This window comes from Lontra canadensis, unplaced genomic scaffold, assembly GCF_010015895.1.
Source record: "Lontra canadensis isolate GAN:19392208 unplaced genomic scaffold, GSC_riverotter_1.0 scaffold55, whole genome shotgun sequence".
In the NCBI taxonomy this organism is placed as follows: domain Eukaryota; kingdom Metazoa; phylum Chordata; class Mammalia; order Carnivora; family Mustelidae; genus Lontra; species Lontra canadensis.
The window spans coordinates 102,733-243,114 of NW_022631049.1; the positions used below are offsets into that span (position 1 = coordinate 102,733).

The following is a 140,382-nucleotide window of genomic DNA, read 5'->3' on the forward strand; positions in this document are numbered from 1 at the left end:
GCAACAAAACTAAGGTCTCTGACCAACTGAGCTAGATCAGTGATCTTCCCTCCCTCCTTTTAGCCTTCTACAGATACTGCTGTGCCCTTAGCTCTCTTAGGAAGAGCCAAGAAGGACCCTATTACCATTAGTGGGGTAGGGATAGAGATTCAGGACACGATGAAGGAAACACCCAGATCTTTGGGCTGGGAGGTCCACGGTATTTTTAATTTCTAGAATCTTGCAGATCCTACTTTTTCTGTTTCCCCATGGGGACTTACATGGCCAGTGACACAGAGTGGGGGAAGAAAAAGGAACTTCTGAGCATCTAAGTGGTCTGCTGTCTTCCAGACACAGGGCTGGCCCTCTACATTCTCGAAATTACCTCATGGGGCAGTCCAATTCGTTTCTATTCTCTTGGCCTGTGCCTGTCTGTGAGTATATGTTAGATGATGAATGCTAGGGGCAGAAGCCCATTGTTTGGGCCCAGCTAGACCAGAAGGTTTGGGAGGAATAGGGCTCTTCTGTGTGTCTCCTAGCATGCTGCCTGGCACTGAGTGGGTGCCCAAGAAGTACTTCCAGAACTCATAGACAAGAGAATTCCTCCTTCGTTCTAAGGATGCTGGGTCATCTACTCCAGAGCAAGGTTCTTTCAATAGCAAAGCACCTATGGCTTTCTGGGTGACTCATTACCCCAGACTGGGGCAGGGGACGGCTGCCTGCAGGGCTGGTGGTGGGTGAGGCTAGTCTCAGAGCCTGCTGCTGGCAAGTCAGGAGACCTCTCTTCCTTGAGCAGCTCCGGGGAGAGGCCTGACTGGGGCCTGAAGGAGCATGTTGTCTTCCCTACCTTGACTTGAGCAAACTTCTTGGGCCTCCGTTTCTGCCCCCTGGCCTATAGATTGGCAAGAACTCTGCCCACAGCCTGTTCCTTTGTGGTTGCCTCCAGAGAAATGCAGAGGATGAATGGAAAAGGGGAAACAGAGGCTGAGCCTCTGGAGAGAAAACGGTCAGGACTGCTTCCCAGATGAATCCTTCCATTTTCTTTCATGACCTTACCTCACTCCATTTTGGCTGTGCCCACATGACCCCAAGTGTTTTGTTTTGTTTTTAAGGGGCTGTTTTCTTTTCAACTTTTAATTGAAAAGTCATATGAAGTGGACATGCTCGAGCTTCCCGCCAAAACAAGCCCAGACAAACAGCTCCAGCAAGGGCTCAAACAGCCTCCAAAACCATCATTCACGCCATACTTACTAAGCACCAACTGTCTGTTCTAAGAGGGACATGACCATCTGGCATCTTTATCTGGTGTGGTGCTGAGCATAGAGCAATCGCTTGCTAAATATTGAATGAATTAAACTTGGGGAAACCGATATATGCCTGCCATTGTCCCTTATCTCAAGCCCCAACATGGGGCTTGAACTCAACAGCCTGAGATCAAGACCTGAGGTGAGATCAGGAGTTGGATGCTTAACTGACTGAGCCACCCAGACGGCCCTCAAGCAGCTAACACATTACGAATCAGTTGCTATTGGGGCGCCTGGATGGCTCAGTGGGTTAAGCCTCTGCCTTCGACTCAGGTCATGATCTCAGGGTCCTGGGATGGAGCCTGGGATCTGCTCAGCAGGGAGCCTGCTTCCCCTCTTCCCTGCACCCCCCCCCCCCGCCTACTTGTGATCTCTCTCTGTCAAATAAATGAATAAATAAAATCTTTTAAAAAATTGTCAAATATTAAAAAAAAAAAAAAAGAACCAGTTGCTATTAAAATGAATAGCAGCAGGAATGGAAGTTAAAAGGTTGACAAGCCTACGGAAGATTAAACCCCTAAAAAGAGCCCATTCCTCACCCACTGCAATGGCTGAAATTAAAAAAAAAAATTGGTAATACCTGGTAGGAGGATGAGGAGCAACTGGATTTCTCACCCCTGCTGCTGGAGAGCCAGTTTTTACCGCCCATTTGAAAAAGTGTTTCGCAATATCTACTAAAAGGAGACATAGACCCATCCTATGACCCAATAATTCCATGCCTAGGTATATACCCAAGAGAAACAAATGCATATGTTCACCAAAATGCATGTAAAAATGTTCATGGCAGGGGCACCTGGGTGGCTCAGTCAGTTAAGCATCTGACTCCTGATCTCAACTCAGGTCTTGATCTCAGGGTTGTCAGTTCAAGCCCCGAGTTGGGCTCCATGTTGAGCCTACTTTAAAAAACAAAAAACAAAACAGTGTTCGTGGCAGCTTTATTCATAGTAGCTCCAAACTGGAAACAAGGCAAAAACCCATCAATAACAGAGTGAATAAATTACTTAGGATATACTTACACAGTGGAATACTACATAGCAAAACCAGAAAAACAGAAACAAATTAACTACTGATGCAAGCCCCCAGATAAAGAACTCTCATAGATATGAAATTGAGTGAAAAACCCAGAATCCAAAGTGTACAGATTGTATGATCCCATTTATATGAAGTTTAGAAACAAGTAAGTACAATTATTAGCAGCAGGAAGTCAGAATAATGGTTTCCTATGTTGATTGCGAGTATAGGTTGGGAGGAGGCACAAGAAACCTGAGGTGCTGAAAATGTTTTATCTTAATGTGGGTGGGAGTTTCATGGGTGTAAACCCAGGAGAAATTTCACTGAGCTGTATGAGCAAGATTAGCACCCTTGGGGAATGTGTTCTACCCCATTTTTAAAAAAGATTTTATTTTTTAAAGGAATCTCTATGCCCAGTGTAGGGCTCGAAATCATTACAATCCCTAGATCAAGAGTCACATGCTCAACCGACTGAGCCAGTCAGGTGCACCTGTATGTTATACCCCAATTGAAAAAAAAGGATGGATATTATAAACATGTGTATACCTTAGTATCCCTAAAAATTTAACATTTTAGTAATTCTGTTCTCTCTATAGAACGTGCTAGTGTATGGGACTAGTATCACCAGTGTGAAGGCCACTAGTGAGTCCTGGATGGAAAGCCCGGTCAATCCATCACCTTTGGTCCATCCCTCGGGGCCTCCTCCCTATTGAGAAGACTAAGATCATCAATTATTGCTTCAACCCACTCCCTGACCCTCTTCCCATTCACTGATGGACACCCATGCTCATCCTTGGAACCCTTCCTCCCTCTCAGAGCACCAAGGCCTTTCCTCCTTTTTTTTTTTTTTCTTTGAGATTTTGTTTTTAAATAATCTGTCCACCCAACATGGGGCTTGAACTCACAACCCTGAGATCAAGAGTCGCATGCTCTGCTGACTAAGCCACCCCTTTCCTCTTATTGGTCCACCCTTTAGCCTGTGTTCTTGAATCACCATGGTCCTGTCTCCTCAAGAACTATTCTGTCTCTCACTTTTCTCTTGCTTGCATTTTCAATTTTTTCCTTTCAACTGAATCTTTCCTTTCAGACCACAAACAGCTCAAGTTTCTCCTACTAAAAAAAAAAAAAAAAAAAAAAAAAAAAATTCCTCTTTTGGACCCCACCAGGAATGCCCTATATATATTTTTTTCCCTTCTATCCCTTCTATTCCTTCGTTCACTGCCTAGTGTCTCTTTAATTCACAGCTTTGGCCACACTACTAAAATTCCACAGGCAAAGGACACTACTGAATTTTCAATGATCACATGCAAAGAATGCTGTCAGGCCTTACTTTCCTGATACCTCTGATGCTGCTGATTCTCCTCACTTTGAAACTTGATACCTTCGAATTTCAGACACCATGAGGTCCCAACTCTCTGTGTTCCTGCTGACCCCCTCTTCTCTATCTCCTCTGGGGATATTGTTCTTTACACGCCCTTCCAAGTGCTGCTTCTCCCAGCTCCACCCTTGGTCCCCTCCCCACCCCCACTTAGGCATCCTTCATGGGTGGTCTCATGCTTGTCAATGCCATCTGTAGACCGTTCACTCCCAGATCTGTTTACTCTGAGTTCAGGGCCATGCGACCAACTGATTGATGGACAACTGCGTCTCAAGGTTCTCAGAGCACTTCAAGTTCAATGTGTTCAAACTCAATCCAGGATTCTACTCCCCAATCTGAAATTCTTTATCTCAGTTGGTTGTACTCTGCCACCATTCGCCAGATCATTCCAGCTAGAAACCGGTAGTGAAGGCGGGGGTTCTCGTCTCTAGTACTGTTGATATCTTGGGCTGAATCATTCTTTGTTGTGGGGAGACTGTGCTGTCCCACTCGTAGATGTTCAGCGGCATCCCTGGCCTCTATCCGCTGTATGCCAGTAGTGACCCACCAATTGTGACAACTAAGAAACGTCTCCAGACACTGCCAAATATTCCCTGGCAGGGAGGGTGTCAAGCTATCCCAGGGTTGAGAAACACTGGGTCCAAAGCATGGGTTAAGAAGTCAGTTATCCGTGTGTAACCTTGCATGAGTTAGCTACCTGCCCGAGCCTTAGCTGTTTTTCTCTGTAAGGTGGAGGTAGTTCTCTTCTCATAGGTAGGGCTTATGTAGATCATACAGGAAGTGTATGGTCTGTCCCCAGTGGGGCCCTGGGTGAGAAGAGCAAAAACTCCTCTCTGTCCTCACACTGAAACTCTTGAGTCCTCTCGGTTTTATATTCTGAGTGTTTCTACCCACTCTTCTCTTTGCAAAAAACTCTTCTCTTTTTGCAACTGACTGAATGTTCCTGTCCTGCCAATGTTGCTATGTTGCAAAGCCTAATCCCCAGAGTGATGCTGTTAGGAGGGTGAATAGGGCATGAGGGCAGAGTCCCTTCCGCCACATGAGGACACAGAAGATGCCTTCTGGCAACCAGGCCACGGGCTCTCACCAACACCGAATCTAACCTTGGACCTCCCCGCCTCCAGAACAGTGAGAGGTAAGTGTTCTTGTTGAAGCCACCCGATCTACAGTATTCTGTGACAGTGGCCCAAATGGACCAAGACACCGTTCCTACCTGGCTGACTGCAGCTGCTCTGCACCTGGCTCTCACCTCCTGTCCAGCCTTGTTCCCCTCGGATCCGCACTTCCCACCCTGCCCTGGGCCCTGTGGGCTGGCAGCTGCCCACCTCCGCGGTCCTACCTCTTGCCCCTCCTGGCCTTGAATTTCTAGTCTAGCCATGCTGAAATGTTAGGCATTCCTTTTATACCCGTTTCCTGCCCCCGTGTACTCAGACTGATCCTTCTGCCTGGAAGAGCCTCCCACACTTGCATCTTGCCGACTACTTGCTTTGAAGGCCCACTTGAATTTCACCGGCTCCAAAAAGTTACACCTGGAGCCTTCTTTCTCCGGCTGGGCTCAGTGGTCGGAGCTTTCCCCTGTCTGAGCTGCTGTCTCCTTGCGCTGTATTTTTGTTTCTGCATCTTGTCTCTGCTGGGCTGCATGGGGAAGGCATTGTGTCTTTTCATCTCTGTATACGTAACATCTAGCACATTCCCGGACACGCAGATGGGGCTCAGCGAGTATTTATTGAGTGAGAGAATGGCTACAGCACCCTATTGCCCTCTATGTTAGGTTTAGAGCCATAGTTTAGAAATGGTTATAAAATACTTCATGAATCTACTCTCTCTGGCTCCGAGGCAGGGCTTCCCCGGCCAGGGGCTGTGGCAGGCAGGGCACCGACCGGTAACATTGCATAAATGTGAGGTTGACTAATGCTGCGGGGAGCCACACCAGGTATCTGCTTACGACAGCATCTGCCAGCGGTTCTGAGAGACAGAGGCACAGTTTTCAGCTTTTTTGTCTGTGGCCTTTCGAAGTATCCTAATCCATGGTCCTTTCTGGAGATGCACTCTTCTCTTTACTCCTTCATTGGCCTCTGGATGGACAAGCTGGAGTATCTCCACTTGGCTCAGCCAGTCCTCGGGGCAGAAATATAAAAGCACTACTGTGCGCATGATCTGTCTGAGAACTGTTCTTCTGTCTGGTATCCCCCAGAGGAGCCCACCAGGAGGTCGCGCCTGCCTCTTCCCAGTATCTGTCACAGCTCGGGTGGTGTTAGACTCTCCTGACTAGGCCCAGGGAAGGAAGCCCAGACAGGCACCAAGAAGTTAGAGGTGTTTGGCCAATCTTGCCCTCCTTCTTCCTCCAGTAACAATTAAGGCTTTGTTGGTCAGGCCTGAGGTTACAGGCTTGGCCTTGGAGTCCTGAGAACGTGCTAAAATCCCTTTTCCAACCCAACCCTTTGAGCCTCAGTTTGCCCATCTGTCAGGGGTGTGTGCTGGGGGCGGGGCGTGTAGTAGGTAGACCACTCAGGGCCCTCCTTTCCAGTTTTCAGGGTGCTGCTGGCCTAAGAGGGTAGATCTTGCTTGCACGCCAGCGGGGACCAGCAGGGGATCCCGGGAAGCCGGGCGACATAGGCGCCACTGGGAAGCTCTTAGGCAGAGCGGTCCCTAGGGCCAGAGGTCGGGCCAGAAAGAACCCTGTAACGAGGCGGGAAAGTTCTGCGGCCTCCGAACGCCGTTCGCGGGTCAGACCCGGGTCTCTCGGAGCGCAGGGGTCGGCTGGGTCGCGACGGGCGGGGGCGGGAGGGACGGAGTCAGGAAATTCCCAGGAAATTCCTTTCCATTCCGGCATACCCTGCCCCCTTTCCTTGGGGGCTGACTTCTCCGGACCCTAGGAAGGACAAATGAAATACTTTCCGGGTTTGCTCGCGTCCCTTCTCCAGCCTCTGGCCGCCTGGGGCTTGGCGCGCGTGGGGGGCAAATTCAGGCCGGCTCGCCCGAGTTCGCCGCCTTCCCGCGGACGCGGAGCGGGTCCAGTACCCGGCGGCGACCGGAGCTCCGGGGCGCGCTGCCGCTCGGTCTCACAGCTTGGGGAAGCGTCCCCCGGCTTCGGTCCCGTTCGGCTTAAGCTGGTGTCACATGAGCGGCGGGGGAGTGGGCACCCGGGGAGTGGGCGGGGGCGTGCGCGCCGGGAGGGGGCCCGCCCAGCCACCTATATGCGCCGAGCCCGGCTGACGGATGCCAGGAATTCCCAATGAAAGCCGATGGGGGGAAGTTTGGGCAACTCGGCCTGGCCAATGGAGAACCTCGGGAGGGCTCTGCCCCTTTCCTCCGCCCCCGCCCGCCTCGGCTCCCGCAGCGCTAGTGTGTCCGCCTCGCTCACTGTGCGTGGAGATTTAGGTCCCAAGCAGGCAGTCCGCGAGCTCCAGCCGCCGCCGCCGCCGCTTCCTCCCGCAGCAGCTATCGCGAGCAGCGCCGCGGCGGAACCGGGCGCGGGGAAGCGAGCCCGGCCCCACCAGCCCAGCCCAGCCCAGCCCAGCCCAACTCCCTCCCCACGCCGGGGCAGGAGCAGCAGCAGCCGCCGCCGGGAGAGAAGGTGGAGGAAGAAATCCAGCTCGTAGCACGCGCGCACCATCATGGACCATTATGATTCCCAGCAAACCAACGACTACATGCAGCCCGAAGAGGACTGGGATCGGGACCTGCTCCTGGACCCGGCCTGGGAGAAGCAGCAGAGAAAGGTCAGCAGCCTCCCCAGCCCGCCGCAGCCCCCCGGCTCAAACAGCTCCACCCGCCGCGCTCCCGGGTCCCGGCTCCGAACGGGCTCCAGGCTCGCACGAGCGGGGGCGGGGGATGCGCGGGCGCTGCGAGGTGGGGTGTTGGGTTACAGGCGCCGGCGGAAGGGGGAGAGCCCTTTCCCAGAGCCCGCGAACGCAGAGCCCGAGCGCGGGGAGGTGGGGCCGCCGGCGAGCAGGTCGCCTTGGGGTCCACGATTCAGGCCACCCGGCTGCAGCTGCACGGCCCCCGCGTGGGCAAGGGGTGGGAGGAGGTGCTTGGGAGGCTGGGGCTGAGCCGCTGGCTGCTTGCTCCGGATCGATTTTCCCTTCCCTTCCCCGCCCCCTAGCCGCCTCTCCATATGGCGTGCGGTGGCAGCGCGCTTCCTGGGCCGCCCTGGGCTGGGTACCTGCGGGGGGCCAGGATCGCGGGACTCTGCACCTTCCAAGCCCAGCCCGCAGGCCGGGGGGAAAGCGGGCGCCCCGGGGATTGGCCGCCACCTTTGGGTCTGCCTGGAGGTGTGGACCTGCTGGAATGGGGCCGGAGCCGAGAAAACTAGGGGGCAGAAGCGGGTTCCCCAGCCAGCCCTGTGGGGGCGGGGTCAGGACGGCAAACCGTTTTATTGCTTAACTCAGCTGCGGGCGGACACGGGTTTGCGTTTGCGTCCTGCCCCTCCGACACCGCTTATTCCTGGGAGAAGGCGAATTTGGGCAACTTGATCAGAGTTGACGGGCTTCAGGACAAGAGGTTGTTTACTGGGATATTTGGGGTCAGTCATTGGGGAATTCCTGCTTAGCCACCATCCCCAGGCATCCCAGACGAGGTGTACTGGGTGCTCACGCCGCCACAGGGGCCGGCTCGGAGCTGGCGATGGGACCTGGGCACAGTGGCCAGTGGCAGGAAGAGGTCCGAAACCACTCTTGTGGGGCGGGAGAGGAGGGCGCCCCAACCCTGCCTCTGCTTCCTGCCTGTGCTGTGAGCTCTTGCCCCAGGCGGCCACGTACCCTGAACACCCCCCCCCCCCCCCCCTGTCCGCTCCCCCCCGGTCCCCCCTCGTTTCATCTCCCCCCTCCACCCCCCCGCTGATCTGGGAATGGGGGGGGACAGGATGGCGCGTCCCTTTGGATAGTGCGGTTAGGGCTGGGCTTGAGGGAGAACGCTCATGTCCAAAAATGGTAACATTCATTCCCTTTTTTAAACTTAAAAGGGGGGGAGTTTAGGGAGCCGACTGAAGTTTTTTTTTTTCCAGCCAAAGGCATCCTGTATTAGCTCACTCAGGAATCCTAAGCCCTGAATCGGGGCCCTTTTACTCACTTCATCAGACAAGCAGAGGTAATTTAAAACACACGCACAAAGGGCTTCCTCAAAGCCTGAGACCTGAGACCTGAGACCCAGGAGGGGGCTTCGGCCGGCCGGGCTCTATAGGGCAACAGCAGAAGGTCTCTGGGTTGGAGCTGACTTACTTGCACAGTGACAGTTGCTTAAACATCCTCCCCCTCTTCCTGTTGCCCCCACCCCCTCAGGGTCTGGGAGGGTGGATCTGGGGGAGAGGCTGTGACAGCCCCCCACTCACCACGCTTACTTCTTGGCACAGTTGGGCTCTTGGTGGAGCTGTGAATGGAGTGGGTAATTTGGAGATTCTTATGGGGGCAAGGGTAGGGGCTTTTAAAAATTTCAGGATGAGGCCTTCTTGAGACTAGATTTTTTTTTTTTTAAAGATTTTATTTATTTATTTGACAGACAGAGATCACAAGTAGGCAGAGAGGCAGGCAGAGAGAGAGGGGGAAGCAGGCTCCCTGCTGAGCAGAGAGCCCGGTGCGGGGGGTGCGGGGGCTGGATCCGAAGACGCTGGGATCATGACCTGAGCGGAAGGCAGAGGCTTTAACCCACTGAGCCACCCAGGCGCCCCGAGACTAGATTTTAAGTTGGATAGGGGGAGGTGGGATTAGGGTGGTGGATGTCTTGGTATCTTCCATGGGGTGTAGAGGAAATATCCCTGTTTACGGAGCACCTACTATGTGTCTAGTTGTGGCACAAGTGACAGGACTGTGGGATAAAGTTCCTGGGAGGGCGGAAACTCTTGTCTCCCCAGTGTTGGTCACTGGACCCGTGTATAGTATTGTATATTAGCGAATGAATGACTGTATTAAATATAATTGGGGAGAAAAATTATATTGTCTCTGTCTCTTTCTCTGTATACATATATATAGACTCATGAAACTCTGATGTGGGTGCTGGTGGGTGTGGGTGCCTCTGCGTAGCCAGGTGGGATCAGGGTCCTCTGAGAAATCGGGCGATCTAGGGGGTAAACTTGGTGGTTGAAGAGCTGACATTGGTAGACGTTAGCCTGGCACACCTGAGGCTGAGGAAATGAGCAGAGGGGGAGGTAAGCAGTCCAGAGTCCTAACTGGTGCGTGGGGGGAGGGGGCTGCAATGCAGCCATCTCAGGGGCAGGAAGCTTCCCCTCACTTGTCCCTGGGTAGTGAGGAAGGCAAGAAAGTTGAGCTTGGTGTCCAGAGCCTGTGAGGATCTCTGGACCAAGGGAAGCCAAAATGTGCTTTGGCAGGGTTGATGGAGGGGGTGGGGGTGTGGGACAGGCTCTGGGCCTGACTTTGAAAATCCAAGGTTTTTTTTTTTTTTTTTCTTTTCCCCTGCCGTGAATTCTGTAATCTTGCGTGGGCCTCTTTTTCTTGTCTGAAAATCTCACCTAGTTCTCGGTGGGGTCGTGGGGATATAGGGAAGTGGTACTAGATGGGAGATCAGATCTAAAGTAACTTGTTGCCTTTTTTTTTTTTTTTTTTTAAAGATGTGTTTATTTATTTGAGGGAGAGAATGCCCAAGTGAGAGGGGCAGAGGGCTAGGGTGAGAGAGCATGCTCTCAAGCAGACTGAACTGAGCACTGTGCCTGGGCTCGATCTCATGAGATCATGACCTGAGAACCAAGAGTTGGATGCTTCACCAACTGTGTCACCCCAGGCGCCCCAACCTGGGTGTTTTGACAGCCTCCCTGCTGAGCGTGGGAGATGAGGGATGAGGGGGATCAGAGCAGACTAGTGGACAGAGGAGGCCGGCTATTCTGGATGGAGGCAGGAGGGTGAGAGCAGGTGGGTGGGAGGACACAGTGCGGTGGGATACAAAGGCTTCTGGGTGGGAGGCAGAAGGCTCTGGTTTTGGCTGCGGTGCAGTTACAACAATTGGAGAGACTTTGGGCATAGTTTCTCTGAGCTACTATTCAGCAAATATTTTGGGAGCACCTACCCTGGCAGGCAGGCCCCATTCCAAGTGCTGGGGCTTCAGCCGAGAAAGCTCCCGACAGGTGCTTCCGATCTGTTTCCTCCTCTGTAAATGGGCCGCATTCCTGTCCCGCCCTGCCCCGCCGAGCCCTCTGGGGCTCTGACAGGCCTCTGATGGAATGATGTGGCAGGAAGTACTTCCCTGGTGATTGGGGAGGCCTAGGCAGAGGCAGGTAGAAGTCTGCATCGGTGGGCTGTGGCTTGGCCCGGCTTCAAAGAATGCTTCTGTGCAGAGTTCACGGGGCTGGCCTCCCTGCCTCCAGACACAAAATGCAGTGGCTTAGGGAGTGGGCTGGCCTTCCCCATCTTCCTGACCTTCGAGGCTGAGCTCTGAAGCCGCCTTTTTGAAGGGAGCAGGTCTGAACGCCCCTTCTTTGCCAGGTGACGATAGCCCTGGTTTCTTGGCTCATGTGTGTCTCACGCACACCCTCCTATGTGTCCCCGCCGGACACAAGGCCAGCTGGAGAGAGCATGGACTCTGAGTAGCAACCTGGCTCTCCACTTGACAGGCTTGTGACCTTGGGTGAGTTACTTTAACCGCTCAGCCTCCAGTTCCTTATGTATAAAGAGGAGCTAATATCCCCACCTGCTGGGTTGACGAAAATTTGTAAAATGGCAGTTTCCAGCTGTTAAGTTTTATTCTCTCTGCTTTCTTGTCTTTTGAATCCTGGAAGCTCAGGTTTAATGGGTATTCCCACAGGTGCCAGTCCTGGGGTTTTTAAAAATTTATTTATTTATTTTATTTTTACATATAGGAGCTTAGTCAATGTTTGTTGAGCTAATGGTGTTGAAATAGGCATTCACCTGGCAGGTGAATGAAGGCCCAGGTCCCTAGTCTGCACCCACATCGTGCCAGGTCTCAGGAAGATGTTTATACTCCCTGCTGACCTGCAGGACCATGGCAGGAGCTGGCTAAGGCCACCGGTCCAGGGGGAGGCCTGCTGTGGAGGGATTTACCTGGAGGGGTTTACAGGACATCCCTCTGCCTTGAAGGTTAGGGCTGCAAAAACCAGAGTGATGCCCAGTGGAAGTAAAATGTGCAGGAGGAGAGAATGGACTCAATTCAGTCCTCCTGCCCCTCACTGTTCTGCACTCCTGCCTGCCTCAGTCGGTGCCTGGGGCCGTGGCCGCAGGACCCAGCTTCTTGTGTTCTGTGCTGGATCCCTGGTGTCTAGTACAGGGCAAGCTGTCGGGAAACACAGTACCACGCAGGGCTCCCAACTCCGGGGTGGGAGGTGGGGCCGGGGATGGGACACTTTACATTCCAGACAAGCTGCCCCGTCTTGGGGCTATATCCTGGCTCCAGCCTCTGCAGATAGACGTGCTCTGGGCACTCTGGGTTCAGATCTTGGCCCCCCTCCATGGACTTCCTGTGTGACCTTCAGTGAGTCACCTGCCTGCTCTGTGCCTGATGATGCCAGTGGGGAAATGAGGAAATTAATCATTCCTGCCTGATAAGAGTTGAGTGGAGGTTTATACCAAGTAATGTGTGTAGGGAATTTAGCATAGCATGTTAACAGTGAGTGCTCAGTAAATACATGTTAACTCTTGAGGAGCCAGAGTTTCTGTGGCCTTTCGCACATATTCTTGGAGATAAGGTGTAGCATATAAACCCATCTTAGAAGCAGCCGACTCCTATGGGGCTAGGAGTATGCAGAGCTGTCTCCTTGTTGACCTTGGGCCTTGAAGTGGACTCTGGCTCCTTCTGTGTCACTTGACCTTTCTGTTTGCTTTGTCCCTTCACTGTAGAGTGGTGTAGAATCCTTTCCTACCCTTTACCTACCTCCTGGGTATCCAGGATGGAGAGATGAATGTGAAGTTCCCGAAAGCTCTGTCAGTTTGTTACAGGACAGGTAAAATGAGCCCAAAGCATGAATGTCCTCCAGCGGATATGGCTTGGAGTGTCTTGGGGCCCCAAGGTCAAGTAGCTGAGGGCATTCTTGAGGCCCTGCCCACACCTCCGGGCAACCTGCCAGCCCTGCTTTGCTCTAGGACTGGTTACAGCCGCTTCCCCTCCCAAACCTGTCTCTTGTGGGTGCTCTGAGAACACGTGCCCCATGGTTTGCCAATGTTCGCCAAAGCCCGTAAGAAAGCTGGATGGGGGCGTGGAGCCTTGGGGCTGCACGGCAGGCTCTGGCTGTCACCTAGGCTTCCCTAGGACAGATGGGAGAAGGCCCGGAGCTCACTGAGAACCACATTGCCCAGTTTTGAGGAGTGATGAGATCCTGGGGGGCTGTTGGTCACTGGAGTCGGGCTTGTAGGAGTGATAGGCCCCCAGGCACCAATTTCCTGAAGCTGACTTCTTGAGGGGCCGCTGCCAAGGCTGTGCTCACTGCAGTGGGGGTGCGGGTGGGGGAGGCCTGGACCCATGGGCCCTTCCTTGCAGGCAGTTCTAGGTGTGAGGAGGTCAAACCAAACGGGCGTCTGTAGTTTGCTGGTGGTGGTTGGGATTTGGGCCTCTCCTCTCCTCTAGGAAGGTCTAGAGCTGGGCACCTGGCCAGTGGCTCCAAACTGTAAGCCTGGCTTAAGGACTTGTCCCATGAAGCCTTGGTGCCTTCTATGCTTCTAAAACAGCCTGGGCCTGAGACCTGAGATCTGCTGCTGTGTGTCTCTAGAGAAGAGCCAGGGTCTCTCTGCCCCGCTACCTTCTAGTCCCTTCTTAGTGTAAGAACATCAACGAATTCCCCTGGCGGAGTCCATCAGCGGCGAGCATTGGCTGAATCCGGGTTATGTGTCCTGCGCTCCACCCGCCTGGGGTCGTGCACATCCTGGTTTAGGTGGAGAGGGAAGCAGAAAGCTAGAACGTCGCACCAGGCAGCGCCCCAGATGGCCAGAGGTGTGGTGTTGGCTGCTGTGGGGCAGGAGCCAGCCCTGCTCCCTCTCCGCGCTGGTGGAGGAGGGGAAGAGCTGGGGCCATTGAGCTGCTTCCTGAAGGACTGGCGGCGTTTGAAGATTCTGCTGGGAAGCCCCCCCTTTCTTGGCAGTTGGGCTGTGTGTGTGCGTGTGTGTGTGTATAAACAAGGGCAGGGCAGGAGGGAGCCAGGAGAAATGTGGAAGGGCAGACCAGAGGGCAGGCGTGTCTAAGCTGCTTCAGCTCACCGGCCAGCACCTGCTCCCATTTTTCTCCCTCCTCGTCCTTTGTCCCGACCTGACCTCTCACCTTTCCAAGAGACCAGGCTCTTTGTACCGCTCGCAGGTGGGGCTCTTGAGCCCCACACCTGTGCAAGCATCATGGGGACCATTCCAGACAGTTCACCTGACCTGAGCTGCCCCCACATGTAACTCACCCAGGCTTTTCCTAGGATGGGGTGTGCAGCCAATGGCCTGTGGTCTCAGGGTGCCTTCCCCCCAGCCCTGCTTTTCTCCCCACTGAGTATGCTCGGTGGGCACACAGCTCTGCCAGGGGCTGGGGACCTGGGCTCGGTTACTCACCAACGACACTGGAGAGGCTTCAGAGCCCACTGGCTGGTTTGGACAGGTTAGTCCCTGGAGAGGTCATGGCCAAGAGGCTGTAGGAAGAGGAAAACCCTTAGCCTGGTTCCTGAATCCTGGCCACACTGGGTCAGCCCACTCAGACTCCTGATTCAGGCCCGGCGGGGTGGGGGTCCTCACTGCTGAGGTACCAGTGTCCTGCTAAGCACTAATTGCCCAGACCTGGTCCTGCTGGAGGCAAGGGGCCTTGGGAGTAGTGGGGGCAGGAGACCCAGCAATTCAGGGCTCAGAGCCAGCATGGAAGCCCACCTTCCTTTTTTTTTTTTTTTTTTTAATAGATTTTATTTTTCAGTAATCTCTATACCCAACGTGGGGCTTGAACTCACAACCCCAAGATCAAGAGTCTCATGCTCCACTAACCGAACCAGCGAGGCATCCCCTCCCCCCCTCTTCTTAACACATCAGGATTTCTCACTGGGTCCTAGGCTAGGCATCAAGTCCAAGCTCCCAGAAACCTTCCTTCTCAGTGTGTAGGGGGTAAATTTTTACAGAGAGGGCTGGTCAGGTGCTCTCTTTGCTGCTTTGCCTGCCCTCACCCCTGCTCCCATGTCCTGCCTGGGATTATCTGGCAGGTTCTCAGCACATTAGGCACCTCGAGTCTGGTATAGTGATGCGTTGGTCCCAAAGCCACGTGGGTGACCATCATGACCCCAACATGCCCCCCCTCCCCGCCGCAACGTGTGCCCCATTCAGCCCTCCCAGACAAATATGCAAAAACAGTGGCAGTCCCCAACAGCCTGGGCATGGTCATCTTCCCAGACCAGAGCTGGGAGTAGAACTGTACTTAAAAAAACCAACCAACCAACCAACCAACCAACCTTTTTCTCATCATATTCATAGCGGCTCCCCCCATCTGAGTACATGCCAAAGATCAGGCTCTGTGTTGGGGACTCTGTGTTGAATTAGCACATCTGATCCCATGAGGCGGCCACTTTATCCCCATGTTACAGATGAGAGAGCTGGCTTAGAGCAGCAGCGTAATTTTCCAAGATCACACAGCCGGTCAGAGGAGGGCCTGGATCCCAGGCTGGGCAGTGTGGCTCCCCTGTTTGCCTCCTTACCACTTTGCTGCTTATCAAAGAAATGCTTGTGTTATCTGGGAACATCTGACCAGAGACAGAGATGAAAACATTCTGGAATTAGATAGTGGCTATGGTGGTACAACCTTGTGCATACATGAAAAACCATATACTAAATAAACTAAAACTTGCTCAAAATACGTGTACACTAAATATATGTAAATATAGTCTAAATATATATAAATATACTATATAAGCAGAACTTCTAGAACCCCCTCAGATGGGTGACTTGTATGGTATGATTGTGTCTTCATTTAAAAAACCTGAGAAGTGATACAGAGGAGAAAGTGACAGTTGCCTGTCCTCCTACCTCCGGAGCTCAGCGGCCTCTCAGGAGTTTCTGGTGCTCTCTGCCTCCTGGCCCCTCTTCCTCCTTTGTGTCTACCTGTTCTCTGTTGCTCACTGTTTACTCTGAGGTCAGGGATCCAGGTTCATGGGGACTGAGTGGGAGAGCCACAGAAGAGGAAAATAATCAAGAGGGGCATCTTTCATAAAAAGCTTGATGTGACCCTGTGCTTGGAAACTGCTTAAGAATAGATCACATATAAGCACAGGCAAGTAGAAGGCGGGGGTGGGGAGGGAGGGGGTGGCTCTCCTCATCCCCCCAAGGCCAAGTCCCACCACACCTGCTCTTCTAAACCCTGTTGGTTGGGAGTGCTTCCCACCTTCTGCCATCCCCAGGGTTAATGGGGTGGCGTGGGAGTGTCCACGGGGGGGTGGCAGCTTTCCCCAGGGCCCGAGTCCTGGGAAGTGTGGGGGGGGTCATCCCCCAGGAGGCAGCTGCATGCTCTCAGGCTTGCTTAGCAATAGTGGGAAGAGGTGACTTAGCCCACTACAGAGGCGGGAAGAGAATCAAAAGCAGCCAGGGATGGAAATCGGGAGTAGATGCAGAGGATGCTGTTACCCTGGAAACTGCCTGCTTGGTCCTGGGCTGTAGCCGGCTACTTTGGGGCTGGGGTCTGCTCTTCATTGAGAGGTTGTGGGGTCCTCTCCAGGCCTGCAGGGTGGGGGACACAGAGAAACACCTCTTGCACGTGGCTTGCATGTTAGACATGTTCTCTCCGTTTAGCATCCACGACAGCCTTGGAAGGAACGTGGGATGATCACTCCTGACAGATGAAAATCCCAAGCTGGGAGAGAGAAAGTAACATGCTCACCAGCTGCAGAGTGAGAAGGGCCTGGGAAGGAAGGTGCTGATGCCCTTGGTCTTTATTTATTTATTTTTTTAAAAAATATTTTATTTATTTATTTGACAGAGAGCACAAGTAGGCAGAGAGGCAGGCAGAGAGAGGAGGAAGCAGGCTCCCTGCCAAGCAGAGAGCCTGATGCGGGGCTTGATCCCAGGACCCTGGGACCATGACCTGAGCTGAAGGCAGAGGCTTAACCCACTGAGCCACCCACATGCCCTGCCCTTGGTCTTTAAGGGGAACCTTTTGGTTTAAAGTATTTCCCAAGCCCGAGACCTGGGAGGTTATGTAAATACTGTCTACCTCCTGGGGAGGGAAGAGAAGAGGAGAGAGGGAAGGCTGCAAAGGAGCATTTTCTGCTTTATATGAGCCCACCAGTATTTATTAAGAATGTCTTGGTTCCCCAGATAAATAAAATGACTGATTGTTACACTATTTGAGGGTTGTATGGTTTGAATTACCTCAATCTGTCAACCCTTGGAGGAAGGTACTGTTATTTTCCTTGTTGCAGACAGGAAAACTGAGGCTCAGAGAGGTTCAGTATCTTTTCCAAGCTCAACCAGCCAGTAAGCCAGGTTATGAATGAGCCCAGGCAGATCGACCTTGGAACTCAACTCTTAACCATAAGTACAGACCAACCTTTTGGTATTCTGTAGTTTATGTTTTGAGAGACAAGGCTTATGTAAATGAGATCGTAAGGAACAGCTAAAGATGGTTTATAATCAAGCATTCATTATAGGATTCATGGTTGGGGCTTTTTTTTTTTTTAAGATTTATTTATTTGAGAGACAGAGAGAGAGAGAGAGCACAGGAGTGGGAGGAGCTGAGAGAGAGTCAGGGAGAGTATCAAGCAGTCTCCCCAGTGAGTGTGGAGCCAGACGTGGGGCTTGATCTCATGACCCTGACATCATGACCTGAGCTGAAACCAAGTCAGATGTTTAACTGACTGAGCCACGAGGTGCCCCAGGATTTGTGTTTTTTTTTTTTGTTTTGTTTTTATTTTTATTTTATTTTATTAATATTTTATTTATTTATGACAGAGAGATTACAAGTAGGCAGAGAGGCAGGCGTAGAGGGTGGGGGCGGGGTGGGGAAGCAGGCACCCCACTGAGCAGAGAGCCCGATGAGGGGCTCCATCCCAGGACGCTGAGATCACAACTCGAGCTGAAGGCAGAGGTTTAACCCACTGAGCCACCCAGGTGCCTCTTTTTTTTTTTTGTTTTTAAAGTAAACTCTGTCCCCAATAGGTGGCTCAAATTCATGACCCTGAGAGTTGCACACTCTACTCACTGAACCAGCCAGGTGCCCCGTGATTCATGATTTTTAACATTTGCGCTTTACACGTGGTCTTCCCTTCGTTAATCATGATGAGCAAACTTGTGAGGTCTTACTCCCTTTCTATACAGAGGGCAAGTAAGGTTCAGAAAGGTTAAATGACTTTGCCAGGGTCTCTCTTTCAGCTTGAACACGGGTGAAGTTGGTTTTGAATCCAAGTCTTCGACTGAAGGGTATGAGAGGCTAAGTCAGGCGAGCAGGGCCGACCCGAAGTTACTTTTCCTGGTTGAAAAGGTAGGAGAGCGTTTTTTTTTTTTTTTTTTTTAAGATTTTATTTATTTATTTGACAGACAGAGATCACAAGTAGGCAGAGAGGCAGGCAGAGAGAGAAGGGGAAGCAGGCTCCCCACTGAGCAGAGAGCCTGATACGGGGCTCGGTCCCAGGACCCTGGGATCATGACCCGAGTTGAAGGCAGAGGCTTTAACCCACTGAGCCACCCAGGTGTCCCAGCATTCTTTTTTTTTTCAAAGATTTTATTTATTTATTTGACAGAGATCATAAGTAGGCAGAGAGGCAGGCAGAGAGAGAAGGGGAAGCAGGCTCCCCACTGAGCAGAGATCCCGATGTGGGGCCCGATCCCAGGACCCTGAGATCATGACCTGAGCTGAAGGCAGAGGCTTAACCCACTGAGCCACCCAGGCGCCCCTAGGAGAGCATTCTAATTGTATTTCTCCATGCTTCTGAGTAGAAGGAGTAACTGACAGGAATAGACGGAGGTCCCCTGAGCCTGAAGGGCCCCCTGGGTCCCCGGTGGCCTCTGTAGAGCTGACCCTGGCTTTTGGGAACTGGCTTCCCTGCTTCAGGACTCAACCCTGTCCCTCCTCTGTTGCTGTGCTTCCCTGAGCCTCACCTGCTCGTTGTCTTTCCCTTTGTTTGGTCACCAGGGGAACGGGCTTTGAACCAGGGAGCCTAGGCTCACTGTTTATTTTTATTTTAAATGGAACCCAAAGCTGGAGGTTCTTGTTTAAACTGTGAGATTGCTAAGAAAGCTGGGGAGGGAAAGTTGGGGGGCTCAGGCTGGAGTGAGTTCAGGCTTTCCAGTGCTGCAGGCCAGGGCAGGGGACAACCCTGGGGGGGAGGACAGTGCCCTTCATGACCCCCACTTTCAGCTCAGGTTGTAAATCAGAGGCCCCAAGTGGTTCAGTGGGTGGCGGAAAAGCGGTCAGGGGGCTTGGGGGAGGGAGCCAGTGACAAGCTGTCTCCTCTCTGCCTTGGTTTACCTGTTGCATGCTGGTTGGTACCAGGGGCCTGGTCAGAGTGCAGACACAGGCCAGGGCAGGGCCCACACGGGAGCATTTTTATGGGCCCGAAGATTTATTTTTTAAAAGCCATCTGTAAAGCTGATTATAAACGGATGGGAACAGAATGGAGGGTGCTGAGCTCTATTTTCAAGTCCTCTGTAGGTGAAACACCAGGAGGGGTGGGTACATTGGGGTGGGTGGCCTCCTTCGTGCAGGCCTCTGAATGGAACTTGGCTTTCCATCTTGCAGGACAAGCCGTGAGCCCTGCATGTGGGTGGGTGGATGGGGGCTTGGTGCCGTCGGATTCTGTCTTCTCTCCTTATGTCCGATGTCGGACTCTCCACTGTCACAGCTTTGGGTTTGGGGAGGGAGAGAAGTGAGGCTTTCAGTTCTTCTCAGTCCCAACGCCAGGAAAACAGGATCCCCACCGCCCCCCAGTTGGGGTCTGCGGTGGGGAGGGGGCACTAGGCCTCCATGTCTGTCCTAGGTGTGCAGGCCGTGCACACGTGTGAATGCAGGTACATGTGTGTGTGTCTCTGGCTCTCAGAAGCCCCTGTGTTGATTTTGGCCGCTGTCTTGACTTTGGCAGAGGAGTGGCTCCCTTGCAAACACCACAGACATCCTCCCGGTCATATATAATGGCAATTTCCAGTGGAGTTCCTGATATTTCGGAAAGGCCTTTCTTTCCAGGAACCTGAAGTACTTTTCCAGACTTGGCTCTGGGAGCCGGGAGATGGAGGAGGGGGCTCATGAGTCGTGCTTTCCCGGAGCAGGGGAAGCGGGGCCAGACCCCTGGTTTCCTGTCCTTTATCCTGGATCCTGGCTGGGATTGTTTGGAGGTATCTTTGCAGGCATGAAACCCCAAGGCCTCCTTTTAATTGCGACGTTTCCCCAAACTTGAGTCTCTGTGAAAGCCACTGTTTTTGCTTCAGTTAAACAGTACTTAATTTAGAGGTTCATTGTACGTAACAAAAAAAAAAAAATTAAGGAAGGCTGCACTGCGGTGTCAGTCCACTGGGCCTGTGTGGGCTGCTGGCACAAGCAGAAAGGCTGCAGTGGGGCACAGGGGTGCCAGACTTGGGGACCTATCCCTGATTTCCCCTTCCATGGGAGCTGCTGGTTCAGAGGCCCAGGCCCAGGGAATTTGTCTGGGAATGTGGAGCTGAGCATTACCCCGCCCCATGTGCGCCAGCCCAGTAGGGAGCTGTGGGCCAGGCATGGTCAAGTGTTTCCCAGATATTAATTCATTTAGTCTTATTTTTTTTTTAAGATTTTATTTATTTATTTATTTATTTATTTACTTACTTACTTATTTATCTATCTATCTGAGCAGGGAGCCCAATTCAGGGCTTGATCCCAGCACCCTGGGATCGTAATCCAAGCCAAAGGCAGACGCTTAACTCATTTGCCAGGTACCCCTCATTTAGTCTTTATGAGATGACTTAGCTGGAGGTAAAGAAATTTAGAAAGGCCTTGAAAGGCTCAGACAGTTCCAGCTGGTATTTCTAGGTTTTTCTAGGCCAGTGTGCAAAGACCACGTGTTTTACTGGTAGAGGTGAGGTGCTGCGGTGCCCGTCTCCCATGCTGTTCCCATCCTCCCTGGAAGTACCGTGGTCTGGTGCTCGGTGCTTTCTGTCCTCAGGGTGTGTTGTATTGTGCAATCCCTGCCTGTGTAGTCGTCTATATTTTAAGTGGTGGCACAGCCAACGGCACTGTGTGTGCTTGCTGTCCTTTCTGCTCACGCCTTTTCTGTGCCCTGGAGCCGTTGAGGTTGGCCTGGCCCGCTACCCTACCCCGTTTCATGGGGGAGACCACGGCTAGGGCCTGGAGGGGCTGAAGGACCTGAGGGCCTTGGCCGGGTGGCAAGGGGGCTTCCAGGTGGAGGCAAGACCAGAAGCTGGGTTTCCTGCCTCTGCGGGTTGCTCTCTGTGTTACACCTGCTGCTCTACACCCCTCCCCCCCGCCCTGGTTCAAAGACTCCTGGTATTTGAGGAGGAAGGGCAACTGCAGCCAGCCTCAGTTTCTTCTTTCCTTTCCTCCCACATGTGTTTTGGCACCCGGCTCCCATTTCCTGGGGGCCATTCGCACCCTTGCCCGCCGCCCTCCTTTCCCAGGGCCTCCGAGAGTCCGCTTCTTAGGGACTCACTGCTTTGCCAGTTTTTCTCCTCCCAGAGTAGCAGTTGTGGTTTTTATTGCTTCTTGATGAAGCAGATGCGCAGTGACAGAAAGCTACTGTGGATCTGGGAGTGCTTCTAAATGAGTTTGCATTTTATGTCTCACACTGGCATCTTTCAGTGTTGGGAAGTTAGTTGTCCTCTGCACGTAGGGTTTGGGAAGAGGCCGAGGTGGAGAACCACAGCTGAGCCCTTCTTGGCCGGGCCCCAGGGGTGGCTGGTGGGATTCCAGATATGTCTCCGTGCCCCCGGCCTGGATCCTGGCTCTGGCCTTTTCTTCCTTCTCTGCTGGCTCTTGGCCCCTCAGCACTTGCCTCGCCCACTTAGCGCCTGGGCAGAGGATGGAGGGGGTGGGGTTGGAAAGGACAGGCGTGTTGGCAGCCCTCATCACCCTCGCTTTGGGCATTGTTGTGAAACGCTTGGCTCTGAGGACATTTGGAGGGTTCTCGGGATGTCACTGATCTATGAATGACTTGGGGCTCCTTGGATGATTGGACGTGGGCCTGTGGGGGAAGTCTCAGGAGCCCCCCCGGGAGGAGGGTTGTCATCTGGGCCTCCTGGAGGCTATGCCTCTGTGATCTGGACAGACTCACGTCACCTCATCCCAGAGCCTGGAAGCCTGGAAGGGTGGCTCTCCAATGTGACCGGGCGTCAGAATCACCCAGAAGGCTTGTTAAAATGCAGATGCTGGATGCCATTGTCAGGGTTTGTGTTTCTCCGGGGTGGGGCCTGAGAATTTGCATTTTTAACAAGCGAGCAGGCACTTCAAATTTACCAGCAAAGGAGCTAGACACAAGCAGGGGCAAAGAATGGGGCTACTTTGCAGTCTGCTGAGGAGGTCTTGACGAAGATGGTGACTTTGCTGATACCACCTAGTGCTTCCTCCCCCTCCCCCTAAAATAAGTAGAAGCTGCATTCTTTCTCGATTTGGGTGGCCCAGGCCTGGGGAGGGAAATGGGCTCCTGCACCGTGAGCAGGGTAACTCCTCGGGAGACCCCTGCTGGCACAGGGTAGGTGCTCAGCAAGTATTAGATGTGCTGAGTGGTGACAGTGGGTGCCTTGGGAGGGGGTGTGGCAGGGTGGCAAAAGCCCAGGTCACCAAGGGGCACAGCAGTGGGGCTGAATCTAGGGCCCAGAGCAGAGCCCTGATGGCTCCCCAGCATCAGAGGTATGTGGCCTGGAGTCTGGAGGAGGCCAGAGGCTGGGGAAGCATCAGCTGGAGATGGGGTCTGAGACTAGGATGACTTCAGGCCGGGGGCACCCTCTCGGGGTGTCTGAATGCTGGGCGGCCTGTAATCTGTGCACCCCCCCCACCCCCCAGCTCCCTCTTAGGCAGTCCAGCTGTGTGTTTTCCTCCTGTGGCCAGTGGCCAACTTTGGATTCCTCTCCTGAGGTTCTGGCCATGCTGACACGTCCCTCTGCTCCTTGCCCTGGTCGCATTTGGCTAGGGCCCTTACTTCAGAAAATCTTAGGGAGTTTCTGGTCCTCTTGTATGGGTTTTGGGGCCTCCAAGGAAGTAAAACCTTCCAGCCCCAGCACTCAGGGTTCTCTCTCAGGCAGAGGATGTCAGCAGCCTGTTGTCTGTAGCCACAGCAGCCTGGGGGTGGGGGGCGGTGGAACCCGACAGAAGCTTCAGAGCCTGCCGCTCACCAGCATGTGGAGTCCAGCAGGACCTTGGTCCACCTGCCTCCCTTTCTGTGGGGACCCTGGTGGGTGGCATTTAGGAAAGGAGCAGGTGTGGAATAACCATTCTCTTTGGGACTATCAGTTTGGAGAGCTTGGGAGTGCCAGGGAGGACCCTGTTCTATGGCCTGGGAACGAGGAGAATAGGCGTGCAGGACGTACTAGGCCCTGTGGCTGCTGCGTGATGCTGGACAAGCCACGCGGGAGCCTCATCTACAACACGAGGGGGCTGGGTTAGAGCACGGTGGGAGGGCCGTGTTGTAAATGGCTTACCTGTGTCATCACATGGAGGTGATCTCTAAGGTCTGGGCAATGCCAGCATTCCATGTTTCTACCCTCTTGATGGGGGTTGCTAGGTAGAGCCAAGCACTTCTAGAGGTGATCTTGAGGTTGATTCCTGGGCTTCCCAGCCTGGCCCTGAACTGAACTATTCTGCCAACACACAGAGACTCTTATCTTCAGAAGTCTACCGTGTCCTCAGCTTTCAGGAATTTGTTCCCACCCTCTAGGCAGGGCGTGGGTGGGGCCAGGTGAATGAGTTTCCCTTACGGGATCCAGTGGTGCTCTGTGTTTTGGGCCCTGCGTGTACTCTTATTCTGGAAATGCCTGCTTGGGTGTGGCCATGTGGGAAGCCTGGTGCCTGTGGAGCGGAGGGAGCCTTATTTGGGATTGGCGAAGGGTCCCTTAGCTCAGCTTTCTGGCCTGGGTGCTCCAGGTGTGGTCTGGGGGTGGAAGAGCATCTCTGCCCACTGCAAGGTGGACCGTTCATAATCTGTCTTTTGTGTAGGCTTAGCTGCGTCACGGGACTGGTGCGAGGTGGGAGAAACTCCAGCCTGCACCAGGGAGTAAGGATTTCAGCCTGGAATCCGCCCAAGGGACGGGTGTCAGTAGGCGGCCTTGTCCTTCACTTTGTTTACTTCCAGAACCCAGCTCTAGCCCTTCTTTCCCTTGCAGCAGTGGGAAGAAATCGAACCATAGAATGCCAGAGGGGACTGTACTGTCACCTGGTGCCTCCCCCCGCCCTCCCCACCACAGATGAGACTGAAGTCCATAGTGGTGATCTGACTTGTGCAAGGTCATTCCTCATGGGGCTGGTTTTGGTTAAGGACTGTTTATTCAAGCCCCTATACAGCGTCTTCTGAGGTCATGCTTGTGGGTGGGCTGCAGACAGGCAGGCAGGCGGCCTGAGCTGCTGTTTCCGAAGGCAGAGGGATGGAGCTGGTGCAGTTCTGGCTTGCGTGTGGGTGGTCGAGTTCAGGTGGGTTTCACACATGACAGCAGCTGTGCTCTGCCAGGTTGGAGGTGGTGAAGGACAGGTGGGTCGTTTGTATGACTGTCCTTATACTCAGATGTTCCTGGGACTGCCTCCTGAGATTGCCGTTGAGGAAGGGAGGGAGGAATGAGCCGAAGAAGGGTCAGGGCTGGCGGCGCGCACGGGACTAGTGGTCACGGTCCTGATACTTCCAGCTCACACGCCCGCACACCCAGCGTGGCATCACCCACGTGAGCTTTAAACCACGGACCCTCAGAACCACACTGTGGAGTAAAGGTATTCTTCCATTTTCATCTCCACTTACACAAGAACTTGAGCTTTAGTGAGATTGGATAATTGTTCCAGCCCACACAGCTCTTGCATGGTGTTCTAGCCTTAGAACCAGGGCTGCCTGGCCGGAGCCCACAGTCCTCACCACTGCCCTGACTGGGGACTGAGAGCCCCTCATTCGGGACAGAACTGGGTCTCCACCCTCCTTGGGCCCCAAATACACACACACTCCTGCACTTGCCTGCAGAACCTGGGGTTGCCCGTGGCTGCTGTGTGGTGCTGGACAAGCCAACCCTGCACCTCACCGACAACGTGGGGGGCTTAGTGATAGGATGGGGGGGTGCTCTGCTGTCAGCGCTGCTGGACACACCGGGGCCCGCGCTGTGTCAGGCAGTGGACATGGGGCCAGCTCAAGGCTAGATGTGGGCTTCTCTTGGCCTCTTCCTTTCTTCCCCATGTCTTTTCTCTTTCCCTCTTGCTCCATGTGGCACCCCAGGCACTGGCCATCCCCAACACTGGTCTTGGGAATGAGGTTCTACTGGGCCTTGCCTCTGGGGAGAGGCGGAACTCCCTGCCTTCCTGGGAGCCCAGGGATGCGGGCTGTGCCTCTACTGGCTGCCTTGGCACCTCAAGATTTTGGCCATGTCCGGGTTGGGCTGACCCCGTGTCTGTGGAGGTGCCCCAGGTTCTCCCTTCCAACCTGGTCCTGGTGGTTGTAGGCCCTGCATTTCACATCACGCTCTTGCTTTATCCCCACAACAAGGTACAAGGCATCAAGGCCATTTACAGGTGAGGGGAGCAAAACCCTGAGAAGTCAAATGTGCTGGAGACTCAGATTTGCACCTGAGAGTCAATAGGTCTGTGGGGGCTGAATTGCTCATGCCCCCCAAGGCCCAGAGGGAACAGAAATGGTGGCAGCTGGCTCCAAAAGTCAAAAGCCCAAACCCCAAATAGCAAGGAAACAGTGCTCAACCTGGCTGCAGCATCCTGGGTCTGGGCAGGCTGGGGAGAAGGAGGCGCTGGCCGGACGGGAACCTTTCACAGGTTCGTGAGCATCATTTACCCATTCGGCTGTGCTGGGGCATCACTCCAGAAAGCTCAGGCAGGCCAGGGTGTTGGTGCAAGGACAGCCAGAGCCAGTCTGGGCCTGTCTGGAATCTAGCCTTGCCTCTGGGATTTTGTTCTTTGCCTTTCACGCTCCATCATGGCCGGGGCCTGTTTCTAGGCCAGAGGGGCCTGGTGGATAATACTCACGCAGGAGTCATTGGAAGTGACTCTTCTAATGCTGAGTGCCAGGCGCCGGGCTTGGCTTTTTACCACGAAGCACCGGGACCAGGGCTTTCCATGCGCTGACCCATAAAAATCCACACACCACCACTTCGAGGTGGGCATTAGTATCCCCATTTTATACATGGGAAAATCGAGGCCCAGAGAGGTTTAGTAATTCACCCTGAGTCCTGCAGCTGGTAGTAGGTGGCAGAGCAAGGATTTGAGTCCAAGGGTTTCCACTCAATGGGACCATGATTCCCTTGAAGTCGGGGACCTTCCTGTGGCCTTTTTTTCAATCTCCCAAGCTGGCCTAGCCCCTGATACTCAGAGGGCTTTAGGAAAGTTATAATGATAGAATGAAGGGCGTTTGGGTCCTGCCCTTTGAGGGAAAGCTGTCTTTGTTTGGCAGGTATCCAGGCCTGGCTGCCTGTGGGCTTGGGAGATCAGCAGCAGCCCTGTGGCCCACCCTTGGTGTCCTGCAGCACCCCATTTAGTAAGGAGGCAGGGCTGGGGAGAGAAGCCCAGGAGACATGGCGCCCAAAAGCCCCTCCTTAGCTCTTCTGCCCTTTGGGGAGATTAGAATTGTCTTCATGTCGCACGTGCCATCAGGTGTTGAATTTTCCAGGAGGGATAAGATAGCAAATAATTTAGGACTTTTTTTTTTTTAAAGATTTTATTTATTTATTTGACAGAGATCACAAGTAGGCAGAGAGGCAAGCAGAGAGAGAGGGGGAAGCAGGCTCCCCGCTGAGCAGAGAACCCGATGTGGGACTTGATCCCAGGACCCCGAGACCATGACCTGAGCCGAAGGCAGAGTCTTAACCCACTGAGCCACCCAGGCGCCCAATAATTTAGAATTTAATCCAGTTTTCAACTCATGGCCAGGGGAGAGGGGGTTGTTTCTTATTTCTCACTTTATCTACAATGCCTGGCTAGTGGTAGGCACTTAGGGAATGTTAGTTGCATGAATAAGTTAAAAACAAAAAACTTACTATGGAAAATTCAGATACAGGAGTAGAGGATGGTATAATGAATCCCACTGTACCCACGACCCAGCAGTGAAACTGCCCTGTCACATTTAGCCCTCTGGGCTAGTTTGCTGTGAGATTCGCGTGCTTGCGTGTTGCCTGAACGGCTCTTCTCACATGTACAAAGGACAGAGGTGAGGTGACCTTACAGCCCTAATGCAAACTCACCCTCGTGTCACCTCCATTCCAGGCACGGACAGGGCCGTGCTCTGGGCTTGAACTGCTTGGTAACTGGCCACGTGGCCCGGCCGCAGCCCCAGGGTGGGAAGAAAGTCTCTGAAGGATGAGTTCAGCCGGATATTTGAGGTGGTGAGACATACTGTGGGGCCGAAGGCCTTGTAGCCAATGATCGTCTGCACACTCATTTACTCATTTCACACTGTGGGTTATTTCATTTTTTAAAATGATGTTTTTAAATCCGAGAAAGAGTATGGAGAATAGTATAGTGAAAACCGATGTGCTCACCACCCAGATTTCACAGGTATCAATCACCTGCTCTTTCCAGGTCAGGGTCAGGTGCTTGAGAGGCCAGTGGGCCACAGGCCTGTAAATTGGCTCTTCCTTGTCACAGTAAAAGATGTCACATGCAGTTTAGTGAAGGGAGCCTGGGGAAGGCCTCAACCCACCCTGGAGGAGACAGGTGAGAGTTACAAAGTGAGCTAAAAATCAAATCTGGGGAATGTCCGGGTGAGTCAGGCCAGGGTGGTGGTGGCAAAGGGCGGGGACGTGAACCAGGCAAAGAGTGTGACCAAAAGCATGAGCAATGAGTACCAGGCTCTGGCCAGGGTGGGGCAGGGAATGAGTGAGAAGGAGTGGGCTGGGAGCAGCTGGAGAGAAAGAGGCCTGGGGGTGGGTGGCAGTGTACCCCGTGAGTCAGCAGAGGGGCGAGCACGGCCGTATTAGGGGACAGCCACGGGCTCTGGGCTTGTCCTGAGTCCTGCTCGGCTGTCGGAACTGGACACTGCATGTCGAGAGAGTTGGAGACCCATGCGGTCTGGTGGGGAGGATGGGAGCCGTGTCAGGAGTCATGGAAGGATCCTGGCTGGGTAGAGAAGGCTCCAGGCCATGTAGCAGGGCCCAAGGGAGAGAAGTACTCTACTGGTGGGAGTTGTGGGGGGGAGATGGAGTCTAGCTCAGAATTTCTAATCGTCAGACTTTCCAGAGAAGGAATGAACTGCGGGGTCATGAGATTTCTGGTCTCGGGTGTGTTTGGGTAGACTTGTTGAAGCCCTTGGGAGTGGTGTGGGGAGGAGGGCCCTGCCTTGCCCCGCCCCCAAGACCCCCCGGCTCACTCCATTCTCAGGTTTGAGGCTAGGGAGGGTGGGGTGGGTGACCCCTGGCACAGGTGGAGGAGGTGCTGGCTGGTTGCCATGGGAACCATCTCGGATGTGGGTTTCTAGTTCTGAGGATGCCCTGGAAGGGAATGAGCTCACTCCACCTGCGAGGTGGTGAGTCAGCCTCCTACTTGCTCTCCAGGGTGAGGCTGCGCCTCAGACCACCGGTGCTTCTCTGCCTGACGTGGGCTGTCGTCTCTGGAGAAGAACTGGACATAGTCGAGGTGCCAGTGGAGGCAGGAGGAAGCTTGTAGTCGCTCAAACCTCGGCCCTCAGCAGGGGCCGAACCATCCCATCCACTGGCCTGGGCACCAACTGCAACTGTGCTGGCCTTGGGCTCGCAGTCGCCTGGGCTGGACGGACACAGAGGATGTGATTGTAGAGGTGCGGGGGCCGTGGAGGGAGGCGCACAGGCCATTTGTGAATGGCCGTCCATCAGGGCTGAGGGTAGTTTCTGGGGATGGATGAGGGAAGCTTCCTGGAGGGACTGGCATTTGATCTGATGTGGGGAGGCTGAGGGGTCACTCGTTTCCCAGTCAAGTCCTAGGCATTTGGAGGTCAGGGGTCATGGCCGATGGCTGTGGCCACTCTCCACAGCTGTGTGTCCAGGTGTCTAGGCTGTTGTTCTTATGAGGGTGGGCTCAGTGGACAGCGATGTCCAGGAGCTCCAACAGCTTTCAGGGCACCAGGCATCTTCCTTGGAACTCTAAGCCATCCAGACCACACCCACTGGTTCCATTCCCTAAGGAGCCAATGGCAGCTTATAGCCTGTCCCCTCTTTCAGTATGACAGCCTTGGTGGGGAGGGTGACATGGGAAGGCCAGGGAGCTCTGGCTTCTGCTTGCCTCCTTCCTTCACCCACATGGGCTTCTGTTTCCATTCGAGAAGATAAACAACTTCGAGGGGTGAAAAATGACCATTTAACCTTTTTGTCTAAACACACAATTCATAGTTTCAGAAACCTGTTTTTGTTTTCACCCCCATACATGCATTATTTTTGATAGTGGTAATCATAGTGTATATACAGTTTAGTTCTGCTTTTTTATTTCTCCACATGGGATTTTATCAAAGATTTTTTTTTTCATACATAGCTGCACAGCCTTTGTGTTCTTTCCCTGGAGAAAATGAGATCCAAGTATAGAGTTTGCTTCATGAATATTTTTTTATTTGTACCTTTTTTTTTTTTTTTTTTTTTTGCCTGTCTCCAGAAAGCATTTGAGAAGAGCACATTAGAAGACTCTTGTATAACAAAGTTTTAAAGTTGCAAGATCTGAGTTTTGTCAGGGTGAGGAGGAGGTAGTTGAGAAAACAGTGTTATAAGAGGTTAGTTTTTGTAAGTTTGCCTTGACCCTAGTTTGGAGCTTCCTGGTAGCCAGAGCAAAAGGGGAAATTTGAATTATCATACGTTTGTTTCTAATAAAAGGAAGTATATCAGTTCATGAGAGAGATACTTTTTTCTAAGTACTGAATACCAGGAACGTTTCCATTTTAGGAGAGTGGTACGCCAGCTGATGCTGTCAGTAGTGGTTTCATGGAACACAGAGATCTTTTTTGCATAGTGGTTCTTCTTCTTCTCTTTTTTCTTTTTTCTTTCTTTTCTTTTTTTTTTTTTAAAGATTATTTATTTATTTGACAGACAGAGATCACAAGTAGGCAGAGAGGCAGGCAGAGAGAGAGGAAGGGAAGCAGGCTCCCGCTGAGCAGAGAGCCCAATGCGGGCCTTGATCCCAGGACCCTGGGATCATGACCCGAGCTAAAGGCAGAGGCTTTAACCCACTAAGCCACCCAAGCGCCCTCTCTTTTTTCTTTTTTTTTTTTTTTTTTAAGATTTTTATTTTTAAGTAATGTCCACACCCAACATGGGGCTTGAACTTACAACCCCGAGATCAAGAGTCACCTGCCCCACCTGAGCCAGCCGGGCGCTCCTGCATATTGGTTCTTAAGTCACACCCCAGGAGACATGATGTTAAGTCACAGTTAGATGAAGGCATTTCTGTGAAAAGACGAATAATGAAATATCATCCTCTGCTTCTAGAGGTTCAGCCTAGGTTCAGCCTTACTCCTTGCAGATGCTTCTTATGGGAGACCCTCACTTGAGACTGGATGTCCGGGCCTGGAGATCCTTCCGTGTGGACTCCTGGCGCTGTATTTGTTTGAGGTTTTCCAAGAGCTTTACAGAGACGAGAACTGTTTGCTTTAGGTATAAGGCATGTGAGGACCAGAGCTGCTCTTTTGCTAGGAAAACGAGAGAGTGTGGCCCATCTCCCTTTTCAGAAGGAAGGCTGTAGAGGTCAAGGATGTCCTCTAGAAGCTCTTTTGGATTTGCTCCGTGTCTCAGCCAGGCATTTCTGGCCCAGGCTCCTTGCTGCAGAGCAGGGATGAGGCCCTGCGGGGGGGAAATTAGCTTGCCTGTTGAGGTTGTGCCTGGTGTGGCACCTTTACCAGCTGCTTCTCTCCTCACCGAGGTGACAGTTTTCTCCTCTTCCTTCTCCCAGTGGCGGACATTTCCATGCTTTCCAGTTTTTGGCTATCGTAGCTTATGCCTCTGTAAATACTCTTTTCATGTGGACACTTCTCTGCATTTTAGGTGAATATTTGGGATCGGAGTTAATTGGAGATGACCATTTTACGTATTCATCAGTCGCCTTTGTAAGATGGACTGACTTAATATGCCACCAGCAATATACAACCTATTTTTTTTTAAGCTAATTAAAAAGGAAAGTAATGCTTATTGTGGAAAATACAGCCAAGTATAGAAGAGAAGAGAGATGACCTGGAATTCTACCATGCTGAAGAGTATGGAGGTGTTGGTTTTGGGCACTGCTGGAGTGAACCTGTTGCCCCTTGTCAGGCCGGGGTCAGAGCTGGGACAGTCCCCTCTGAATGGCCGTCCTAGGTGTCCCCTACCTGGCAGGGGCGCCCGATTTTCCCCTGACCCAAAATATCTTAGCCACTAGCCTGCCTGGCTGTGGGCTTACATTTCTAACCTGAAGGCCTTGCTCACATCTTCATCCAGTGTTTAATGTGTGGAAGGTGACTCAGAAAACTGTCAGGACTTAAATATTTGGGAGGAAGATGTGAAATATTATCCCCCAGTGACAACTTAGCAGATTCTTCAGGACCTCCCCCCCCAAGCATGCCAGGGCGAGACCTCAGGGATGGGGGCACAAGCTGGAGGAGCTTTCAGAGAGAAGTGGAATCCGTGTCCTGGAAGTTTTTGCCCAGACCTGCCTGCTGACCACAGTCTTCAAGTTCCTGTCTCTCTGTGAGGCTTGTCAGAAGGACCAGGGTGTTTGGTAACATTGGAGGGAAGTGGGTTAAGTTTTAGAAGAGAACTAAAGCTGCCACCTCTCACTTCTCCCCGTTCACTTCCCCGGCCTGGGCGCTGCTCTCCTGTACCCCTATCTGTGGGAGGAAGCCTGGGGGCAGGAGGGCCGGCTTCCTGCGCTGGCCAGGCCCCTGCTGAACTCTTGGCTGGGCTGCTGGGTCTGGGCTGAGGGTGGCCGCACCCCCAACCCGTGGTTTTCCTTCTGTCCCCGGGCAGCTCCGCTCTCACCTGTGCGGTTACGAATCTGACAGAATTTCCCAGATGCTGGGATAGGAAGAGGAAGTTGGACTGTTCATGAAATGACTTGACCTGAAATGGGGAGGAGGCCTCAGTCCCTGGGAGCTCTGAGAGCCAGCTAAAGATTTCTTAGGTGGCCTCAAATGCCCATGTGGGGGCTGCATCAGGAACACTCATGCACCAGTGACACCCCTGGATGTTTGCATCATTTTCAAGACGTGAGAGGCGACGCACAGAAGCTTCCTTTCTCCTGCAGCTCTGGCCCTCCCTGTTGTTCAGCCTCACTGAGCCCTGGATATGTGGAGTTGGGCACTGCATCTGGAGGTCCATGGGGGAGGAAGAGGTGGCCCTTCCGTGACGGTGTCGTAGAGTTACCCAAGCCCCTGTACCCACCTGTGGGTGTCTCAGAGGTGCACCTAGGGGGTGCTGATGCTGAGTGTCCCTAACATTGAGTGTCCCACGGCCAGCCTATCCGACATACTTCCCAGCTTTCCGGTGTCCAGGGGCTGTGGATGACCAGACGCTTGGAGCCGTGGGATTCGCCAGAGGGATTCTTGGCATTGGAACATTTCCTCTGGGGCACCGAAGAGGGAGGCCACTGGAATGTCCCAGCTGCTGTTCGGGTTGTCCGGGTGAAGAGCTTCCTGTCGGGGCCTCATGCTGCCCCAGCTTGCAGCCATGTGCGCGGGCCGGGATTGATTTGTTCTGTCTGGCTTGTAGACACGCTACCCTCTTTGCCTCTCCCCACCCAGAAAACCACAAGGAATTGTAAAGGCTGGTCCAATTAAGACTCCTGGTAATTGGGAAGGAAAGAAGGACTCCTGAGGAAGCTTGTGCTTTGCTCTGAGGAGTGAGGCAGGGGACAATGACGGGCCTCCTGCCTACATTTGATTAATTGAGGACCCACTCCAGGTGACCACAATTTCCCTGTAGGTCTTCTGGTTCCAGTGGGCATGTCTGCTCTCTGCCACCCACGGGGAGAGTTTCACTCCGAGGCCATATTTACTAAAGGGGGGTCCCTGGCCCACATAGGGTTCATGTACGAACCATTGCCTCCTGAGCCTTGCCCAGACCTGCCAAACCAAATGCTCTGGGCTCAGAGCCCAGGAATCTGCATTTCTAGCAAGCACCCTACTTAATTTTTGGATGACACTAGAGACTTCTGTGAAGGATTCCCTGGAGAATCTTGTTGCTTCAGTCTGAATGTAGAAGTATCCCCAGAATGTGAACCAAGTGTGTCTTCTGGGTTCTAAACCCACATCAGTTAGTGGGAAAGTGAGGAAAGGAAGGAAAATCTGTTCTTGCTTTCCTGGCTGTACATTGTTTGGGGCCAGTTGGCTGTCTGCAAGGCTGTTTTATTTTATGTTTAAATTTAATTCAGTTTTTTTTTTTGTTTGTTTTGTTTTAAGTAGGCTCCACGCCCATTGTGGAGCTTGAACTTAAACCCTGAGATGAAGAGTCGGCTTGCTCTCCTGACTGAGCCAGCAGGTGCTCCTGCAAGGTGGCTTTAAAGCAGCAGTGTGGGGGAACCTGGGTGGCTCAGTTAGGCACCTGCCTTCGGCTTAGGCTGTAATCCCGGGGTCCTGGGATTGAGCCCCGAGGCCTGCTTCTCCCTCTGCTTGTGTACCCCCTTGCCCACCCCCCCGGTCAAATAAATAAATAAAACCTTTAAAAAAGGAAAAAGGAATCCTCAGTGCTCATGGTAGAGGCCGTGCTTTTCTCACCCTGGGCTTTTTGAGGGACCCCCTCTGCCAGACAGGTGACCCTCCCTGCTCCCCGAGCACAAACATCTGTGTCCTCCAGTGACCGTCCAGCTCTGTTGTTTGGTTTCCTGTGGAGAGAGAGCTTTTCAAGTTCTGCATCCTGCCTCGCCCTGCGCCCTGCCTTGTCCCACCTTCGTGACCTCTGACCCTCTAGTGTCCACGGAGCCAGATGCTGACTGTTGTCTGGATTCTAGCTTTCAGGCAGACAGTGTGACCATGGGGGTTTGGGTTGGCTCTGGACTGTGGGCGCCTCCTTGTTGTCACGCTCCTGGGTCTGTCCAGCCTGGGCGGCTGCCAGTAGCAGTGTGTTTTGTTGGCACAGACTCAGACTGGCCCCTGGAGATGGCCCCAGGCAACAGGAAGCCTACAAGGCCTGTGAGACTCCGTTTACCAGGGTAGTTTGACATCCCTGGGCATCGTTTTGGGGGCTCTAGGTCCCTTGGCTGCCTGTCTCTCTTGGGAGTTTCTCAGGGGGGATGTGGAACTGCGGGGCCCACTGTGTGGAAGGCGATCAGAGATCTCAGATGTGGGGGAGATTGAGTTTGGTAAAGCAGGCCTCAGGGGAGCCCCAACTTGCTCGTGACATCAGAATGGACTAGGGTCAGCAGGGTTAGTATGGACAAGGTGGGCCTTGGAGCGAAGGCATAAGTTAAAGGACCCATGGAGCCCTTAATTCTGAAGGCCCAGAGATAATGAAATCTTCCAGGCAATACAGTTAACTGAGAAACAGTTTCGCCAAGACGAAGTGTCCAGTCGGGCAGGGTTCTAGGTGATTCAACAAGTGGGTCCCGGCTTTCTGAGGGTGCTCGGGATTGGTGTGGCCCGTGGGTCAGTGTCTTGGCTCACTGAGGTAGTGAAAGCTGTGCCAGTGCTTACACCCTTTGGCCAGGTTGTTCTACACCCCCAGCCTCCAGGATTTTGTCCGAAGACAGCTGTCCGGCTGAAATAGAAATGCCTAAGGATATTTTCTGTGCTCCCTGGGAAAAAAGCTCCCAAGCTTCCATGTCTAGGGAACATTAGGAGAGGAATTTCGCAAACCTTCTGTTACCTGATAGTGTCGGAACATTTCTTCAGCCTTTGAAACGACATTTACAAAGATCATACAGAAATGAAATACTCAGTGGTCTGCTGATTATTACAGAACACTGTACGGTGTGTGCCTTGTAATCCATTGCGGCCGTCACAACTGGTGTAAACAAAAACAAGAAGCAAAAATGAAAATGTCTCTGTTGAGGTTGTAGGATGAAATACTTTTTTTTTTTTTTTTTAAGATTTTATTTATTTGAGAGAGCAAACAGAAGCAGGGGGAGCAGCAGGCAGAGGGAGAGGGAGCAGCAGCCTCCCCACTGAGCAAGGAGCCCAACTGGGGCTTGATCCTAGGACCCTGGGACCATGACCTGAGCTGAAGGCAGTGGCTTAACCCACTGAGCCACCCAGGTGCCCTGGGATGAAATACTTTTCAAGAAAAAATAGTATTTCAGTTTTATAGCAAGTCAGGTAATTTCTACCTGAAGCACCATCCCTCTCCAAATATTTTTTTGAGGTTACTGGCCCTTTGCTTGAGTAATGGCGGCTCTGTGAGATTTTACCTTGTGTTCTGAGCATGCTCAGTGTATGCTGCATACTGTCAGGTGCTGCGGGGTGCACAGAAGGTATACAGAGTGGTTCCCCCGAGCTGAAGGGCAGGACATGTGTCGCTTGGTTGGGGAGATGGGCCAGCTGATTAGTGCTCGGTGCTGAAGCATGGCCCTGGCACTGATAGGGGGCCTGGGGAGGTTGGGGGGAGGATAGGTGGATGGTCTGGGCCTTCAGCTGGGGTGGGAAGGACCTGTAGGACCAGGAGAGCTTTCCAGACAGGGGAGCAACCAGTCTGGCAGCCCAGCGGAGTCCAGTTCTCTTGAGGTGGGCTCTGTCTGGGTTCTCGTAGCCTTGCGTGAGAGCAGAGAGAAAGAAGACGCCTGTTACTCATCTGTAGAGACTGTCAGCTCTAAGAGGCCTAGAAATGGACTCTTCTAGGAATCTCCAGAGTCCTCGAGGGACAGGGCTGGTGCTCCCTGGGAGCCGGCCGCCCTGACTTTGCAAGCCCTCTCCGCACTTTCCAGGGGCAAATCCCAGGCGCAGGAACCACCTCTGGTAGGCTGCCCTTTGGTCCCTCCTGGGCTGGTGGTAGAGGAGCGGCATTTCTTCTCCAGTGACCTTTCCTTTTAAATCTGTCCCTGGCCTGCATGGGTGCCAGGCGCTCCTGGGGGGCCGCCCCATCCACACTTGCCATTTGGGGACTTTGACATTTTGTTTAAGCAGGGATGTGATTGAGAGCGTGTGAGAGTGAGAACCGGAGGTGCTGGCTCTTTAAGGCTCGGCCTTCAAGTGAGTTTGGCAGAGGAGACACCGAATGTTTAATTTTAGGGCCAGGAAGGGGTGGGGGAAAGTCCCTACCACATCTGGTTTGTGTTAAGCCCTTCCCTTCAGAAAAGGGCTGTGTTTATGGTTCAGATCCGGCAGAGCTGGGGCGGGAGGGGCGCCCCTTTCCCCTACTAGGCACTGGGGCACCGAGAATGCACAAAGCTTCCTCCTGGTCCTGTGACCCCATCATGAGCTGAAAGGTTCCAACTTTGAGAACTCTCCGACATCCATTTTATCCCTGAAGTTCCAGCAGATGTTCGCCTTCAGACGGCCTCCGGCAGCTGGGATTGTGGGGCTGAGCTCTGTCCCTGGTGCCCCAGAACTCCCCGGAGTTGGCCGGCTGTCAGCTCGCCTGTCTGGAGTCTGTGGGTCCCGGATGGTCAGGGGTCAGCGGTGCTGCTGGGATCCCGGCATCCCAGAGACGTTCCAGGCTGTCAGAGCTGGAGGGTCCTGCAGACACCAGCCTTAGACTTGACAGATCGGGAAACTGAGGCCCAGAGGACTGAAGAAGCTAGTCCAGGGTCACACAGAAAATCAGCAGCAGATGTGGGATTCAAACCACACTTTCCTGGCTCTCAGCTGGCTTGGTGCTCTTTTCGGGGCCCCGTATGGCTTCCCCTCCTGCCTGCTGTTTGTATTACTCTTGCAGGCCCTGCTCTCTCTGAGGGCTGGCTTGGGGACAGGGGGTGGGGTGGAGACATCCGGGAGGCTGTGAGTGCCTCGAGGCTGGGCAGCTCACTGGTTTCCCAGCTCTGGCTCGGCCCCTGGCACAGGGTGAGAGCTTAGAAAACATGAAGTGAATGAGTGGCGTGGTCTGAGGGTGGGGGTTCTAGTGCTTCTGTTAGAAGCATTGCTTCCTGGGGTGGGGGGGGGCACAGGGGTTACCGGGCATGGGTCCCTGTCTTGAGGCGCTCCTTGTTCCAAGGCCGTGTCTTGTCTTCCCCAGCCCTTTTCCAGTTTTGGAATATCACCCAGCGGGTACGGAAGCCCATGGTTTCAGAGCCGAAAGGAGCTGGCTGATAGCAAGCGTTCCATCCCTTTCAAGTGACAGAGGAGGAACTTGAGGCAGGGCCACTCACTCAGCTTGGTGGTGGGAGCATCAGCACGCGAGCCCCCGTCTGCAGCCATCCTGTGTGCTCGTGGAGGGAACAGAGGGTGGAGAGGGGAAAGGCCCGCCTGTCCTTTGCGCCTTCTCCACCCTGTGTCTTCCTCCATCAGATGAACGTTTTCTCCGTCTCCCTCTTCCTGTGTCCCTGAAGTGGAGGTGGAGGATGGGAGGTGGTTTCCCCAGAGCCCTCCTGTGCAGGGACTGGGCTAAGTCATTCCCTCGTGGCTTCCTAGAAGGGGAACTGGGGCAGACTGGCTCATTTCCTCCCAGAGCTGGAGTCATCTTGGAGTCTGATCCCAGGGAGGGGCACACTAGTAGTCCTTCGGCTCTGGCCCTGGGGGCACATCTCTGCTGCTGTTTTCATAAAGGGTGGGAGGCCCTGGGCATGATCGCTGGCCCCTACCCGAAGTCCACCTTTCCTGCCTTCGGGGCGGGGTGTGTTTCTTGGGCAGGCTGGCGCTGGTGGCAAGGGGACAGTCAGGCGATGGCATTGCCCCACTGTGTGGAGTGGGCAGCTCCGTGGGTCATGATTTGAAATGTGTTGGGTTGTTAAGTCTTTAGTGTCTGTTTTATTACGAGAGTATAACTTGCTCGTGGTAAAAAAAAAAAATTCCGGGGCGCCTGGGTGGCTCAGTGGGTTAAAGCCTTGGCCTTTGGCTCAGGTCATGATCTCAGGGTTCTGGGATCGAGTCCCGCATGGGGGGGGGTCTCTGCTTAGCAGGGAGCCTGCTTACTCCTCTCTCTCTCTCTCTGCCTGCCTCTCTGCCTACTTGTGATCTCTGTCTGTCAAATAAATAAATAAAATCTTAAAAAAAAAAAATTCCCCGTAGGTAACATGGTTATTTTTTCTATGCCACACATAAGGTTTTGTGTTTAATCTTCATCTCTCTGTATTTTTATATATATATAGAGAGAGACTTTATGGTAAAATACACATAAGATTACCATTTTTACTATTTTTTAAAAAGATTTTATTTAGTTAGAGAGAGAGAGAGAGAGAGAGATCGCGAGTAGGGGGAGGGGTAGAGGGAGAAGCAGGCTCCCCACTGAGGAAGGAGCCCGACACAAGGCTTGATCCCAGGACCCTGAGATCATGACCTGAGCCAAAGGCAGATGCTTAACCAATTGGCCCACCCAGGTGCCCCCCATTTTACCATTTTTAAGTGTGCAGTTCAATGGCAGTAAGTGCATTCACTTACTGTGAATGTGTCGTGTGACTATACTGCCATCCAAGCTCCAGAACACTTGTCATCTGGCAAAACTGAAACTGTCCCCGTTAAACACGAACTCCCCATGGCCCACTCCTCCCGGTCCAGGACAGCCACCCTTCCATCTTCCCTGTGAATTTGACTGCTTTAGGTACTGGGTTGAAGGGCAATCATGCACCCTTTGTCCTTTCGGATCTGGCTTAAGCGCTTCGCCTCCTGTCCTCCGGGTTCATCTGTGTGGTGGCCTGTGTCAGCATGGCCTTCCTTTTCCTGGCTGACCGGTACTCCCTGGCATGCGTACACCACATGCTGCTGACCCAATCATCTTTCAGCGGATGCTCGGATCGCTTCCACCCTTTGGCTGTGGTGTGTGATGCTGCTGTGAACACGGGTGTACAAATATTTGTTTGAGTCCTTGCTTTCAGTTCTTTTCTGTATCTATCCAGAAGTGCAGTTGCTGCATTTTATGGATTGGCTGTTTATTTTGTTTTTTTTTGTATTTTTTATTATTATTTTTTTGTATCGACTGTTTATGCTTTTTGGCCACTTTGAGCCCCCACAGCAGGGTTGGTAGGTCAGTGGAGGGCTCTGGACACCAGGTCCCTGGTCTGTTGGCCTTGCCCCAGTAGCTGCCCGCAGAGGTGGGCAGGCTGGCCAGCTGGGTCACCATGGGGGTACCGTGGCTACTGCCAGTTGTAGCACAGAAGTCTGGAGAAGTCTGGGGCCACTGAGCTAATGAGAAGCTCTGGCATCTTCTCCTGAAGAAGGGCCTTTTTGGCCCTGGTCCCAGCCTTGCTCCTGCTACACATCCTGGGAGAGGGACTGCAGCGTCCTGGGCACTCTGGGGAGGAGTGGGAACCCAGAACCTGCGGGCCCCATTCTCCCCGACCCCTTGTCGTGAGCTGATTCTGTGCCAGAGGCTCTCCTGGAGGGTAATTGTGAGATAGATTTTTGGCCCGTTACAGAGACTAATGTAAAATTTCCTAGCTTCCTTTGGAGAGCAGTTCTCTTTATTTATTTTTTTAGAAGATTTTATTTATTTGACAGAGAGAAACACAGTGAGAAAAGGAACACAAGCAGGAGGAGTGGCAGAGGGAGAAAGAAGCAGGCTTCCCGCTGAGCAGAGAGCTTGATGTGGGGCTCGATCCCAGCACCCCGGGATCATGACCAGCGCCGAAGGCAGACACTTAACGACTGAGCCACTCAGGCGCCCCTGTCTGTTTCTTGATAACAGAGCAGGATCTCCTCTCCACGTCTGTTGCCCCTGCAGCTGACCGCTGGCTCAAGTTGGGCCCTCAAATATGGCTCCACCCCAGAGCCGCATGTGGAGCAAACCGGTTTCTGCCTGCTGGCTGGTGTAGACCTCCACCACTAGCCAGGACCCTGGCTCCCTGCAGGGATCTGTGCATCATTCCTTCTTGGGTGCCCCACTTGGCAATGTGTGTAGTGATCTGTCAGCCCCATGTTGGCTCCCTGAGGCTCAGCAAGGGAGGCAGAGGCAGCAGGGGAAGGAACTGTGGAACTGGGTGCTAGGGAACTCCTGGGTTTTGGTTGAGGGCTTGGTCTTTGCCAGCTGGGCTGCTTAACCCTCTGGAGCCTCAGTTTTTCCATCTCTGAAATGGGGGGTCAAAATCTGACTTACAAGGTTGTGGCGAAGAGTCCACGTGATGACCGGTACATAGCGCTTGCTTGGTAAGCAGGTGTCACTGAATGTCAGCTGTAGGCATTGCTGTGTCCTCTAAGTGGGAAGGGAGCCACCAGCCAGCAGGCTTGGGTCAGGTCCTGGTGCAGGAAGGCGAGGTCTGGGGACTGCCTGGTGCTTTCCTCTGTTGCTCTGAGCCCCCTGGGAGAGTCTGGATGAGCAGAGGAGGGGTGGATCTCCTCCGCCCACCCCCCCTCCCCCCCCCCCCCGCCATCACTGTCATGGAGGCAGCTGCGTCTTGCTTAGCAGGGATTACGTGTTTTGGGGGAAGAAAAGGGCCGGGGTACTTTGGGCTTCATTCCAATGCCACGTGTTCTTAGATCCTGGCACCCTCTCCTGCCAGACCCTCTTAGAACCCCTCACATCAGCACCAGGCATTCTGGCTCAGCACTCTCTCTAAGCTGGGTCACCGTATGACTCTTTCTTAGGTGGGTCTCCCCTACCTTCCTAGATTGCAGGCTCCAGGACCCCTGTCCTCCTTATATTTGGGGACTATAGCAGTCTCCCTCTCCAGGCAGTGGGTGCCCCTTTCTCCTACAGGATAGGATGCTTGGGACCACCTGTGCATGGATCCCACCCAGGCTCGGGGGAGGGAGCAGGGGTAGTCCTGCTTGCTGCTGTCTTCTTTTTGTCCCACCCTGCGGGAGAGTCCGTCTTACAAAGGCTGCAGTGTGCTGAGAGGAGCCCAGCTTTGTATTGGCAGTTCTGGGGTGAAGGGAAGCTCTGCCATCTTCTTCCTGTGTCCTGCAGTCTGTCCTGCAGGGTCTCTGCCAGGACTAACTGAGAGGAGGGACATTGGCCACCCTGGGGGCTCCCTAAGCGTGGGCAGGGCTTGTTACTTCCTATGTGCACACAGAGCCAGGGAGCGCTTTCAGCAAACCCTTCTTTTCCTTCTCTGCACGGGGGAGGTGGTGCAGACTTCCTCTGCGTTTCTAGAGCCTAGAGTTACCCCAGCTTGCTCGATGACAGGACTCACTGGAAGTACTTGTTACTTGTTAAAATGCTGATTCATGGGTCCCACCCCAGAACTCCTGAACCAGAACGGCGGTTTTTGGGGTGGGATCTGCATCTTCAGCATGTTTTATAATGAGGCCAGTTTTGGAAACTCTCGCATTTGCTACTCTGGGATTCCTGTCCCAGCGGCTGTTATCATTTGATTTCACAAGAGCCCACTGAGACAGCTATGAGGCAGGTATGGCCCCCCATAACATCAAAGACTTTCTGAGTGAGGAGACCGTGAGGCTTCTGGGATAGACTCAGGCTCTGTGTTCCCTTGTGGTGGAAGCGGAATTAGAACTCGGACCTCGAGGTGCCGTGTGTGCCCATTGTGCCCGCCAGCGTTCTACTGAAGCATGGAAAAGGTGGGGGATGGAGAGAGGTGGGGTGACAGGAAGGAGGTGAGTTTCGTGGCTGTGGTGGTAGCAGAGGGGGAACAGCGGTGACCTGCTGCTGCCCCTTGAGGGAGGCCGGTGCAGACCAGCTACAGTGAGTGGGTGGCAGGGCTGCGGGGCAGGCGGAGCTTCCCCAGGTGTGCCTTCTGAAAGTCAGGCCCCAGCTGAGTATGGGAAGCCAGGGGCTTTGTTCCAGGGCCGCAGGCTTTGTTCTATGCATCCACAGATGGAAGGAGGGTAGGGAGGCAGGAGGGGCCAGGTGAACAGGGCTTGAACACTGTTTCAGGGTCATTGATGGAATCCTGGAAGACCTGTGGGTAGCTAGTGTCTACTTCTCCCGTCCTTCCCCCGTGTTATGATTAGGTCTGGGAAACCTAGAAGTACAGGCAGGGCGAACTCCCCAGCTCAGACGGTGGAGGGCAGAGTGTGTGCGGAGTGAGGAATGGCCCTTCCAGGGGCAGGAGTCTGTTGCCTCCCTTCCTTCCTTATTCCCAAGGTTGGCTTGGTCCATGAAAGGAAAACCTTTTTAGGTTCTTTGTGTGCCCTCCTCTCCCCCATTTCAGTTTCCCTACAAGAAGCTCTTAATGATTTCAGCCTGCTTGTCTCTGGGTTTTGGTGGAAAGGCTCGGAGAACGGGGTGGGACTCACTGGACTTGGTCCATTAGGCTCTTTGCTCTAAGGCTCAGCTTGCCTGTCCCTTCTGTGCAGTAGGATTGCCTTTCCCTGGGGAGCTTCAGGTGTTCCTGTGCAGGCTCCACACCTGGAGGGTGATCTGCCTGGGTTGGGAGGACATGGGCCAGTGGGCAGTGAGGGGGGACGAGCCTCACGCTGGGCTTGTGCACATCACCTGCTGCTGGGCGCTTGGGAGAGTCAGGAGAGAGGAGGTCCAGGCTGACCGAGCCTGTGGTTAGAAGCATGGGCTCTGCAGCCTGAATTCTGCAGAATTCACCCATGTGTTGTTTGAGATGACCTTGAGTGACTTTGTGAGCTGTGTGTGTGCCGTCTCATCGGTAAAATGGGTTTGATGATAGTATGTACCTCACAGGGAGATTGGGAGGATTAATGGTGCCGATGCTGACCGAGCACTTGACAGTGGGCTTGGGAGGGTATCCTGGTCTCTCAGATCCTTTCTCTCTTGACTTTCACATACATTGTCAGTCTGAGAGCTGCCGAGACCCTCCTTTGGTGGTCATGGTGAGCTGCTGGAGGTGTCTGGGTGGGCATGGGAATTGGTGGAAAGCCGGGTTTCGGTGGATGGCACCTTCATCCATTCATTCCTTCATCTCTTGGCTCAGGTACAAAATCTGAGGGTGACCTCTGATCCCTCCCTGACCCCCAGGTGTACTTGCGCCCACCCACTTAATCTGTCTCCACCACCGTCACCCTGGTCTAAGCCACTTTTTTCTCTTGCCCGGGCCTTTGTGTGGTTCCCTGGCCGTTCTCTGCTGACGTTCTTGTCCACGTCTGATCTGTGCTTCACACCAAAATTAGGAGTCTCTTTCCAAGATGCAGGTGTAGTTATGGGTCAGCTAGCACCTGATTCCAGCACCCACCTCATCCTCACCCCCCGACGCTCCGCTGAAGTCAGACCTCTTCAGGGGCTTCCATTGTTCTTAGGAGAAACCATCCTAACCTCCAGCAAAACCTCAAGTTCCGGTGGCTGGCTGACCTCAGCCTCTGCCCCCCACCTTCCTCCTGCACCATCTTCCAGTGGTTTGAGCAAGTGGGTCCTTGTGCCTGAGCACTGGGATCCTTCGCCCCATCTGCGTGGGGCATCGCCGCCTGACCATGCCCAGCCCCACACACCTGCATAGTGGATGACCCTATGGCTTGGTTTGCACCTGTTACCCTGATGTAATTATTATTTTTTTAAAATTTAAATTTAATTAGTTAACATATAGTGTCTTATTAGTTGCAGAGGTAGAGATCAGTGATTCATCAGTTACATATCATACCAGTGCTCATGACAACATCATGTGCCCTCCTTAATGCCCATTATCCGTTACCGCATTCCCCCCGCCCCCACCCCTCCAGCAGCCCGAAGTTTGCTTCCTGTGATTAAGAGTCTCTTACGGTTTGTCACCCTCTTTAATTTCATCTTGTTTTGTTTTTCCCTCCCTTCCTCTCTGCTCCTCTGTTCTCTTACTTCAGTTCCACATACGAGTGAGATCATATAATTGTGTTTCTCTGGCTTGTTTCGCTTAGAGTAATACGCTTTAGTACTACCCATGTCATTGCAAATGGCAAGATTTCTTTTTGATGGTTGAGTAATATTTCATTGTATATATCTATTACACCTTCTTTATCCATTCATCGGTTGATATCCCCCATGTAATTATTAACAGCATCTCCTTTTATTTTGAAGTGCCCCGGTTTGGATGATAAATTACCTGGTTCCCTTTCACGTTCACAGTCTTTTCATCTAATTAAAATTCTCAGCTTTAAAAATTCATTAAAATTCATTAAAAATGTCCATTAAATGGTCCACTTTTTTTTTAATAATCATTTTTTAAATTTATTTTCAGCATAACAGTATTCATTGTTTTTGTACCACACCCAGTGCTCCATGCAGTCCGTGCCCTCTCTAATACCCACCACCTGGTTCCCCCAACCTCCCCCCCCCCCCCCCACCTCTTCAAACCCTTCAGATTGTTTTAAATGGCCCACTCTTGATTTTGGTTCAGGTCATGATCTCAGGCTCAGGACATGGTCTCAGGGTGTTGAGGTCCAGCCCCGTGCTGGGTTCCATGCTCAGGGCTGAGTCTCCTTGAGAGTCTCTCCCTCTGCCCCTCCCACTTGCACTCTCTGGCTCTCTAAAATAAATAAGTAAATCTTAAAAAGAAGACTATCCACTGACTTCCTCAAGGCAGCAGTCCGTATGGGTGTGAATGTACACTCCTACACACACATGACCAGGTTAGGGCCCTTTTTTAGCCCCAGATCTTCTGGAACTTTCCCCGTATGCATTTAAACTCAGCTTGCAAATATACAGTCATTTATATGAGTGATTAACATTTGTCATCCCCAGCAGACTGAAGGCTCCTTGATTTAGGAGCCCAGTGTGTGACCCCAGGGCCCATGTGAATCTGGCTCCTGGCTCCCAGGCGGGGGATCCTGGAGCCTGGGCGAGTCAGGGCATCTGCAGTGGACCGCTGTGGGGGAGGCTGCTGACATCAGGCCAGTCCAAGCCCAAACAAGCCAGTTGCCCACACTCTGGCATACACACCCCTGACTTGGCTGCCCCTTTAATTATTCCTGATCTCTGTCAATGGGCTTTGTGTTCAGAAAGCCAAAAGAGACCAGAGTTCAAACCCTCTCTCCATCTCCCTAAAGTTGAAACTTGAAGAAAAACCTGCCTGGCCCATTCTGCATCCCCGGGGAGCCACCAGGTCCAGGACCTTCTCTCGTGGCTGGGTGTGAGCGTTGGGGGTGACTCTTAGCCCTATGTCCTAGGCTGACCTGTAGCTACCCTCCTTGATCCAGGCCCAGGGATGGCCTGAGGACAGCTGCACAGGTGCCCGTGTGGCTCTAGACAGGTGCAGGACTGATGCAGGATGGTGGGTGAAGCTGGGTGGTTGGGGCAGGTGGTGCTGGCTGATTCCTCCTTTATTTCCCAGCCTACGTGAAAATAGAAGGCTTCCTGGGGCTGAGGCTTTGGTGTCCTGTGGACCCCGGTTCAGATTTCAGTTCTGCCTCTCACTAGCTGGGTGCCTGGGAAGGTTGTGAGCACCTCTGACCCTCGGTTTCCTCCTCTAGCCCAGGATTGTTGAGCAGGTTTGCTGAAGTGTTGGGTGCCTCACAAAGTGGTAAGGATAGCCAACCTCTCTGATCTCATTCCCTCTCTAACCCTCTCCTGGAGTCCAGAGGTCCCCATTGCCTTTAGTGCCCCTTTTGTGGGGGGCTTGACACTCTCTTTTTCTCTGGACTGAGGTTTGGGGGAGGCTATGTTGCCCTCTGGCTGCCCCTGCTCTCTGCACAGTTTCTGAGGCTAAGCCCAGCGCTAGGGAACAGAGTGCCTGTGGCTCTTCCTGCTTTGGGGGAGGCTGCGATCACACTCCCCCACAGACAGATGCCCCATGTCCTGCCTGGTCCCAGCAGAGCTGGAGGGTCCTGGCCAGACCCACCTGCAGCTACACTTCTCCCCCTCCCCACCCGCCCCGCCAAAAATGTGGACGTTTCTGCGGACACATTCCTGTTCTTCAGCCTCCTGCTTCCTGCTGCTGATCCGTTTGCTGCCCTGTCCCTCGAGCTGGGCCGGCCACGTGGCCAGTAGGCCCACCATGCTGGCTGCCAATGTGCCGTACCCCCTGTACTCCTGTCTGGTGGCCAGGCTGGGCGGGCAGTGGTGGCATGGGCTGCATCAGCCTGGGCCTGGCTGTGCTCTTCTTGGCTCACAGGTTGTCTTTGGGGCCTTAATGGGGGGTTTGGGGTTTCTGTGTTGCTTTATAATGTGCTGATCTGTGTTTGGGTTTTGAGAGAAGAAACTTTGTTTTCCGGGACCTCGGGTGAGGAGAACTGACCTAACTAGGCCCTCAGCTCACAGCCCACTGTCACTGCAGGTCCATGTCCGGCCGCTGTACCCGCTGTCTTGCTTACAGTGGACCTGCGAATTGTTCCCAACCCCGCCCCTTCCAACACAGCTGATGGGATGATGAATTTTCTCCCTTGGACCCGGTGGTCACTGCGGGAGGAAGTCTCTGAGAGGGCGACTTCCAGCCCAGAGCATTGCTGGGGGGCCAAGCAGGTGTGCCCGCCGTCGTTCCCGACCTATTGCTGGGTTGCTCTCCAGCAGGGCGTACGAGCCCCCGTTTCCCTGGACCCCAACAACATCCTAATTGTTGACCAGTCTCTTAGGTGTAAAGGGACAATTGTGTGACTCAGGAGGTACTCTGTGTGCCCCGCCTCTCGTCCCCGTTCCCTTTCTCCATTCAGGGCTCCAGGAACCAGAAACTTCCTGTTAGGCATGGGGTAATTGCTGTCCCAGAGGAGACTGACAGAGATCTTCTGCAGAAAGCCCCGTTCCCCAGGGGAGTGGCAGAGAGTCTGTTGTTGCTCAGGAAGTTTGCGCCCTACCCCCCAACCCGCTTGTGCTGCTCCCACTGCCCTTGGACTCTGAGTTGGCACCGCCACCCCTGCTTTTTGCTTGGGGCATCCTGGGTTCCCTGGAGCTTGGAGCTTTCCCTTGGGAGGCCACATTTCTACCCGTATTTGGTGGGAGGTCATGTGGACTGGGTGGCAGCCCCTCCGGAGCACGGTGGGAGCATCGCGGCATTGGCTTCCGTCTGGGCCGGACTGGTGCCGAGGGCCCATCGGTCATGTGTCCTTGGCTGGGTCAAGGAGGCCAGGCCCGGAGGTGCTGGGCCATGGGGCCTGCCGCAGCGTGCTGACCCAGACTCGGGGACACACACGTGCCGAGGGGACCTCCCGCACTCCTGCGTGGTGCCCGCTGACCGTATCACACACAGTGTGTGTCCTCTTGCAGGCCTGTTTCTGCGGAGTGTGGTCTCCTAGATGGAGGCTTCGAGAGGCAAAGTCAAGGGTCACACCTCAACAACACAGGGAAGTCCAGCTACGGGCGAGTCAGCCAGACCACATATCCCCATATTTTATGAATATGAGGCTGGGCCAAATTCTTGTCATCCGGGGAAGCTTTCTGTGGAACCAAGTGGCCCATAGCTGTAATCGTCAGTGCCAGAAAAACCAAATGACCTCACTTTTGGGTGGCTTTTCCTTCTTTGGAGAAGGAATGTGTGGGCTACTCCTGTGAGCTCCAGCCTCCTGAGGCCTGTGTGCCAGCGGACCTGTGGGCCAGGACTGGACTCCAGACGTGGGGGAGGTGTCCCAGGCGAGGCCATCTCCAGGTCCACGGTGGGGAGCAGGCCGTCCTCACACTGGTCTCCAGAGCGAGGTGTTGCTCTGCAGCAGGGGTGGCCAGGAGCAGATGCTGTGGGCTCTGAGCTACCCTGTAGAGTAGCTGTTCCTTGGGGAGACATCAAGAAGGCCAGTGGTACCTCCTGTACCTCATGGTTCAGTCCTGGCCCCACCAAAAATGAGACCCATCCCTGTCACCTTGGAAACCTCCTGCTAGCTTGCTCCTGGGCCACAGTCAGTAGCTGGCTGGTTCAGTCCATACCCTCGCACCTGGATGCCTGGACCAGGGGAGGGTCCAGGGCACGGCTTTGTGGCTGGTTTCTTGCCAGTGGGACTGACAGGTAAACAACAACAACAAAACCGCAGTAAAAGGCTTAGTGGGGTCCTGGAACAGTTTAGTCTACTTTTGTCTTTTTTTATAACCGCTTTTTTGAAATACAGTTTACATACAGTTCACCCATGTCAAGGGTATGGTTAGAAGGCAGTTAGCCTACTCACAGCTGTGCAACCCTCCTCACCGTCAGCTTGAGAATAGTTTTTTTTTTCCTATAAGATTTTATTTATTTATTTGATAGAGTTGGGGGGAGGAGAGCAAAGCAGGGGGAGCGGCAGGTAGAGAGAGAGGGAGAAGCAGGTTCCCACCTGAGCAGGGAGCCCCATGTGGGACTTGATCCCAGGACCCAGGAATAACGACCCAAGCTGAAGGAAGATGTTTAATGACTGAGCCACCCAGGCTCCCCTGAGGACATTTTCATCACCTCAGAATGAAAGCCTATGCCCCTTCGCTTTACCTCGCTTTCTCCTCTGCTCCCAGCCCTAAGCAACTAGGACTCACTTTGTGTCTCCGTAGATAGCTTTTTGGTTTTTAACATCTAGCGAGCCCTCAGTCTGCATCTGGTCATGGGCTAAGCCCTTTGCATTCTCTCGCACAACCCTCCCGCCCGACCACTGTGTGGAGTAGATGCTCATATTTGTTTTTGTCTTCTTGATGTGACAGCTGAGGCCCGTGGATCGGGATCACAAAGGCCACCGGGATCGGGATCTTTGGCTGATGGTGGCCGACGGCTGCATCGCCAGTCTTTGGTCTCTGGCTGTGGAAGTGGAGATGGTGGAGGTCGCTGACTTTCGTGGGCCAGGAGCTCAGGGGACGGCCTGGCTTCCTCACAGGGATCACAGGGCCACCAGTCTTTTAAAACAGTTCCCCATTCTCTCCGAAGCTGGCAAGTTCCACCTACACAGGAGGGAAGGTGCTGAGCTGCCCAGGCTCCCCTCTGCTCTCTGAGGGCCTTTTTGGGGAGGCAGTGCGAGCTCTCCCCAACCTGGGTGTGTTCATCAGGTCGGAGGGCCTGCCGGGTTGAGCCAGTCAGGCCCCTGCTCCTGTGTCTCCCAACCTGGGCTGCAGGTGGACATAAACGAGGGAATGGACAGGCCCTTGCTCCCCTGGCTGGCAGGCTGGTCTCGAGGAAAAAACAACCACAGGAGAAACAACCACAGGACGTCTTTCTTTCCAGCCTATAGAGCTCTGTGAATGATTAACCTTGATTAAACAGAAGGGGTTGGGAAGTGAAAGCAGGATGACCCCAGATGTGTATGGGTTCCTGCTCTGTTGTGTTTGCTTCCATTGGCCTCATTTTGACAGCAACCTGCAAAGTAGGAATATTATGTGTCCCCATTTGTCAGATGAAGCGATGGAGGCCTAGACAGGTTAATTTCAGGTCCTGCAGCCAGTGAGGGACGGAGGAGGGCTGGATTGAGATTTTTTAAGAGTCTGCCGTTGACATAGGGCCAGGCCATCTTTGATTAAGTACATAAGATCTAATTTGGTCCTTTCTGATGCCGTGCTGTGTAGGTCTTGTGGATTTGTTTGTTTGTTTGTTTTTTGTCAGAAAGAGAACATAAGCCGGGGTGGAGGGGTGGTGGCAGGCAGAGCAGGCCGAGGAAGAAGCAGACTCCCTGCTGAGCAGGGTGAGATGCGGGGACTGATCCCAGGACTCTGGGATCATGACCTGAGCTGAAGGCAGACGGTTGACCTACTGAGCCACCCAGGCATCCTGCTGTGTCTTATTATCCCCATTTTATAGGTGGGCATCCTGAGGCCAAGACTAAGAATCCTGCCCAGAGAGAACTGATGAAAGGTGTAGACTGGGACCGCAGCCCCAGCTCTGCCTGGTTCCGCAGTCCAGCTCCCCGGGGCGCCCCAGCCACCTGCACCCTGAGTCTCTAGGATGCCAGCATTCACGTGGCCTGGGGGGCAAGCTGTGCGAGAGGTACCCTTTCCAAACAGAGGAAGCTGCCCGGAGGTTCTCAACTTTGTCAGCAACCGCTCCCAGGTTGGGGGAAAGTACACAGATCTGGGTGGAGATGTTCTTGAGGACTCTGCTTTTCATCTCCGAGCGAGCCATCTGACAGCTTGCTTTGAAAGGCTGGCAGCGTGCCCTTGATAAGTGAACCAGATACTCCTGTTTATGTTACGAGAGCAGCGGGCATCTGAGATCACTTCTGGGCAGCTCTTGGCCTACACATACCACCCAGTGCCCACACCCTGGCTGGCCTGGCCACGGGTGGGGACCAGAGGGTCTGTAGGGTGGCCGGAGGGAGAGGGAAGGCACCCTGGCAGTGCCCGCGGATGCTGCGGAGAACTCAACCCCGAGCATGTGCTGGCCCAGCCCCCTCAGGGGTCCCGGGCCTGATGCCCACCCACTGCGCCAACTGGCAGTTGTGGTGGAGCACCCGCTGGCAGGGGGGCTGCAGAACTGGTTTTTGACCCTGGGAGCCTAGACCACGTCTCTGGTTGCTCTGCTCCCAGGATAGAGGGGACGCACTGAGAATGAGCAGCCAGGTACCACCTTTAAGAGGCTGAGAAACTAGACTGGGGTTTTCAGGAGCCTCTTGGCTGGGGAGTGCTGCCTTTCCTCTCGCCCGTGATTAGCAGTTTACCAGCTGTTGGGGTGGATGTGTGTGTGATTGCTGGCTTATCCTCCTGTCCCTGCCCCCGATTATGACTTTTCCTGGAATATTCTACATGGATAAGGCACTTTAAAGTTTTTCAGAACCCTTTCTCTGTGTGGTATCTTATTTGATTCTCTTCCTAATTCTTTTAAGTAGATGGGACAGTTTTTTCCCTTTTGATTACTTGTTTTCTTTGGAAACATCTCCCCCCCCCCCCCCGAAAAAAAATGAGCCCCCACCCCCCCCCCCCCCCGCCCCCAGAATTCCCAGAGAAATGGGAAGTTCCCTGTATCCCATCCCAGAATTCTAACTTAGAGAAATGCATATGTTTGCAGACAGACTTTTCTTACATTTGCATAGCTTTTTTTTTTTTTTAAATAGGTAATGACTATATCCAGTATAAAATTCAAAAGAAACAGAAGGGTATTCTGTAAAAAACAAATGTCCTTCCATCCTCTGTCAGGAGGCCCCAGCTCCCCTCCCTTCCAGGAACATTCCAGCATACAGCTTTTGTGGGTGATCCACTGAGCTCCCAACAGGTGTCTGGTTGTGAGGACGGGAGCTGTCAGTCTCGAGACTGAAACACTGATCATACTTGGAGTTCATGGAGATGAAACATCCCTAATGGAATTTATTGGCCTCTTTTGATAAGGAGCAGAGCCTACCAATTGGAATCAGCCCTACAAGGAACAAAAGATTGCCCCTGGTGCTCTGTTTGGCTGTGCCTTTTTTTTTTTTTTTTTTTTTTTTTTTTATTGTATAGTTGCCACAGCATTCCATTGGTTTTAGGTATATCATATATTTAGATTCTGGACAACTCTATACCTTATGCTATGCTCACCCCAATTGTAGCTCTCATCTGCGCTTCCGTCTTTGAATTAGGCATGTTATGACGGGAAAAGTTGCTGGATTCCGGCCTGCCAGGTATGAGGGACTTGTTTGGGGTTCCATAGCTGGAAGGGGTCGAGGTCACTTATCTGGGATCACACGCACACCAGGTCCTCTGAACAATAGCTTCCCTGGAGTGATCCCAGAGGAGTGGGAGGGTGTGCCTGGGAGAGGTGTGGGCAGCACGTGAGCCCAAGGCCTGGGGTGGCTGGGTGAGACGGTGCTGCTGTCTCCCCACCACAGCCAGGCCATCTTATTGGGCTGCAGGTGGGTTATCTTGTTTCCTCTGTCGTGCGACCGATAGAAAAGGCACCTTTGTCAACAGAGGCTTCTCTGGTGAGGTCAGCCAAGAGTGGACAGCCTGGATTGTGTTCCGAGGCGAGTAAACATCCAAAAGGAAAGTGCTAGCAGGGAGAAGGGCGAGGGAGCAGATAGTTAATGCAGGTCGTATTTGCAGATGCCTGATCTAGGGAAGCAGAGAAAGTCGGCCATTCGCTTCCTGGAGCCCCGGCGTCTTCACGCGTGGATGGGTTTTGTTTCAGGGGCTTTTCACGTTCCTGGGGTCACTCATTTAGCTTTGACCCTGCTGCTGTACATACGGTTCTGTATCCTGCTTTTTTGTTAATTATATCTAAGAGTTCTTTGCATAATAATACATAGTTTCAGAACCTCTCATTTTGGCCGTGTAATGTTCCATTAAATGGATGAATCATAATTTACGTTACTGATACTTTATTAGTATAATTGGGGCCGTTTCTAATTTTTTCCTCTCAAGTAATGCTGACAAGAACATTTTCTTACTCATGGCCTTAATTTAGCAGTGTTTGCCCAGAATAGCGCCTAGGCATTGGGCTAGGGCTTGCGTGGACTTCAGTTCCCCTTGGTGGGGAGCTTTCCCCAGGAGTTGCACAGCGTCATCCCGCCCGCTGTGATGTCATCCCCGCCTGCTGTGACATCTTGCGGGGCCTTGTCTTGGTACCCACCCTGCCATGGGAATGAACAGAAACTTACTTTTGCCAAGCAAGGTAACAAGTGACAATCGATAGCCTTTGTTTCAATTCACCAAGTATGGCAGCGTGAGTGGTACCTTTCACTGTCCCCCCTGGTGACAGGTATCAGTCCTTGATCCAGCCCAAGTGAGGGGAGCCCCTGCTGCCCCGACAGGAAGTCCTGTCAGCTTTTGCTGCCAGATCCCTGGGTGGCTGGCACCCCCACTGTGGTGGCTGCAGGGGTTCCTGCGCACACACCTTGCTTGCTTAGTACTTGCGTCAATACCTTGTACGATCCTGTTCCCGTGTGTGCCGCTTTGTTTGTTAGGAGACTTAGAAAGATTTCATGTTCTCCCATTAAGGAGCCAGAGACCCTAGGAGTCTTTTTTTTTTTTTTTTTAAATAAATACTTTATTTCTGAGTAATCTCTACAGGCAACATAGGGCTCCAACTCACAACCCCTAGATCAGGAGTCACTTGCTCTGCCAAACTGAGTGAGCCAGGCGCACCAGTCCTGTTTTCCTCACACTTGCCCCTTCTGCTCATTTATTTAACCTCTTTGAGGCTTTGTTTCCTCCTCCGTAAAATGAGGATGATAAGAGCACCTGCTTCAGAGTGGTGTTGCGAAGATGTAGGAGTTAAAGAGGGTGAAACGCTCAGAAGAGGGTCTCTTCCACAGATGTGCTTAGTAGAGTTAGCTGCTAATACTATGATTGAGGGCATGCGTTTGTCTCCTTTGGGCTCTCAAGGGATGGTGACCTTTGGTTGTCACCACTTGAAATGGGGAGATGTTAGTGGTATCTCACGGGAGGGCCCAGGGGAGCTCCTGGACATCTGTGATTCACAGGACAGGCCCCCCGACCCCTGACAAGAAACTAGCCCCAAACCAATAGTACAGAGGTTGAGAAGCTCTGCCCACACGTTTAAGTGTGACTCTTGGTAACTGAGCTCTTTCAACATATCTCTAAAGTAACCTTTTCAAGGACTGCCTTAGTCTCAGAGAATCAGCATCGTAAGGGAATGTTGCTCAGTGCCCAGGGGTGTGTGGATCCCTCCCCAGCACCCTCACCAAGCACATGCCGTTGGCAGGTAGCACACTGGACATTTGGTCTGTGCTGACACTGAACTCTAGCCTTCCTGGCACTATCCCCCATCCTAATACTAGAAGCCACCATTCTTTGAACCTTACGCCTGGGAGATCATGCTCAGCGGATGCCGTGTGTTTGCTGCGTCCATCCCCTCACCATCCTTGGAGGTGGGTTCTGTTCACACCTAATTTACAGATGGTCAAGCCAGTGAAGTCACTGGCCCACAATCGCTCAGGGGCAGAGCTGGGACTGGGCCTGGTCAGTCTTGCTGTCAAATCTATATTCCTTACTTTGCCTCCTGCCTTGTAAAGGTTCAGCCTCTGACTCGTGCTTATGGGGTGATCCTCTGTACCCCAGAACCAAGCTGAATATGATAATACAGATACTCTTTCGGAATCTTAAGATATAGACAATAATGATGATGCTAGTGACTGTTTCTTAACGCATTTACTATATTTCAGACGTATATTAATACTGTGTTATCATTAAAATTAGCAATGTTAAGGTTAATAGTCTCTTTTTTCAAATTTTTTATTGTCTACTTTTATATCTTATTTAAATTTCTTCACAGTTCTGCCGACTAGATGCTATTGTCTATTCCCATTTTACAGATTTGAAAACAGAGGCTCAAAGAGACCTGTGTGACTAAAGTCACATTCTGGTGCCTCTGAGCTGGGAGTGGGGGAGAGCACGTTCTCAAAAGCCACTTGTTTTCTCAACACGTTTTAGGGGAAATATTTACTTGTTAAAGACATAATGGAAAAGTATTAGAGGATTCTTTGTGACAGCAGGACTTTGAGGCCCGTAGGGAAAGAAGGTAGACAAAGGTGCTTCTCCGTGGCTAGCTCCATGGAACTCAGCCTGGGCTCAAGCACCCTCCTTCTTCTCCCCTATCCCCTGTCATGACGGGTCCATCTGTCCCCCCACCCCCAACTTGGGGCCTGGCCAGGCCTATTGGCAGCCCTGACTTTCAGCCATTACATAGGGTTAGATATGCAGATTGGAGGTGGGTAGATAGTACAAGGTCTGAGAGAGGTTGAACCCAGGTTCTGGTTCTCTGCCAGCCCTTCCCTGTCTCTCAGCACCCTCAGAGGTTGCAGCCGGAGGAGGGTGAAATGGGAAAGGAACCTGTGAGCCCTTCCAGCATGGGGCCCCAAGGACATTTCCTGAGATCTCCCAGCATCCCTGAGCCCATTTCTGCTGCAGAGTGTGTCCACCAAAGGCCCATCGGCGGCTTCTTCTCTCTTTTTAAGATTTTATTTATTTGTTTGAGAGAGAGTGAGCAAGCACCCACAAGCAAAGGGAGGGGCAGAAGGAGAGGGAGAAGTAGACTCCCCGCTGAGCAGGGAGCCGGAGCCCAGGACCCTAGGATCATGACCTCAGCGGAAGGCAAACGCTTAACTGACTAAGCCACCCAGGTGTCCCTGATCAGCAGCTTCCGTCTCTTTAGTCTGTGAGCTGAAGAAGGACCCAGTGATGGGGCTCTTGGAGCAATAGGAAGGTCTGATAGGGTGAGGCAAGGTTGGGACTAAGGCCATAAGATGGCCCCCTGCCCTTCATTTGAGTGAGGCTGGACCCTAGCCTAGTGGGGGTAGCACTCCTCACCACACTGGGATGCGTGGCCTGGAGGCCCTGGGCCCTGGGTCTCTAACTATGGGCATCACTTGTAGCTGTTGGCTTTTCGTCCTTGTTGGAGCTTTGGGGCACTGCCAAGGAGCAGGTGCAGGTGTCCTCCTTTGTCATAATGTTGGAGCGTGAACGTGAAGACCAAGGTCTGTTCGTACATCTTCACCAGCAAGTGGGACATCTCCACCCTTTGTTCATCTGGTGGAAATGACTGGAACTCTGTGTTTTGAATATAGTTGAATAAGTCCTTCACTAAGGAGCTCCTGGAGGGCGGCCCTGGCCAGGGAACCAGGACTCTTCAGTCCAGACACAACATTGGGGTTGTACACCGGAGGCAAGCATATGGCTGTGTGGTGCCCACATTGTCCTCCCCACTCCTTTGCCCCGTTGGTTTCTTTTCTGGTGAGGACCCACAGAGCCACTGTACAAGTCATGGGCCTCCTGCACCCCACACCACAATGTTAGTCCTTTCCCATAACACAGCAGAGTTCTCAGACACACAGGGTGTCATATTGGGAGCTCAGGGCTGCACTTCGGGGTGGGACCCGGACAGAGTGTGGTGGCTGAGGGCAGGGAGGAGACTGCAGGCTGGGGGCACAGAGCAGGTGAGTCCACGGGGAGAACAGCTGCTTTATCTCCTCCTTATCACCGATGGCACACTTTTGAAGTGACAGGCAATTTACAAGTGTTTTCTAGTTAACCTTCCTGACTTCTTAAAGTGCTGTCACTGTCTGGCTTTTACTGGTCAGGGAACTGAAGTTGAGGGAGGGTAATCTCAGAGTCACACAGCTGGAAAAGAGTTGAACCAGATGTGGTGCACCCCAACATGCCTGGTCTCAGCCCGCAAGTGACCTCCACCCCTTCCGTCCCGTGGCCTGAGCTGCGTGAGAGGTGCTGCTTATTGGTGGAACTTTCCTTCAGGCGCCCCTTCAAGGCAGTCACCTGTGGGGTCCGGGATGGGACACTGAGGGTCTCCCAGTGGAGCGCAGCTCCAGAGGCCTCAGAACCAGGGCTTTGTGTGGGAGCCATGAGCAAACACAGGTGCGTTTCTGTCTCCCAGAGCTCTGAGGCTGGCTTCCCCAGGAAATGGGGTCGGCTGCTTTCAACAGCATTTTCCTCTTGCAAAAGCAGTATTTTTTTTTTTTTTTTTCAAAACCAGCCTCTTCTTCCTCTCATCCCCAACCCCTCTCCACAGCTGAGCGATAAACAGATCTCACGGCCCCCAGCTGTGGCCAGTGCGGGTGATTCCCACCAGGACCTTGGCCACATTGGACCCGAAATTGTCCCCTGCTGGGGGGAGGGGCACTTCCCCTGGAGTCTGTAGGAATCCCTGGGGCAGAGGCTGAGTGTGGGCCTGGAAGGGAGGTGAGAGCAAGGCGTGGTGGAAATTCCAGATGGTGGTAGATGAGAAGAAGCTGCCCTCCCCCCGCATACCTATCGTGATGACACCCAGGGTGGGAGTATGTGGACAGGTCACAGCTGGGAGAGGATATGGAACCACAAGATAAATTCTCTTCAAGATGAGAAAGTTCTCTAATATGTTTTACAACAAAAAAATTTTAACAAAATGAAAAAGGCTAAGTACCCCCTAGTCTCCTGCCAGGTCACGGTGCCAACACTAGGGGCAGGGCACCCAGTAAACAGATCTCCTCTGGGTGGTCTTACGCTTCTGGAGGGTCCCCGAGGGCGCTGTTTGGCCCAACAGCCCGCTGCCCGGATACCTCCCGTCATCATCCACAGGTGCATCTGGGTCTTCTAGAACCGTCCCCCACCCCCCAGCTTTGCAAGGCTCCTTCACCATGCTCCTTCACCCAGCTGTCCAGTTTTTACATTGTCTGGAATGTCCACTGCACGGGGGTTTTCGCTGAGCAGGGGTTTTTGCTCTTTTGGTCACTGCTGTGTCCCTGACCCTGTGCTCTGGAACTCTAGGCAGAGCATTGAGGCCACACCCTCTCCGACAAGTGGTCAGGCAGTGACCATGCACTGGGATAGGGGAAATGATGGCGTGGGTGCAGGATGCTTTGGGCTCTATGCCCCCAAACCAGGTGTGGCGGTGGGCTGTCAGGAAGGCTTCCGGGAGGAGGTGATCACTGAGCCTGATCTTGGAGGATGAGTGTGAGCTAGCCAAGCATGGCGTGGAGGACATTCCAGCCTGAGGATCAGAATATATCCCTGCTCACCCTCATCTGTGTGTCAGGCTTCCCAAAGCTTTTGGATAGCACCCACAAGCCTCTCCTCCATCGTGGGAGCTGACCGGCACAGAGTGGAGTAGCGTTTGTAGGGAGAGAGAAGTCGCCTCATGAGGCGTGATTTAAAGATGAAGACTTGGACTTTGGGGTGTCGTTGCGCTGCCTCCTCCTCCCCACCTGCGTGGACTGACACCGTCCCTCCTCCTTGCTCACTGGCTCTGCAGCTCTTGCTCATAAACCCGAGCAGCCGTTTCTTTTCTGCTCACGATCACTGGGGTGCCATTCCTCCCTTCGGCCTGTTCCTTGCCACTTCCCTTGGTTCCCCCCCAAGGGCAAGAGGAAGTGGTGGGGGAAGGGGGTCATGAGTCTGGTGACCTTTCTGAGGAGGAGGGGTGGTTCTGGTGTGCCTGCTACTGGTTGAGTAACACACCGCTCGCCATTGCAGTTTTGCAGGGCGGGTGGGAGGGGAGCTGACTGGCGCTGCTGGGGGCGGCGGGGGGCTGGACATGGGGACTTGAGACCCTGTGTTGTTGAGGATGCCATCTGGTGCATAGAATTCTGGAGTTGCCAAGAAGTAGATTGCATCTGAAGCTGGAGAGCTCTTCTTTCTGGGGAAAGACCCTGCCCCAGTTTTAGGCGGGCTTGGGAAATGGAAGCACCTGCTTCTGTCTCTGTTCCTGGGGTCAGCCTGTTCCTCGTGGGAGCCGCGAGGTGGCACTGTCCTTGTGGGACTGCTTGGTTGGTCCCGGGCTGCTTCAGTGTTGCTGCTCTCCCCTGCCCCCTGCCCCCGCCGCAACCCCTGCCCGCAGACTGGAAAATCACAATATAGATGGGCTTTCATTTAGTCTCCTCAGAGTCCCTTCTGGAATTCTTCCTCACACCTTTGCAGCTGGAGGTGCCTCACACCCTGACGCCAGACAGACAGACACAGACACACATGGGCACATTGGGGTCCTCCCCTTTCTCTCCTTGTCCTGACACTGCCTGTGAACTGTGAACCCAACAAGACTCACTGATTCTTTCCTTAGCCAGCTGCCAAGTGGACAAAGATTTATTCAACTCATTTGCCCTGATAATTAATTAAGGCTCACTATGCCTCCCCTGGGGTATTCTGCCGTGTAACTGTGAGGATGGAAACTAAGCCTAAGAACCTAAGAGGTCAGTTTCCAGCCCTTCTAACGGCGCGTGGAGAGGCCGCAAAGGAGGGTCCGTCCCAGGGTTGCCCGCCCATATCATCCACACGGCACCCGGAGAGGGCATGGTAGGTGGGGCCCGGGACCCACCAAGGCCCCTATGAAGGCCTCAGAGACTCTGGGATGCGTGGGGAGCCTGACCTCTTGCTCGTCTTCCCTTTGCCTAGACGTTCACGGCATGGTGCAACTCCCACCTCCGCAAGGCAGGGACGCAGATCGAGAACATCGAGGAGGACTTCCGGGATGGACTGAAGCTCATGCTGCTGCTGGAGGTCATCTCAGGTGAGGGGGGCCACCCTGGTCGAGGGTGAGGTGCTTGCCTGCTGGGTTCGGCCACAGTGAGGGGATGCTGCCTTGACACATCAGCTTCTGCTCTGCCTTTGCTCGTGGTGAGCCCTGGGTCTCTTGGAAGAAGCTGGGGTCGCCGTGTGTGAATTCAGACTAGGAGACTGGGTTTGGTCCTGGCTCTGCTGCCGGCCATCCACGTGCCTCAGGACCCTCATTTGCAAGAAGAAAGAAGGTCTACCATGGCTGACCATCTTCAAACCTTGGCTCTACTAGTACCTCTCCACCTCTATCCAGATGATCCCACTCCCTTATCTGGCCCCCAGTGAAGAATTTGGATGTCCAGAAATCTGGAGAGACAGCTCCCCTTGAATGTAGTCCTCTGCCTTCTTAGGAATACCTTTCCTCTACCATGCCTTCGAGGTTGGTGGTTCCAACATTCTCGCCTTGGTTTATATGCTGGGTAATCTTAGCTACTCTCTTCGCTTTACCTTCTACCTCAGTATCAGTTGACGCTCAGACCTGGTTTCAGTCCAGCCTTTTCCCTCAGGCCCCATCTCCACCCAGATGTCCCCCCAGCATCCCCTCAGTGTGCCCAAGACTATGCGGTCTACCCTTGGCCCCGACAGACCTCTTTCCTATATTCTCCGTCGTCTTCTCCCAAACCTAATGTAGAGCTCTGAGAAAACGCTTCCTTTGCTTTGCTTTCCAACTTGGCATTCAAGTTCCATTCCTTCTATTTCCTTCTTCTGTTAGCCTTTTAACCTCTGCCATGTGATGTCAGTGTGGGCCTTGCCAGCTCTCACCTAGATGATCCACAGAGGCTTTGGACCCCTCCCAGCTCCTTCCCCACCGCAGTCCATCCTTTGCATGGCAGCCCGAGGGGCCGGCTCAGGCCCAAATAAGGTCTCACTGTCTCTTGCTCAGAGCCCTTCAGTGCCTCCCCAGGGCTCAAAGCCTGCAGCCCACATTCCTTCACGTAGCTCGCAGGATCCTTTGTGAGCTGGCACCTGTTTCATTTTCAGCTAACTTCCCAAAAAGGTATCAGACCTCAGACCCTCTGTCACCCCAAGAGACGCGCAGTCCTCACCAGGGACGGGCTCTCTGCCCTCTGTGCTTCTGCACAAGCTCCAGCCATCTTGTTCCCCAGAACTTTTAAATATCCTCCTGCAGGTGAAATTTGTGTGTGGGAGAATGGAGATGGGGAGGGGGGATTGTGTGTGTGCGGTACAACCTATGAAACAGAAAATTGAGTGTTTTGAACATTTTCAATTTCCTGGACTATTTTGTACAGTCCCTTTGTTGTGCAGACACACCAGCATCCATCTGCGACTTCTCTGTCACCCCGCATGGAGAACCCAAGCCCATCTAACATCGCCCCCCTCCCCCCCCCCCCCGCCGCCCCGCTCCCTTCTTCCTCGAGCCCCGGCAGTCACCCTTGTCTTAGTTTCTGTGACTGTTCTCGGCACCTTGTATTAGTGGAATCAGACAGTATATGTCTTTCTGTGGCTTATTTCATTGTGATGTCTTCCAGGTTCGTCCATGTGTCCCGCTCTCCTTCCTTTTTGAGGCTAACATTGCGCTGTACATACAGACCGCGTTCTGTGTACCCATTCATCTTCTGGTGCACACTGGAACTGCTTCTACCTTTTGGCTCTTGTGACTAGCGCTGTTGTGAACTGGGGTGTATGGATATCTGTTTGAGCCCTGCTTTCAGTTCTCTGGGGTAAATACCCAGAAATGGAATTGTTGGATCATATGGTAATTCTAGGTTTAATTTTTTTAGGAACTACCATACTGTTCTCCTCCAACTGCCTTTCTGAGTGTTCTCCCCTGCCTCCTCTTCTAACATTTCTTAGTTTACACAAACCTGGTGTTGTTCTTTTTCATTCTTCCCGGCTTAGCCCAGGGTTTTCTTCCAGGAAGGCTTTCCCCAAATGAGTGGCTGTCCTCAGGAATGACAGGAGCTCTGGACTCCTGTCGCACCCCACTCATTCCTCTTGTCATTCCTCTGTCATGTTCGTTTGCCCACGGTATGATCATTTTTGGCCCATTTGTGCTTTTCCGCATCCCACTCTAAGCTGCTTGGGGCAGGGATGGTCTCATCTCTGTGTCCCAAGTGCTCAGAACAGTGCTTGGCATGTGTGTGATGGTCGGCAAATATTAGAGTGACCAGATGCCCTGTGCTGGACTTTTCTGCAGGACTAGCCACAGGTAGGCCTGTGCCCAAGGGGACCTGTGCATGTCTGTAAACCTGGGTTCTCTCTTTCCTTGGGGTGGGGGACATTGAGTCACTGAGACATTGCATTTTCTTCCTTGAGCATTGTGAGGTGAGTAGAAGGACAGAAGGAAGGGGCTGGTGCCCCCAGTGGTCTTCTGAGGAGCATCCCCAGACCACCCCTGCCAGAATCTGCAGGAGTGCTTGTCCACATGCAAAGTCCTAGGCACACCCCAGACCACCTAATTTCCAAAATTAGGAGGCAGGGGAAGGGGGCTGGGCATTGGAATTGCGAGAACTGCTGGCCTCGCTCCCTTCACTGTCCCGATGGAGAAGTCCTGTTCCAGCCAGGGTACACAGCTGGGGGGCTGGCTGGGGAGCCCAGGCTTGGCAGGACCTAAGGGCTAGGGTTTAGCAGGAGAGCTTCAGGTCGGGGGGCAGGATGCAGCACTGCCTCATCCGTCCAATGGGAGGGAGTCCCCGGGGCATTTCGTCTGCCCAGGGGGATGATGGGGTACCTCGCTTCGGAGGCTGAGCAGGGGCCACAGCCTTGGGAGAGCTGCAAGTGGAAGGTCTTAATTTAATCATTAAAACCCAGCTGTGCTTCCTTGGGAGCTGCCAGGCCTAATCACATCTGTGGCAGGAAGTCTGTTCTCCAGAAGCTGGGGTGGAGGGGGCCTGGGAGGCCCCCTGGAGAAGTGCTGCTCCCACATTGTGGCTGCCCAGCTCCTTGAGCTCTCTTTGCGAGGCTGCTAATGTCCTGGGTATGGTGGGGAGGGGATTGCGGCTGGGTGGGGCTGCAGACCGTGGCAGGTGCACTGGTCCTGAGTTTTGGGCTCTGGGACAGTACCCAGCCTCCTGGCATCCCTGGCCTTTTAGAGACTCTAAAGCTATGTGTCCTTCCCTGGTATGGGCATGCATGTTTCACATTTTAATTTTGAGTTTTAGTTTAAAGAGGTCCCTGAATGCCTTTGTTCTGAGCTGAAAGTGCTCTTAATGGGGTGTTCGGAGAACCAGCTCTTTCCCTGCAGCTTCTGACCCTGGAACCTGCATTGGAGGAGGGGGTAGACTGAGGGTGGAGAGTTGGCTTGGAGCTGAGCCAAGGATGCCCACAGAAGGCAGTGGTTCTCGAGCGAGAGAGGAACACCGTGGGAAGCTCTCTTTGAACACTAGGGGATTTTTTCAGAATATTCTAAAGTGCCCACACATCTTCCCAGACCAAGCAGTATAGACTAGAAGGGGTTCGGGGCCTTTGCATGTGCTGTTCTTCTGCTTTGATCATCACTGCCTGCTGTCACAGCGCAGCTGCCCTCCCACTCAGAGGCCTTTCTTGACTATTCCACAACTCCTTCATGCCCCACCTATCCTCCTCTGCATGCTCTTTTTAGGCATTTATCCTTCTTGGTCTTTGTTCGTTTGCACGTATTTGTGTGTTTCTCTGTTGAAGCTCTGTCTCCTCCTGGTCCAGAAGTGTGCAAAGGCAGGGAATTGTTTTGTTCACCCCTGTATTCCTAGCGTCTGCCAGGTCCCAGACATAGGGGCTTAATACAGATCAGTTGGGTGGGGGCAAGCACTGAGGTCTGAGAAGTGGCAGGAAAGAGGCAGGGCCGACTCTCCCTGTCACTCCCTGCGAGGGGCCCCTTGCTGCTCGTGGGCGAGAGTGTCATGAGAGCAGCCGTGCTCCCAGGAAGCAGTACTTGACCCTCCCTGCCCTCCCTCTTGATCTGCATGCAGGGGAGCGCTTGGCCAAGCCGGAGAGAGGCAAGATGAGAGTGCACAAGATCTCCAACGTCAACAAGGCCCTGGATTTCATAGCCAGCAAGGGGGTCAAGCTCGTGTCCATTGGAGCCGAAGGTGAGTGAGGCCTGCCGTCTGGCTGCTTGGCAGAGCCTGATTTTCTGCTCCCTGTTCTCTTGGCCTTTTCTCCCCTGACTCCTGGGTTCCCACGCTGCTGGGTGCATTGGGAAGTGGGGGCAGCCAGCACCTCCATCTGGTCAACCTGCGGATTCTTCATGTAACAGCTACACTTTCCATCCAATCTCGGCACCCCCCACATCGGCTCTGCCCCCTGGAAAACCACAGGCCTGCTCCCTGGTCCTGACCTAGATCCCTCCCACCCCTAGCCGAATCCTGGTACCTTGAGATCCTGTGAGAGTGGAGTGCCACCTCCCTCACCCACGGGCCTGCCTGCACTTTGCTGCCTGAAGCAGAGAATTCTGTTGCCTGGAGAGTGTCAGACACGGGCTGGGTGGAGGTCTTCCCAGGGGTCTGTGGGGAAGACTGATGTCCAGAAGCCTTCAGGAACATTCCTAATAGCATTTTTCTATAGATTAGCTTCTTGACTCTTTTTCTTTCACTTGAAAAGAGTTTTTTTTAAAAGCTCCGTATACATTGTTACTTTTTTTTTTTAAAAATATTTTATTTATTTATTTGACAGAGATCACAAGTAGGCAGAGAGGCAGGCAGAGAGAGAGAGGAGGAAGCAGGCTCCCCGCTAAGCAGAGAGCCCGATGCAGGGCTCGATCCCAGGACCCTGAGATCATGACCTGAGCTGAAGGCAGAGGCTCAACCCACTGAGCCACCCAGGTGCCCCTTCTTTTTTTTTTTTTTTTTTTTAATTACTTAAAAAAAAAAATTTATTTATTTATTTGACAGAGATCACAAGTAGGCAGAGAGGCAGGCAGAGAGAGAGAGGAGGAATCTGTATACATTGTTATTCGTTTGTTCTTAATGGTTTAAAAGAGGCAGTGCAGTTTCGGTGTGCACTGTGGTGTTCTGGAAGGATTTGGGGAGGGTGGAGGAGAACAGAACACCGCAGCCAGGCTGTGTCAGCACTGCGCACCGTGGATTCATCCAGGACTCCCTGGGCACCTGCTGTGCAGCACCAGAAATCTAAAGCTGGGAAGCATTTCCATCTATTCATTCACCATTTGACATGTGCACGTGGCTGTGAAGGCCCGAGCACTCGCGCCCTGGCGGGTTCTGGGCCGGAGAGACGATCTCACTGATCCCTCACATGGCCTCCCTGGTGGCTCTTGTCGTTACCCTCATTGGATGAGAAGGAACCAGATGCCTAATGAGATGAAGTAACTTACTGAAGGTCCCAGTGTCTGTAAGTGGCAAAGCCAGAGTTGAGACCAGGTCTGTGTCGGAGAAATCCCCCCCCATCCCCCCCCACCCCCCTCTTGAAGAAGGTGGGGGACTTGCTCCAGTAAACCAGAGGAGCACATCTCTCCTCTGGTGGGAGGAGTCTAAAGCTCTACCCGCCCCCCCTTCCTTTCTAGAAATGCAGGGATTTTATATTGCTACATCAAAGGCGAATTTTAGCACAGTATTGGCAAACCACAGTCCGCGGTCTCAAATCCGGCCGACACGGGTTTTGGTACATGCTGGAACCCAGCCACACCTGTCTGTTTACATTTCTCTTTGTCTGCTCTCCTGCTACCGTTGGCAGAGAAGTTGTGACAGAGACTGTATGGCCTGCAGAGCTGAAAATATTTCCTATCAGGCTTTTGCAGAACAATTTTGCCAAGCCCAGGCTTACTGGGGACTCGGGCTCACGTTTGAGCGGTCGTGGGTACCACCCCGTGTGTCCCAGCACACCCTCGGCTGTGAAGCAAAGTCCGTGTCTTCTGCGTCTGTGTGGCGCGCACAGCAGGTGCTCAGGAGATGTTCGAAGGACTCAAACCTAGTGGGGTATTTGTTTTGTGAGTGGAAACATAGTCTCTGCTTCTTGAAAGAGTAGTTTGCTCTGTTAGGGAAGATTAAAGACTTGGCAGAAAGAGTTTCCATGAAGCAGGGCTGGGAAACCAGAAGACGGCGCTCGGCTGGTCTGGTGTAAGCTTACATGTCCCCTGGGGCAGGGCAATAAAGGATGTGTAAGGGAGAGCTGGGGTGATGGTAGGGATGAGTGGGGATTCTGGAGAACTGGGGAAAGCATGTCCTTCCTTCTAAGCGGGGCACCTGCCAGGCAGGTCTGATTGTTTGTTGCTATGGGGGGGATACAGGTCCATCATGGCAAGAGCTTTCCATCTTTTTTCAAAAGAAGCCAGAAATCCAGATTTTTAGGGGGAAAAAAAAAAAAAAAGCTACCTAACAGGTTTTTTTTTTGTTTTTTTTGGTTTCTGTTTTTGTTTTTTAAGCTCTGAGCAATATTTCTACCCTTTAAAAAAAATTAAATTTAAAATGAAAAAGGTCTGAAGGGGAGGAGGAAAGGGGAAGACGGGAGAGAAGAGCACTTGCTCCCAGCTCTTTGGCTAGACAGGATGCTTTGCCTGGGCTCTCCCTTTCTGCCTATGAGCAGGCCTGTAGGGTGGGTGTCATCAGCCACATTGTGTAATCCTGGCAGCTGAGGCTGAGAAGAGTTGCTGGGGTGGAAGCCGGTGGTGTGGCTGAGCACAGGCTGTGGGTAGACTCCTTCTGTGGGGCAGAGCCAGATTGAACCCGGGAGTTCGGGCTCCAGAGCTGAGATCTGAATCTCTTTTCATCGCTGCAGACATGGCGTGTGGGGGCCGAGGGCAGGACTTTACTGTGTGCTTGTCCTCAGCTACAGAGGGCTGGGTCCGCTTGGCTGTGCCTGTCCCGGCAGAGGGCGAGGAGCAAAGACAGACCCGGGCATAAACTCCATCTGGTGCCTTTGACCTTCCAGGAAGTCAACCAAGCTGGCCACAATTTCTGATTTGTTTCACATGGGCCTCGCTTCTCTGAAGATTTTGAAAGGCTTCTTTAAAATGAGATAATCCTGACCTCCTCACTGCCCTAGGGATTCCTTGCTGTAGGCCGAGCCTTCTACGTTGAAATCACCTCTCCTGTTTCAAACTGAGCACTAAGATCATGTGCTGGGATGTCTGCCCTGCCATGCCAGGAAACTGGATGAGGCCACAAATAGGGTTTGTTTATTTTAATGAAATGCGGTTTATTGCTATAGACTAACATAAAACACAGTGGAGCAGATCCCTGGAGTGAGCACTCGTGGGGGTCCGGGTGGGAGAGGGGCATCCTGGGCTGACGGGGGCAGGCCCAGCGTGGGTGAGACCCCAGACCTTTAAAAGATTATCATAGGGTACAGGACTAGACTCTGGTGAGCCCCTGACGGGAAGACCCAGGCCCAGGTGGCCCTCTAGGAATGGAATGGGTGCTCTGGAGGGGCCTCTGGTCCCTGTCCCCGAAGGTGTTTGCACGGAGGCTGAAAGCAAGGGATTTCCATATGTCCAGGTGGGATTAGAATAGATCCTTGATTTAGAATACACTTGATTTAGAATGTCTAGACTTCGTGGCCTTGAGACTTGACCTAGGTGAGGGGTTGGTATTTAACCCCATGAGAGGACCAGAAGGATTTTTTATCTGAAGATCTTTGGGCAGGGAAGGCCTGATGGCTTTGGGTGCCAGGAGCCTGGGCGTGGTCTTGATGATGGGTCACCTGTGCTGGGGGTGAAGCGTAGCATGGGTCTGGGAGCTGGTGACCCCTGGCAGTCTAGTTTCTGTCATGCGGAATGTCTTCATTCTACCATCTGAGTCATGCATGGTGGGGGGGGGGCTGCCTCCATAGGGTGGGGGCAGGGGGTCAGTGCAGGGTGTGAATGCCTTGTGGCGGGCTATAGACCAGGAATGGCAGAAACATGGCTCCCCTTCTTCCTATACCCACAGCAGAAGTTTAGTCTGTCATCACGTTTTGTCCCCAGGGCCCAGTGTGGCCTTGGGACCCTCTTTTGAGACCCAGCTTTCCTGGCAGCCCCCTGACATAAGGCTGCTGGTGAGTTGGGCATCTGTGATCCAGACCCACAGATGCCTGGGAAAAGGATTTGTTCTGGGGACCCTTGGGGTGGGGGGGGCAGGGGCTACGCTCTGGGGGTGGGATAGGGAGGCAGCGGACCCTGAGGCTGGGGTGCCGTAGGGGGTGTCAACCCACTCTTTTTGCCTGTACTTGGCTCTCCTGTGTCCTGCAGGATATGGTATGAGTGAGACTTCAGTGAGCAGAAATCCCTGGGGGTTTCTGGGGAAGGGAGGGAGGAATAAGTGGGCAAAAAAGAAGCCACTATTGTCTCCCTTAGTGCTGGGAGGGCACCGCACTCGAGGCCACAGGAGGCCCAGGTATTTGGCCTTCACAGGTCGGGTTCGGGGGGAGCCATGGGATGGGGTAGAGGCAGGGGTCCAGTGCTGCAGCCTCTGCCCTCAGAAAGGTCAAGACCTCGCCACCTGAGCCTCTTCTAGATGTTAAAAAAATAATCCCCCGTGTTGAAAACACTGTCCATGAAATTTCACACTTGCTTTTTCCACTTTCCATATCGTAAAGATTTCTCCAGGTCATTAAAAACTTGTGAAAGTAATTCTTAGTGGCTGTGTTCATGGTTGAGCACAGGGCGTTCTGTTCCAGACCTGGGTCCTGCCCTGGAGGAGCCCGAGCGTGGCTGTGATTTCCCAGCCACAGGCCTGGGTAACCTCTGCCTGTTCACCCGCACGTGGGTCATTCCCTCCAGTGCTCCCTCATTCATTCATTCATTCATTCATTCATTCAATAGATGTTGATGGGGGGCTTTCTCTGTGCCTGGCACTCCCTCTGCTGGGCTCTAGGCAGTGATGCAGAATGGAAAAATTGTTCCCCTCATGGAGCTTATGGTCTGGAAGGGGAGAGAGAGAAAATACACACACACACACACACACACACACACACACACACACACACAGATGTCAGGTGAAGAAGAATCCAGCAGGAAGTGCAGGTGGGAGGTTTCCAGGAGAAGATGAAGTGGAGATGGATGGAGGTGCGGGACAAGTCTCGTGGATGTCTGGGGAGGAGAGAGCTGTGGGGAGGCCATGTGACCTTGGGGGGGTGCTGTCAGGGCCCCACTGGTCATGGGTGTGGACTCTGAGGCAGGTGGGAAGCCGCAGAGGTCCTGAGCAGATGGTGATGGGCAGGGAGGGCATTTACTCCAGCACACCTTGTACTGGGTGTATTTCTGCTTTCCAACTTCGCACAAGAAATGACCCTACAACAGGCCCTGTCATACAGCAGCCTTATGCTGCGTGTCCGATCGTCGGCTAGGCATAGATTCCTAGAAGGAGAGTTCACTGTCAGGAAGTCGAACAACTTCAGGGTGCTTGATCCTGTTGCCAAATTATTTTCCAGAAAGTGTGTTTTTGTTGTTGTTGTTGTTGTTGTTGTTGTTGTTTCAAAGATTTATTTATTTGAGGGGCGCCTGGATGGCTCAGTGGGTTAAAGCCTCTGCCTTTGGCTCGGGTCAGGATCCTAGGGTCCTGGGATTGAGCCCTGCATTGGGCTCTCTGCTCGGTGGGGAGCCTGCTTCCCCCTCTCTTTGCCTGCCCCTCTGCCTACTTGTGATCTCTCTCTCTCTCTCTCTCAAATAAATAAATAAAATCTTCAAAAAAAAAAAAGATTTTATTTATTTGAGAGAGCGAGCGAGCGAGCACTGGAGCATGCGTGGGTGGGAGGGGCAGAGGGAGAGAGAATCTAGAGCAGACTCGGTGCTGAACATGGAGCCTGACACGGGGCTCGATCTCACGACGCAGAGATCACAACCTGAGCCGAAACCACAAGTCGAATGCTAAACTGCGTGTGCCACCCAGGCACCCCAGAAAGTGTTTTTTCACACCAGTTTACACTTGTATCCACAGTGTGGTAGATAGCCTGTTTACCATCAACCCATGTGAAGGTGTGTGTTCCTTGTTTTTTAAAGTGGCTAATAGCTAGGAAAATGTTATCTTCTTTAATTACAAGAGAGATTGAACATATGTATAAATTGGTTATATTTTGTGTTTTGTGAAGTATTTATTCAGGTCTTTTGCTTATTGTGAATTTAGACCTTTTTCCTTATCAATTTATATCAACCCTTTAAACGTTACGAAACCTTTGAAAATCACAAGTGAAAGGACGTTTTTTAAAAAAATCTGTGGGCGCCTGGGTGGCTTAGTCGTTAAGCATCTGCCTTTCGCTCAGATCATGATCTCAGGATCCTGGGATCGAGTCCTGAATCGGGCTCCCCTGCCCGGCAGGGAGTCTGCTTCCCCCTCTCCCACTCCCCCTGCTTATGTCCCCTCTCTCGCTGTGTCTCTGTCAATAAATAAATAAATAAATCGTTAAAAAAATAAGAACCAAGTCTTGAAGGACTGATTCTTCACTGAGTAACCCTCACCGCGTCTCCCAGCCTGCTCTGCGTGGTGCCAGCTGCCTGTTTTACTGCTTAAGGAAGGTGGTTGTGAGCTGCTCAGTTCTCCATCTCTCACCCAGGCAGTCTGACTCTGGTCTGTGGCCCACTGGTGTCTGCAGTTCTGGGAGGGCTGTGTGAGGCCCTTGTGAGCAGGAAGAGTCACAGGCTGTCCACTGCCCGACGTGAGCCCTCTTCCTCCTCAGCACCCTGATGTGGGCTCAGCAGAGTTGCCCCCTCCCCCCACCCAGGTATCAACAGCGATGCTCTGCCCCTTGCTGAGTCTACAGCGGCATACGGTTTTGCCCTCCCTTTTGAGGAAGATGATGAGATCTTAGAATGTAATTTCCTTAGTGGAACTCACTCTTGCTTAAAGGGTCTGCGGGAAAGACCCTAGTGGACGTGGGCTCGGGATATTGGGAGTTCCTGGAAGTTACCCCTTCTCCCGGTTCTGTTAGGGTTTTCCTACGGTCAGTTTTTCAGGTTGGAAAAAATAAGATATTTCTTGGAAGCCAGATGGTTAGCTGAGTACCTTGCCGTGGGGCTGGGTTACCGTCTCCTGGTTTGGAAACAGGTGAGGGTAAGGAGTCTACATTTGATTGGCATAGGTTCAGCTCCCAAGACTAAGTGGCTTCATGTCTTAGGCTCCTTAAAGACAGGTTGTTTTTTTTTTTTTTTTTTTTTTTTTTCTGTTTATATTCCCTGCCTCTGGGCCTGGTACAGGAAAAAAAAATTATTTCATAGAATTTATAGCATTTTTAAAAAGTCTCGAAGTGTTGCTTAGACTGAATTTTTAATGGATTGTCTCTTAATTATGATCTTGAAGTTGTTGTTTGATTTTTTAAAAATATGCTTTGGTGCCCAACTAATGGCATGGGGTTGATTCCTTTTGATTGATTCCTCTCGGTTGTGCCTGCACTGGCTTTTTGGGTGTGGATGGCTCACAGAGTTGCCAGAACATTTGTGATGATTTAGAAACCTGTCCCTCTTCTCTGTCCGTCTCTCTTGCCTTCTGTGATGCACCCACCGGAATGGATCACACCTATCTCGTGTCCCGGTCACCCCCAAGGAGGCTTCTCTCCTGGCACCTGTGATAACCTGATGGTACTTTCAAAAACATAACTTCCTTTCCCTAGAGGTGGAGCTGTGTGGTCTTTGATTTCCTACGTGGTCCATGCAGTGATGTGGGCACTCCGGGAGTTTTAACTCTGCCCCAGCTAATAGCCATCCTAACGTGTCCCGATGCCGTTTCTGTAGAAATCGTGGATGGGAATGTGAAAATGACCCTGGGCATGATCTGGACCATTATCCTCCGTTTTGCCATCCAGGACATCTCTGTGGAAGGTGGGTCTCCTGCTTTGCTTTGTTAGTCCCCAAGCCCCCTCCTCTCCCTGACCCTTACCTTCACGTCTTCCTCCCTGAGCTCAGCGTGGAGAATCCCCGACCCCCTTCAGTGGGGGCCTAATCATGGGCCGCCTCCTGGGTTTCTTGCCCATTGGTGGCATCTGCCATCCCTCTTGGTCTGTAGAGAAACTAGAACTGTTCAGGAGCTGGTTTCCACTGGCACATTGGCCCCAGGGAATCCCACTCACTTGAGGACTGCCCAGGGGTGCATGGGGAAGTATTGGCTCTTGGGTTGTTAAATCCAAAAGGGCAGAGAAATAGCTTAGCAGCTGGGAGGCCATGTAGCAGGGCTCCTGGTGGACCCTAGGTCCTCCACTTTGCTCCCATAGCTCCCTCTGGTGGCCACTTCACAGATCTTTAAAAGGAGGCCTCTCTAGGTTGGGGCTGCCATCTCGTTAAACTTGGGGTCCCACACCGGCATTTTTTGAGCTTTATATCTGATGTGTGTACATTTATTTTATAATAAATTATATTGAGATATTGATATTTGTATCACGAAACACACATACCAAAACAAATTTTAAACAGGTGAGATGGAGATAATATTTTTAAAGTATTTTTTATTCATGGGACACCTGGCTGGCTCGTGATCTTGGGCTTGTGAGTTCGAGCCCCACACTGGATGCAGAGATTCCTAATAAAAAATAAATAAATAAACACATAAACTTTACCAAATATGTTTTTATTCATTTTCATGGCCCAGGAATCGTAGATTTTTATTCAGAGTAATTCTTTCCATGGAAAGAATGTAGAATAAATTGCTTTCTTATGGAAATTTTGGTTTGACATGTGATGCTACAACCATGGGAAGGCCTACATTTAGGGCTGAAGCAGTTGAAAAGGTGTCCACAGTAGTCTCTTCGAACATGGATCTTGTTAGTGATGGTGGCTATAAATCCATTTTCAAATTGCCTTCTTGATGAGCTCAGTTTGATTCTTTGGGGACTGATTCCTTCTCAGCTCTGGTTAAATTGTCGTTATTTCAATCTTGTAAAATAGCTGATGAGCTTGAGCTGAGGAGAAGCATTAGCTTTGCTGATTTTTTTTATTGTTTGTGCTTGAAATACTATCTTTGCAGAAATCATTTCATGTCATTTAAAAGTCCATTTTGTGAATTGAAAGTAAATGAGATCACCCATGAACCCTCTCCGCCGGGTTCCATTTCTGCAATTCATGGATGCGAGCACAAGGGGGCAGTGTGGTTTGCTGTCTGTGCTGGGATCTCCTGGGGTCCCCTCAGACACCTACCTGCTTTACCTTACAGACGCGGGTCTGCTTCACACAGCAGCGGTGTCCATCCACGCATTAAATACAAGGAAACTTCTTAGATAATTCTAACACTTCTGCCCCACACACGGCTCTGTGCACCCTACATGGCTGGAATACCCCACTCCAGAGATCCTGGGACTTTTCACAGACGGATCAGACATAGACCTGACACAGATTGCTGATTTACTTTGTAATGCTCCATGTCTTTGAATTAAAGGGAATAATGGGGGAGATATTCTGAAAGCTTGGAAGGCCATTATGTCAGTATTTAAATGTGTTATGTGGCTAGCTTGTAAAAGCTGCCTCACTCGCTTCTCTGTTTCTCAAATAACTTGTCAAACTTCGTTGAGGAAACAGACTTAGTGGCCTAGTAGCCCCAGGGTTGGAATCTAGGGGTCTTTGTATGGACCCCTTATGTGAACGAGCGTGGACCCTGTGGGCACGGTGGGGTTCCCATGAGCCAACACCCCTGCCTGTGCTGAGCCAGCCCACTGACCTCTGCACCCGTTGTCCCCCTCCTCACAGAGACTTCTGCAAAGGAAGGGCTGCTCTTGTGGTGTCAGAGAAAGACAGCCCCCTACAAGAACGTCAACATCCAGAACTTCCACATAAGGTCAGTGGCTGGGGGCTGAGGGGCTCTTGCAGAACCTGGACTGTTCCCCACCAAACTCCTCGGCCCCCTTTGGCTGGGGGTAGTCTCGGCTCTGGAACAGAGCAGAGGTCCCTGGGGAAGAAGTTACTTTCTGCGGGGTGGCGGGGGTGGGGGGGGTGCCACAGACCCTCCAATGCCACCTTCCTCCCCAAGGAGAGTGTCCAGAAAGTTCTAGCCTGGGGTGCTGGAACAGAATGGGGGATGTGGGGGTGGGGGCAGGGGAACAACAGAGACCTGAGTGGAGAGTAGAGTTGGATGCGGTAGGTGTCTTAGCTTGCCAGGCTCCACAGAATCTTAACCCCAGGGCCTGGGATTGTGGCAGGAAGAAATATTCCTTCCCATCCTGTTTTAAATCACTCCTGCTCCAAAGCACTGTGTGTTCATCTCTGGAAAAAAGGTGGGCTCCTCCAGTCCTGGTTTAGAGCTTTCCCCTTGGGTGATGCCTGGCCCCACTCACCGGCCTGCCCCACCTTCTCTCTCCCTCCGGCAGCTGGAAGGACGGCCTTGGCTTCTGTGCCTTGATCCACCGACACCGACCTGAGCTGATTGACTATGGGAAGCTGCGGAAGGTGCGTGAGCCTACCTGACCTCCTGCTGGGTCCCTCCTGGGTAGTGGGGGGGTAGAAGGGCAGGACCGGCGCCCTCTTCTGAGAGCCCATGGCCATGGTCAGGGGTGTCACTCCCCTTAGATTGGCCCCAGAGACAATCTGTAGAAGTAAGAGGAAAGCCTCTTCCCTGTGTGGGCCACTTGGCTGTCCCGCGTGCACGGCACCGTGCCCTTGCTGACCTCAACAGCCCATAGCGTATGGGAACCACCGTAGGGCGTTGTTGGGGTCATGGGATCCTCACTGCCATTTTCCCCTTCTATTTTCCGGGGTTTATAAAGTGGATGTAGTAATTACGGAAGCTGTAGCTGTTGTATGTTAGAGGCGTTTGCTCCCATCCAGGGCCAGGACTTGCTGGGCAGCCCCCACACGTTCCCGCCGGACTCACTGCTGAAGTTTGGCTGTGGGATTTCCTTTAGCTGCTGCTCAGTTTCACTTACGCTCTTGGCTTGAAGCTGCGGGGGGTTTTCCTGAACCTGTGCATGGGTTGAGAGGCAGATTGGGAGGTGGGAGCTGTTCTTAATCTCGAGGTGGTTCTGGTGTCCGGGTTGGCCTAGACCTTGGAGAAGTCTGTCCGGGACCACTCTGAACTCACTCACCAGCTCTCCCCTGAGCCCATTCCAGTGCCCGGAGGCTGCCCGTGGAGCCCTCCCCCGACCCCCAGCTGATGATCGGGAGCTCAGGTTGGAATGGTGTCAGTCCCTGTGTGACTCTCTTGACAAGGCAGCTTCTAGGAATGCCTGTTCTCCACTTGATCTTGACACTTGGAGAACGCGGTGTTCAGTGAAGACCCCCACATGGCTTGTGGCCTCAGAGGCCAGGCTTGATGTTGCCAGTGTGGGAGCTGCCCTGACAACTCCGTGATGGTGTCAGGGCCTCAGTTTCCAGGGTGTGGCGGAGGAAAGGGGTAGACTCCTGTTTCCTCTGGTCGCTCGAAGCCAGACCAAAGTCTGAGGCTGGGCCCCGGGCCCACTTTCTTTTTTTTTTTTTTTTATGGTTTTATTTATTTAGTAGAGAGTGAGTGACAGAGAAAGAGCAAGTGAGCGAGCACACAAGCAGTGGGGAAGGGCAGAGGGAGAAGCAGACTCCTGGCTGAGCAGGGAGCGTGATACGGGTCTCGATCCCAAGACCCTGGGATCGTGACCTGAGCCAAAGGCAGACAACTTACCCGACTGAGCCACCCAGGCGCCCCTCGCCCACGGCCTGGCCTTGCACATGTCTTTGGTCAGTGGTCCAGCTCTTCCCAAGCCACCATCTTAGTGGGTGGGAGGGTCCCTGTGCTCTAGCTCAGCTGCTTTGCGAGGAAGACAATCAGATTGAGAACCCCCTGACTTACCTGAAAGCTGTGTGGCTGAATCAGACAGAGCTGAGGTGGGAAACCCTAGAGGTGACGATTTTTTTTTTCAAAGGCATCATCACGTACCTCCTAACTGTTCGCCTGCCGCACCTCGGCGATAGGCATGCGTGTGCCTGTCCCTGTGTCTGTGTGCTGAGGGGACAGCCAGTTAGTTAATCCATCGCTGTTTGTCACCCTGTATAAAGTGGGGCCCTGCTCACAGTGGCTCTCCGGTCCCTTCCCCCATGCCACAGACTACAGGGTCTTAGCCCTCCAGGAGGTGAGAATCTAGGGCTCTTTGTCTGCTGCCCGGTCAGCTGCCCACCCCCATGTGTCTTGTCTTTTCACTATATCACTGTGTCTGTCTCTGCTCTTTTTAATTCAGTAGCATCATTAAAATCCAGCCCAGATCCTAGCACAGACCTGGTCGCACTGAACCCTGGATGCTTCCCAGAAAGCACAGGTTACTGGAGCCAAGCGGTGTTTGGATGCCGGAGAGCTCTGGGGCTCTGGCTGGGAAGCTCTTCCTTCCCATTGTGGTCTTAGCTGGGCATAGGACCCTGGCTGTCCGTGGAAATTGAGCATGGCCAGCACGTGTAGCCTGGTCCCGAGGGCTGCTTAAGGCCCTGGATGGAAGTGATTTCCACAGCTTGGCATTGTTTATGTTTTTGGTTTTTTTAAATCATTCTGGAAGCTATCGGTAACTTTCCCAGGAGGACTCTACCTTCTCTTATTCTGAGCAGTTTCTTCCTGAAAGCATCTGGGTGAATGTATTTCTTTGTAGCTTTGTAGTTCTCGTCTTAGCACATGGGGACACTGAGTCCTGGGCTGACAAAACCAGGCTGCTGTAGGTTAGTCTGGGGAACCGGGAAATAGTGTGGGAGGACCAGCAAGGAAATCCCATCACTGTATGGTGGTTTTTTCCCCCCCGTTAAAAAATTCTTTTAATTATGGTAAACATACATAACATAAAATGGAATGTATATAAAAACACAAAGCATAGATGATACAAACACTTGAGCCGTGCTGAGGTGTTCAGGGCGGGGGCGGGGACGTGTCTCCAGTGCTCTTGGTCCTGCACAGCTGAGACCCTGCACCCGTGACACCGTCACGCCCTGCTCCCTGTTGCCCTCGGCCCCCGGCAGCCACTGCCCTACTTTGTGACTCGGTGAACTTGACTGCTCTGAATGCTTCGTGTGAGTGAGTCATACAGTATTTGTGTCTGGCTTATTTCCCTGAGTGAATGTTTTCAAGGCTGACCCAGGTGGTAGCAGATGTCAGACTCTCCTTCCTTCGGAAGGCAGGGGACCAGTCCATTATAGGGACACCACGTTGGTTTGCCTCCTCACGCGGCAGCTGGCAGTTGTGTCATTTTTGCCTCGCGGCTTTTGTGAACGATGCTGCCTTGGATATGGGCGTATAGATAGCAATTTGAGTCCCTGCTTTCAGTTCTTGGGGCTGTACCCCCAGAAGTGGGGTTGCGAGTCCTGTGGCGGTCCGAGTCCCCCCACACCGTGTGCCCAGAGGCTGCACGAGTTTGCATTCCCACCCCCTGTGCCCAGGCGCTCTGCTTTCTCAGTCCCCAGTTCGTGTTCTGGAGATGGTAGCACACGTCAGGATAGTCACATTGTGGCTGTTTGAAGGAGCCGCCAAATTTCATGGAAAGGGAGCAGCTTGAGGTCTCCTAGTCCAACTCTTGAATAGCAGAGGGGAGACCAAGGCTGGGCTGCTGAGCGGCAAAGCCGAAACCAGAAGGCTAGAGGAGCAGCGCCCAGGCCAGTGATCTGCTCTCGGCGTGTGCTTTTTAGCCGTTTTTATCTCAGGCTTCAGGCCAATACACTTCACCCTCTTTCTCTGACAAACTGAGGCTTGAAGAGGAAAAATGGCCCTTTAGCCACCCACCCAGCAAGCTCTAGAGGGAAGCCGGCCTTGTGCACACCAAGAGCTGGGCCCTGGGGATCAAGCCCCAGGGGCCAGAGACATCCTGTCCACGCCCCCGTCTTTGACCACCCAGACTTCTCGGGCCCCCCCATGCCTTCATCCTCTTCTTCCTCTAGGATGACCCACTCACAAATCTGAACACAGCCTTTGATGTGGCGGAGAAGTACCTGGACATCCCCAAGATGTTGGATGCTGAAGGTAAAAGGTGTTTCCTTCTGTGCCTGTGACTCTTCCCTCACTGGCCTATGGTGGCCAAGACGGGTGGGGCCTGAGGTGGGAGCAGGGGAGGCCTGGTTCTGCTACCTCCTCTGGGGACCCCGGTGGGTGTGTGGGGGGACCTGCCTGTGAGGGATTCCTCATTCCCTAGTGGTTTGAAGGGGAGGCTAGCTGATCGGCTTCAGCTGCCTGAGGATGGTTCTCTGTCTTGGAGCTGGGGTAGTGGGTACTGGGGTTGAGCAGTGTTCCTTGTTGTAGGGGAGGGAAAAACTCTTTTCCCCTACCTCCTTAGGTGCTCCGGGTGGGATCCTGTAAATTAGACTGGCCAAAAGACAGATTAACGAGAGAAAAGCAAACAGAAGTCTATTAACATGTGCATTCACAGAGCTCTCAGTGATGAGTACTTTGCAGGGGTGGTTAGGAATTTGGGGTCTAAAGCCACATCTGACTTGTAGGAGAAAGGGAGGGGGACAACCAGCATTTATGGAAAAGCAAGTGACTTTTTAGAAAGTTGCCTGGGCCCTTAGGAGTCTAGGAGGGAGAGGTGATCATTGGTGACATTGTCTGGGACCATTTTCAAATCAGTAAAAACCAGGAAGAACAGTATACCCCTCCTCCTGAAGACACAATTAGATTTTGCCACTTTTCCCCCCTTTGGTTTTCTTAGTTGAAATGTTTTAAACCCCAGACATCACAGCATTTCACCACGACATAATTGAGAATACATGCCTTAAAAATGTGGATCTCTTTCTCTGCAGCCATAAAGCAGATTTCATGCCTAGCAAGGTGACTGTAATTCCTTGATATATCTCTTGCCCAATTCAAAATCAGATTTCCCTGATTATTTTTCTCGAGAGTTGGTTTGTTTTAATCAGGATCCAAATAAGGTCTGCATGTGGCATTTAGTAGTTCTCTTTCTTCTGTCTTTTCCTGTCTGTAGCACCCCTCCGCCCCGTTCCTTTTTATTCCTGTCGTTGAACTTGTTGCAGAAGCAGGGCCAGCTGCTCATGGAATGGTCCTTATTCTGGGTTTGTTGTTTGCTTCCTTGGGACACTGTTTCTCTGCTCCCTCTACCTTTGTTGTTCCTGTAAGTGGAGGCTGGTGCCAGAAGCGGGTAGGGTTCAGGCTCAGCATCTGGGCATAGAAGACTTAGAGGTTCTGTAAGCTTCTTTCCGCGTCACATCACGAAGAGCGTCATGTGTTCGCCAGCTGGCTTTTAACTCCGGATTTTTCTTGCCAGACATCGTCGGAACCGCCCGCCCGGATGAGAAAGCCATCATGACTTACGTGTCCAGCTTCTACCATGCCTTCTCTGGAGCCCAGAAGGTACCTGGGGCCCCTTGCTCCTTCCTTGCACAGCACACCTCATGCCAGGCCCCAAACCATGCGCCCCCGCCATGCCCGCCTCTCCCCGGCAGCGGGGCCCGGAGGGTCTGTCTCTCTGGTAGAGTTAGCTCCTGGGGCCAGCGTGACGTGCTGTTTTTGCTCGGCGCCTCCTACCCTGCATCTCTGCTCCTTCTCTCGTCTTCCTCTGCAGTCTCTGAGAGGACTGGGCTAGAGCTTGCCTTCTGGGGCCCAGAGGGCTGGCTTGAGCAGGAAGAGCTGCATGTGTGAAATCAGGCTGGGGGTTCTGGATGCCTGGAAGGTGCAGTGGGCAGCAGCCCCTCTGTGCCCACCTTTGTTGAAGCTACAGGCTTTCATGGAGCTATGGGGCTTCCCCTGTCTCCACTGACCTATTTTACAAAGGTGTCACGAAGCCCCCACCTTTCTCCCATTCACGGGCATGATTTAGCAAATCTATCCACAGCTTTTTTGGACCCTGGTGCCTTTTGTATCCTTCTGTATCCTGCCTGGGACCTGCATGTGGGATCACTCTGCGCTCTGTATTCATAGACATAAGCACAAACCCTTGGAGTGGGGGAGGAAGGAGGAGGTGGGCAGCTGTGAGCCCCTTCAAATGTCCTGGCTCAGTTGTGCTCAGGGAGGCCTGAGTTTAAAGTCCAGTTGTGCAGGTTCTGCACTGCACAAGGGTACCACAACTAAAGAGCACCATTCATGCCACAGACATTGAAGATTTGAATATTTTCGTTACTAGGCTTAGCTCAGGCAGCAGAGTCCCCTCTCCTAGACCCCTCTCATAGGCAGGACCCTGAAAACACAACATGCAGGTCGACACAACTACAGACCACAGGCTGGGCCTTCATGGTTTCAGGCCGTGGACCTGTCCCATCACGTGGATGTGCTCAGGCAAATTTCCCACCCTCCGCATGGAGTCCGAGTGACCTGTGTCCATATGCGTGATGGGGGTGCTCCCCCCACCTCTGCCCAGCCTTCCCCTCTGCTCTCTTCCCCCTTCCCTGTCTCAACCTATGCTCTGTCCCCACCCCCCGCCCCTGCCCCTCTCCTCCTACCATCTCATTTCTCCTCTTTCTGCCCATTCCCTCATTTGCCGTCTCTGCAACCGTCCTGTATTCTCTCTGTCCACCACGGCTGTTTGGGTTTATTCTGTGCTGCTGCCTCTCCCCTTTCTCCTCTCAACCTCTTCTCCTTCTCTGTGCAGATGTGTAGGCACGCTAAGGCCGGATGGGAAGGCCATGTGACCTATTGTTTCATGTCACTGCCACGCCTTCTTGGGTGCGCAGAAGGTGAGCTCTCCCTTGGCCTCGCCCGCTCTCCCTGCCACCCTTCACCCACCTCTTCCGTCCTCCCCGGGGTGTTGCAGCAGTGGTCAGATGGGGCCGTGGCCCCTGCAGTGACAGGAGGGACTAGAGAAGGCCCCTTGCCTCTTGTACTCTCTGAACCTTGGCCAGGACACCTGAAAGTGCCAGGGAGCCCCAGCCTCTGGCTGGCCCCCTGTGTCTCTGTCCACACACGCTGGGCTTAGTGGAGGCCGTAGATGGGAAAGGAGCTTGTGGTCTCAGCTCCTTCCCTGGACCCCGAGTCAAGAGCCCTTATCCCAGGTGGTGGAGCTCCTGGCTGTGCTTCCTGACTACTCCCTGAAACATTCAGGAACCCCTTCGTTTTCTCTCCTTCCCACTTAAGCAGGACCATCCTCTCAAGTTACCCAGCAGACAGGGTAGGGAGAAATCTGCCCTGCCTTCCCCCGTAGATGTGGTGCAGCTGCACGCACCACAAGGGAGGCATGAGTGCCCCATAGACCGTGGGAATTTGAATACTTGTTATTGAAGTAATCCTGCAGGTGGCAGGAAAAATAGGCTCTAACATACCGGTATGATAGTTTTGTGCTAGAAGTGCCTTGGGAAGAGCCACCTTTAAGCCATTACACAGAGGCACCGTATGGGCGAGCAGCAGCCGTATTCCCTGGCTGGGTGGGCACCCAGAACCCTCCTTGCCTTCCTTCCGGCCTCGCCTTCTTGGCACAGAGACAGGAAAGCCATCCTGCTTGGAGGCTTCCTCACAGGTGTCCTGGCCCTCCTAGGATCCCCAGACCCTTCCAGCCTCTTTTCTGGTCTGCCTCTTGCTTCCGATTTCTTTCTGTCCTACCACTGCTGCTGCTGTCTTGCCAACTTCTTCTGGGCCCTCTGACCCCCCACCTTTCAGCCAGGCTGTGAGCAGCATCTGTCTACTTGCGCGGCGCCCCGGCCCTGATACCCACAGAGGGCTCACTTGCCTGCATCCATAGCTAGAGGGCGCTCTGCTGCAGGGTTTCCCTCTTTCTATCTTGTCCCTCTCCCTGGCTCCTCCGAGGGTTCTGTCCTGGGCTTCATGCCTGCTGACACTGGCCTTCCCTGTGTCCTGGCTGATGATGATGCTCGGGTGGGAGTGCGTGCGTGCGAGAGCGTGTGCGTGTGTGTACGTGCGTGTGCATGTAGCAGCCTGCTCCCCGCCCCCCCACCGATCTCATGCCACCTCCCCCATGCCCTCCTCCCTCCCTTTCATCCTTGTTGCAACCATTTCACGCTCCTTTCGTCCACATTCAAGGACAAGGTCACCAGTGTGGGGCTGGGAGTGGGGCAAGGGTGGTGGTGTGCCTCTCAGGGCTGGGGTTGAGAGCCTCTCCCAGAGTCATCCCTAAACACTTCCAAGGATTCAGGCACCTTCTTAGAGCCAAGCAGGCCAGGGGGAGGGGAAACTTCGCCCTCTCCTATGGAAGAAAGAGGGCTCTTCCAGAGCCACACACTCTTCTTGTCTTGACCGTTTCCATGGCTCGTGCCAGTCCAGGGACAGATCCTGAAACCCGTGCCCAGTACCCTCCATCCCCTCCACTGTTTTTCTCTTGTCAAGCCTTGGAGGGTGGAACTAGAAAGGCAGCAGAGTGCCTCGTGTGCAGGCTCGTGTCTACATGTGTATGCACGCACGCGTGTCTTGTGGTCCGCCTACCCGTACAGGTATGTGGTGTGCAAGTGCACATCACTCGTTTTCCTTGTCGGATGAGGACCAACTTCTTTTTGACATGATGGTTTGGGTTCTGATTCTTTCTCAGTTTTCTTTTCCCCTCCTCTTCCACCGTGTTGAATTAGAATCAACGGAAAGCAACAGCTTCTGTTGATGTAGTTGGTGCTTTAAAGTTCATGGTCTGTTGGGAACAACCGTGAGAAATAACGATCTACGGCACAGGCTGGCTCTGCTGTAGGTATTTCTGGGCACTTTGAGGAGTAGATGGTGATGTTTGTATCTGTCTGGCCCTTTGGTTGCTTTTTTTCACATTGTGAATCTCGTACGGGAAAGAAACCCCATTCCTGCCTTCAAGGGATACACAGTCCCTCTGGGGGAAGCCCTGACACCCAGAAGCCAACGATGGCTGCGGTGCAGTAAGTGCCCACTTTGCTGCAGACTTGATCAGGGGAGGGGCAGGCCGGGGGGTGGGGGCTGCAGGGCTGCATAATGCAGACGCTTTCTTGAACAGGAGGCCCTTGAGCTTGGGGGTCTTCGGGGTTGGGTAGGGGTCCTCAAGTGAAGATGTGGCAAGGGTGGGGAAGGCAGTCCCGGTGTGGGGGACAGTGCAGCCTGCGAGGGGAGAGTGAGTTCGCCCTGCTGGCCAGGTCTCTCCCACTGCCTGGAGTGAGTCCCCCAGGGGAAGCCAGAGATGGCAGCTGGGGAGCGTGCTGAGCCCCTTTGCCTGTGGACCCTGCTGGTGGGGACACTGGGGCTGGGTACTAATTTAGATGCAGGGAAGGGCTGAGCTGTGGGAGGAAGGAAATGGGCAATTCTAGGTAGATATGGGACATTTTTGATGAAAAAGGTCACAGATGACATTTTGGTGGCATTCATGTGAATCCCTGTGGATTGTGGGTGGCAGAGCCATTGTGCATCATTTGGCCACATTTGGATGACAGACGAGATGCCACCTTAATTCACTACCTGGATCAGCGAATTCAATGTTGCTTTTTAGAGCAGCAGTCTGGCCTGGGATAGCTGCGCTTCACGTGGGATAGCTAAGTTGTTAAGTACTCCAAGAATAATAGTCCCTCACTTAAAGAATAAAAAAAAAATAAAACACTCATAGGAAACCAAACAGATTGTTCTGCGTTAAGCTGTATGATAATACAACTTAAAGTAAGTCGTGAAAAAATAAACCAAGGTAAGGTAAATGCAAATTTCTAGAAGTCTTCCTTTGGCGTTTAGAAGTAGTCCTTTTGCTTAGTGTTATAAAATACTTTCTCAGCCCGGTAAAGATACTTGTGCTTATGTCCCTTATCTCTTGTAAATTCTGTTAACATCAGAGAGGCCTGGGTGGTCTGTTTCCTCCTCTCCGTTCCAAAGCAGCCCATTTCCTCCTGCTGGGAGAGCCCAGGAGAACCCGAGGCCAGCACTCTTCAGGGCAGTGTTCTGATAGGGCTTCAGTTTCTCTTTCTCTCAGACAATGAATCTTTCCTCCCCTAGAACAAATCTTTCCTCTGAGGTCTCTTTATGATGTGGTGGTCCTCGGCACCTCTCTCCCGAATCCCCCATAGTGATGGAGTTCTTGTAGCCATGGGAGAAATCATTTCTAGAAAACCAGAAAGTGGGACAACTAAGGTAGGCCTTGGTCCCACCCTCAAGGGTCTCACTTGCCTTCACCACAGCGAGCGTGTCCCTCAGGCCTGCCTTCCCTGCGTGGCCTCTGTGGCCTCCTGGGCCGGGGGTGGTGGATGACTGGACCCTTCAAGGGACCAGTGTGGAAGCAAGTGTCACCTTGTAGGCTTCTACAGGGGGAGTTATGCAGTGAGTGAAAGAAACGGGTCAGTGAACTTTCTACCTTTTTTTTTTTTTTTCTTCTTAAAATCAAGTCTGGATTCCAGGAGCCTGCTTCTTTCCTAGAGGGAACCGTGGGAGCTGGGAGGAATTTGCAGACGGGCTGTTGCCATTTCTAAACTCTTGCTCTGTGACGCCTGTGCTTTCTTTCTGAAGGCACATTTCCTGGTTATAATGATCGCTTTTCTCAGTCTCCTCAGGTAAAGCCACCTGGGTGTGGGTAGGCTGAGTTGCTGGCTTGGGAAGGAGGTGGCACTCTCTGCAAAATCCCCAGGTGGCTCACTGGGGAATTGGCTCCCCCAGACTTTATCTGAAAGGACCCTCTATTGACCCTGGAGCAGGCAGGCTCCAAAGGGAGGGCAGGGCTCCCAGGGGAGGCTCCCAGGATCTGTCTCCTACCATGCCATGAACACAGGCCTCATTCAGTCTGTTGGTTTGACAAAATGGCACACAGGTCAAAGCTTAGGACCACTGAGCTCAGAATTTCAAGATGAATCAGGAAGGTAATGAGGCCAAGGAGGACTTTATCTAGGAAACATGGTAGTGGTAGCTGCTGCCTGCCTGTGGTGCGTGGCCGTCTCTGGTTCTTACCCACCTGGTCAGCATGCTGGACTGACTTACCTGTGTTACTATGGAGACCACTGCTCCGCCCACCTGGAGGTCTCCCTCCCCAGCCTTCAAGGGAAGTGGCCCTGGTGACTTCAGGTGGATTGCTATCCCCAGCCCTCCTCATGAGGCACATCAGCCTGTTTCCTATGACCTTGCTCTTTCCAGGACCCCATAAGGAAGGAATTTCCCTCCTCGTCACCTTTTGGAATTCTCTGTGGTTACCTGTTGGTTCCTAAGAGGAAGGATGATCCATGAGGGGTTTCGGGCCACAGCATCTCCAGGGCAGAGTTAGGCTGGAGGGCAGAGGGGTGACGGTCTAAGAATGTGACTCCTTGCCTCGGTGTCTTGAGACCTGGGATTCAAAGCACCCATCCCATCTTGGAGGCCCTGTGGCCATTCCCACAGTTGGACCTGTGGGAGGTCTCCTTGCTCCGACACCTTATCATGGAGGGTGCAGTCTCTTGACTTGGAGTTTGAAAGGACCTTTATGCTGACCTGCTTACACACACACACGCACACGCATCGCAGCAGCCCCTCCTAGTCACATGATTCAGTGGGGTATGTCCTGTTTGAAAAGTTCTGCAAAGAAAAAACACTTAACATCTTAAATATTTCTTTCCAGTTCAAAGCACCCTCATTCTCTGGAAGTTCTTCCTTATGCCTAGCCTCCATTTATCTTGCTGCAATAAAAGCTCATTTTGTGTTATTCATCAACTGGTTGTGAGGTCCCATCTTTCTGTTCCTTAAGCCCTTGTCATCTGCAGGGCCACTGTTCTCTAGGGCTCCGGAATGCATATCTGTTTTTTCATTGGCATTATCTGCTCCCATCTCTAGGCTTGCTTTCTATCCCAGGACCCCAAAAAGGCTCTGTGTTCCCCTCCCCTTGGAGGTGGGTCATGATGCGAAAAGATGAGTTTAAAAATCACCGGAGCAACTGGTAACTTAGGGCCGTCTGGCCCTTGCTGGTGTTGGGTCCACAGCAGTGTCCCCTGGAGTTTCTGGGCCTTTACCTCTGATGTCCAGTCAATCCCCTCTCATTGCTCTTGTCACCAGGACCCAAGGGCTAGCAGAAGCCCAGCTCTCACTCAGTGCGAGACCCGCGCTTAGCTTTCCCGCAGGCACCTGTGCCCAGCTGCCTGGCCATTCTTCCCATACTGGGTTGATCCTTAAGTCTTACCCTTCGTAACGTAGAGGGTCCCTGAGTCTTCTCTGATATTCTTGGGGCTTTGAGCCAGGAGCAGATTCAGTAGCGATCTTGAGAGGCCCTTTTGCCTCTCAGTCAGCACCTTCTTCCAGACTCCCAGCTGTGAACTTCGGCATCTCCCGAGATCCTGACCGATCTAGCCTGAGAGCCTGAGCCTTGGGAATCCCAGAGCCTCCACTTGGGATTCTAGGCTGTGTGTGCATTTTCTCATCTCTTTACCTGAGCTGAACGTTTTGATTGTATCAGCCATTATTATGTTAGTGTCTTCCCAACATGCAATGGCTGGCCTCAAACTCAGGTCCTTCTCCAGGGATCCCCAGTTCAGCCACCAAGATCTTTCTCTGGGCTCCCTTGACCTGTGGGACCCAGCATGGGCTGGTAGAGGCTGGCGAGGAGGATGTGGATTCAGAGCCTTGGGAGCTGCCTTCCTGCCATGTGGAGCTGCTGGGGTGGGAGCTCCTGCTACCCTGGGCTGACCGTGCGCACCCCCCCACCCCCTCTCTTGTTGCCAGGCGGAGACAGCAGCCAATCGAATCTGCAAGGTGTTGGCCGTCAACCAGGAGAATGAGCAGCTCATGGAAGACTATGAGAAGCTGGCCAGCGATGTGGGTACCTCATGGCTTCTCCTGGCCTGGCTCAAGCAAGGCTCTGCTACCCCACCCTGGGGGAAAGAGGGAGCCCCCAGATCCTGTCCCCCTCAAACCTGTCCCTGGGGCACAGTCTGAGGCTGGGTGTAGTCCTTGGTCCCAGCACAGCAGATCCAGGGAAACTTTGGCTCCTCTCCCCTTCTCCCAGGAGGCAGAGGCGGGGCCGGGCTCCAGGCTCCAGAGAGCCGAGTCCCGGGCCTTTTCTCTCATCGACAAACAGTAAGCCTTGCGAACTCTGCACCTCTCTGGGTCTTGGTGTTTTTCACTTGTCGGGTGAGAGCCAAGCCAAGAGATCTCTTTCTAGTCTGGTATACTGTTGTGCTGTAAGTGGCTTGGCCTAGAAAAGGAGGACGCCTGGTTCAGAGAGGATGTGAACTGGAGAGGGACCAGGGCTGGCTCCAGCTAGCTTAGCAGCTGGGGCTACTCAGGGGATAGGAGAAGACAGTGCTGGGTCTGCTGTTCTGCCGTTGACTGTATGTGGGGGAAGGCTCCACTTGCCTCTTCCTTAAAAGAAGCCAGCCTCTTGGGGGATCTGCCATCCAGCGTAGTAGGAACCCAGGTGTCGGGCTTCCGCCCTGCTCTGCCATGCTGGCTTGCTCACCTTGGCAAGTCACGTGACCTCATGGTACCTCAGTCACCCCTCTGCAACCTGGGGGAGGATCACAGCACCTAACCCCATGGGGGGGCCCGTGGTTATACCAAGGAATTCGTTTAGGGGACAGGCTGACCCCTCGCTGGCGCTCATTCTATTTCCTGTGACCGCCAACACTCCCTCCCCCACACCTTCTCTACCATCGTCACCTCATCCAGGCCGTCATTCCCTGCCTGTGCCCCAGAAGCCAGCCCCTTCCTTTTTGAGTCAGAGATCCTCATTCTAGAATTCTAGGTGGCCAGGTGACAAGGGCCTCGGGAAACAACTGGGCACCCCCTCCCTGGTCCGGCTGAGGACACGGAGGCCCGACCAGGTGGTAGAGCTGGAGCCCGAGCTCAGGTCTCCTCCTAGTCGAGCTGACCTCCCAGCAGGTCTGGCAGAGCAGGGGCTGGCGTCAGCCTCTTCCCCGGGCAGACAGGAGGCTGGTGGCCAGGCTTGGGGGGGGCCCTGGGACCTGGCCTCATGGCCGGGGAGTGGGAGTCCGGACAGAGTGTGCCATCAGGAGGGCCCTCCCAGTGTGGGAAGGACCAAAAGGCCATGAGGAGGAGAGGGAAGCATGCCCTGCGCTGGCTCCCAGCACCCTCACCCCTTCCGCCCTCCAGCTGCTGGAGTGGATCCGCCGCACGATCCCCTGGCTGGAGAACCGGGCGCCGGAGAACACCATGCAGGCCATGCAGCAGAAGCTGGAGGACTTCCGGGACTACCGGCGCCTGCACAAGCCGCCCAAGGTGCAGGAGAAATGCCAGCTGGAGATCAACTTCAACACGCTGCAGACCAAGCTGCGCCTAAGCAACCGGCCCGCCTTCATGCCCTCCGAGGGCAGAATGGTCTCGGTGAGCGCGGGGGAGCCCGGGGCCCCCCGACCGACCGCCGGCTGCTCCCCCACCTGCCCCCCGCCCAAGGCTCAGCCCCCTCCTCGCCACTATTCCAGGCCAGACTCGCCCTCCCAGCACCACCTTCTCCCCCACCCCTCAAAAAAACATCTTTGCAAGCAAAATGCCTCTACATATTGAGCCAAACAGGGCTCCATCAGTAGCAGTCGGGATAATTTTTTTACTGCTGTGGAATCTTTTCAAGCACTTTATTTTACTTTATTTTTTTAAGGTTTTATTTATTTATTTGTCAGAGAGAATGAGAGTGTGAGCACAAGCAGGGTAGAAGCTGGCAGACGGAGAAGCAGGCTCCCTGCTGAGCAAGGAGCCTGATGCGGGATTTGATACGAGGACCCCGGGATCATGACCTGAGCTGAAGGCAGACGCTTAACTGACTGAGCCACCCAAAGTGTATTACCATACAAAAAAATGTAATGGCTTTTTTTTTTTTTTTTTTTGGGTAGGCTATTTCAAAGATACAAAGAGACAAAAAACAGAAAATAGAAATTACCATAATCTCAATTATCAATATCAACTTTAAAAAAATGTTTTTTAGGGGTGCCTGGGTGGCTCAGTCATTTGGGCATCCAGCTCTTGATCTCAGCTCAGATGTGGGTCTCAGGGTCATGAGTTCAAGCTGGGTGTGGAGCCTACTTATGAAAAAAAATGTTCTTTGGGAAAAATTCTTTTAGTCTATGTAAATATAATTTTTAAGGAAATCCTAAAGCATGTTTATTTCATAAGCCGCTTAAAAAAAAAGAACTAAAATTATATCGTGAATGGTTTTCCAAGTTGTTAAATTCTCTTCCTGTAGGTTACTTAGGTTATTTCTGCTTCCTGCTTATCCTGTCCTCAGACTTGGGAAGGAACATTATGAGCCAGGGAAACATGCAAAAAAAATTTTAAAAAAGTTCACCAGGATAAGCTTTTGCCCTTTAAAATGACAAATCCTGAGACAGTGTGGGGATACAAAGCAGGAAGAGCAGGGGATGGGGAAAGCAGGCAAATGGCGTTGGAAGGAGGCAGGATCCCCGAGGACCCTGGAGGAGAGGAAAGAGTCTCCAATTGCAGTCTTTTTCCAGATTCCAGGCTGAAACAGCAGCTTTTAGGTGGCTAGAGCCCCTGCTAACTGGAGGGTGCTGTGTGTGAGTTAGAAGGGTCCCCCTGCCCCCAGGTGGGTGCAGCCTGTTCCTGGGGCCCCCAGGTGGCATCCAGGCTGGTTCTGCCCCTGTCTGCCCAGCGGGCACCCTGTGCTCATTGTAGGAGCGACCCTGCAGGTGGTTTCCTGTTTGAAGGGCTGGGGTTCTCAGCAGCTGTCACTGTGCTCAGATGCTTGGCCAGCTCAGCCAGACCAAGGTCCCTGCAGGCTCCACGTGACTGCCTAGAGCTCATGACACATCCAGAGATGTGGGCTCTGGGAGCCCTGGGAGGCTCCTATCCCTGCTTCCCTCACTCAGTTGTTGCTCCTTTCTCCGGCTGGCCCTACATCCTGTGATTGGTCAGCGTCCTGGGCCTCAGAGGGCCTCGGACTCTTTCCCCACAGGGCTGCACGCCAAAGCCCTATAGCTGGGTGGCCCATGTGGACTTGGGCCTAATGCCCTGCCCGGGAGGCCTGGTGCCCCAGAGCCTGGGAAACACCAGGGTGGGGCTGGGGTTCTCGGGGGCCAGCAGGGCCTGACCCTGTGTCTCCCATCCCTACAGGACATCAACAATGCCTGGGGCTGCCTAGAGCAGGCGGAGAAGGGCTACGAGGAGTGGCTGCTGAATGAGATCCGGAGGCTGGAGCGGCTCGACCACCTGGCAGAGAAGTTTCGGCAGAAGGCCTCCATCCACGAGGCCTGGACGGACGGTAACGCCAGCCCAGCCTCCTGCTTCCCCCCGGGGATGCCGGCTTCCATGCTCCATTGGCCAAACCACCAGCCCCAGCTCCTTTCTGTCTTGCTGCTTGTTTGTTTTGCTTTGTCTCTTACTAGTTGCTCTTCCTTAGACAAATTCACTGGCCTTTTGGGTGACTCCGCTTCCTCGTCTGTAGAGTGGGGATAATCACTGTGCCAACTTCGTAGGTTTAGGGGAACAGAAGGAATGAGCACCTCGGAAGCACCGAGAAGGATTCCTGGCCTAGGACGAGGCTATGTATGTGTGACTCATTGTTGGTTTTGGTCACCGTGATGATGTCTTCTCCCCTGAGGCTGTTAGCTTGGGTTCTCATCCTGACTCTGCCACCCAGAAGCAGAGTAAGTTTGGACCAGCAGCTTAGCCTCCAGGTCTCATTCCCCCATCTGTGACATGCAGGGGACCAGGCGCTCTCCCCTGTGTCAGCGTCCAGGGCTGCTGGAACCAAGGGCCAGACATTGGCTGGCTTCACACAGCAGAAACGTGCTCCCTCCCAGGTCAGGAGGAGTCCGAAGCAGAAGGGTCGGCAGGGTTGGTTCCTTCTGGAGGCTCCAAGGACGAGGCTGTCTGTGCTGCTTCCTGGCGTCTGGTGCTTGATGGTTGTCCTTGGTGTCATTGGCTTTGTTCAGTCTCTGCCATCTCCCATGGCTGCTTCTGTGTTTCTCCTTTTTCTAATAAAGCCTCCAGTCATTGGATTTAGGGCCCTGCCTAGTTTCCTATGACCTCGAGGAATTAACTAATTGCACCTACAAAGACCCTTTTTTCAAATAAGGTTAGATTCTGAAGTTCCGGCTTGACATGAGTTTTGGGGAACACTATTCAACTTGGTACGCGTCCCCCTAGGGTTGCTGTAGCGGTAAGCATCGTAAGGACATTTTATGCTTAGCTGAGTGTCTGGCAGGTAGAGCACACTCTGTAAATGGTAGCCCTGGGGATTCTTCCTCCACTGCATGTCCTGTTGCTGTTTCTGGCCTCCAGTGGTAGTGACCTAGAGCCCTTGCCGTGTTAACAGAGGTGAGGTGTGTCTCCATTACTCCAGCTTGGAGGCACTTGGGGCCACACCTGGTGGTTGGCCACCAGTTGGCAGCTGAAGTTAACTCCACAGAAAGAAGAGTCACACCTGGAGTAGGCTTTTCCTAGAACTGGGGCCAGGGCTGGAGAGGACCCACACTGCGCATCTCGTAGGGTCCAGCCATTTCAGCTGGAACCTCTGGCGTAGACCTCTTTTGGCTGGTGGGGTAGGGTGCAGTGTCTCCATGCTCCCCCATCAGATCTTAGGCTGAAGACGATGAGGGATGGACGGGCTATACCCTGTGGCGTGGTGGAGGATGGGCACGTGCTTGAGTCGGCCTGAGGGGGCCGGGGTTAGCTCCATGTTGCAAGTACACAGTGGTGCAATCTTGCTATCTGCAACCCCCCCCCACCCCTGCCCCACTGCCAGGTGCACCTGGTGCAGAGTGGAAGTAGAAATCACACCAACTCACTCACGTGTGTCAGTTACAGCTTCCCCAGGGCCCGGGCACAGCTCACAGAAAGGTACAGAGCAGGGGCCAGCCCCGTCAGCAGGTCCTTCACCAGCAGGGACATGAGAACGGCTGGTGTGCGGGCAGCAAGTGGGGGCACAACCTCTGGGCAAAGCATTCTAGCTGGGCACGTCCACACCTGGCCGTGGTGCCGCCTCCTGACCCAGGAATTCTTGAACCTGTTTGAAGCATGAACCCTGAACATGGGGAAATCACACGTTTAGGGAGATTTGCCGGGAGACCCTCTCTGATAGCACAAGCTGAGGGGTCTGGACGCCCCACGGTAGGGGGACAGGTGGTCACACCAGTGGTGACTCAGCCACCAGAGGGGACACATGTAGAAATCGGAGCCAGAGTAGAGACTCTGAGGATGGGCTGCTGAATGTTCGAAAGCAGGAAACACAGCTTCCATCTCCCTGAGGGTTGTAACACGGCATCCGTATAAGGAAAGATGGAAAAAGAGTAGATAAGTAGGCTCATCGTTAATTTTTTTTCCCCGGTAAACTTAACATATTATTATTCTGACTTAAAGAATAAGAAGTAGCAGGTCACCTGTCTGGCTCAGTAGGAAAAGCATGTGACTCTTGATCTTGGGGTTGTTTGAGCCTCACCTTGGGTGTAGAGATGAGTTAAAAATAAAATCCTTTTTTTTATTCTTTTTAAGATTTTATGTTATTTATGACAAAGACAGCGAGAGAGGGAACACAAGCAGGGGGAGCTGGAGAGGGAGAAGCAGGCTCCCCGATGAGCAGGGAGCCCGATGGGGGGCTCAGTTCGGGATGCCAGGATCATTACCAAAGCCAGAGACAGACGCTTAATGACTAAGCAGCCCAGGTGCCCCTAAAAATAAAGTCTTAAAAAAAAAGGTAGAGGGAAGGAAAGAAAGGCCACTTTGGGCACGGTCTTCCAGCCTCCACAGCCCGGCCTTCATCTGCTGAGACTGGCTGAGCTTCCCTGATGGGCCCAGACGTGCAGGGTGGGGGTGTGCAGGCCAGGCCAGGGCAGCCCCTGTACAGGCTGGACCAGACGCTTCATGAGACAGCTGGCAGACGTCGTGTAGCGGTAGTCCTGGGGAGTTCGTTTCTCATTCCGCTTCCTCCTGGGAAGCAGAAATCCCAGATGTGCCAGCCCGCCCTGTTCCTAAAGAGAGAGCGGCGCCCCTGACAGAGAAGGTTCTGGCCACTGTTGGATTCTGTGTAGAGTGCCGTGGACATACGGACCACAGCGAGATAATCAATGGGAGGGGTCCCTGCAGGGCTGCTGGGGGCCAGCAACAGTAGCTGGAGAAAGATGGGGCGTCCCTGAGGTGCTTGACTGGTTCTTTCCTGGCTGTACCACGGGGCATAGCCCAGCGTAGCCTTTGGACATAACCACTCCTCGTGGCCCCATACGCGTCCCATGGAAAGTAGCACCTTCCCCGACCCGGCCTTGTAGCGGATGTTCCCGCTGTGTGTTGCTTTCTCAAGCTGCCGATGGTTGATCGTTGTATGGGGGCATCTGGGGACGTGCCCCGGAAGTGGGGCTTTTGGGGCTCTGACGAGTGGACGGGCAGGTCCAAGAAGATGGGGCCTCTGGCTTCTGCTCAGCTTTGTACCCCTTATCCCCGAACGCAGGCAAAGAGGCTATGCTACGGCAGAAGGATTACGAGACCGCCACCCTCTCGGAGATCAAGGCCCTGCTCAAGAAGCACGAGGCCTTTGAGAGTGATCTGGCCGCGCACCAGGACCGCGTGGAGCAGATCGCCGCCATTGCGCAGGAGCTCAAGTAGGCGCGGCCGGGCGACGGCTGGGGCTGCCGTGGGAAGGGGATGTAGCTGTGCAAAGCAAGGAGGATGGGTACAGCGGGCACCCAGGCGGGAAGGGCACCGATACAGAAGGCAGTAAGTGTTGCCCCGGGTGGAGAATGAGCCCGTGACCCTGCTGCTGAGGGCATCCAGTCCTTCCCTGTAACTAGTGCAGGACCAGAGCTCTCGCTTGGCCTCAGGGTCAAGACCGCCTCCAGTGAGATGTGGCAGGGGCCCCTGGAGAGAACTGGCCTTATTTGTCTCCCGGCGGTCTTCTGAAAGCCAAGGAGTTGGGGGGTCTTGGAGTCCCTGGAGGTCTTGGGGAGCATGTCTGGCTTCCCTGTACCACTCGCGTGCCCAGCGCTGGGGAGAGGGGAGCAGACCCTGGAGGAAACCCAGGTCTTCAGACTCTTACTGTCTTGCAGCGAGCTGGACTATTATGACTCACCCAGTGTCAACGCCCGGTGCCAGAAGATCTGTGACCAGTGGGACAACCTGGGAGCCCTAACCCAGAAGCGGAGGGAAGCTCTGGAGGTGTGGCCCCTGAGGGAGATGGGGGCCTGCCCCTAGCAGCTCTGGGAGCCTCTTGCTGCTTTGTGATTCCCTTTGCCTTGGGCCAAAAGGCCCCACTGGGTTCCCTGGATCCACTGTGGCCTACATGTCGAAGGTTCACTCTGGCGCTGGTTTGGGCTTTGCCTTGATGGAGATGCATCCTTTCTGGCCTCCCAGTCTCCCGTACTTCACAGCCCAACCCCAGCCATTTGAGCACTTCCTATTCTGCAGATCAGACTGAGGTTTGGGCTTGGTGAATCCTGTGTGGAGGGTTTGTAGACCCCACATTAAGAACCAGTGTCCCAGAGAAAGCCTATTCTTTCTGCCTGCCTTAGTCTGGTCTTTCCCACCTAGACCCCTTGGGGCAGGACAGCAGTACCTTGGAGGCTTGGGGTGGGGGTGGGTGGGCAGAGAGTGGTAATTCTGGATAGGACTCTGCTGAATACCTCCCTATCTACCCCTTCCTGTCAATTTTCACTCCCAGCGGACAGAGAAGCTGCTGGAAACCATTGACCAACTGTACTTGGAGTACGCCAAGCGGGCCGCACCCTTCAACAACTGGATGGAGGGGGCCATGGAGGATCTGCAGGACACTTTCATCGTGCACACCATCGAGGAGATCCAGGTGTGCTGCAGACCTCTCACCCCCGAAGGCTGGCTCCCCGAGGCCCCTGTGCAAACCTCACCCCTGCAGGACTGCTCTTTGGGACTGGGGATAGCAGCCAAGGATTTTCTACATTTGAACAAATTGCATTTTATATATTCTGATTAGGCAACCTATGCAGACGGTATAAAATCTAGAAAATAAAGATGATAGTCCATAAATTCTCCCTCCTACCCTAGAGCCCTCCCCAGAGTGAAGCAGTAGGCCCATGCTGTCTCTGCCTTTGAAAGCAAAAATATTTATTTATTAAGATTTTATTTATTTATTTGACAGACAGAGATTACAAGTAGGCAGAGAGGCAGGCGGGGGAGGAGGGGGGAAGCAGGCTCCCTGCTGAGCAGAGAACCCGATATGGGGCTCCAGATCATGACCTGAGCTGAAGGCAGAGGCTTTAACCCACTGAGCCACCCAGGTACCCCAAAATGTTTATTAATGTGTTCTTCCCCATACCCCTTTTTAACACAAAAAGGCATTCTTACTATATACTGTATTTTGACCCCTTATTTTTAACTTAATATTTTGGAGCCCATTGCATAGCAGTAAGTAGCTCCCCCGTTCTTTTATACAGCTGCAGGGGATTGGATTTCAGAGATTTTACAAAGGAAGCCTGGGTTGGGGAAGGTCACCTGGGGGAGCAGACCTTGTCCTTGACATGACAGTGGGTGGTGTACACTCTAGGGGTGGTCACTCCTGATTTCACCAGTCCTGAGGACGAAGCTCTTGTTAGATGGCTCTGCCTTCACCTCCCCGTGGCCACCCCTGCCCACCTGGTTCTCAGCCATGAGCATCCTTGGTTGATGCCTCTTCGTCTCCCCACTGGTGTGGAGCCAGGCTTTCAGTGTCGCTCCTGCCCCCACCCCCCACTGTGGGACCTGTAGGGCTCCCTTAGTTCATCTTGCCCACACGAGGCACCATCATTCTACTTCTCTTCCACCCAGGGACTGACCACAGCCCATGAGCAATTCAAGGCCACCCTCCCTGATGCTGACAAGGAGCGCCTGGCCATCCTGGGTATCCACAACGAGGTGTCCAAGATCGTCCAGACCTACCACGTCAACATGGCGGGCACCAACCCCTACACAACCATCACCCCTCAGGAGATCAATGGCAAATGGGACCACGTGAGTTGAAGGGCTCGGTGGGGCATTGGCTGGGCTACAGAAGGTTTTATAAGGGCAGGGATTTTTTCCCCTTTTTTGGTTGACTTTTATTGATGTTCATGGATTTTATTTTTTTTCATTATCACACGGTAAACACTCATCTGTCCAGTTAATGAACGATGGAGTTTCTGGAACTGGTCACTCCTGTTCTATTACTGCCTCAGTCCTTCCCTTCATGCCTCCTCCATTTCCTCATCTGAAGTATGGGACACACGGCTGGCCCATTACCCACGTCCTGTGATTGTCCCCACCCCAGGTGCGGCAGTTGGTGCCACGGAGGGACCAGGCCCTGACGGAGGAGCACGCCCGCCAGCAGCACAATGAGAGGCTACGTAAGCAGTTCGCAGCCCAGGCCAATGTCATCGGGCCCTGGATTCAGACCAAGATGGAGGTGGGTCCCCTCACGGGAGGCAGGGATGGGCTTCCGCCCCTTCCCAGCACTGTCCCAGCCAGTCAGGCTGCCCTCTCTCCTCCTCGGCAGAATCCTGGGAGGAATGCCGGTCCCAAGCCCACGATGGGTCTGTGGCCCTACAGGCGGTATGGAGCCTGTAAGGGAAGGCCAGTGGGTTGATCCCGATCTCTGATTTGGGCGCAAAGACCCACCCAGGGCTGCCACTAAAGAGCCACACGAGAAAGTGCCACAGATGTATTGTTGATGAATCTCTGATCTATCGTTGACTTATTTGGCTGACCAGGTGTCCCTTCCTCCTGAGCGGAGAGCTTTGTCAAAGAGAAGGATCTTTACAGAGAGAGAACTGGGCCTTGGGCAAGTGTGGAGGTTTTTTGCTGAATTATTGGGCCAGATCCTGGGGTTATCTATGTGGATCAGGGAAGGGTCCCTGTTTGGGTTAGGGCATGGTGTTCCCGTGAGCTCCTTGAGGGCAGAGACCATGTCAAGCTCATGGTTGTCTCTCCTGCACCCCACCCCCACCTGCTTAACTGTGCATTGTGCATAGTAGCTGCTCAGGAAATACTGTCTAGGTCGAATTGAGTGCACAGAAAAGGCTTTTACAAACAACTTTTGTTTCCATAGATGAAGTACAGACAGAAAGGGGGCTAAGGCCTGGCCCGTGGGGCAGGTGGGATTGAGGCAGGCGGAGGCAGGCAGCCTGGGAGCAGAACAGCAGGTGCGTGGCCACCAAGGAGACATGGCAAGGGCTCTGAGGCTGTGGGGAAGCTGGCTCTGTGGGCAGAGAGAGTCCCTGAGGTGGGTGATCGTTGGAAACACAGCTTGGGCTGGGAGTTTGAATGGCAAGCAGAGGAGCGAGCATTTAGGTTAGGAACTGACCTAGCCGCCCCCTTCTGAGCCTGAGAGGCACCCGAGAAACGGGAGGTGGAGGTATGTCATCTAGTGATGACAGTGCTTCTCATATGCCTTTATGATGCTGTTTCCATACCAAAGTGTGTCCCTGCTGACTGGGTCTTGTTCTTGGTGGACTGATTATCACTGATGGGTTCCCTGATACTGGGGTGGTGGGCAAGGGGAGGTACCAAGGAGAATCATGTGAGGGGCTGACCGATGACCTGGATGCCCCAGTCCCTACCCCAGGGACAGAGTGGGGCAGTCTGACAAGGGCTTCCTTCCGGGTGAGCAGGAGATCGGGCGGATCTCCATTGAGATGCACGGGACCCTGGAGGACCAGCTCAGCCACCTGCGACAGTATGAGAAGAGCATTGTCAACTACAAGCCCAAGATCGACCAGCTGGAGGGCGACCACCAGCTCATCCAGGAGGCGCTCATCTTCGACAACAAGCACACCAACTACACCATGGAGGTGGGCGGCACCGGTCTTGCTTCTCCAGGACGGGAGCCCCTGATCCCCTTCTGCTTCCCACACTCCCGGGCTGGGGCAGGGGGGCAGTTACCCATCTTCCAAGGAAAGTGCTCACAGTAGGAGGACAAGCTCTCGCTTGGGAGTGAGGGCATACTAGCCACTGCTCTCCTCTGGAGCTCTAGGTCTTTGGGCCCTTCTGAATTTCCCAGGGAGCTTGTCGAGAATGCAGACTTCAAGCCTTCAGCTCCAGGATTTGATTCACTAGGTCTGGGCAGGGGCTGAGAGGAGTCTGTGTTTCGAACAGGCCCCTGTGATTCAGCTCAGGTGGTCTCCAGACACTGGCTTAGACACCCGCTTTCCAAGCGGTGACTGGTTTGGACCATGAAGGAGAGTGCGTGTGGCTCTGGAGTGGGATATGCAGGGCCCTCCCTCCTGACCTGACTCAGGCCACCAATTCTGGTCTCTGCTGCCTCAGGTGGAGGCCACTGCCCTCCTGTGCTTCCCCTTTCATCATCTGGGTCCTCTGTCCCAGTGATACTATAAATCTGGCTGGAAGTCTGGATTTGGTGGCTTGGGCCATTTCCACGGTTGTGGGGAGGAGTCGCCGGGAGCAGCCAAGGCCCGGGCCTGGGACCCCTTCGCTGACAGGCTCCTCATCCCCCCAGCACATCCGCGTGGGCTGGGAGCAGCTCCTCACCACCATCGCCAGGACCATCAACGAGGTGGAGAATCAGATCCTCACCCGAGATGCCAAGGGCATCAGCCAGGAGCAGATGAATGAGTTCCGGGCCTCCTTCAACCACTTTGACCGGGTGAGAGCCCCACTGCCCACGCTCAGAGCAGTCCCCAGCCCCTGCCCCAGGGCCCTGGAAGGCAGTGTGCCCAGGAGGTGGGCAGCCATGCTGGGCCAGTTCCTGGGCAAGGGAGGGAGAGGAGGAGGGAAGCAGGAAGGCAGCTTGCCTTGACTCTGGACCGCACAGCTGGTCTCAGAAAGCCTGTCCTGGTGTGCTGTGAACTTCCCCACTTTTCTGGACCAAGAGCTCATACAGTGAGTGGAGAGAGGATCACTGGCCCCCGACACTTGTTCTCCTGCCATGAGGAGTCAGTCCTTGGGAACGAGGCTACCCTAGCCTCAGGGGCCGGCCTGCTGTCCCCTGTCTGTGGGGACTGTAGCTTGCCTCTGCCTCAGGACAGAGGAGCAGAGGCCCCCTCCCCTATCCCACCCTCCAGCAGCCTTTGGGGGACTCTGGGGGCATTAGCATTGTTCATCCTGGGTTCTCTCCCAGCTCTGAGACAGGCTGAGCTGTACATGGGCCATCCCTCCCAGTGCCCTGGGGCTTCTGTGTAGCCAGATGGCTGGGAGCTTGGGGTTCGGTGCTGCCCACCACCCCTGCCTGCTTCCCTGTCCTCCAGCCTCCTGGGTGGGTGAAGCCCTCTTGGAAAGCAGCATCAGGGCCTTGGGGCTGGGGTGGGCTGGGCCCTTCTGGGGGAGCTTCTCACCTTCCTGGCTCACCGTGGTCCCCTTTGGCCTGCTTCCCAGAGCCGGGCTGCGTGTGCCAGGGAGAGGGCACCCACTGGGCCTCGTCCGTGTGTCTAACTGTGTGCACTTTTTATTTCCCCTCCTCCCCTGCCCCTTCCACCCTCCACCCTCTCCCTCCGCATGCCTTTGTCCCCATGTCTCCCCACACGCACCACCCTCCCCCCGGGGCATGGCCCACCCCCTCCCCTCACGGCCTCCACCTCCCTGGCACCGCATGGCTCGCTGCCTGGCGCACGGCGGCCCCAGGATCACTCCGGCACACTGGGTCCCGAGGAGTTCAAAGCCTGCCTCATCAGCTTGGGTTATGATATTGGCAACGACCCCCAGGTACTCGCCTCCTGCATGGAGCACACTCAGGGGTGGCATCCGGGGCGAGAAATAACGCGTTTCTCCTTTTTCTTTTCTCTCTCTGTCTGGATCTCCCTGTCTCCCCTTTCCTGTGGGCCTCGGGGGCTCGTCCTCTCCTGCTGTCCCTGCCTGGCCCATGTCGGGCTCCTCTTCCAATTGCTCCGACCTCTGACCTCTGCCCTCGGTCGTCTTTTGTGGGAACCTGCCCGGGGCCCATCTTCCTCTCTCCTCGTCACTCTCCATCGTGTGGACGGACTTTTGCCTCTCCCTGTTCTCTCTCCTCCCCATGGATGTATCTCCTTCTGTGTTCCTTTTCCCTTCCTAACATCCCCGATCACACATGTCGACCTCCCCTTCTGGCCATCTGTGCCCTGTCTTCCTGGCCCCGGGCTGGCCCTTCCTCCTCCTGCCTCTGACCCTCCTGTGTCTTGGTGCCACTGGCCCCACAGAAGAAGACAGGCATGATGGACACGGATGATTTCCGCGCCTGCCTTATCTCCATGGGTTACAACATGGTAATGTAAACCCCACCCTCTGTTCTGACGAGGGCCCGCCTTCTGGCCAGGGAAGCCGAGGCCTGGCGAGGGCAGGTTGGAAGCCCTCAGGCTAGGGGCTGCCTTCCCCGGAGGGGCCTCACGATTCTGGTCCGTGGGGAAGATGGTGCCTTGGAGGCTGGGCCCAGCCTCGTGGACTGCGTGTGTCCCAGAGGTCTGGCCCTCTCACCTCGGTCTCTGTGCTGGTGTATTTTTTTGGTACTTTCTGTGGAGGTGGGCTTTTCCTCTCCTATGGTGGCTGGTGGGGCTGGCCCCCAAGGCTAGCAAGAAGGACTGGAGGTTTGGACTTCTGGGTAGGGTTTGGCTCGACTTCATCTTTCAGGAAGCACAGAGATTTCTGCGTCTGCCTTGGGGGTGGCTGCAGCCACGCCCGCCACCCCTTGGCCTTCACGGCCTCCATGATGTAACCTCACACACGGGGGCCTGAGCTGGGCCGCCGGGCAGGTGTCAGGCCTCAGTGCAAAGGGCAGAGCTTGTGGGCTGCCCCAGGCCAGGCCAGGGCACAGGCTCGGAACGCAGGGAACCCAGGAGTAAATCCCAGCTCTGTCATCACCAGCTTGGGGAGCGGGGTGAGGTGAGGGGACCCCTACGGGACTGCGGCCAGGGTTCACTGAAGGAACTTTGTCAGTGTGGCTCCTGGGTCTGACACACAGGAAGTACAATGTGGTGGGGGGACCGTAGGTTGTGGAGCCAGACCAAGTTCAAATCCCAGCTCTGTTACCTGCTGGCTGTGTGACTCTGAGCAAGTCACCAAGCTTGTCTGGGCCTCCGGTTGCTCATCTGGAAACCTGATGGAAGTCATAAGGACCTGCGCCTTACAATGGGGGGGGCGTGAGAAAAGAGGTGAAAGGCATCCAGCCGTCAGAAGAGTGCGGCTCGAGGTACCTGTCACAACTGGCAACCGTTAAGCTGTCGTCAGCATTGTCCTCATGTGCTCTGACGGGAGCCTGTGGGTTGTGGGAAGCCTGAACGGAGTCTTCGCTCTTGGGTCTGATGTCCCTGTGATGCCCTTAGGACAGCCCCAGGGGCCGCTGTGTTCCCCCCTCTAGCAGCCTCAGGGTGCTTTGAGCCCCCAGGGGCATAGGTCCGTATGAGACATTCCCGGCAGCCTGTGGCTGAGAGGCTGACAGGCCTGGGGTTGGTTCTTCTCTCCAGGGAGAGGCAGAATTTGCCCGTATCATGAGCATCGTGGATCCCAACCGCCTGGGTGTAGTGACGTTCCAGGCCTTCATTGACTTTATGTCTCGGGAGACGGCCGACACAGACACAGCAGACCAGGTCATGGCCTCCTTCAAGATCCTGGCTGGGGACAAGGTGGGTCTCCGGTGGCGTGGGTGCTGTGCAGGGTGCACCCTGATCTGGGAGGGGGTCACTTGCACCCTGCGGCCCCTTCTTCCACTGGGCTTCCCCCTGCTGTCCACCTCCACCCATTTCTCTAATGTTTTGGGATCAGCTAAGGTGTTCGGGCACAGCGTGAGTCTAAGGGGGTCTCCTTCCGGGGAGCAGGACCCCTTCACACTCGGGCGGGAGTGATGAGTAGCAGAGGCGGGTAGAGTGGGGTAAGGACGTGACCGGGTGATGGAAGGGCCATCTGAGAACTCAGACTTCACCCTGCTATCGCGCTGCACTCAGGCGTGGACCACCAGCAGGGAGCGGGAGGGAAGCGTGTGTCTGATTGGTCTACCCTGAGCAGGAGTCAGTTTGGGTTTCCCAAGTTCCCAAGTTCCCTGCAGTGCCCTGCCTGGCAGTGGAACAGCGGGAGTGCCAGCAGAGACTGGCAAAGTGGGGATGTCTATAGGTAGATTTCCTTTCTGTAAAATTCATAGGATAGTCCTTCTGCCATCCTTCCTTGAGACTGAAAAGATGGAGTTATAAAAAGCCAATGCCAGTGGGGAGCATCATTTCTGAAATGTCTCAGGCTATAAGGGAGAAAGATTGAGCCAAGAGAAGTTCCTAAAGGTCAATTTCTAAAGTTTAAGGGCACCCTCTTAGAGTCCTGGCACCTGGAGTTGGAATGACCCTTGGAAACCATCTCCTTGAGGTGACTCTGGGTCTCTGAGGTCCAGAAAGGGGCCTGGGTTCCTGGCTTTTGGAATGACCCAGGGGTGACCCCACTCCCCTCAAAGCTGGTTCGTAGGGGGCTTTGGCAGAGGTAGGGCATGGCGCTGGGGGCCCACCTCATGGGTCGAAGCCTCCGAGTGAGCTGTTCTGGAGGCTGAAACTCCCCAGAGAAGCAACTTCCCAGTAGACCTGTCACAGGTGCGCAGAGACCTGGGCTGGGAACCAGGGGAGGCGCGGGCAGGCCCGCACCTTGCAAACCTGGTGGAGGTAGCTGTCCCCCACGGCGATGTCACGCTTGGATGCTCACTGTATTTGTGGAAATTACATGATCTTCAGAGTGCTTGCTTGAGTGGGTGTGCCTCCCTTGTGTTACCAGAGTCCCTGCTGGTGGCTCCAGCCTGTGATTGCTGCAGACCAGAGTGATACATGAAATTACAGGTGCAGTTAGCATTTGAATTAGCTTGGAAACAGGCCAGAGTGGTACGGAGGTGGCAAACAGGAGATTGAAAATGAACGTGTATTTTGTATATGCACACGTGTGTATGTATGCACGTGTATGCATTATAAACACACACGTATATATATGTATACGGGATACATGTGTGGATCTGTGCGTGTGCGCCCGTCTCTGTATCCAGAAGCAAGAGTAGGGGACGGGGCGGGGTGCTGTCGCCCATAGTGACATCCGGGTCCCCCTGCCGGCTCTCTCTGCAGAACTACATCACGGTGGATGAGCTGCGCCGAGAGCTACCACCCGACCAGGCCGAGTACTGCATCGCGCGGATGGCCCCCTACACCGGCCCCGACGCCGTGCCAGGTGCTTTGGACTACATGTCCTTCTCCACGGCGCTGTACGGCGAGAGTGACCTCTAACCCGCTCGCCCAGGCCAGTGCCCTTGCCCTGCCCGCTGTGCGCCCCTGCCCTGCGCCCCCGCTGCCCCCTCTCCCGCCCGGGTGTGGTCTCCGCGCTCTGCCTCGAACCGGGCAAGCCGGGACCCACGTGGCATCGAGCCTCCCTGCCCGCAAAGTGACAGTTTACAAAATTATTTTCTGCAAAAAAGAAAAAAAAAAAGTTACGTTAAAAAAAGTAAAAAAAAAAAACCAAAAAACCACATATTTTATTATAGAAAAAGTATTTTTTTCTCCACCAGACTTAAATGGAAAAGAGGAAAAATTAACTGTTTGCACCGAAATGTTTTGTTTTATTGTGACATAGGACAGTAACCAAGCACAACGTTCTATTCTATACTTTTTATCAATTTTTTTTTCTCTCTGTATCATCTGCTGTATTCATTTCTCCAATCTCATGTCCACCTTGCTGTGGGAGTGGAGGGGTGGGGGTAGGGGGGTATCTTGTCAAAAGGCACATTGGTGCATGTGTGTTTGCTAGCTCACTTGTCCATGAAAATATTTTATGATATTAAAGAAAATCTTTTGAAATGGCTGTTTTTTAAGGAAGAGAATTTCTGTGTCTTGTCTTCTCGTTTTTAAGCCCAGAGGTGTGGTTAATGCACTTTTTTCCTTTAGTTTTAATATTGCTGATTAAGAATGAACAAGATTGGAGAGTGTGGACGATTTTGATACTACTTGTCACACACCATATTAAAGCAACAGCACTACCATGACCTCTCTTGGCCTGCTCCTTGCCTACTGTTTTCCAGAAGGGTGTGTGGGGTCAAGGTGATGGGGTCCACCTGTACCCAACCTTAATAGGTTTTTGACCCTGGCACATTCCATCCTCCTATATTTTGCTATGTTTATTTAATTAAAAAAAAAAAAAGGTGGTTTCCTCAGAAGTCTCTTAAATGAGTTGAAGATAAGGTCATGGATGTGTAAGGAAGGGACTGTGTAATAATAAGTCCTACCTTTGTTTTCTGTGGTATCAGACAGCTCTGTGATACCTGTGTGCCCCTCCCTTTTGTTTATTTTTTCTATAAGGGAACACACTGAACTGTCTTAAAGAGTCCTCATGTTTTTTGCTATTCAGAATGTCATCCAGTCGGGGCACCTGGGTAGCTCAGTCGGTTAAGTGTCTGCCTTCGGCTCGGGTCATGATTCTGGGGTTCTGGGATCAAGCCCCATCTCTGGTTCCCTTGCTCAGCAGGGAGTCTGCTTTTGTGCCCCCCTCTGCCTCTCCCCAACTTGTGCTCGTTCTCTCTCTCAAATAAATAAAAAAATCTTAAAAAAAAAAAAATGTCCTGCAAACAGCAGCCTTCCAGCATCATCTGGGAGCTTGCTGGAAATGTAGTCTCGGGCCTCACCCCAGACTTCAGAATCTGCATTTTAACAAGCTCCCCAGGGCATCTGTGTGCCCCCCTCTAGCTTCTCTAGTTTTTCCTCCTTACCTGTATCTCCTCCCTGAGGCTGTTTTTTATTTACAGGACAGGGAGAGAAGACTGTCGGTGGTAACACCAGCGCAATAGACTGCCATTTCCAAAGTGTGGAGACTTCACTGTAGTTCCTTTAGCCATTAAGTGGCAATAACAGTGCTATTGGAAAGCCAATGCATATCAATAGAGCTCCTAGAATCTTAGAACATTCTAGCATACTCACTGCCCAGGGAAAGAGGCAAGCAGACTGTTTAGAAGGAAGGACATGGGGTAGAGGTTGGCATTTCCTTTGGGGACATTCCTGTCGGATTAACCACTAGCTGGTTAAAAGTCCAGTAAATGCTCGCTGTCGGTCTGCCGTGGGTGCAGCCCCATGGGGGAAAAACATGGAACAAGGCCAGAGCCTGGCCTCAGAGGCTCAAAGTCCTTTTAAAGAGGCTAATACACAAGATTCCCTGTCTTAGCTATTTACTTGCAAGTCTAACTGAGGGCACAGTGGTAGAGGAGTAGAGGAGGGGGAAGTTGTTCCAAATGGACGGTTTCCTAAACCCAAGGTACGGGCACTTGAGCACACCACAGTTTCTAGAGGTACGATCAATTGGCCTTTTTCACCACTCAGGTTAGAAAAGAATTGTGTAAGTGTCATTTGGACGAAAGTATGCTTTTACTGAGTTAGTCCACATCCTTTAAAGAAATGCCCTTATTTGATATTCCCAGTATTCAAGTGTGCTTGTGTGTGTGTGCAGATGGCTGTAGTTACTTAAAATTTTCAGTCTGTTAAAGAGGTAAACATTCTTAAAATCCATTTCTGAAGCTGTTTAGGTCATCACACACATCTTATATGGATAATGTAATTTTTTTCTATAAGAATAAAAACACTCTTCTCCTAATCATTCATACATGTAACAATTAACCACTCCCCAAACAACCCCGTTTAACTCTCCCAAAATAATTAAGTTCCTGTAAATATTTTAAACATACTTACAGATTTTAATAATTATTCCCGGTACCTCGGACTCCCCACGGAGGCAAATTTAAATTGAGGCCACAAATTCTTGCTCAGCACAAAGCAGCTGAAATACTATAAATGGAAATCGAGTCCTCTGGGGCGGCTCAAAGCTGTTTACTGACAGCTCCCTTCCACCTCTAAAATGAAAATCACATCTGAGCTCAATTTCACATTCCAGGTAAAAACCCCAAAGCGAATATATGCCAGATTCTCTTATGACTTCAAGCTCCTTAAATTAATCTACAGGTTGTCATGAGTATAAAACCTCTGAATCTTAATGCTGAGAGTTGGATCTATTTCATCCTTCTATTTCTTTCTACCTAGGAGATCTCAAGTTCCCCTGGTGTTCGTTGCTGGGTTTTTGGGTTACAGGTTGAGAATTGTGACGTGTCACGTGGGGAGTCTGAAGCAGGACACAAGATGAGGCGTTCGTCCACTTCCGGATTTCCCCCAAGGCCCTGGGGAGCTCAGGGCATCGATGCTAGAGTCTGGTGTTGCTTGCTGAGCCCAGGCCCCTCCTTGGGCACTTCTTCTGCAGCCTGTCGCCTACTCCCTTGATGGTCTTTCGTGTCTCACTGTTGGCCACTTTTTGTCATAAACCATTCCAGCTTACTCTGAATGATTGGGTGCATGGAATTTTCTACCCCAACGAAGGTTGATTGTTCCTGCGTCTGTGGGGTGAACACATTGTATCTTTCCTGCCGAGGTAGGGCATGAATTTCTTCTGTGTTTTTATCTGCCTCTGCCGCATACCTTCGGAGGGATTGTTGTTGACAGCCTGATAAAGGCCAGTCTGTACATACAGCTGCTCTTTCTCTGGCCTGTCAAGCCTTCCATAAAATCCTGCGAACATTCCAAATCCCAGGCCTGTCTCAGGAATCTGCTGTGTCCTCTGTCACTGGGCCAACTCAGAACAGTCCCCTGGATACAAGACCGATGCCCGAAGGGTACAGTCAGTAGAGTGAGCGAGTTACCAGAACTGAGAACAAATAAGGTTTCCTTAGGTTGTAAGGAACTCAGGGGCTTTGTGGGTTCTTTGGCCTGTGCTAAAGGGTAGGGCTGCTCGGCATGGATGGTGTTGAAGGGTGGGGCGTGCCTCTGGGTCGCCTCCCCTATACCCAGCCCTAGAATGGGTCTGCCTTCCTGTCACCGAGGGAAGAAATACAACCTCTTTCGACATCAGTGCCTTTCAGGGGAGACACATGGGCTCGGGTGGGCCCTGCTACTTCCCAGCTGGGCGCATAACCTCTCCACATGTGGCTCAGTCATTAAGCATCTGCCTTCAGCTCAGGTCGTGGTCCCGGGGTTCTGGGATCGAGCCCCACATCGGGCTCCCTGCTCAGCAGAGAGCCTGTTTCTCCCTCTTCTCCTGCTTCCTGCTCCCCGTTTGTGTTCCCTCTCTCGCTTTTTCTCTCTCTTTGTCAAATAAATAAAATCTTAAAAACAAAAAACACCTCCCCACGTGGTGTCAACAATGCTGCTTTCTGTTTGAGTTGGCTGGTGGTAGGCATTTAATAGGTGACAGTAAGTATTAACACAGTTTTTTTTTTTTTTTTTTAATTATCTGTGCTTTGTTAAGCTATTTTAAATATTCTTAAGGCAAAAAGGCCTGGCCCTAGAAAAATACTAGTAAGGGGAGTCCTCTTCCAGTCTTGGAGCTCCGTGGTGGGCTGAATCCTGGCCCTGGTCCCTGGAGCCTGTGATGACATCTTTTACATGGCAGATGGGACTTTGCAGAGGTAATTAAGGGTCTGGAGATGGGGAGATTATGCTAGATGGTCTGGGTGGGCCTTCAGAAAGGGTAGGCCAGAGTGTCAAAGTCGGAGAAGGAGAAGTGATGGAGGCAGAGGCTGGAGCGCTGTTGGGCTGTAAGCCGAGGCATGTGGACAGCCTGTGGGAGTTCGAACCGGCAGAGAAATGGATTCTCCCCTAGAACCTCCCGAAGAAATGCAGTCCTGCTACTGACCTTGGCTTTCTGAACTCCAAAACCATAGGCATAAGGCATACCCTGTTCTACGGCACTTTGCAGATGATGTGTTGCTTACAGGTTGAAGCTTTGTGGCCACCCTGAGTTGAGTAAGTCTTGGTGCCATTTTTCCAACATTTGCTCATTTTATGTCTCTGTGTCAATAAAGTATTTTAAAATAAGGCATGTGCGTCGTGGTTTTTTTTGGACATAATGTTATTGCACGCGTACTAGACCACGGTATAGTGCAAACACCACTTTTATGTGCATTGGGGGACCAGACATTTCAGCTGGCTGGCTTTATTGCGATGTTTGCTCTGTTGTGGTCCAGATCTAGAGTGGACCGAGCTGGAGGAGCTTCGAGCTAGACACAGATCATAAATCTGTGTCGTTTTAAGTCACTACGTCTGTGGTAGTTTGTTACAGCAGCAGTAGGAAACTAATTCATGCTCTGTTGTCCAGGTCTCTGAGAAGCCTGACTGCCTCCCCGATGTCAGTGGTCTGGGTTAGAGGCTTGAGGCTCTGGAGAAACCACTCCAGGCTCAAAGGCCTGAGTTGGTGATGTTGGTGCTCGGGAGGCGGCCACAGCCGTTGGACCAGACCCCCTAACCCTAAACACAGTAGCCCACAGAGGAGGGAGATGGAAGCCACACCCAAAAGGGCCAGAATGGCTGGGCCCAGCAGGAGGTGGGGGAGCTGGTTAGCGACATGGGGCTGAGAGGCTGAGGGCTGCAAGCAGGACACAGTCTGGACACTAAGTTGTTGGAGAAGATCAGGAGTTGAGGTTTTGTTTCATTTTCAGTCTCTTTGGATCAGATCTAATGGAGCTGTCCCCTTGTCCTTCCCAGAATTTTCTGGGAGCCCTCCCAGGCTCTACTCACTGCAAAAATTCTTTTTAGTTCCAAATTTGGACCCAGTGGTGAAAGCAGCATTTCAGGAAGAGAGGAAGGAGCCATTACAAGGTAAGAGCATGGGGAGTGCCAAGGGAGGGTGAGCGATTTCCAGGGAAGCTTAAATGGGCCTCCATGGCAGGTGAACTGTGGGATGAAGGACAAGAATGTGGAATGTTAGTGGCAGAACACTTGAGGTCACGGAGTCCAACCTTGCCATTTGAGAGAGGAGAAGATTACAGCCAGAGAGCAATGCCTCGCTTGAGGTCACAGAGGTAGGTTGAGGCAGAGCTGCGGGAGTACCCGGATGATGTCCCCCAGAGGTACGGAACATGGTGGCTTCAGCCAGGGCAATGGGGTTTGCTCACTGGTTTCAGCCTGGCCTGTGTGCTCCCCGGGAGTGGAGGGTGCGGCCCCACTCAGGCCACCTGGACTTGGACTGGGTGTGACAGGACTCTTCCTTGCCAGCGACACACAAGCCTCTGCCTCCCCACAAAACTCCCATAAGGAGTGGGCTCTCCAGAGGTGGATGCTGGCCAGCCAACAAACAGGACATGCTCCACGAAAGTGGGAAGGAATGGATTCCTGGCCCTGATTAGGGGCTGCGGCTGGAGGCCGGGGGAATTGGGGCTGGGATGATGGGTGGCCAGCATCCGAGTCAGAGGCAGCTGCTGTCCCTGTCCTACTCGTACCCAGTCAACTTTCACCTTGAGCTCTTGCATCTCTGTACCTGGGGACTTTGCTCCCAGAGCCACCGAGGGCCACCCTGGCTGAGGACGAGGATGAGGACGAGGCAGGCTACCAGGAAGAAGCTTCCAGGAAGAAGGCATACCAGCTCCCTCCCCATCGGATGGCATTATTCCGAGTCTCGGGTTTTGCAGTTTCACAGTGTTATCCCAACAGGAGTCAGTCCAGCTGCCCACCTAGCTTACAGCAGAAGCAGCCACCAAGAGACTGCTTTGGGGCTAAGCCAAATGAACACACAGCCCATTCTCAGGGACATGTCTGAGAGCAACTTGACCTGAGAGCTAGACCCTTGAGATGCACTCCAGGGGAGTCTCACGCTCAGTCCAAACACTGTCCTAGAACACTAGGACCTGCTGGTCAGAGAACCTATCCCTGCTGCCAGGTTGAGAAGGAAACATCGAGTGTGCAGGGAGGGGGTCGTCTCCTTTCTCTAGGCTGCACCCTGCGTGTTCCCTCACGTGAAGCTGGTGGCTGGAGGCCGGGGTAGGGGGTGGATAGGGAGCCTGCTGTGGGCTTGCAGAGAAGAGGGGAAACCTGGTGTCAGGATGGTGGCACTCAGAAAACTGTCCCTGGCACTTGCCGGAGACCCCAGGTTTAGGAGCAAAATTCCCATTTCATAATTCAAGACAATGGGAAAACAGAGTTCTTTCTGCAAAACTGTTCTTTATAGGTATATTTAGGACACATCTGTCCACTAAGCGCTGCCTGGAGGAGGGTGGGCATTCGGTAAAACAACGTACCCAGAGTCCAGTAAGCCCCCATTAAGGCTTCCACCCCACCCCCACCCCCGCACACTACTACCTGAAAATGCCATTTGGGAAAGCGGGTCTTAAAATGAGCTGGGTCGATGTTGCCCTCCAGTGGCCAAATGTGTCCTTACAGCGCATGGCAGGTGGAGAGCTGCAGGGAGGAAAACCAAAGCGCTCACGGGGACATCCTCTCCCGCTTCCATTAGCTCTGCTACCAACAACGTGTCTCGACTGGGTAATTTCTAGGATGGGGAGGGCCCTTGATTTGTGCCACAGAGGGATGGCAGAAGCAACGGTGCACACTTAGCAGGGGAAAAACAATGGCTAACATTTCTTGAGCGCTTAACTTTGCTCGGGCCCAAGTCTTAACTCATTTACATGCATGTAATCTTCACACAGATTATTATTATCCCTTTAAAAACCAGGACACCGGGGCACCTGGGTGGCTTCATTGGTTGAGCGTCTGCCTTCAGCTCAGGTCATGATCTCAGGGTCCTGGGATTGAGCCCCGCATCGGGCTCCCTGCTCAGCGGGGAGATTGCTTCTCCCTCTCCCTCTGTTTGCTTCCGTACTTGTGCTCTCTCTCTCTCCGTGTCAAACAAATGAATGAATGAATGAATGAATGAATGTATGTAAGAAAATAAAGATAAAAACCAGGAAACCAAGTCACAGGAATCTTAGGTTATTGGCAGAACTGGGATTTGCATCCAGGTCCCTCTAACCCCAGAAGTAGAAGGAGGGCTTTGTTCAACCTACTAGCGGTTCTCAGACTCTGCTGTGTTCAGGAATTGTTTGGGAAGTTTGTCGAAGATGCAGAGTCCAGGGCTCCCTCTCTTGAGAATATGATTGAGTAGGGCCTGAGAGGGGTAAAGACAATTGGGAATCTGTCCTTAGAAATGTTCTGGGTAGAATTCAGTAAGTAATCCAAGCAGGTTCATGGGGCGCACTTTGGGAAGCACCAAAGTAAAATCCCATCATTGCCAGGAGGATGATTTTGTTTGGACACAAGAAAGAATTCCCCCCCCCAAGATTTTATTTATTTATTTGAGAGAGAATGAGTGGGGGTGCGGGGCGGGCAGAGGGAAAGGGAGAAGCAGACTCCCCACTGAGCAGGGAGCCCAAGGAGTGGCTTGATCCCAGGACCCCGAGATCATAACCTGAGCTTAAGGAACATGCTTAAGTAACTGAGCCACCCAGGCGCCCCAAGAAGAAGTTTCTAGTCATATACGCAGATTGAATTCACGTCTGCTTGCCAAGCATTTTGATAGGTGCTCTCATGAACACAGTCTCAGTCCCCCTCCTTGGTAACTCTGGGAGCTCGGTGTCCCAGTGTGCCGATGACGATGCCTGGGAGAGAGCGACCCTCCCTTCCCAGCTTTCTTCTACTCGGAGGTTTCTTTCGTTCAGCATCCCACTCTGGGTTTACAGTGGGTCTCCCATGATGCCCTCCAAAATAGGCCACTTGCGCACAGGGATTATTTTGAACTGAAGGTGATTGAGAAGCAGATACAAGAAAGGCTCCCTGTCCTCCTATTGGCCGGAAAGCAGGACCCGCAACTGAGAAAGGGTCCCCTTCTCCCCTATCTACTGGAAAAGACGGAAGTTGGTCACCAGAGAGAGCTCTCTCTGCCCACAGTGGCCCCAGAGGAGCCTACATAACAAAACTTGCTAAAAACTAGCCCCTCCTTACCATTTATTTCTGCATTTGCCTTCCCACAATTTGCTGCCCTAGAAACTCAAAGTCTTTTTTCTTTGTCTTATTGCTTCTCTAAAAATGTATTGTTCTGTCGAGAAGCTGTTTAAGCCCAAGTTCTAACCACCTTTTTTTTTTTAAGTTAATACAATTCTTTTTTAAAGATTTACTTAAATTAAGAGGGCAAGAGAACACAAGCAGGGGGAGCAGCAGAGGGAGAGGCAGAAGCAGGCTCCCCGCTGAGCAGCAAACACCCCCCCCCCCCCCCCCCCCCCCCACCATGTAGCATTCCATCCCAGGACCCTGGGGTCACGACCTGAGCTGAAGGCAGATACTTAACCCACTGAGCCACCCAGGCGCCCTCTAACCACCCTTCTAAGTTACCCAGCTCAGTGCTTCTGGCTTCTGTGGGGGGAACGTGTTAATAAACTTCTGTTTTTCTCTTGTTGATCTTTTTCTCATTCAAACTCCAACCTTTGTCATTGACTTACATTTACTTTCTTTGGTACTTCAAAATGAAGGATAACTTGGTATATTAAAAAGTATATGAAGATTAAAAATTATCTCAATTAGCTACCTTTCAAAGCAGTAAGTGTTTCGAGGTTTTCCTCTAAAGTATAATGATCATTATTTCAGATTTATGATTTTCACAGAGAAATATGGCTTGAATCAATAATCATCCATCTGATTGATGGAAGATCTAGCATTTAAAATTGACAGGGGTGCTTGGGAGGCTTAAGTCGGTTAAGTGTCTGATATTGGCTCAGGTCTTGATCTCAGGGGCGTGAGTTCAAGTCCCGTGTTGGGCTCCACACTGGGCATAGAGCCCTCTTAGATACATAGATAGATAGATAGATAGATAGATAGATAGATAGATTAGAATGGACAAATAACCTGAGTCATTCCAGAAGACCTATCACTTGTTAACCTTGCTTTTTCAAATTCGTGAAGTATTTGTTCATTTTTTTTGAGACTCAGAGTCCAAATACCTATGGAAACAAAACTCAGAAGAAAATTTTTGTACTAACATTACATTTGCTATTATAGAAATGCTTCTAGAGAAAGTGGAAAATACTTCTGAAATCTGTCTTTTGTTAGTCTAATTTACAGTGCCCCAGTCAATGAACCTGAGATGGGTAGAGGAAAAAAAGTTTCCTTTCCTTCCCCGGACACCCCCGTGGAAATTAAGCACCTTGAGGTTGCTGGGGACATTTGCATTGTCTGGCAAGGGGCCCAGAGTTAAGTGTAGGTAGTTGTATTGTTGAGCGGAAATGCCCCAGCTGCCTGCCGGGAGCAGGCGTGAGGAGGCTTTGCCAGGCCTATGGAACAGGGTTGGGGGCTGGGCATCAATCCTGGGATCTGGGGGAGTGGGTGGGAGGTATGAGCTGCAATGGGCCATTTGGGAGCCAAGTCCCAGTCATCACGGGGCTGCTTTTCATGGGAGGCCACAGAGCACTATCAGAGCGGGACATGGCGCCACCTGCAAGGAAGAGGTCCTGTGCGGGAAGCTGAGGAACCACTCGAAGCCGGCTGGGAGGAGGGAAGCTAGCTGGCTCACAACTGGGCATCCCAGCCCTGCGGCTCCTTGTGGTCATCTTCCGAATAAACCACTTGTTCTTAAATCCCCGACCGAGGGTCTGTTTTAGGGAAAACTCAAACCAAGCCGGTGCCCCTCCACCCGGGGCCTAGAGCCCCTGGCATGCTGCTGCTTCGTTGACAAGCTAGACCCCGAGGAATATCCAGCAAATAGGAAAAACTCTGGTTTGCAGAGTTTGCTGATTTCTGAGGTGTGAGTGCTCCCACCGGGGCTGACTTCCATCCACCAAGTTGATGTCCTGCCCACGAGGAAGAGAGGGGGGGCCCAGGCTCTGCACAGCCCCGTTCCTGGAACACCCGCCACATGCAAGTGTGTGTGTCTGCTCCTGCTCCAGTTCCCTCTGTGGTGGCCTGTCATCTCAGCCCTCAGCAGTGTCCACTCCAACCTGGGTATGAATATTTGTTGAGCTGATGAGAGTAGCAAAGTCACAGTGGTAGGACAGTTGAGGTTGGCGAAGAAGGATGTGTCTGGCCAGAGGGGAAGGGACCCATGGGCTTGGGAGAGCCACGGGCTGCCTGGAGGTAGTCTTTTGGCTGAGACCTGAGTCCCCGAGCATAAATTTCAAATCCACCAGGCCTGTTAGGGAGAAACTGAACACCCAGTAGTCAGCAAGATAAAGCCCAATGGGGGTGGGGGTGGTAAGGGGCATGTGGGGGAATGTCAAGCCTTTGGGAAGCAGGTGGCTACAGCATAGAAGAGGAGAAAGGAGAGATGTCCCTCAGTCTCTGGGGGACAGCGACCCTGGTTTGATCTGCTACCCCACTGGCCCTCCTTAAGCCCCCAGGCTGGAAGCCAGGCAGGCCCGCCAGTGGGCCCCCCCAGCTAATTTTGAACCTGGAAGCCCCAACTTGGGCATCCTGCTGGTCAGTTCCAGTCTAACAAGAAAAATTGCAATTTGTGTCTTTCCCCAAACTTCCACCTTTGGGAGCTTCTGCAGTCTCTTTCCCCAGGGCCTTCGGGGAGCAAGCTGGGTCAGTAAAGACCCAGTGGGCTGGGAAGGCAACAGGGAACCGACAATGAGAGTCTGGGAGGACAGGAGGTAGAGATAGGCCAGAGAGACCAAGTTCATTGAACAGCTGCAGAACAAGGTGAGCTGGGAGCCATGAACCAGGCCTTCTAGAAGCTTCTGAGCTTGGAGTTGAATATTAAGGATTCAAATAGAGCAGATGAGAATGATCTACTTACCCTGGAGAATTAGCCAGAGCCTGAGGACAGAAACGACAAACTGGCTTTGGTCTTAACCCCCCTTTATCTAGAAGGCATGAGACTCGGACAACCTACGGGGGAGCATAGGGGCAAGCAAACCTGGGTTTGAATCAATGCTGCTTTGGCTGTTTACTAGTTTGGTGACCTGGGGAAGACTATTTACCCTGGGTCTCATTCCTCATCTGCGAGCTCAGGCTCCTGAGGTTGTGTAATCATGAATGCTTGCTGACCGACATGGTGCCAGCAATAATTAGTGTACAATAAATAATACTGGATTTCATCGACTCTAACCGGTCATCAATTTTTATTTCTCAGTTTATGGAGATATTGTTGAATGCCACCAATTTTAAGGGGCATCTTTTGGGGGAGAATGCTTTTACCACATGTATCTCTCTTTTTTTTTTAAGATTTTTTTTATTTATTTATTTGACAGAGAGAGAGATCACAGGTAGGCAGCGAGGCAGACAGAGAGAGAGGGGGGAAGCAGACTCCCCGCTGAGCAGAGAGCCCGATGCGGGGCTCGATTCCAGGACCCTGAGATTATGACCTGAGCCGAAGGCAGAGGCTTTAACCTACTGATCCACCCAGGCACCCCTTACCATGTGTATATTGTACACTTTATCTCACCATTTTATTTGTCAGTTCTACCTCATTTAAAAAATAAAATCATCTTTATTTTATGCTCTTCTAAGAAAGAAAACCAAGTGGCCATATTAACCGATCTGCCGTCAATGGTTAAGACCCATCCAGATTTCAGAGATAATAAAATGTGAAAAAAAAATGGGCATCTTAGCACTGACAATATGCTGTAGTTCTTTTTTTTCTTCTCATTTGTGGTTTTTATCCTTCTGGATGTTTCTGCCTCTGGAATATTGTAGAATGTCATAACCCCTCCCTGAGCACCCAGTCTCTGGCTGGGCTGAAGACGTGGTTTCTGAACCTCTTGCCCTCTCTTTCCCTTGCATAGGCTGCAGCCCTCCCACTGCTGGTGCTTGGGGGCTTGGGGTATGTGTGTCCTTTCGGTTTCAAGGGAAAGGAAGTCAGGGTCTACAGTGGCTCAGACTGTGTCCTGGACTTTCTGTCCTCCAGGGGATATGGGTCTCCTATCTTTTGGGAGGCTGACAGGCCTCTCTGATTTCTCCCAGCTAAGGCATGCAGAAGTTTAGGACACAGTGAAACAAGCATATGCTCCCTTGGTCTGTAGCGCTCCAGGGGCTGGTCTCTGAGGCTGGTGCCACACAGGCCCATGTCGCTTCAGTTCTCTGTCCTGTCAAATGTTTTCTTTTAATGCCCAACTCAATGACTTGACTTTCCTTTTGCCACACTTTTAAGGTAAGGCTGATGGCAATGAAGCAAAAATTTGTTTCCAAAAATTTTTTGTTGTTGTTTTGAGATATCTTGGTTGAATCGTTGGTAGTTTTGTCTTGTTCTTCTGTATGAAAGTTAAATCTGCACACCAAAACCTACTGGCCCATTCACGGAGCTCCTCCTCAGTGACCTCTGAAACCCTAACCCTGACCTCGGTTTACTCTGGGTAGTTGGACACCGAGAAAAGCGGTTTTCTTTGAAAAAGGCACAATAGATTTTTTTTTTTAATTTAAGAGAGTGAGTTTTGGGATTAGATCCCACACTTCCTGGTGTGTTGCTTTATTAATGATGCTACAGAGGGAAACTCCTGAACATTATCTTTGTACCCATGAACGTGGTTGTGTCTGTAAGATTCATTACCAGGAATGGGATTGCTGTATTGAAGAGTATGTGCTTTTATAACCTGATAGGCTGAAAACTACCTCTCATTTGTGTTCCCACCTTAATGTCTAAGAAACCCATTTGTTTGAAGATGAGCTTAAGATTGGATGCGTGGGTGGTTCAGTCAGTTAAGTGTCCTGGGATCAAGTCTCAAATGGGGGCCTCTTGCTCAGCGGGGAAGCTGCTTCTCTCTCTGCCTGCTGCTCCCTCTGCTTGTGTTCTCTCTCTCTGACAAATAAATAAAATCTCAAAATAAATAAATAAATAAATAACCTTAAGACCATCTAATAGGTTGAAAGCTGCATAACTAATTTGATATGCAAAGTGGTAGGGATCATCATCAGTTAGATGTCAGCGTATTTGTATGTGTGTGAATGCAAAAACATAATCTTTTCATTGCCAAAGATTTATAAATTGTGTGCCTGGGACTTTTTAAAAATACTGCTTTACCGAGGTCTGATTGGTAATTAGAAAGCTGTGGATATTTAATGTATAAAAGTTGATGTGCTTGTGTCTGGCACCGTTTAAATCTCTCCATCCCTGGAAAGCACACAATTAACATAATTAATTAGACATCACAGTTGTGACGGGACTTTTAAAACGAGGGAAATGAAGTCTGGCTGGGAGGACCTTGCCGCGATCCTGCTTTAGGCCAGCAGATGGCGCCTGTGCTCCCCCAGGGGCCACCCTGCTGTGAAACTGGACTTAATATAGTAACCTGATGTTGCCCTGAACGTATAATTTTCAAACCTCCTATCCCACCACAAGGAAAACCTCGGAGGATTTTCTTCTGGGAAGAGCAATTAGCTTAACCTCTTAGGAGGAGAAATTGCATCCCCGAGCTTGACTGGGAAAGTAAAATATCCTCCCTAAGCGGTCTTAGGGGGTGGAGAGAAACCACCAAAGGCCTTTGGGAGGGAGGGGGTGCTGGGGAGGGCTGGGAACTGCAGGACCATGGTTAGAGCTTAGGGTGGGAAGTGGCTCGGATCTGAGGACATCAGCCCCCAACCTGCCAGCCTCTGGGTTTTGGTGGGAGGGTGGTAGAGATATTGAGGAGCAGCAGGATTACTTGGGGTGGGGAAGGGGCCTCCCACCTGAGCCCAGCTCAGGCCTATGGGGACCAGGCCAGCACAGGAGACCTCCCTCCCTGCTCCGCCCCCATATGTAGTGGTCAGATGTCACGGGGAAGCAGCTGTGGCACGGTGGGTCTGGTCCTGCGCTCACAGAGCCTGCAGTTTGGGGTGGGAGCCGAGCAGCATTTCGTGGGGTCTTCTCCCAGTCAGGGGACCCCGATCAGTTGCCTGAGACTCTGGACACCCTGAGATTGGAGAGAAGACTGGAGGGAGTGATCTGAACCAGAAAGAATGACCTAGAAAGGCCCGGACAACTGGAGGAGAGCCAGCTACAACCAACCGATCATTGGGGGAGAGTGGGGAGCTTGGAAGAGGGGGTGGGGGGTGGCAGGTGGGCCACTTGTCACTAGGGCTGTCAGTAATTAGAACCAAAGGAAGCATCCAGAGGGCCAAGACTGTGTGACTTTGGGCAAATACTTAGACTCTCTATACCTCAGTTTCCTCATCTGTAAAATGGGAACAATATTAGGATCAACCTCATAGGGCGATTAAAAGGGTTAAACACAAAATAATGCTTGTAAAGCATGTTACACTGTCCCTAACGCCTAATAAGGTCTCAGATGGTTGTCGTTGCTATCATTTCCCATCATCATCACTATGAGTTGTCATCTGCTGGAAGGGCAAGGATGGGAAAAGCCAGGAAACCGATAGGCATAGAGAGGACAAGTCATGGGGCAGGGGGAAGGCAGAGCAAACTGGAAAGTGAGGGAACAGTGGGCAAAGTGAGCGAAGGCCAAGAGGTGAAGTGTCAAATGACAAAGGTAAACAATTTAGTAATGTGTTTGGTGTCTTTTATTTGAGGGAAAACAGTCCATGGATGGGGGAGTACAGAGCCTCACAAACGTGAGGCAGGCTTTCTGAGGGATGTGGGACAAGAGGTTTTCATGGAAACACCGCGTGACTGGCTGTGAGTCCCGGGATTCCCTTAAAATCAGGCGGGCCCTATTTTCCAGGGTGAGGTCAGCCAGCCACCCCTGAGTTGGAGGATTGTGATTGGTGCGGTAGGTTTCCTGACAGTGACGCACTTCCGGTTCAGTGCCGCCTGACGTAGGTTTAGACCGGTGACATGGGCCCAGGCCCCGGGGTGGGGAGGGGGGGGTCCGCGGCCATTTTGTGGGTCCCGATATATGAATTACCTTTATCCGAAGGGAATAGTCTGAAGTCCTCGCTCCTCTCGGAGCAGCCTGAGGACCGGCCGCGGCAGCGCCTGGAGCTCGTTAGAAATACACACTCTTGGGCCCCAGCCCAGGCCTTCTGACTCAGAGTGTTCTGTTTATCAGGCCCCGCAGATGGTTTGTTTGCGTGTTGGCATCTGCGAAGCATCCTCCGAGCCACGACTCCTGGGGGAAACTAGTTTGGTGGGGCAGAGAGAAGACGGGAGAGGCAGGTTGGGACCAATCAGTGCACTTGCCCCTGAATACTTCCACATGCACGTTGTTAATTAGGACTCAGTATTTGTTTACAGTCCCCCCCCCACTTTGAGGTAAAACTTACATACGAGGAAATGTGTGTATTAACTGTCACAGGTACATCTGCCGACCAAACCAGGCTCCAGTCAAGATGTATTACCAGCAACCAGCAAGTTCCCCCAGGCCTCTTCCCAATCAGTCCCTGGCGTTCTGCTTGCTTTCCCACCAGAGGTTATTTTGCCAGTTTTAGGACGCCATGTAAGTTAGAACTACACGGTAGGTTTTGTTGGCAGCACTTCTTTCACTTGTCGTAATGTTTCTGACACATCCATGGTCCGTGGCATCGCGTGTATCTGTGATCGGTCCCTTTTCCCGGTGCAGCTGTGTTGTCTCCGCACGCCAGCCTCTGTTTGTCCACCAGGTTGTTTCAGATTTGGGGTTCTTAGGAGGAAGGCTGCCAGGAACATTCCTGTACGAGTCTTTTCTTGAACATATGTCTTCATTTCTCTTGGGTAAATACCTATGAGGTGGAATTGCTAGGTTATAGAGGAGGTGAAGGTTTAGTTTTAAAAGAAACCTCTAGACCTTTTCCAGAGTCGTTGTACCATTTTATGCTTTTATCAACAAAGTATGAATGTTCCAGTCAACATTCTCGTGAGCATTTGGTTTTTCGGGCTTTTATTTTTTTTTTCTTTTTAAAAAGGTTTTATTTATTTATTTATTTGAGAGAGAGAGAGAGAGAGAGAGTGTGAGAGGGAGCAGAATAGTGGGGAGGGCAGAGGGAGAGGGAGAAGCAGGCTTCCTGGGATCATGACCTGAGGGGAAGGCAGATGCTTAACCAACTGAGCCATCCAGGAGCCCCCAGTCTTTTCATTTTTTGCCATTTTGATGAGTGTGGAAGGGTATCTTACTGTGGTTTTACTTTGTGCTTCCTAATGATGACTAATGATGATTATCTTCTTTTATATGCTTATTGGCCATTTGCATATCTTCTTTTGAAATCTTTTGTTTAAATCTTTTGCCTCTTTAAAAGTGGGGTTATTTGTCTTTTCAGGACAGAGTAATAGGAGTTATTTCTATGTCTTGGATACTAGTCCCTTGTCAGATATGTTTTGCAAATTTTCTGTGAGTGGATCTTTACAGCAATCTCAGCTATTGGGTTTGGCCCCAGGCTGAGCTTGTGTGGGTGTGGGGCTGGAAGCTGAGTGGACCGCCTTGGGGTTGCTCATTGTATGGGGCCACGGACCCCTCCCTCACAGGGCTGGTGCGAATAGGGAACAGAGAGAACACAGGTGAAAGTCCTTTGTAAAGCAGAGCAAGATAAGCGAAGGTTTATCATTGACCCTTTAACCACGACAGGAGGAAGGACCATTTCTCTGCCTTTTCCCCAAAAGTGCAGTCTCTCTTGGGAGCAGGAGAGAAAAAGCTACTCCTTGGCAGGAAATGGCCTCTCTGGTTAAGATCTAAGTGGTCATAGTGGAATGCCTAAAACAGTACAAGTTTGGTATCACATGTGGGCTCAAATCCACATTCTGCCAGATACTATCTGTGTGCTCTTGTGCAAGTCCTCATTTCATACGGACACGAGAAATAACACCTACCTCGGCCGGGTCGTCATGAGGATTCAAATAGCTTTTACTGTTGGTGGTATGATTATTTGCAGAATCGTATGCTAAGAGGGCAGCAGGTATTTGCACGGTCCTCACAGTGACCCTTTGATGTGAGTCGTATCACTTTCTGGTTTGGTTTGAGGCAGTTGCTGGTTGCTTAGAAGATGCTCCTGGAGCCACACTGTAGGAAGCTGCCTTGAAGGGGCGCTTCCAGGAGCCGGGTCTGGGGAGCGCAGCTCTATGCGCCTGTGCCACAGAGGAGCCACCAGAGGGCGCTCTCCGCCTCCTCGGGGCCTGTGCTGAGACTGGGAAGTCCCTGGCCCTGCTACCCACGGCTGCCCTGCTCTGTGTCCAGACTGTTCTCTGTGGCATTTTCAAGGGTGGAGTGTAGTCTCCTGAATGTTCCCGTTTGGGGACAGGGGACTAAGTAGCCCAAGGGACCCTGCCCAGGAAGGCCAGGGAGGGCAGTGTTGGCCTCTGTTCCCCTTGAAAGTTTCCTTGGGACAGGGGTTCATGCAGGGCCCGAGGGCACAGGGGAGGGAGCCAAGCTGTTGAGCAGCTTTCTGGGCGCCCTCCCCCCACCCTTCACACCCCTGTCACCTCTCTCCACCGACCGTGTGTCACATACCCCCACACACACCCCGTTGGGGGTAGGGAATAACAACTCATGGCGGGGCAGGGCTGTGCCTGACCGGGCATGACTCTGGGTCTTTTCTTGGCTTCCTCTGTCTCAAAGCTGAGGAGTATTTGGCACTTTTTCTCCAGAGATCCTTGGGCTCCCACCTGGCCCTTGCTTACTTCAGTCTCCCCCAGAGAGTTGGCTGGGGGTGGCAGTGGGGAGTCCCTCTGTGCACCCTTAAATGCGTAGAATAGCCCTTGACTTGGTCCAGTTACTTAACCTTTGTGCTTCATGGAAGGTGTTGGGGGGTGAGTTCATAGACCCCCGGGTGCCCCTCCCTCTAGCTCTAAGATACACAGCCCCACATCACCGGAACAGCCTCATCTGCACTTCCTTTCTGGCACATTATCCCTGTTCCTGGCACCATCTAGGCTGCCCCCGCAAGTCCAGAGCCCAAGTGGGGCTTACCCCAGAAAGAGGGGCCCTTGGCTCTCCTTGGCCATGGCAGTGAGCCCTTGCTAAGCCAGTTCTACGCCAGCTCAAACCCACCCCTTTAGGCAAACAGGTCGGGGCACTGACCCCAGAGGCCGGGGGCCAGTGGCTAGCAGTGCTGTCCTGGCCAGGCCTACCTGCCTGTACAGGGCAGCGGTGAGGCCTCTTGGCCTCCCACCCCCACTTCCACCTCAGGCAGGGCCAATGGATCTCTTGCTCCGCTTTCCCTCCCAGCAGGGGTGGGCAGGTCGATGCCTCCTGTCCCAGAGTTCTCTTAAGCAATCCAGTTCTCAATGGCTCGTCGATGATTGACCAGGCCAGCCTGTGACTTGGTCATCGAGTGTTCATGTGTCTGACAGGCAGAACCCCTTGTTCTGGAGACATGCTGTCTAGGGAAGGAGACCTGGGGGGAATTCATGGTGAGCCAGCACGTAATGGGCCACCCAGTTTCTCAGAAGCCACATTCCTTCCTCTCTCCCAGAGGTCATGTGACAGAGCCGCAACTGCTTTTCCCTCCAGCTGAGCCATTAACCATCCAACCACTGGTTTACTCATCCGCTTGTGCACGGCTCCCCTCTCCCAACCACTGGCCCCTTTACTCCGCCACCTATCCACTTGCTCACTAACTGGGGGCTGTGGGCCTGCTTTTCTACTCACTCGCCCTCATGCTTGTCCACTTGTTTCCTTGCTTCTGCACTCCCTGCCTCAGCCAGGGATGGTCTGTCTGAACACTTCAGGTGCCGGTCCAGGGCTGGGAAGAGCCAGCAAGGCAGTGCTGAGTAGTAAAGGGCAGAGCCCCCAGGGGTCAGAGGGATCAGATGGGAATCCTGATAGTAGGGTTTCCTGGCCACGTGACTATGGGCACATTCTCAAATTTCTGAGTACGAGTCTCCTCATCTGTGAAACAGAGACCCCATGCACCTTCATTCTCCCAGGGTGGGTGTGAAGATTGGCTTCAGGATTAATTAAAGTACTTTTACCAGAGGCCAGGAGCTGTGGTTACCGGGCCTCTCAGTGGCCATGTCCTGGTCGCGGGGACCGCACTTGGCCCACTTCCCCGTGGCTACCCCGTCTCATCCCTGCCTCTTAGCCAGGCTGTGTTCCTTGGGCAGGTGGCCCCCACACCCAGCCCTGAAATGGAAGGCGGTAATCACTGCCTTCCCACGCAGCCTTCCCTCTGCCTTCTCGCCCACGGGGCGCTCTGGGGTTGCATCAGGTCAGCCAACACACCTGGGACATCCAGCTTGCTGCTTCTCTTTTTGCAAACAAGTTCTCCATGACAGCTGTGGGGGCAGGGGGGACAGGCCTCGAGCATCAGACAGACCCCTTGAAGGGTCATTTTCCCTTCTGTGTGAGGTCCATGCCTGGCCAGGACCTGGTTAGCTCCCACCTGGATCCCCTCCTCAGGCCCATGTGGACTGTTCCCTTCAGCCGTTCTGGGGGCTTCTCGGGGGCAGAGGATTCTTCCGGGCTGCAGAAGAACGGGCTGAGCTGGAAGGGTCAGCTGGGGCGGGAGGGGGGGAGGGCCGGCTGAAGGGGCGCTCTGCGGGTGTCCTCACCACCTCCCCTAGACAGCCTGGCCAGGGTTCTGCACAGCATGTGGGGGAGTGTGGCTTGCTAGCCTCGGCTGGTGGAAAGCTGCAGAACTGCGGGCTGTGGACTTCGGAGTGGGAAAGACAAGAATGCAAATCCTCTCCTGGCCCAGTGACACTGAGTAAATTACTGGTAAAAATCTCAGTCGTTCAAGAAATGCCTGCCAGGGGCGCCGGGGTGGCTCAGTTGGTGAAGTGTCTGACTCTTGATTTCAGCCCAGGTCATGACCTTAGGGTTGTGAGATCGAGCCCTGAGGGGGGCTCCTCACTGGGTGTGGAATCTGCTTAAGGATCTCTTTCTCCCTTGGCCCCTCCCCCAGCTCCCTCTCTTGAGTCGGGGGTAGAAAGACGAAGAAATGTCTGTGTTGTGCTGAGTGCAGAATGAGCCTGGCACCCAGGAGGCGCTCTGGCATCAGGGGACGCCGCTGTGAGCAGTGGCAACGTTCCAGTCTGGGTGGCCGTGGGCTGTCTGACTCAGCCCAGTGCCCTGACAGCTGCCTCTTGGAGCCTAAGTTGTCCTGTTAGGGCTCGGAGGGATCCTACCCCCCCTCAGCCAGTCCGCAGGGGCACCTCTAGGGAAGAAGCCTCCGGTATTCTGGATGGGGGTGTTGGGGGTGGTGGTGAAGGAGCCGAAGCCCTCCGGCCCATGTTTTCAGACTGATTTCCTGAATGGACCGGCCTTGGGCTCAGCTCACCCACCCAAGCAGATGTGCCCCCACACTTCAGCTGCAGCTGCCCGTGGGGTTGGGGCCCCACCTCTGGACTCCCTGGCCATGAAGTCAATGTTAGTTTGATTAATTCACTCAATTTTTAAAACGATTTTATTTATTTGGTTAGATTAGGGGGAGGGGCAGAGGGAGAGGGAGCTTCTCAAGCAGACTCCGTGCTGATCATAGAACCCCATGTGGGGGTGGATCCCACGACCGTGAGATCACGACCTGAGCCAAAATCGAGACTCGGTACGCTTCACCAACTGAGCCACCCAGGCGTCCCTAGTTCACTCAGTTCTAAGCTTCTAAAGGACAGGGACCTTTTTTCCTTTAAACCTGTGTTTCCTTGTTGCTTAGTCCAGCGACTGACTCAGGCTGAATGAGTGAAATGAATGGCCGTTAGGCAGGCTCGAGATGAGAACAGGGTAAAGGGACAGTGAATACCATGTCTTGCCTGGGCCCTGAAGGGGCAAGGTGGGCTCCCCAGGTGGGTGTCCCAGAGTCCTGTGCACTGCCCGCCCTGGGCCTTCTGCCTGTGCTGAGCTGGGAAGCCTGGCATGTGTGAGTGAGGTCAGGGGTTTCCTATGCCCTGTTCCTGCATCCTAACACCCATTTCCTACTTGGGGGTTGGCACCTTCTTCAGGACAGGAGTGCTGTGAAGGTGGGGACTGCATGGCACCTGGCATACAATGGGCGCCTAATAAACACTTGCCCAGTGAGGCATCTGCTCACTCGCTGGATGGACCTGGCAGCTCAGCCCTGGGGACCGCTGGGGCCAATTCTCAGGACCTGGCCTGCCCAGCAGGCTAGCTCCAGGGCTGAGGCACCACCCAGCCTCATACCCAGTTGAGAGGGAGGACTTGAACCCCAGGAGGTTGGCCAGGAGCTGGAATTTCCCCGGAGGAGGTGGCCTCTTTAGCCACCTCTGGTCAGGCCCGGAGCAGGGTGACTGGGAGGCCACCTTGCCCCACCAGGGAGCCAGTACTAAGAAGAGGCCGGGTGACAGCTGGGGGAGAAAGTGTTTGTCCGCAGCGGCTGCCCACCTCTAGAGCAGCAGTGTCAGGATGGGGCCCTCCAGGGAGCAGGCATGCTCACTTGTCACGTTTCCACTGTGGGGCTCAGGCTGGGATCACATCCTGCTTGGCCATGGACTGGCTGTGACCTCTGGGTGTTGCTTGTTTGCCCCGAGTCTGTGTCCTCATCTGTGAAATGGAGGCGCTTCCATACAATGGAGCATTATTCAGCCATAAAAAGAAATGGAATACCAAGCCGTGCCAAGATGTGGAGTAACCTTGAAAATGTGCTAAGTGAAAGAAGGCAGATGCGAAAGGTCTGGCTATAGGAAATATCAGAACAGGCAATCCAGACAGAAAGCAGACTGGTGATTTCCAGGGGCTGGTGGGGAGGGGGGAATGGGGAGCAATGGCTTCCTGGATGTGAGTCTCTTTTTGGGGTGAAAATGTTTCACAACTGGACAGACATTGGTGCGGTTGCACAATGTTGTGCGTGTGCTAAGTGCCACTGAATTGTTGGCTTTAAAAAGATTCCTTTTCTGTCATGTAAATGTCGCCTCAATAACAACAATGGCGATAGCATTGCTACTGACCTCACTAGTTGGTTGGGAGCCTCCAGGGAGACAGGGCCTGTGAGGCCCCGGCTGGATGGATGAAAAAAATAGCTGCATCTTCCACCCCCACCCTACCCCCACCCCCCACCGGCAGCCGCGCCAGTTCCCTTCCTGGCTCTGCCCTAAACTCTGGGGTCCAACACAGAGGCCAAGGTGGGGATGAGGGCATAGGCCGGCAGATCCCCGCAGCCAGGGGACAAGGGGACTTCGCTGGCTGCTTGGCCAGTTGTGGACCCTGGCTCCAGCCTCCAGTTTGCCGAGGAGCTTTGGGTTGGCCCTCCAATCCCGGCCCATTTCGTAATCTGCTCATGCCTGCCTCTGCCTGCCTAAGAGAGTGTATGTGACCCCTGCATGCGACAGGTCACCTGCATCACAGCTCTGTGTCCCAGCTCCCATCTTCTTCACGGTGCACACCACTACCGGGCAATGTGTCAGGATTCTCTTGGTTCTTGTGTTTATTACGTGTCTTTCACACAGAAAGCAAGTTCCCAGGCGCCTTGGCCGCTCAGTGCGTTAAGCATCTGCCTTCGGCTCAGGTCATGATCCTGGGGTCCTGCTCAGCGGGGAGTCTGCTTCTCCCTCTCCCTGGGCTCCTCCCCCTGCTCCTGCTCTCACTCTCTCTCTCTTTCCGAAATAAATAAACAAAATCTTCTTTTTAAAGGCAAGTTCCACAGGAGGAGATACTCGATCTGTTTTGTCCATAACTATTTCCAGCGCCCATTGCCTGGCACACAGTAGGTGCTGGATATATGTTGACTGAACAAATACACGAGTCCTCCTCTCTACACAGTGGCTGCCCCATCCTGAGTACTGTCAGCAAACAGCTGTGCAGTCCGAGCCGTCATTATGCCGACGTGGCCGATGAGGGAGCTGAGGCTCTGGGACCCAGGACAGCCACCACGGAGCTGGGATTTCTACCCCGCAGCCTGGCATCAGAGTCCTCACCATGACCCACCCTCCCCTGGGCCGTCTCCTGCCCACAGAGCTCCTGGTCTAGAAGGCAGCCTCGGGCCCCGGAGCATCCAGCCTCCCCTCGGCCAACCTGCACCTCCCACTCCAGGACCTGGGCGGCCCCACACTTACCGCCCTGGAGCCTTTTTCTCAGGCTCACAACTGCCTCAGCCCAGCTACCTTCCCTGAGAACCTCTGTCATAAAGAAGGCGAGGCCGATCTGGCCTGTCTCTCCACCCCCAGGCCTTCCTCACCCGAGGGAACCTCAGTTATAAATACGGGGTCACGCCTTGCGCTTGTATTCAGCACCTTTCATCTGGGGAGCTCCTGGCTGTGGGGAGCCTAATTAGCTCCTCTCTGGGAAGAGTGAGTAAGAGCTGACGTCCCAGCGGGGGCACTGGCTCATGAGGGCTGGGGCTGGCCCTCCCCGGGGAGAAGTGGGCGCACCACCGCGTGCGCCCCTTACCCCTCTGTTTTCTCTTTGCCGCAGGACCTCTTTGTAAGGGCCCCCTCTCTCTAGCTGAAAACAAAGGCCACCATTTCCTGAGTGCTTACCACGTTCCAAGCGCTGCCTGAGCCCTTTCGTCTATGGAATGTAGCCACGTGCTCCAAGCATGGCGACACGAGGGCCGCGGGACTCCCATTATCAAACCTTCCTCCTTGTGTCACGGTGGCTGGTGCTTCATGCAGGACGTCGTGGAATTGTCGAGAAGCCCTTATTAGCACAGTGCTTCGTGTGGAATAAACACTTGGTAAATGGCAGCTGGTACCATTCATCTTCAGAACAGCCCTATGAGGCAGGTACTGTGTGACCTTCATTTCCCAGAAGAGGAAGCCAAGGCCCAGAGAGGTCAAGCCACTGGCTGGAGATCACACAGTGAGTTGGGAGCAGAGCTAGTACTTGAACCAAATTGGTTTGAGGCTAAAGCTGCTTGAAGCTTTTCAGGTGCTCCCTCCTCCCTGCCCTCGAGGCTATTACACCAGGGAACTTCCTTGCATCTTTGTAGAGTCACTGAGCAGAGGCGTCTACTCATCCGTCCTCCAGCAGTGTGCGGGCAGGCAGGGCTTACAACAAGACGTCTGGGAGCTTGCCTCCTATACCTCTTCCCCACCCCCCATTTTTCATATGAGAAAACAGGGAAGAGCAGACTGTGCGGGGGTGGGGGGACAGGCCTGATGGGAAGATGCCACGTCCTCGCAGCAGGAGGAGCGAAGAGGAGTGTAGAAGGGTTGCACATTATCCCTCCTGCTCCCTTTAGCCCACTGACAGCAAGTAAAAAGCGTCCTCACAACCGAATGCCTGGCTTCCATTCTGTGGGACCCAGCGTGGCCTCCAAACAAGGAGCTGCCCGAGGGACATGTGGGTGGGATGGGGGTTCATGCTTCAGGCTAGGGACTGAGACTGGGGATGGGGGGTGCCCGGCAAGGTACTTGGAGCAGCAGGATGGTCCAGGGCAGGCCTCCTCCCTCTTGCGGCGTGGCTGACACATCACCGGAGGGGCTTTAGTTCAGATCCACAGTGGGCACTGAAAAATGCTCATTGGAGCAATGGCTGTGTCCTGGACTCACAGTAGGGAGATGAAATGTGGAATGTACAGAGGGGTAGATGATACACCATGTCTTCTCCCCATTGCTGGGTGAACCTGGATCCATCAAATGTGGCTGTCCTTTAGGCCTTGGGAAGGGGCCGAAGCAAATCTGGTTCAGGCAGCAACAAGTTGGTGGGCCACAGGCCATTTACTGAGTGTTTCAGCTGCCATTACCGAGTGTTTATTCCACACGAAGTACTGTGCTAAGGGCCGAGGTTACCGCAAGTGGGACACCATTCTTGGGTGCTGAGGGGGTGACTAAACACTCACTATCCACCTTCTCTCCTCTGAGTGTTGACTCTTCTGAAGAGGCAGACGGAGGGGGCTGTGACCCTCTGCCTGCTCCCCAGCTCTGCCCCTCCAGTTTCTGCACCTCCCTTGGCTTCCACAGCTTCTCCCTGCTCTACCTGCTGCCTCGCCCTCCCTCCTTTCCTCCCCAGGCCTCTCTCCTCCTCCTTCTGGCCTCAGCTCGAGGGTGTCCTCAGAGAGGCCTTCTCCAACAGCCCATCCCAAACTGAAAGGAGTTTCCCATGTAGGTATATGCTCTTCGAGCACCTTAGTCTTTCCCTTCACAGGAACTCGAAAAAGTTTTGAATGGAATCTTATATTTATTTGTGAGATTATTTGTTTAAAACGAGTCCATCTCTTCTGTTACAGAAAGCCCCACAAGGCTGCAAACCTGGTCATGGTTGCTTCTTGTCCTTAGTGCCTGCCAGGTGCATGATATATTCAAGGGGCACAGCCAGAATCCCCAGGATAGGATGAACAAACTGAGCCCCTTGTTCTGTAAATGTGGTCCCAGGACCAGTAGCAACAGCAGCCCTCGAACACTTGTCAGAAATGCAAATTATCTGCCCTTGAGTGTGGGACGCAGCAATGGCGGGCTTGAACCAACTGCCCGGGGCATCGTGGTGCACGGTGAAGTCTGAGAACCACTAGTTAGTCCGGCCCAGGAAGCAAGTCCCCTGCTCTTCCACCGGCGTGCACGTGGCTAGCGGCGGCAGCCGGGACCGTCTGTGAGCGGAAGGGGGCCACGTGTTCAAAGGCCGCCGAGGGGCAGCCCTACTCGGAGGAGGCGGGCCGCGGGTGGACGGGGGCCCCGCGCGTCGTTCGGCGGGCTGGCCACTGGAGGGCAGTGCGGCCACGTTCACGGCGCCCCCGCGAAGGCTGCGGGCGGGAGCGGGAGCGGCCCTCGGAGGCCAGCCCGGGACCAGCTGGGGCGGCTTCAGCCCGGAGCCGGGGAAAGGCGGCAGGGGCGCCAGCGGCCTCGCTCCCGCCGCCCCCACCGGTGTCCTTTCGAGCGAGGGGCGCAGCCGCGCGCCCCCCTGACCCCTGTCTCCCCGACGGCCCTCCCTGCCTCGCCGTCCAAGGTCGGCCCGGTGGCCAGTCTGGTCCGCCTTGGAGCTGGAAGTTTCGGCGGGACTGCAGGACGCGCAGGGGAGGAGATACCGTCAGGCCGCCTGGGGCACCGCGCCAGAGAGGGCGGCGGGACCTTGACAGCCTCCCCAAGGCAAAGGGCAGCCTCCCGCGTGACCCCTCCGAAGTGCAAAACAAGTCGGCCATCTTGGCGTCCGCTTAACCCCCTCGTGGCCTGGGGCGGTGGCGGTGGCTCAGCCTGGGGTGGGGGGGCGGTGTTCAGGGGTTCGGGGCTGGGCGGGGCGGGGGAGGGGGGACCTGGAGTCCGGAGCCTCCCCCCCCCCTCCCCCGTGCCAGGGGAAGCGGGAGGGAGACCCTGGCAGCTTCCCCAGGGGTGTTTGGAGTCCCATCCGTTAGCTAGAAGGAAAACCTGAGTTTTTGGAAGTGAACCGGGTTTGTTGACGGGCACCCCCTTTCTTGCCCGGTGCTCCAAGAGCATAGAGTCAGAGGCTGTAAAGTGGCTCCTCCTGGGCATCGGGCGTTGGTCCGGAGTCAGGATCTGAGACGAGTGTGTATCCAAGTGTGGTATCTTGTTTCTCACAGCATGAAGTGCCACTCCTTCCCAGGCCACACAGGTGTCCAAGCCAAGGGTCAAGGACTGGCAGCCAAGGGCTGCGTCTGAGTGGCAGTTTCCTCTCAGTCCTCTTCACCATGAGGACTTTCAGTGCCATTCTGAATGCCACTTGAGGAGCCACAGGCCCGACAGGCCACACCACGCCTGTTGTAGTGTGTCTGACCTGGTCACATATCCATACTTTCTCTCTGTCATTTGGTACTTTCCAGCTTCTAGAATATTCTTAATATTGCCAGTCCTTCAAGGTCCAGCTTAAATATCACCTCCAGCAGTAAGCCTTCCTCAGTTTCCTTCCCTTTGTTGCCAGCAGACTCTGTCTCTCCCCTCCTCTGCTCACCTATGGTACCACTAGCCTTTGCTAACAGGACTCTCCTGTTTTCCTCCATGTCTTCCCCCACTGACTCGTGGGCACGGGGAGGGGAGGTGCCATGAGATGGTGGTCTTTATTTTCCCATTGGCGCCTCACACATGTGGGTCATTCAGGAAAGGGTTGTTGAAAGAGAGTCATGAAATTATCAAATGGGTTTTGGTGTTGGAAACAAAATTCCCAAACATTCTGAACCTTGGGCAAAGGGACAACATATAATGGTGTTTTCTTAAGCCCTGTAATGGAATCCTTTGGTGTTTCTAATTGCTTTAAGTTATTTTTAGTAGAAATGTCAGGGTGCCATAAGAATGAACGCCATGGGTCCGAGCTTGACCAAGAAGACTAACCACTGAGTCCTGGGATGCTGCTCCCTCTGTGTGGCCTTGGGGTGGGAGCCTGTGATGAGGGATGCCAGTCTGCAGAACAGATCCTAGGGACCAGCCAAGGAAGGTCTAAGCTGGACTTGAGGTCATGATTTCAGGCTGAGATCTCCAGAGGAGGCAGAAAAGAAAGTGCCTGGAGAGTCTTGGAGGAGGCTGGAGCCAAAGGAAGAATCCTTTTTCCTTTTAGAAAGAATAAACCAAAGTGCTTCATGAAGGGCTCCAGAAAACCCCTTTCATGCCTCACCCACAGATGATTTGCTGAACGCTCATTAAGGGGAAAACAAAGAGGTGGTTTTGTTTATTTATTTAAGAGGAAAAATGAATGAGCTGTGACAAAACAATTTGAAACCAGGCCCCTCTGAGACCTGGGCTTTCACTTCCTTGATGGGAAGTAAAACAGAGAATCGAATCCCCCCTCCAAATAAAAGTGAAGTTAATAATCAGACAGCTCGAGCCCTGGCCACATCCTGTGTCAGCTCCCTCCCTCCCTTGGCTCACTGTTGATAGCAGAGCACCCTCCCGAAGCCGAGTTGGTTTAACTCTTTCCTTCCCATCCCAGGGAAGCCCAACCCTCTGGCGCAGGTCTGGCCTCGGCAAGGCTGGCTCTCCCCAGGCCTGTCCATGGGGGCCTGTCCCCCACAGGGCAGCCAGGCTGCCTCTTGGGCTCTGGCTGATCAGGTTAACAATCCCTGCCTCGAGGTGACTGATGTCTTCTGCTTGTCCAGCACGGAAGCCCAAGTGGCCACAGGAGGGCCGCACCCCCAGGCTGCATTCCTTTCCTTCTTTACCCTTCCAGCACAAGGCTAGGTATCATGTCTACTCCAGCCTCAGGGCCTCTGCTCCCTGCAGCCTCCGGAGTCTGGCGGTGTCCAGGAGGCACATTCTGATGGCAGGAAGCACAGACATTTAGGACTTCTGACTGGTGTTGAGAACAGTACTCTGTGCATGTCCCGAGCTGCTTTTTATGAAGACTTCAGGCTTCCTTCAAATACCTTCCCACCTCGTAGCACAGTTATTTCTTCCAGGGGACGTGGGGTTGTTAGTAGTGCCTCCCCAGCGGACTGAGGAAGAACCCTCCCTAATATTTACTGAGGATGGTTTCTGTCTGGCCATCATTGTAAGCCCCAGCTCTGCCCTAGAGACCCACTTGTTATCCTCATTTCACAGAGAAGACCGAGGCCCGGAAGGCTAAGCACGGTGTCCATTGTTAACGGCGCTTGTAAGAAGTGGAGCTGGGATTCGAACTAAGGCATCATGGCTCCGAAGCCTGTGCTCTCAGCCCTGGCCCTCAAGGTCTCCCAATGGAGATTGTTCTCTTCTCTGGAGCGGGGGCACCCTCAGAGAGTTTAGAATAATCCCGTGAACGCATTTCAATATTCCCAAAGCCCAACAACCTTTTGAGAGTGTTCAAATTTTGTGCAGAGATGCCTCCCTGTTCTGCTCCTTCTTAGGGGAGAAGGGGCAAAGGACATGCAGCAGGTGGACGCCCGGCGGTGTGAAGGAGAGGCGAGGGCGTGGAGCAGGTTGGGATGGGACAAACACTTCCATCGCTTGGCAAGAGGCATAGAGCAAGAATCTAAACACTTGGGGTGGCTGTTTCTGAGCCACAGGACTGCCTTCTGCTGTGTGTGAGCCACCAGGCTCTCCTGGGATCCGAGCCTTCGGATGCCATGGCTACTTAGATTTGTCCTTGGGAAGGGGTCAGTGGTCCACTCCCCTTGCCCAGACATTTAGCACCTCTTCCCTGTCCCTCTTCACGTGGCAGTGTGTGTTCTGCTGCCCCCTAGGGTCTGGAGGCCTTCATGACCCCTTGCCTATAACTCAGCTGGAGAAGGCTCCAGAAGCTCCCTGTAGGGGAGTGCTGCTAAGCACAGGGCCTGCTGTCCATCTGTGCACCCTGAACTCCTTGCCCCTGTCTTTGGGAATGAGAGGATCTGCTGAATATCTGCTTTCTTAGGATGCAGTTTGCCATTCGAAGCCCCGGCCTGAGTGGAGAGTGCCCTATTTCTCATTTTTCAACTCATTCTTCAACTAGAGAGAAAGTGGGGGCTCCATCCAAAGTGGCCTGTTCTTCCCAGAGCAGGGTGGCCCTTCTGGAGAGGGACAGGACAGCAGTGGCTTCTGTGACACCCAGGAAGATTCCCGGCCCAAAGAGGTCTCAGAGTATGTGTACCTTGACTTTTATCTAATTTCGATGTTTACGTGAGACTGCTGCCATTCCAACAGAACACCTAAGATGGGGTGCCTCCACTGTGGCCCCGAGAGGCTAAGGGGCTGATGTTTGCCGACAGTCCCTCAACTCAGACCCATCCTTTATCAGTGCTCACTTGTGCTAAAACACTTCATGTACCTTAATCTCATTTAGCCTCACATTCTAGGAAACGGAGCACGTGTGGTAGTCCCCATTTTCCATTTGAGGTTAGAGAGGTTGCCCACTCTGCTATAATCTCTCTCTGCTGGAAAAAATAATTCACTTTACTTCAAAATACACTGGAACCAACTTAAGGATCATTTTCACTGAGTTTAAAAGCAGTGCCAAATGAACACCAGTCTCTTCGACTGTTTCTCCCCAGCCTTCGAGGCCCTGGGGGACGGGATGGCAGGCACTCTTGGTTCTCATGTGTGGGTGGGGAGGAGGGTTTGGGGCACTTTCCTGCCCCCTGGGTGGTGGTCTTCCCGCCTCTTCTCCAGCTCTCCCCACTCCTGGCAGGTGTCCCACAGCCTCGTCTCCTGTCCAAGAGCACATGTCCTCAGGAAGTAAATATCATGTTATAAGAACAATAAGACGCAAATCCCCGAGTTAAAAACATTTCAGCTTTTATGAACTTCAGACATTTGATTATGGAAAATTTCAAACATATACAGGAGGAGACAGAGGAGTACGATGAAGCCCCATGTACCCATCACCAACGTAACCAACTCTTGGCCAAGCTTGTCCACTGACACCACCAACTGCCTCCCCACCTCCCACATCACACTGAAGTAAATCCTGTATCACAGGGCATACCGTCTCATCTGTAGCATCTCATCACTTATCTCTAAGAAAAGGGGGGGAGCTTGTTAAATTTAGCCACACTGTCTTTATTTCACCTAAAAATTAACAATACCCCTTACATGTTAACAAGGTTAAGTGAGTGTTCCCATTTCTAGAACATTTTTGAACTCTTTGCTTTTCTACTTTAAGAAAGAAAATTGGCCCTGAAATAAGAATTTCTCAGCATTTGGTCATATCCTTATACTCTAGCTCCTAAAAGGACAGATCTCTGAACTTGGATGGAAATGCCTTGTTAGTAAGTTTCTGAGGCTCGTGATCCCCGCGTAAGCTTGCTCCCCCTGCCACCCTTGGCCTGGCCGGGTCTCTGCACGTAGTGGGTGCCAGGTAACTACGTGCTGGGGTTCACGGAAGGATGAACACATGCAAGGGTGGGGATGTAGCTGAGTTGAGCTAATGCGGGAGGACTGGAGCGCAGCCCCCTGCGTCCTCCCACCCACGCTGTGAGTGGCTGTCCTTGGCTCTCTGCGCAGTGCTCCACCCGCCAGCTGCCTGGGCCTCCTCTGGGACCCTCTCCTCTCTTGCTCAGGATACTTGACTGTGTTCCAGTGACTCCGTGGAACCCCACTTTGTGGGGCCTCCGGCCTTCTTCCTTGGTCTTGCCAATTTGCTGCTGAACACACAGCAACAGTTGACTAGGGGTGCTTTTAGGGAGGGGGAGCTGCTCACATGTGCCAAGCGCCTTGCTCATCTGTCCTCGTGGCCACAGCCCCAGGAGATGGGGGTTGCTGTCCCTGCCATTTCCTAGCGGAGGAGACCACAGGAGACAGGTAAGTCCCTTGCTTGCCTAGGCAGTGACAGTGCTGAGATTTGACTGCGGTCAACCTTGAACATGGGCTACTCTTCATTGGTTCCCAAGTGTTAAGACTGGTTTGGCAAACTGCTCAGTTGTGTGGCCCAGGACCAGGCACTTACCCTTTTGAGGGCAAATCTCAACAGGTTGGGACCTTCAATCACCGTGTACTTTTCCCTGCCATGTTCACATCTTTCAGAGATAGAGCCTGACTTCTTACTATACACACCCTTCTCAGGAGATTAGCTCAGTTGAATGGAATAAATTTTAAGTCATTCAGCCTCTAGTTTCCTGGTTTGTCTTTTTTCACGGTTAAATAATAGTTTGAGTCATAGATTGTTTGACTGTGGCAGGTTGGAAGATGAAGAGGGATGAGAAGAAATCGGGTTGAGTTTCCAAGGCTATAACCTAGATGTGATCCCTGCTCTATGTGTGGCCACATCTCTCAGTTTTTGATAGAAGAAAAATGTGACTTTTGGAATGTAGAGAAACCGGGGTCAAGTACTTAAGAATTCTTGGGGAGAAGAGCCAGAGTGGGCATAGTTTCCTTTGGCCCAATCAATCGGAGCTCGGCCAGCGTGGTTTCCCCTTGGCTGAATTTTGGGGGAATCAGTTCTAGGTGGCCTGGTGAGCTCGGGGCCCTGTCCACCAGCAGCCCTCCCCAGCCACGGCAGACGGCCTGGACATGCCAACGCTGGGCACTGTACCAAACTCACGTTTTTACTTCCTTTACTTCTTGATTTTGCCTTGGTTTGCTTCAGCTCACTCCCCGAGGCCTGTGGCCCTAGGGAAATGGACGCGGGGGCAGAGGTAGGTGTGATTAAGTAAGGGAAATGAACGGCCTAGGCAGACACAGAGGAGAGACACTGGCTGACTCACAGAGAAAAAGAGGGGCAAGAGAAGGCTGAAAGGCCCAGCAGACAAAGGGAGAGGAACCAGCGTCTTCTGCAAGAGTTCCTGGGATTTAAAAGGGGAATATAAGGCATTGAAGGTGAACTCAAGAAACTAAGCTGTTTGCCACCCTAGCAATGAGAAAACTGTAGCTATCTTTATGTCCTGTTGGGAATGCCTGGAAACAATTTTAAATCATCTAAGTTGTTTCTAAAAGTTGCATTTGCTGGGACTCCTCTGGTTCTGCACAGAGGCCGGCAAGCCGGCTTCCAGGCACCCCTGCTGTGTCTGAGGGCTGGGTTAGCCCTGGTCCACAGGGAGGTGTCTGGGAAAAGCCCTCCCTAGGAGAGGAAAAGCTCATGGTACAGCTGCATCACACCCAGTGCTTCTCCGTCACCAGGATCCTCCTGCTCGGATTCCCCAGTGGGCCCTGCAGAGGGCACCACGATGGAAGCCACCAGACTCAAGCGCAACCTGGAATGGATTTTGGCCTCACCCTGGGAAGACAAGCTCTCCCCATGAAAAAGACCAATGGTGGGGGTGAGCTGGGGAATTGTAGGACAAACAAGAGCCTACAAGAAAGCCTGCTTTTCTGGGACTGTCCTCCGCTCAGTGTTAGAAGTGTCTGAAGTCACAAAATGCACGAAGACTCAGAGCATTACCCAGTGCGGTTAGTTGAGGGTCGAAGCAGTTTTAAACTCATTGCTGCCTCTCTTTCCCTCCTGGGTCTCTATTTTGTTTTTCTGGTGTTGTTTGCTTTCCCATTCTTCTCTTCTCAGAATATTTATAACTGCCCTCCTCTTCTTTTTCCTTCTCAAGTCCCTTCCCCACCCGACTCTGCCTTTTTAGCATAATTTTTCTTTTCTCTTTTGGCCTTCCTTGTTTTACATCTGGATTCCCGGATGGTTTATTTTGTCTGTTTCCTGAGTTCCCCTCCTCTCCTCTTTCTTGTCGCTTTTCCCCTCCTTTTCCTTCAGCGTCCATGCGTTCCCCTCAAGCTTTCCTTGGGCCACACAGGTTTAGGCTTTATTCTTGCTCATTTCTTTCAGCCGAGCTGGCAAGAAGAGGCCACAGCCGGCAGGCAGAGCCACGGTGGCACAAGATGACCTGAGCATCAGAAGATTCTCCCGCAGCCCTGGTGTCCCTGGAAGAAGAGCCCCCTTCTGGAGGGGGGCGGCGTTGGGGACAGTGTTCCTCTCCCTGCTGCGAGGGTTCACATGGGCTGCCAGGATGGAGCTGAAGGTTGGGGCAGATGGTGTTTCCCCCACGGTGTGTGGGTCTGGGCCCCATTGCTCAGGGAGGCCATGGAATCTGTTCCTCTTGGAGTGGACAGGTGGGGGATTCACCGGGATCCCCCTAAAGGTGGGCGCTCTGGAGAGGTGCATGGGGAATGCATTTCTAGCAAAGCTTTGTGCTGTGGGTGGGAAGACTTGCAGTATGGGGGGCTGCCTCTTGGGGGAGTCTGGGTGTCCTTTGATAGTTGCTCTCTGGCTGAAGACCTCCTCCCAACACCCCCACCCCAGCCCAGCCAGGGGGTGTTTTCAGGGCTCCAGGAGAATGGAATTAGTGGCTGATCATCTCAAGGTGTCTTAAAGGTGGCTGGCCACTGAGGAGCAACACAGACCCCACCTGTGGGAGGCCCTGAGGCTCAGCCTCAAACTGATAGAAGCAGGTGGCACTTCTCGAAGGGTGCAGTGGCAGAGAAACCCTAGAAGTCGCAGCCGCACCCCTCCCATGTGGAGTGACAGAGAGGCGAGTCCTTTCTCTGCTCCCCAGCTGTCTGAGGCAGAGCGACTGGAGTCCATCTGGCCGTCCCCCACCCTCCCCACCCCCGACCCATGCTTGCCTCCCACCCCGGGCTCTCGGTGCCACTGCGGCCTGGCTGAGCTCTGGGGTGGGCCTGGCTGAGAAGCGACTTTATCAATGCATACCTGGGACGCTGGGGCCCCAGAGCCCCCATTGGATGTCCATCCGGCTGCACCGTCCTCTCCTGGACCCCATGGGGATGGTGGCCACGTGCTGCTCCGCGAGTGCCATCAAGGTCTCCCTTGCCTTCTCTACCCCTGGCTCGCCTGCCTGGTCGCCTCCGTGTCTCATCATCCTTATCAATGTCCAACGTTCTGCTACTTTGGACAAATATCATTGATTATATATAGAAGCTGGAGAAAGAGCTTTGCTTATTTTATAGTTTGCTTCTGTTTGCTAAGCCTTCAACCTTAGAGTCCAACTCTTGGCATCCAGCATCCTCTCAGACTCCTAGAACCGGAAGGTCCAGGAGCCCACAAGTCCTCACGCCTGGGCCCCACGGCCCCACTTTGTCTCTGGTTGAAGGCTGAGCCTCCCTCACTGCAGAGAGGCCCATCCTAGTCTGGAGGGACATTCAGGGGACTTAAGGGAAGGATGGGGAACTTGCTTCTAAGTTCCCCTCTCAACTCTGGCAGGAAGGCTGGGGCAAAGACAGGCCTCTTGGATGTAGGAATTGGGCGGGGGCTGGGAGGGGAGCTAGGGGCCTAGCAGCCTCTCGCCCTTCCCACCTGAGCCCGAAGAGCAGGCCCCCACACCCTGCGGTCTCAGCGCCCCTCGTTCCTGCCACCTCCCTCTGTCTTCCCTCTTCCCACATACCACGTTGTATAAATATTTAAACCCCCAGGCTGGCAGGAATCTTTCTCTAGCCGCTTCCACGGTCTCCGGGAGAGCTTGTTCTCTCCCTGAACAGCTGCAGCAGATCTGGTTGCCTTTGGTCAGACGAGGGCAGGCCCTCGTTTGGGGGCCCATGGCCCCTGCAGGGTGGAGGGTTTAGTTGGCAGGAAAAATTCAGCTTGGAAGAAGTCACGGGGTGGTGGCAGAGTTCCATCCTCTCTCCGGCTGCCTATGTGCCGACCCTCCAAGAGTTGTCAGCTCGCTGCTCTGGCTGGGGGGGTGAGTCCTGCTTCTAGAGGAAGAGCTCCCCAGGGTGGGGTTGGTCCCTTTCCGGGCTGGGCTTTGCAGGAGAGGCCAGAGGATAATTCCAAAGCAAAGGGGCTGGGGCTAGGACAAAAGAGAAACTTAGTTTACTTATGAGCACTTCACAGCTTCTGAGTATGCCTGCGTCCTTTATTCTCCCTGAAGCAGCCACCCTAGTTGGGAGCAAGAATTCCCTGGAGAATCTTCCTGTCAGGCCTCTCTGGGCCTCCTGCCCCAGGCCACCTTCCCTCCCACCAGTCCCCGTTCAGTCCTTCTACCCCTGGGGGTGAGGAGTGGAGAGGACGATGCTCCTTTTCCCGTCTTCCCTGGTGACCCGGGAAGCAGGAGTTTTGCCAAGGAACAAGACTGGCATTTGCTGGGTTCTCAGGGGCCGAGCAGTGTGTGAGGTACTTCGCCATATTCTCATGTAATTATTGGAGTCATAAGCCCAGCAGATTTTTTAGCTTCCTTGTGTGTCTCCTCTTTCTGTCTTCAGAGAGCACCAAGTTCCCAGACACAGGGCCCTGTCTTTCTCTGGTCCTTTCGGGTTTAGTGTGTACCTCTGAGAGCCAGCCGGTGGACACAGAACTCACACCCCCTTCCTGTGCCTCAGTTTCTCCCACAGAGAAGCGATTAACCTGCGTTCTATAAAGCGTTCCAAATTCAGCACAAGAGCAGGTTTTTAGGAAGCCACATGGTGGTTTCATTTAAACCCTTTACCTACGGATGGGGGTGTGTGTGACATGAGAGACGGTTCCGGTATTAGGCACAGAGAAAAATGTGTGTTCGGTGCTTGGGGGAGGCTGAGGAGAAGGAAGACAGGATTAAAAAGGCCTAGATTTCATATCCAAAAAACCCCCAAATTCAAACAGTAGAGCCACTGATGATAGGGGTATGGGATGTTCAAGGGGGAAGGGACAAAGACACCCACACTTTGTGCTAGAAGGCAAGCTGCCAGGTTCAATCTCTCACTCCCTCGGGGGGGCTCAGACCCCTTCCAGGAGTGGGACAAGAGCAGAGGTCAAAGGTGCCTGGATGAGACTGCTTGGTGTTCAGTGGGTAGAGAGGCCCCCTAAGGGGGCCGGGTTTGGCCTGCTGGGGAAGACACCAGGAGGAAGGTCGGAGAACACAGCTCAGAAGCCGTGCAGCTGCGAGATACTCCTGCTTGCTGCCTGCTTCACCACCCCCACAAAGGTGAAACAAAACCCAAATAAAAGCCTGACCCGGCAGATAGTAATACTCCAGAGTCGGGGCTGGTGTGCAAGCAGCCCTCCCCCCGCACCCGCCTTCCCCCTTGTGTTTCTATAAGCGGCTGAAATAAATTTAGCGAAACAACCCCACCCGTCTGAGGGCCCAAGATTTCAGAGCAGTGTGACTCTTTACCCTGAAAGCCCCTGTTTTTCAGAGCTGAGAGCTTTTTGCTTAAAATTCCCTTTGGGAATGGAATGCTCGCAATCTGGAAGAATCATGGTCCTGCAATCCTCTAGTTCTCATCGATGACTAGGACTTCCCCACACTAGGGCTTGCTAAAAGCCGATCTGCACATGGGCTGCAGCTTCAAGTGGTCAAGGCGATGGGGCTGAGACCTCGTTGGATCCACTGGGGCATTTATTGTAAGATTATTCTTCATGATATCTGAATGTTCAACCAGGTCCCTCTGCTGTCTGTCACAAGGGCAGTGGCTATGGCTGGCTAAGTCATTAAGTAGATAATCACTTCTGGAGAGCCTACTGTGTGTTTGGTCCTGTTCTAGGCACTGCAGGGTGAGTTGAGAACAGAGAGACTGCTCTCTCATGGAGAATAATCCTTGTGGGAAGGGAGATGTCCAAAAGGGAAGTGACTATTAAAAAAATAAAAACACTTGCAACTAAGGTTGCACTTAATAGTCAAAGACTGAATGCTTTCCCCTAAGATTGGGATCAGGTGAGGGTATCCACTCCCATTATGTCCATCCAATATTATACCATAAGTTCTGGATGGGGCAATAAGGCAAGAAAAAGAAATGGAATGGATGTGATTGGAGAGGAAGAAATTAAGCTGTTCCTACTTGTGGATAACATAATTGTCTATGTTAAAAAACAAACAAACAAACACATAGGGGCACCTGGATGGCTCAGTCGGTTGGGTGTCCGACTCTTGATTTCTGCTCAATCATGACCTTAAAGCTCTGTGCAGGGTGTGGAGACTGCTTAAGATTCTCTCTATCCCTCTCCCTCTGCCTCAGCCCCTGCTCACGTGCATGCTCTTGCTCTCTCTCTCTCTCAAAACAAACACATAAAAAACAAAACTCAAGGTATCTACAAAAAAACCCACAAAATAACCTTACAACTGAAGTGACTTCTCTAAGATCAAAGGATACAAGGCCAATACACACAAAACTGTCTTCCTGTAAGCTAGTAATAAAGAATTAGAAACTGAAATTAAGAGAAATATTATAATAGTTTCTCCAAAGGGGGAAATACTAGGTATAAATCTAACAAAACATGTATAGGACTTCTATGTTAAAAACTACAGAACACCAATTAAAGAAATCAAAGACTGCAATAAATAGACATACCATGTATGAGGATTAGAAGACTCTACACAGAAAGACATCATTTTTTCCTGAATTGATCTATAGATTTAACGTAATTCTGATAAAATTCCCAGCATGACTTTTTTTGTAGATACAGACAAGCTAATTCTGAAACTTATATGAAAAGGCACGCAGCTAGAGTAGGTAAGACAATTTTGAAAAATGCAAATCAACTGGGAGGAATTACATCACCTGATTTTAGGACTTACCATAAAGCTACAATAACCAAGACAGTGTAACACTGGCAAAGGAATGAACACACAGATCAATGGAACAGAATCAAGAGATCCATATAACCATGGCAAATTGATTTTTGGACAGGCACAAACAATTCAATGGAGAAATGATAATCTCTTTCATAAACAGTGTTGGGATTGGACATGCAAAGGCAAAAAAATCAATCTCAACCTAAATTTCCCATCGTTTATAAAAATTAACTCCAAATAGATCATAGATCTAAGATCTAAGTGTAAAACATAAAACTATTAAACTTCAGAAGAAGACAGACTCTTCATGATATACGATCAGGCAATGAGTCTTGGATGGGCCACTAAAAGCATCATCCACAAAAAATAAAACTGAAAAACTAAACTTCATTGAAATGAAAAATTTCTGTTCTCTAAAAGATATTTTGCTCAGAGAATGAAAAAATAAGGTGTAGAATGAAGAACATATTTGCAAATCACCTATCCCACAAAGCAACTGGTGCCAGAATATATAAAGAACTCTCAAAATTCAACAATAAGAAAACAAATGACCCAGTTAGAAAATGGACAAATGGATTTGAACAGATACTTTACCAAAGAGGAAATACAGATGGCAAATAAACACAGGAAAAGATATTTAACATCCTTAGTCAGGAATGAAATGCAAACTAATACTACTACGTACCTATTGGAATGACTGACACTTAGAAGTGTTGGTGAGGATGCAAAGCAATCGGAAACTGTCATGTATTGCTGTTGGAGATGCATAACGTATGTCCACTGGCAAACAGTTTGGCAATTGTTTATAAACTTCCACATACACTTACCATTTGGCCCAGCAGTCCCACTCCTACTTATTTACCCTAGAGAAATAGGCACTGTGTTCACACAAAAATCTATACACAAATGTTTCCTGCAGCTCTATTCATAATGGCCCCAAACTGGAAATAATCCAGTGTTCTTCAAAAGGTGAATGGATAAACAATGGTGTACCCAAACAGTGAAACAGTAGTCTTCAATAAAATGGAATGAACTCTTGATACATGTGAAAACATAGATAAATCTGGAAGGCATCATGTTGGGTAAAATCGTACATACTATGCGATTGTACTCACATGGCATTCTGGAAGAGATGAAATGACAGTATAGGGAATAGATCAATAGTTGGGGACTAAATGATGGGGAAGAGCATGGCTACAAGGGGATAGTGTGAGGGAGGTTTTTGGGGGTGATAGAACTGTTCTGTTTCCTATCACAGCGGTGTTTCCATGAATCTATTGATGCTATAAGTCTATACACCAAATATAGGTCAGTTTTTCTGAATGTTAAATTAAAAAGTAAAAAAATGTATGTTATAGTAATGATTATATACTC

General features: G+C 52.9%; 1 protein-coding gene across 5 annotated transcripts; it reads left to right on the plus strand.

Moving 5' to 3' along the window:
• Window positions 1-7,068: 7,068 nt before the first annotated feature.
• Window positions 7,069-101,591, plus strand: ACTN1 (actinin alpha 1). 5 transcript variants are annotated; one of them, XM_032875108.1, is made up of 23 exons: window positions 47,728-47,732; window positions 51,411-51,417; window positions 58,186-58,302; window positions 62,258-62,377; window positions 69,943-70,029; window positions 71,884-71,971; window positions 72,501-72,579; window positions 76,009-76,090; window positions 77,349-77,434; window positions 84,629-84,721; window positions 86,018-86,248; window positions 87,989-88,136; window positions 91,317-91,467; window positions 91,912-92,020; window positions 92,523-92,663; window positions 93,641-93,823; window positions 94,119-94,253; window positions 95,458-95,637; window positions 96,303-96,449; window positions 97,424-97,504; window positions 97,975-98,040; window positions 99,235-99,393; window positions 100,855-101,591. In XM_032875108.1, the coding sequence occupies exons 3-23, from the start codon at window positions 58,278-58,280 to the stop codon at window positions 101,011-101,013; spliced, it is 2,550 nt and encodes an 849-aa protein (XP_032730999.1). In that variant the 5' UTR covers window positions 47,728-47,732; window positions 51,411-51,417; window positions 58,186-58,277; the 3' UTR covers window positions 101,014-101,591. The 5 variants fall into 5 exon arrangements, with proteins under 5 accessions (XP_032730995.1, XP_032730998.1, XP_032730997.1 ...); XM_032875104.1 differs by lacking the exons at window positions 47,728-47,732; window positions 51,411-51,417 and adding an exon at window positions 7,069-7,394 and having other exon boundaries at window positions 58,188-58,302; XM_032875105.1 differs by lacking the exons at window positions 47,728-47,732; window positions 51,411-51,417 and adding an exon at window positions 41,143-41,233 and having other exon boundaries at window positions 58,188-58,302.
• The last annotated feature ends 38,791 nt before the right edge of the window (window positions 101,592-140,382 follow it).

Coding starts and splice junctions, on each gene's coding strand:
- ACTN1 (XM_032875104.1), top strand. CDS start 7,290: ATGGACCATTATGATTCCCAGCAAACCAACGACTACATGCAGCCCGAA. Junction 84,722..86,017: donor ATGAGAAGCTGGCCAGCGAT/GTGGGTACCTCA, acceptor TCCGCCCTCCAG/CTGCTGGAGTGGATCCGCCG. Junction 99,394..100,854: donor AGATCCTGGCTGGGGACAAG/GTGGGTCTCCGG, acceptor CTCTCTCTGCAG/AACTACATCACGGTGGATGA.